At 33.4% G+C, this 144,179-nt stretch overlaps 4 protein-coding genes and 3 long non-coding RNA genes across 13 annotated transcripts in view; 6 read left to right on the top strand and 1 right to left on the bottom strand.

The window, feature by feature from the left end:
- Nucleotides 1-1,242, top strand: part of LOC143043542 (uncharacterized) — a 1,455-nt gene extending 213 nt beyond the window's left edge. Inside the window, exons 2-3 of the long non-coding RNA XR_012968453.1 lie at nucleotides 475-583; nucleotides 1,178-1,242. This is a non-coding gene — a long non-coding RNA (uncharacterized LOC143043542). The remainder of the gene's footprint in view (nucleotides 1-474; nucleotides 584-1,177) is intronic.
- Nucleotides 1,243-2,592: 1,350 nt separating this feature from the next.
- Nucleotides 2,593-3,440, top strand: LOC143043541 (uncharacterized). Its single transcript, XR_012968452.1, has 2 exons — nucleotides 2,593-2,988; nucleotides 3,200-3,440. It is a non-coding gene; the product is annotated as an uncharacterized LOC143043541 (long non-coding RNA).
- Nucleotides 3,441-35,014: 31,574 nt separating this feature from the next.
- On the top strand, nucleotides 35,015-41,844 carry LOC143042627 (uncharacterized). Its single transcript, XR_012968068.1, has 4 exons — nucleotides 35,015-35,224; nucleotides 36,706-36,862; nucleotides 37,659-37,736; nucleotides 39,058-41,844. It is a non-coding gene; the product is annotated as an uncharacterized LOC143042627 (long non-coding RNA).
- Nucleotides 41,845-50,903: 9,059 nt separating this feature from the next.
- On the top strand, nucleotides 50,904-78,043 carry LOC143042628 (uncharacterized). Of its 2 annotated transcripts, none has more exons than XM_076215037.1 (12): nucleotides 50,904-50,989; nucleotides 52,169-52,207; nucleotides 56,791-56,867; nucleotides 57,537-57,608; nucleotides 60,435-60,531; nucleotides 61,377-61,471; nucleotides 62,375-62,443; nucleotides 63,419-63,638; nucleotides 64,043-64,164; nucleotides 65,404-65,500; nucleotides 66,407-66,571; nucleotides 77,790-78,043. In XM_076215037.1, exons 1-12 carry the CDS (start codon nucleotides 50,968-50,970, stop codon nucleotides 78,026-78,028), a joined length of 1,314 nt encoding a protein of 437 aa, XP_076071152.1. In that variant the 5' UTR covers nucleotides 50,904-50,967; the 3' UTR covers nucleotides 78,029-78,043. The 2 variants fall into 2 exon arrangements, with proteins under 2 accessions (XP_076071152.1, XP_076071153.1); XM_076215038.1 differs by lacking the exon at nucleotides 77,790-78,043 and adding an exon at nucleotides 72,509-72,780.
- A 4,425-nt stretch (nucleotides 78,044-82,468) lies between these two features.
- LOC143042625 (uncharacterized) lies at nucleotides 82,469-92,739 on the top strand. Of its 4 annotated transcripts, none has more exons than XM_076215035.1 (4): nucleotides 82,469-82,573; nucleotides 86,491-86,596; nucleotides 89,538-89,668; nucleotides 92,199-92,739. In XM_076215035.1, exons 2-4 carry the CDS (start codon nucleotides 86,511-86,513, stop codon nucleotides 92,723-92,725), a joined length of 744 nt encoding a protein of 247 aa, XP_076071150.1. In that variant the 5' UTR covers nucleotides 82,469-82,573; nucleotides 86,491-86,510; the 3' UTR covers nucleotides 92,726-92,739. The 4 variants fall into 4 exon arrangements, with proteins under 4 accessions (XP_076071150.1, XP_076071149.1, XP_076071146.1 ...); XM_076215034.1 differs by having other exon boundaries at nucleotides 82,484-82,540; XM_076215031.1 differs by having other exon boundaries at nucleotides 82,486-82,616.
- A 403-nt stretch (nucleotides 92,740-93,142) lies between these two features.
- Nucleotides 93,143-110,393, bottom strand: LOC143042626 (stomatin-like). The gene is made up of 7 exons (XM_076215036.1): nucleotides 110,312-110,393; nucleotides 102,533-102,605; nucleotides 100,396-100,478; nucleotides 99,604-99,807; nucleotides 98,597-98,652; nucleotides 97,922-98,000; nucleotides 93,143-93,994 (listed from the first exon to the last, which is right to left on the bottom strand). Exons 3-7 carry the CDS (start codon nucleotides 100,438-100,440, stop codon nucleotides 93,806-93,808), a joined length of 573 nt encoding a protein of 190 aa, XP_076071151.1. The 5' UTR covers nucleotides 100,441-100,478; nucleotides 102,533-102,605; nucleotides 110,312-110,393; the 3' UTR covers nucleotides 93,143-93,805.
- A 9,830-nt stretch (nucleotides 110,394-120,223) lies between these two features.
- On the top strand, nucleotides 120,224-135,599 carry LOC143042624 (stomatin-2-like). 3 transcript variants are annotated; one of them, XM_076215029.1, is made up of 9 exons: nucleotides 120,224-120,370; nucleotides 122,873-122,958; nucleotides 128,161-128,276; nucleotides 128,767-128,839; nucleotides 129,492-129,574; nucleotides 130,719-130,922; nucleotides 131,882-131,937; nucleotides 133,984-134,062; nucleotides 134,816-135,599. In XM_076215029.1, exons 2-9 carry the CDS (start codon nucleotides 122,943-122,945, stop codon nucleotides 134,999-135,001), a joined length of 813 nt encoding a protein of 270 aa, XP_076071144.1. In that variant the 5' UTR covers nucleotides 120,224-120,370; nucleotides 122,873-122,942; the 3' UTR covers nucleotides 135,002-135,599. The 3 variants fall into 3 exon arrangements, with proteins under 3 accessions (XP_076071144.1, XP_076071143.1, XP_076071145.1); XM_076215028.1 differs by lacking the exon at nucleotides 120,224-120,370 and having other exon boundaries at nucleotides 122,694-122,958; XM_076215030.1 differs by lacking the exons at nucleotides 120,224-120,370; nucleotides 122,873-122,958 and adding an exon at nucleotides 126,962-126,980.
- The last annotated feature ends 8,580 nt before the right edge of the window (nucleotides 135,600-144,179 follow it).

The following is a 144,179-nucleotide window of genomic DNA, read 5'->3' as shown; positions in this document are numbered from 1 at the left end:
AGTTTATCTTAGACTTGTTAGTATGACTGTCGCTGGGTGTCATCCTCCTCTTAATGAAATGTATATATCCATATATTCTTTTCTAATCGAATAACTTATATTCATGACAATTACAGTAGCTGAGGAATAATCTTTTCAAAATATTACTTTTACTTAGAAATAAGGAAAATCATTGAAATATCACTCACGGTTGTTACGGTGTTTCAGGGTATGAATATATAGAAAAAGGTGAATGACTGTTATAAAATACGAAAAAGAACTGTTGCTCTTTTGCCGTTTGATTTATACAATTCCAGTTGCTTTTACTTCCACGATTGTCTGAAAAATTGAACTTGAAATAATGTAAACGACTCTATTATATATATATTAAAAATATAGAGTTTTACATTGTTTTACTAAAAAATACTTTTGAAATTTATTTCAGTCAAATATTTAATAAAAGTTTACTTTTACGTATTTTTTTATTTTTGTAAGTTTGTGCAAATGGCTATCGATCTGACAGTGGGGACGCATGTCGTATTTGCCCAATAGGATTGTACGGTCGAAAGTGTGGAGAATTTTGTGTTTGTGAAAAGTTTCAAGAGTAAGTATTTAATCCTGTCCTAAGTTAAAAAGAATATATTCATCGAAATATAGTTACCCTCTATCGACATTCACTAATGGCTTCGTAATTGTGGGAGAACTTGTCAATTGTCTGGTTATAGCTGTGACATTAATAATACCCAAAGGTAAACACATAAGAACACACAAAGTGAAAATGAAATGCACATTTACTTTATTTTTAATTTTTTTTGTGTTTTTGATATTTGTTTTACTGAATCTTTGACATACCTTAGCAATAGAGTACAAAAACGACTAAAAATAGCATATTACTAAAGACCGCCATACCAAAATATAACTAAGGTAGTGTTGTTGATGTAAAAGGCGTTAATAAACTCACAACATGCATTATGAATGCACAATTGATCATTTTTCCTCTGTACCACACGTTGAAGTTTTAGAAAGACATAAACATTGAGTACTACTTTGCGGTGACCCATTCTTAGTTTACAAATGTTGGACTTGTGAAAAGTAATGTGAATGCTGACATATTTTCATAACAGAACTATACAGGAAAAATAAACGTGTCTTCTAATGTGTCATTTCTTAGCAATTACATTATATGTTTTTATTTAAGATGTAACAACATAGTGGGATGTCGCAATATATCAAATGGTATAGATGCAGTAACACGAATATATGGTAAATGAAATAAGAAAATAACATTTTAGTAATTTTATGCGATCTACGCGCTTTCCCAAACTTGCACAAATGACCAGGAACGATTAAATGTAATATATTAACAGCTAGGGTGTGAAATTACAAAAATGCGTGAAAAAATATATAATCAAAAGGAATCTTAAATAACATCAAACCCATATAAGGTATCTTGGCTGAGAGAGTTGTTTTTTATAGCTTTTGAACATTTCTAAATTACACGGGGATAGTTTATCTTAACTGTATTTGGTAAAACCTATTGGAATTGTGGTACCTCAGTTTTCTGTAAGAGAGGGACGAAAGATACCAGAGGGACAGTCAAACTAATAAATCAAAAATAAACTTGACAACACCATGGTAAAAACGAAAAATACAAACAGACAAACAATAGTACATATGACACAATATAGAAAACCAGGAAATAAGCAACACGAACCTCACAAAAAAACTAAGGGTGATCTCAGGTGCTCCGGAACAGTAAGCAGATCCTGCTTCACATGTGACAACCGTCGTGTTGCTCATGTTATAACAAATCCGGTAAATAGTCTTAGTCGGTAGGTCAAATTCATGAAAGGGAAGGGGATTGTACTTACGACGTAAGGAACATATTCGATATCATCTGTGAAACGGTTATTTGATAACGGTCAATTTACTCGTGATGGCGTCCGTAAAATTTACGAAGAGATGATTTCAACTTCACCATTTTGAACTCTTGGTTTGATAACTGCCTTGTGAGCAGCAACCCTGTATCAAGAAAATCATGATAGCAAATACAAGCACGGAACAATCGTATCAATTGGGAGATATGTACCCCGTATGCAGGTGCTGCTGGAATGTCAACTTTTCAATTTGATTTACGTTTGGTTAGACATGAAAAAAGTTTTAGTTTGGTATTTATTGTTTATAATTTGGTTTTTTCTGCAGCAACAACACATTTTAACTTCTTCATCTTTGATCTATGTCGGTTAACATTAATCATGTAACGTTTGAAGTGTCAATGGATAATGACGAACCTGACACGTAGGTACTGGCATTTTTGAGGATTGTAATACATGCATCTCGGGTTTTTATCTACCACAGAAATCACTCAAATGACAGAGATCTATATCACAGTATGATTTCCTATTCAGTGTGTATCGTCCTGAACATGCATGAAATATTTGCCTCTGGACGTTAATCAAGCAACCAAAAATCAATCAATCTATTCAGTGTGACTCAATAAAATTTTCAAAATCTTTCACACGAATATGTTAAATCTGGCTTTATTTTATGAAAGTCTGCATTAAAATTCATCTCACATATATGATAATGTTTCTTTGTTGTAGCGATAAATTAACAAAACTTCACGTTATTTGTTTCTAAAATTACAATGCGGGCAATGACGGTTTCTTTTACACCTATCATCGATTGAACTTTAAAAAATAAATTTCCAAATCGACAACAAAAAACTATCAGAAGAATAAAATTTTGAAGTAAATTATAGATTGCATTTTTATCAAGGAAAATAATGACCTCACACAGGTCATTATTTTATGCCTTGGAGCATATTTCATTGAAACATGGTATCGTCCGAAAAAGAATGACCCGTCGTTCTGAAAGAAAATAACTTCATATAGGTATATAAGTATAGATAAAATACTAAAAATGCAAACATGTTTTATTTTTTATCTGCAGACTTCAGTTCGTCACACCTGTTCATAGTGTCAAGTGTTGTATCAGATACAAATGACGGTAAGTCCCTTATTACATATCTATGACAAATGCATGGTTTCTAAACGAAGTGATAAAATTATCAAAGTCAACAAACAGCTGATTGACATAAAACAGTCTTCTTCTTAACGAGTTCAACATGATATAGATGATATTTCAGGTTTACTCTTAATATTATTGAATTATCTGTACGATGATTTCAGAACAATTTAAAAATTTAAACTCTTTGCAGGTAAAATCAATACAGAAATGATCTTTATCATCTGCACTGTCACACTTTCCCTGGTTCTGATAATATGCATGATTTGGTTCCGATATTACACAAAGCAAAGATTATCACCAGAAAGAAAACTGAGAAATTCTTGTAGCAAAGCTAATGAATCTAATGAATTAGATACTTTAAAAGCTGGTGGAATATACGATTATATAGATGAATCTTTTATTTTCGATTTGGTTAAACTGCCTCCAATAGACCCACTGCATGAAATGATACGTTTACAAAGTTTATTCATAAATTAAATTTCTAGTTTTGAATTTAAGGTCTGATTTATGAAGAATTATTTTAGTAGTTTATGAAAGTTTAATAATTTTTTTAAATTTCTTATTTTCTTTAGTTTAATTCCGATTTATGGGTTATTAAACTTGTTATTTATTTGAAAAATAATAGCAGTTTAAATTTGTTATTTAAAAGGTTTAAATCTAGTTTATCACCGTTAAATTTTTCGTTTAAACATACGTTTATTTTTTATCAAAACTACTAATATCAGACGATTTAACTGAAATTTAATTTAGATTAAATAACAAGTTTATACTGATCAATTTTTGTTCGGTAAATTTGAAATTTAATGCCAGTTTTGGTATACGTTTATTTTTTATCGAAACTACTAATATCAAACGATTTAACTGAAATTTAATTTAGATTAAATAACAAGTTTATACGGATCAATTTTTGTTCGGTAAATTTGAAATTTAATGCCAGTTTTGGTAACGTGTTTTACATTGTTTTATCGGGGCCATTTATAGCTGACTATGCGGTATGGGCTTTGCTCATTGTTGAAGGCCGAACGATGACCTATAGTTGTTAATGTCTGTATCATTTTGGTCTTTTATGGATAGTTGTCTCATTGGCAATCATACCACATCTTCTTTTTTATATTATGTTTCTTGTTTAATTTCAATGATGAAGTAATTCTTCTTCTTAAGGGTCAACAAGGCTTCACTACTGTCATATGAATACATGTTGTACCAAATAAAATGGAGCGAAAACGTTATTAAGAAAACAAGACGACTTTACGATCGGGCTTATTATAATTGTTCAAAAGGAAGAAGAAGAAAAAAGAAACTTTCGTTGAAAAAATATTTACAACTTACGTAAATCAATATTTAAATCTTGAAAATCCCCCAAACCTTTAGAGATTTTCAAGTAAGTAAAGGTCTTCGTCAGATTTCCATGGACGTTCTGGTTATCTTTTATCCCAGTAACAGAAAATACAAAACACAACAAATAACAAGAGCTTGGATAATGGCTAAATTTCATTGATTGATTTTTATCGTCTTTTATAAGGAATAATTCAGTTATGAATAGTTTAAACAACATGTATTTATCGAAGTACATATGTACATATCAACAACACAAATAGAATATATTTTTAGAAACAAGCAGTTTTGATTATCCCCCTTATTATAAACTAAATATATTTTGACATTTTGACATTTTTCTTTCATTTGATATTTATAATAATCATATATATACGAAATTTACTTCTATACAGTGCACTTTGTCAGATATTTTTTAAATATCGTATTACTTTTTTGATAATATTTATGATGGGATGTAACTCTTTTTGTCAACAATCATATCTGTTTCAGAGGAAAATATTTATTTTAAAAATAAGTTATCTCCCATTACATTGGAAAAGCGTAAAGATTTAAGATTATACATTTTAAAATTTGTCTTTCTTTTTAATATATTCAACACAGTTTTACAGATGGGTGGATAATTCTTTAAAAAAAAAATAACCAAATGTGCCGCATACTAGTATAAAAGGGCACACTAAAAAAAAGTAAAAGCTGTTTTAGCGCAAATTTCACAATATTCACGAAGTAAACGGGATTTTTTTTCCCAGTCGTCGTATTTTGCTAACGACTCTTTCGCAAATAATGATACCCGTTTGTACAACATAAATCGCTTTTCCGTAAGTGAAAGTTATGCGGACGCATTTCATTTGCGCGCATTTTGTGATTATTAAGTCTCCCAAACAAAGTTTGGAGACTTATTGTTTTTGCTCAGTTCTTATTATTTTTATTATTCTTCTTCTTCCTCTTCTTCTTCTCCTTCTTCCTCTTCTTCCGCCACTTTAAAAATGAACTTGTCCGCAGCGTTTCTCCAAATCGCTTGTCAGATTAACTTAGGGTTTCATAGAATGTTAGACTTATATGTCTAGATGAGCAATTTATTGTTCGTTTGTGCATTGGGGTCTATTTAGGGGTATTTTGGGGGGGGGGGCAGAAAGAAGGGAGGGGCATAGGATTCTATTTTCTAAAATTTTCAAAAGAATATAACTTGAAAACTATAAGTGATAGACACATGCAGTCTTCAGAAATGCTCAAAGGACAATAAAACAAATTGCATAAAACATAGGGCAAGTCCCATGGGGGTCATCCCCACCCCCTTCAATTTGAGAATATGCTATTATCTTGTAAACGACCCAGATACCCACCCCTAAACCATATATATTCTTGAATGGGACAATAAAACAAATCAAATGAAACTAATAGGAAGTCCCGGGGGTCACCCCCACCCCATTCAATTTGAGAATGTGCTATTATCTTGTAAACGGTCCAGATCCCCACCCCTAAACCATATATATTCTTGTAGAGGACAATAAAACAAATCAAATGTAAGAAAAGGGAAGTCCATGGGGTCACCCCCACCCCTTTCAATTTGAAAATATGCTATTATTTTGTAAACCATTCAGATCCCCACCCCTAAACCATATATATTCATGAATGGGACAATAAAACAAATGAAATAAAACTAATGGGAATGTCATGGGGGGTCACCCCCACCCCATTCAATTTGAGAACGTGCTATTAACTAGTAAACGGCCCAGATCCCCATCCCTTAACTATCTATATTATTGTAGGGGACAATAAAACAAATGCAATGAAATAAAAGAGAAGTCCCTAGGGAGTCACCCCACCCCCTTTTGTTTGAGAACTTGTAAACGGTCCAGATCCCCACCCCTAAACCATATACATTCTTGAATTTGAGGATAAAACAAATCAAATGAAATTAAAGGGAAGTAACTGGGGTCATCCCCACCCTGTTCAATTTGAGAATGTGCTATTATCTTGTAAACAGTCCAGATCCCCATCCCTTAACCATCTATATTATTGTAGGGGTCAATAAAACAAATGAAATGAAATAAAAGGGAAGTCCCTAGAGAGTCACCCCACCCCCATCTTGATAGAAAACTTGTAAACGGTCAAGATCCCCACCCCTAAACCATATATATTCTTGAATGGAAGAATAAAGCACATCAAATGAAATATAGGGAGAGTCCATGGGGTCAACCCCACCCCACAACTTTTAAATGATTGAGATCCCCACCCCTAAACCATATATATTCTTGTATGGGACGATAAAACAAATCTAATGAAATGTAGGTAAAGTCCCTGGTGTTCACCACCACCCCTCCTGTTTGAATACTTGTAAATGGATGGTACCATAGGAATGGCGAGTTATGGGAGCTTTGTTTGGGAGACTTCGTAACAGCATCCTGTTACAATTACTTCTTGTTATTTTTTACGTTTGCGTAATTACATTGGCGCGCATTAGTTTTTCAGAAACGCTATGACAAGTAAATTAAGATAATTCATTTTTAAAATGACTGTACATATTTAGTTATATTGAACTGAACATGTTCAAAAGTTGAATTTTATATTTTTCACAATTCTGTATTTTATTTGTTTCTGAAAGAAATCGAAATGATTTAAAAGCAGACCGCAATGAGGACCCCAAATTGGATGTATTTCAAATAGATATAGGAAGATGTTTTTCTACAACGGAGATCTATGAACATGCACTGATACGCCTAGACTGGGAAAAGGATATCAAGGTTGGGGTAACCCACCCTTTTTATTCTGTTTTATTAAGTAAACAGCTTTTTTTTTCTTTTTGTTTCTATCGTAAACACAATCTAACGTTTGGGGCAGGTTACACGTGCTTACCTTTTTCTCTTATGTCCTCTGAGTCATTAAAAAAAAAAGTGCAAAATGACGACCTGATTTAAAAAAAAAGAAGAAGGGGAACAATAAATGCAGGACCTTCTTTTGGAATCATACAGTGGATATAACTTCTGATCTCTCGTTAGAATTGTCAGAATAATCTGTCATAGAGCTGTTGTAAACTCTCCTAGAACAGTTCTACCTAGAACAGTTCTACCCCAAAAACTGTTCTTAGTAGAACTGTCAGAACCAGTTTTAGATAGAACTGTATTAAACTGTTATAGGTAGAACTGTTGTATCTGTAAATTTACTCTCGCATTTTTTTTTGTTCTGCCCTATATATATATATATATATATAACTCGTCTAAACATCAACCCAACAATGTTAGATCTGTAAATTTGCTTTCGCAAATTTTTGGTTCTTCCCTCGCCGGGATTCGAACCCATGCTACTGTGATATCGTGACACCAAATCGCCTGCACTGCAGCCGTCCCGCTAGACCACACGACCACCTGGGCTCTCAAAAAAAGAGCTTTCGGTGGGCATGTGTTACCTTTCCACGTCAGTTTTAATCTAGCGGCGTACTACAGTACATGATATATAAGGCATGAAGAGATGTTATTGTTACAGATCAGCTAAATTATCTATAGTAAAGGATCCTACAAATTAATGTAAGATACAGTCACAGAAAATAATTATATTCATAAGTACGTCTGAGTCAGTGACAACCCTACAACAGATGTATCCATCGGATCGCCATCAATGATGGTGATACATGGCTGTGTACATAATGTATATACAACTCGTCTAAACATCAACCCAACAATGTTAGATCTGTAAATTTGCTTTCGCAAATTTTTGGTTCTTCCCTCGCCGGGATTCGAACCCATGCTACTGTGATATCGTGACACCAAATCGCCTGCACTGCAGCCGTCCCGCTAGACCACACGACCACCTGGGCTCTCAAAAAAAGAGCTTTCGGTGGGCATGTGTTACCTTTCCACGTCAGTTTTAATCTAGCGGCGTACTACAGTACATGATATATAAGGCATGAAGAGATGTTATTGTTACAGATCAGCTAAATTATCTATAGTAAAGGATCCTACAAATTAATGTAAGATACAGTCACAGAAAATAATTATATTCATAAGTACGTCTGAGTCAGTGACAACCCTACAACAGATGTATCCATCGGATCGCCATCAATGATGGTGATACATGGCTGTGTACATAATGTATATACAACTCGTCTAAACATCAACCCAACAATGTTAGATCTGTAAATTTGCTTTCGCAAAATTTTGGTTCTTCCCTCGCCGGGATTCGAACCCATGCTACTGTGATATCGTGACACCAAATCGCCTGCACTGCAGCCGTCCCGCTAGACCACACGACCACCTGGGCTCTCAAAAAAAGAGCTTTCGGTGGGCATGTGTTACCTTTCCACGTCAGTTTTAATCTAGCGGCGTACTACAGTACATGATATATAAGGCATGAAGAGATGTTATTGTTACAGATCAGCTAAATTATCTATAGTAAAGGATCCTACAAATTAATGTAAGATACAGTCACAGAAAATAATTATATTCATAAGTACGTCTGAGTCAGTGACAACCCTACAACAGATGTATCCATCGGATCGCCATCAATGATGGTGATACATGGCTGTGTACATAATGTATATACAACTCGTCTAAACATCAACCCAACAATGTTAGATCTGTAAATTTGCTTTCGCAAATTTTTGGTTCTTCCCTCGCCGGGATTCGAACCCATGCTACTGTGATATCGTGACACCAAATCGCCTGCACTGCAGCCGTCCCGCTAGACCACACGACCACCTGGGCTCTCAAAAAAAGAGCTTTCGGTGGGCATGTGTTACCTTTCCACGTCAGTTTTAATCTAGCGGCGTACTACAGTACATGATATATAAGGCATGAAGAGATGTTATTGTTACAGATCAGCTAAATTATCTATAGTAAAGGATCCTACAAATTAATGTAAGATACAGTCACAGAAAATAATTATATTCATAAGTACGTCTGAGTCAGTGACAACCCTACAACAGATGTATCCATCGGATCGCCATCAATGATGGTGATACATGGCTGTGTACATAATGTATATACAACTCGTCTAAACATCAACCCAACAATGTTAGATCTGTAAATTTGCTTTCGCAAATTTTTGGTTCTTCCCTCGCCGGGATTCGAACCCATGCTACTGTGATATCGTGACACCAAATCGCCTGCACTGCAGCCGTCCCGCTAGACCACACGACCACCTGGGCTCTCAAAAAAAGAGCTTTCGGTGGGCATGTGTTACCTTTCCACGTCAGTTTTAATCTAGCGGCGTACTACAGTACATGATATATAAGGCATGAAGAGATGTTATTGTTACAGATCAGCTAAATTATCTATAGTAAAGGATCCTACAAATTAATGTAAGATACAGTCACAGAAAATAATTATATTCATAAGTACGTCTGAGTCAGTGACAACCCTACAACAGATGTATCCATCGGATCGCCATCAATGATGGTGATACATGGCTGTGTACATAATGTATATACAACTCGTCTAAACATCAACCCAACAATGTTAGATCTGTAAATTTGCTTTCGCAAATTTTTGGTTCTTCCCTCGCCGGGATTCGAACCCATGCTACTGTGATATCGTGACACCAAATCGCCTGCACTGCAGCCGTCCCGCTAGACCACACGACCACCTGGGCTCTCAAAAAAAGAGCTTTCGGTGGGCATGTGTTACCTTTCCACGTCAGTTTTAATCTAGCGGCGTACTACAGTACATGATATATAAGGCATGAAGAGATGTTATTGTTACAGATCAGCTAAATTATCTATAGTAAAGGATCCTACAAATTAATGTAAGATACAGTCACAGAAAATAATTATATTCATAAGTACGTCTGAGTCAGTGACAACCCTACAACAGATGTATCCATCGGATCGCCATCAATGATGGTGATACATGGCTGTGTACATAATGTATATACAACTCGTCTAAACATCAACCCAACAATGTTAGATCTGTAAATTTGCTTTCGCAAATTTTTGGTTCTTCCCTCGCCGGGATTCGAACCCATGCTACTGTGATATCGTGACACCAAATCGCCTGCACTGCAGCCGTCCCGCTAGACCACACGACCACCTGGGCTCTCAAAAAAAGAGCTTTCGGTGGGCATGTGTTACCTTTCCACGTCAGTTTTAATCTAGCGGCGTACTACAGTACATGATATATAAGGCATGAAGAGATGTTATTGTTACAGATCAGCTAAATTATCTATAGTAAAGGATCCTACAAATTAATGTAAGATACAGTCACAGAAAATAATTATATTCATAAGTACGTCTGAGTCAGTGACAACCCTACAACAGATGTATCCATCGGATCGCCATCAATGATGGTGATACATGGCTGTGTACATAATGTATATACAACTCGTCTAAACATCAACCCAACAATGTTAGATCTGTAAATTTGCTTTCGCAAAATTTTGGTTCTTCCCTCGCCGGGATTCGAACCCATGCTACTGTGATATCGTGACACCAAATCGCCTGCACTGCAGCCGTCCCGCTAGACCACACGACCACCTGGGCTCTCAAAAAAAGAGCTTTCGGTGGGCATGTGTTACCTTTCCACGTCAGTTTTAATCTAGCGGCGTACTACAGTACATGATATATAAGGCATGAAGAGATGTTATTGTTACAGATCAGCTAAATTATCTATAGTAAAGGATCCTACAAATTAATGTAAGATACAGTCACAGAAAATAATTATATTCATAAGTACGTCTGAGTCAGTGACAACCCTACAACAGATGTATCCATCGGATCGCCATCAATGATGGTGATACATGGCTGTGTACATAATGTATATACAACTCGTCTAAACATCAACCCAACAATGTTAGATCTGTAAATTTGCTTTCGCAAATTTTTGGTTCTTCCCTCGCCGGGATTCGAACCCATGCTACTGTGATATCGTGACACCAAATCGCCTGCACTGCAGCCGTCCCGCTAGACCACACGACCACCTGGGCTCTCAAAAAAAGAGCTTTCGGTGGGCATGTGTTACCTTTCCACGTCAGTTTTAATCTAGCGGCGTACTACAGTACATGATATATAAGGCATGAAGAGATGTTATTGTTACAGATCAGCTAAATTATCTATAGTAAAGGATCCTACAAATTAATGTAAGATACAGTCACAGAAAATAATTATATTCATAAGTACGTCTGAGTCAGTGACAACCCTACAACAGATGTATCCATCGGATCGCCATCAATGATGGTGATACATGGCTGTGTACATAATGTATATACAACTCGTCTAAACATCAACCCAACAATGTTAGATCTGTAAATTTGCTTTCGCAAATTTTTGGTTCTTCCCTCGCCGGGATTCGAACCCATGCTACTGTGATATCGTGACACCAAATCGCCTGCACTGCAGCCGTCCCGCTAGACCACACGACCACCTGGGCTCTCAAAAAAAGAGCTTTCGGTGGGCATGTGTTACCTTTCCACGTCAGTTTTAATCTAGCGGCGTACTACAGTACATGATATATAAGGCATGAAGAGATGTTATTGTTACAGATCAGCTAAATTATCTATAGTAAAGGATCCTACAAATTAATGTAAGATACAGTCACAGAAAATAATTATATTCATAAGTACGTCTGAGTCAGTGACAACCCTACAACAGATGTATCCATCGGATCGCCATCAATGATGGTGATACATGGCTGTGTACATAATGTATATACAACTCGTCTAAACATCAACCCAACAATGTTAGATCTGTAAATTTGCTTTCGCAAATTTTTGGTTCTTCCCTCGCCGGGATTCGAACCCATGCTACTGTGATATCGTGACACCAAATCGCCTGCACTGCAGCCGTCCCGCTAGACCACACGACCACCTGGGCTCTCAAAAAAAGAGCTTTCGGTGGGCATGTGTTACCTTTCCACGTCAGTTTTAATCTAGCGGCGTACTACAGTACATGATATATAAGGCATGAAGAGATGTTATTGTTACAGATCAGCTAAATTATCTATAGTAAAGGATCCTACAAATTAATGTAAGATACAGTCACAGAAAATAATTATATTCATAAGTACGTCTGAGTCAGTGACAACCCTACAACAGATGTATCCATCGGATCGCCATCAATGATGGTGATACATGGCTGTGTACATAATGTATATACAACTCGTCTAAACATCAACCCAACAATGTTAGATCTGTAAATTTGCTTTCGCAAATTTTTGGTTCTTCCCTCGCCGGGATTCGAACCCATGCTACTGTGATATCGTGACACCAAATCGCCTGCACTGCAGCCGTCCCGCTAGACCACACGACCACCTGGGCTCTCAAAAAAAGAGCTTTCGGTGGGCATGTGTTACCTTTCCACGTCAGTTTTAATCTAGCGGCGTACTACAGTACATGATATATAAGGCATGAAGAGATGTTATTGTTACAGATCAGCTAAATTATCTATAGTAAAGGATCCTACAAATTAATGTAAGATACAGTCACAGAAAATAATTATATTCATAAGTACGTCTGAGTCAGTGACAACCCTACAACAGATGTATCCATCGGATCGCCATCAATGATGGTGATACATGGCTGTGTACATAATGTATATACAACTCGTCTAAACATCAACCCAACAATGTTAGATCTGTAAATTTGCTTTCGCAAATTTTTGGTTCTTCCCTCGCCGGGATTCGAACCCATGCTACTGTGATATCGTGACACCAAATCGCCTGCACTGCAGCCGTCCCGCTAGACCACACGACCACCTGGGCTCTCAAAAAAAGAGCTTTCGGTGGGCATGTGTTACCTTTCCACGTCAGTTTTAATCTAGCGGCGTACTACAGTACATGATATATAAGGCATGAAGAGATGTTATTGTTACAGATCAGCTAAATTATCTATAGTAAAGGATCCTACAAATTAATGTAAGATACAGTCACAGAAAATAATTATATTCATAAGTACGTCTGAGTCAGTGACAACCCTACAACAGATGTATCCATCGGATCGCCATCAATGATGGTGATACATGGCTGTGTACATAATGTATATACAACTCGTCTAAACATCAACCCAACAATGTTAGATCTGTAAATTTGCTTTCGCAAATTTTTGGTTCTTCCCTCGCCGGGATTCGAACCCATGCTACTGTGATATCGTGACACCAAATCGCCTGCACTGCAGCCGTCCCGCTAGACCACACGAAGGATCCTACAAATTAATGTAAGATACAGTCACAGAAATAATTATATTTACAAGTACGTCTGAACCAGTGACAATTTTACAACAGATGTATCTATCGGATCACCAGCATATAACAAGAACAGAACAATTGCGAAAGCAAATTTACAGATCTTACATTATTGGGTTGATGTTTAGACGAGTTGTATATACAGAATGTACACAGTCATGTATTACCACCACTGCTGGTGATCCGATAGATACATCTGTTGTAAAATTGTCACTGGTTCAGACGTACTTGTAAATATAATTATTTCTGTGACTGTATCTTACATTAATTTGTAGGATCCTTCACTATATATATAGATAATTTAGCTGATCTGTAAAAATAACATCTTCATGCCTTTTATAGCATGTACTGTAGTACGATTCTAGATTAAAACTGGCGAGGAAAGGTAACACCCAGCCAGCGAAAGCTTCATTTTTATGAAGCCCATGTGTTCGTGTGATCTAGCGCGCCGGTTACAGTGCAGGCGATTTGGTGCCACGATATCTCAGTAGCATGGGTTCGCCGGGATTCGAACCCATGCTACTGACATATCGTGGCACCAAATCGCCTGCACTGTAGCCGTCCCGCTAGACCACAAGACCACCTGGGCTTTACAATAATAAAGCTTTCAGCGCCCGTGTGTTACCTTTCCTCGTCAGTTTAATCGAATCCCGGCGAGGGAAGAACAAAAAATTTGCGAAAGCAAAGTTACAGATCTAACATTGTTAGGTTGATGTTTAGACGAGTTGTATATATTTATATATTTATATATACCACTCGACCACCTTGGCTTCACAATATGTATATATTATTATTAATAAGACTTATTTACATTTAAGATAAAGAGTTCTTAATACTGTTCTATGTATAGAACTGACTAAATCAAATCTAGCCAATTTAGAATCGATTCTATGTGAAAGTTTGATATCAGAAGTTGATATAGAAAAAGAAATATATTAAAATATTTATAATTAAACTTTAATTTATTCTATGTCAACTGCAAAGGGATTATGTTGTATTGCAATTTTAATTGTTTTGCACAGTAGCAAATATTACACACTTTTAAAAAGAGAATGACATAGGTTCAGATATTGTCATGCATTAATGGGCAGGCTGGAAAAGAAGAAATTGATAAATACATTGTACTGTTATGGGGGAGAAAGGGGGATAGTCATTTGGGGTGTAATTAATATTTTTCGTTTATCTTTTGATAAAATTGATTTTGCGACGTTGAAATGACACCAAAAGCTACACCATGTTATTTATCAAATGACATATTTACCTCAGTTTTTGTAGAAATGGAATTTGGCAATATGCCTTTATTGACTTGCATAGGAAGACATACGTAAGATATCTTTAGAAATGCCAAAAAAAAAAGGTGCAAGTAGTTATTACAACAAAAAGGAATGCTTATCAAAACAATCATACTAATTAACCAGATAGGTAAATACAGGTAGCTGAAACAAGTTCATGTTTTTCAAGTTTTTGAAAATCATGTGTTGCTGTTACTGCATTTGTACTTAAATAAATATGGATTTGTTATCTTAAAATGAAACAAAGTCATGTGCATATTGTCATAAAATCCAGTTTGCTCAAATTCTCTTTGGACTTCAAAGTTTATTTTTCAACATTTATATCTCGATTTATATAGTTGTGTGTGCTGTAATATTCTCCCATATTACTTGATGGAATTTCTTGAAATTTTGTATCGCATGTTAGTTAATTTACTATGTTTTATTTTCTTCAGTTTTTTCAGATATTTTTCTTGTTTTTAATATTTCTCCCTTTTTGTCGAGCCTGCAACTTTTGTCGCAAAAGCGATACATAGCCATCGTACATTCCGTCGTAGTTGGTTGCGGCCTCCTAAAATATTCATTCTGTGGTAAAAGGTTTAAAAATGATAATAACCTTCTCAAACTGTCATTGATTTCTGCCAAACTTGGATAGAATAAAATTGAGAAAGGAAATGGTGAATATGTCAAAGCGACAACCACCCGACCATAGAGCAAACAACAGCCGAAGGCAACCAATGGGTCTTCAATGTAGCGAGAATTCCCGCACCCGTAGGTGTCCTTCAGCTGGCCCCTAAAATATGCATAATAGTACAGTGATAATGGACGTCATACTAAACTCCGAATTATACACAAGAAACTAAAATTTAAAATCATACAAGACTAACAAAGGCCAGAGGCTCCTGACTTGGGACAGGCGCAAAATTGCGGCGGGGTTAAACATGTTTATGAGATCTCAACCCTCCCCCTATACCTCTAGCCAATGTAGAAAAGTAAAACAATAACAATACGCACATTAAAATTCAGTTCAAGAGAAGTCCGAGTCTGATGTCAAAAGATGTAACAAAAGAAAATAAATAAAATGACAATAATACATAAATAACAACAGACTACTAGCAGTTAACTGACATGCCAGCTCCAGACCTCAATTAAACTGATTGAAAGATTATGTCTTCATCATATGAATATCTTGTTTATGATCAAAAGCTAGTATCTAGTTCCGTATAGAACCTTTTAGAATTTTCTATAGTAGGGTTTCATAGAATAACATTGTGAAGGTGATTCGTTATGGTCACAAATCATCAGAATTCTTGTTACCCTATTTTATGGATTTTCTTTAAACCTTGTAACGTTTCCAGCTTGGAAATTATCAAATTTACTTATAGATTAATTAATTCTGATGATTTTTAAAGTTAAACAAATTGTTCAATTGAAATCTTCGTATAGTTTATATTAACTTATAAAATATTCAAAATGAAATGAAATTGAATAAACCGTTCAAACACTTGCAAAAAAATGTTACAGTAGATTGTCTTTCAAATACAGGTTTCTTGTCAGCAAGTCTTCATTTTGCACCTATTCCAGATTTTCTTGTTTAGGGTCAAGGGTGTCTATCAAAATTATAATCAGGAGAAAGTGAATGCAACTTTGGACCTAAAACCTTTGCTAAAGACATCAAGGGAGAACTTTTTTCCCAAGAAAACAAAATATTCAAGAAGATGAATTACCGTAAGCCAAAAAGAAATTGTCACGCAGAAAAGTCCCAAGGACTCCGCAGTTTAAGTAAAATAAATGGTAGCTAAAATGTCAAAACTACTTTACTCCAAAGTATGTTTAAGTTCAATCAATATCTAAAATTTAAAATAAATAAAAAATGAATCCATAGATCAAGGACAATATTTTTGTTTAGCCCTCCCTCTTTTTCCAAGATCTGTTAGTTTTTGTTTTCTATTAATTACAGCTACGTATTACACTTGGAATTGAAAGTTTGTTTGATCATTTAAACAAACTAGACAGGCAGGGCAATGCATACCTCGTGCCTACTTAAGAGTTAATTTTTACGCACGAAAATATATATATATATCAGATCCTTTGTCGATGCTGGAATAATTGTTTATGGTACATCTTTGTTTTTTCCTGAATTCACTTCAACAATAGTTTAAAAAAATAGGAAGTCATTAAGTTAATGAGAAATTTATCTAGATTTTTTTTTCCATACATTTTATCAAATTAAATTAGATTAAGAAATACAAGGAATAGAAAATAAATATTCGTTTTTTCAAAATCAATCTTGTATTTTTTTCTTATTATAAATGTTATCTGGACTATTATACTATTAGTATAAGACCCTGTTTACACTGGCAACGAAACTGAATCGATCTTTATTTGAATCGATCTTAAAAAGACAAGGGCCGCGTTCGATAAGATCGATCTTATTTGTCTGTGTAAACGGGGTCTAATAGTCCCAGATTTTTTTTCAAAATCATCATATTTTTGACCAGAGAGAGCAGAAAATACAATGAAACCTGTGGAAGGACAGGGACATACCAATTATACAAAACAATTTCTGATAAAAACAGTTTAACATTGAGGTTTACTTAGTCAACATACATCTGGTTACAATTAGTGAACCATAGAGAAAGTGTGACCACAAAGTTTATATATGTAACAGATTACTGATAACATGCTGAGATAAAACTGTAAATTATGTGTAAAATCAGGGCTTATGACTTAGAGTGAAATATAAAGTTCAATGAAAATCTTTATTCTCCCTGCAACATTGTTTTCTCTCACCAATTTCAAACAAACCTACTAGTAAATAGTTTTTAAATAAGATGTTATCTTAAATATTCTTTTTAAAATATAGACAGTGTTAGTAGAAAACAAAGATTTTTAAAATGGTCTTTTATTCCTGACTTTTATTTTCTGATTTGCCATGCATGCAGTGGCGGATTTAGAAATGTTCATAAGAGGGAGGATCACTGACTGCCGAAGAGGGGTACGCTGCAATCATGCCGCGGCAATTCCCTGTTTGACCAACCATTTTTGTTTTACCAAAAATTGGGGGGGGGGGGGGGGCTGCCAGCTTTCTGTCTTATCATGTTTTATCATAACATACCGAAGGCTGTTGGTGATCTTCGTTTGAATTGTCTAACAATTTATTACATTTTATGGCTTTTGCTCATTGTTGAAGGCCGTCTATCAACTTGTTTGTTTAATTTACCGTCGTTTGGTCTTTGGCAGATATTTGTGGTATTTGAAAATAAACAATATATTTCTTATTTCTATATTTTAGCCATCCTTCAATTATGAAATATTATGGGTGCTCGATGAAATACGAAAAGTATCAAAAACACGACATGAACATTATAAAGATTGCAAAAAAGTTAGTATTCAATTTGGGCCTACCCATATATCGTATATATGAACCGCGCTGAAGTACGTCCATTATTCATAGTTCACTATTCACTATTCAATATTAAAAAATGAATGATGAATAATGAAATGGTTTGTTTCATTATTCAAATCGAAGCGGTGAATAGTGAAATAAATATAAAAAAAATTTGACTGTGACACTATAGCTATATTTTGATTCACAATGACCATAAGAGGGTTTACGGAGGACCTAAATGCAACAACATGCGTAAAAATGAGGAAATATAAAAAAGAAGATGTGGTATGATTGCCAATGAGAAAAATATCCACAAAAGACCAAAATGACACAGACATTAACAACTGTAGGTCACCGTACGGCCTTCAACAATGAGCAAAGCCCATACCGCATAGTCAGCTATTTAAGGCCCCGATAAGACATTGTAAAACAATTCAAACGAGAAAACTAACGGCCTTATTTATGTAAAATACTGAACGAAAAACAAATATGTAACACATAAACAAACGACAACCACTAAATTACAGGCTCCTGACTTGGGACAGACACATACATGTACATAAATAATGTGACGGGGTTAAACATGTTAGCCCATTTTGAATAATGAAATGGATATTTTGAATTATGGAATGGACTGCTATGACCCTTCAGCCCCTAATTACAGATATATATTATACCTCAATCGAAAGCTTATTAAAAGAGGAACAAAAGGTATATAGTCAATATGTTCTGCAACGGATATTACAGGAGTAACCAAGGACTTAAATATCGAATTACGCGTGAACATTGAAAAATAGCCAATTTTAAATAATGAAATGAATATTTTGAATAATGGAATGGACTGGCAGGACCCTTCAGCCCCTAATAACAGATATATATTATACCTCGATCGAAAGAGTGTTTCTCGTTTATCTTTTTTTTATATATATAGATCAGACCTGGACCGTTGGTTTTTCCCGTTTGAATGGTTTTACACCAGTAATTTTTTATCGACCTTTATATCCTGTTGTTGGGTGTGAGCATAGGCCCCGTGTTGAAGACCGTACCTTGACCTATAATGGTTTACTTTTATAAATTGTGACTTGGATGCAGAGTTGTCTCATTGGCACTCATACCACATCTTCCTATCTATGTGGATATCTTTCATAGTCTTGTAGCGATCATTTGTACTCGTGCATGTGCATGGTTAAGTATAGGAATCAAAAGGCGATCGAGTTTGGTAGAGTCGAATATAGGTCAGGTTTGGATTTATTAATGGTGGCAGTAGTCAGCCAGTGATCAAGAAGTATTGTTCGAATAAATCTAGAAAACAGATAAAACGCAGATTAATGGCATTGAGCTCCAAGCGTCGTATATTTATAGATTATCGTTGATCATCTCAACGAGATTGATTTTCTCGCTTGAGCTGGTACAGCGAAAGTGAGAAAAGCAATCGAGTTGAGATGACCAATGATAATCTGTTTATCGCTATTTTACCTATGACGACGTTGTCAATTTCATGTCAATTTCGTTAGCAAAGCCACGTGGCCTCCTTAGTTTCTAGCGATAATTTTTCCATCTCAAGCGAGAAGCATGATATGAAAATTATCACAAAAAAAGATCAAAAGAAAAATGCACAAAATAGAGATAAATTTATTTATCATATGTTTAGTAGTAAATACAGTAGTTTTGCATATATATATATGTGATAAATAGCCTGCTGTTTAATCCATATCGCGCAACTTTGATGCGCACCCTTTATCGCATACCCTTTACCACACCCCTACCCTTTATCGCATACCCTTTATCACACCCCTACCCTTTATCACACCCCTACTTTTTTTTTTTTTTTTTTTTTTTTTTACATAACAGTCAGTTTTGGTTTTTTTTTTGCTTAAGAAAATTTTTCCTCAAAATAGGTAAATTTTTTGAATGACGTCATTGTTTGGTATGTGACGTCACGAACGTCAAGTTTTCATATTTTTTGGCACACTAAATGCAACTATGAAAAATACAAAACACACAAATTAATACAATAATAAACAAAATATTTTCAAAACAACAGCACACAAATTGTAAGGTAACCCAGGTGCTTCGGATAAGTAATTGAGCAGTTCTTTTAAGGCCTTTGAAACAAGACAAAAGTAGAACTGAAGGTAACCCAGTGCTATGGATCAGAAAACAGTTCATATAATATAATACTCTTCTCTTGAAATATATGATAAAGCGTATAATACATGGCAAAATCCGTATCACATGCCGTATCACCCTCGACCAATATCATCCCTCGGGCCTAAAGGCCCTTGGGCTGATATTGATGTCTCGGGATGATACGACATATGATACGGATTTTGCCATGTATTATTCTCTATTTATCAAGTAAAAGTCAAGCTTATCAAGTACTGACCATTAAAATATGTAGGAAAGAAAGTCACTAGACAAAAAGTCACGGACAAAAAGTCACTTGGCAAAATAGTCACAATTTAGTTCTGAGATTAGTTTTCTTTTTCGTTTTCTTTGAAAAAGAAAACACTTAATTAAAAATCATAATAGGGAATGTGTGCATGGGCCATATGCAGATAATCCCCCCGCTTGCATAAGACGTTATCAAGGCTCATAAATCAAGAACATTAAAAGTGTGTTCCTGATGTGAGTTTTGTGGCAGTAAGCATTTTTAAACTTCATAACATTTGGTTGAGGCAAATTTGAGTTAGAGACAGGAAACGAAATATTCAGCAATTTTGCATATTTGTAAAAGACATAACTCTGGAACGGTGAAAATTATTGAGACCAAAATTCAAACTTGATATGTGTTATGTGGTGATAAGCATTGTGTGTGAGATTCTTACATTTGGTTAAGGCAAACTAAAGTTAAAGAACGGATACATTTTTATGAACGTACGGACGTATTTATAAAAAAGAAGATGTGGTATGATTGCCAATGAGACAACTGTCCACAAGAGACCAAAATGACACAGACATTAACAACTTTAGGTCATCATGCGACCTTCAACAATGAGCAAAGCCCATACCGCCTAGTCAGCTATAAAAGGCCCCGATAAGATTAGTACATTTTTACGTATACGTACGAACAGACAAGGTTAAAAATTAATGCCTCCTCAGCAACGGCGTGACTGATTGTAAGTGTGACTGTTAGTTTGTCCTATCAAATTTTCACTTTCTGTCTTGCGACTTTTGTCCTGTGACTTTCTGTCCGTTTACCTCAAATATTTGTATGATGACCTTTCTTGATCTCTCTATATATAAACTAACATTTCCCGACGAATATCTAGTGCATGGATTCTACTTCTTGATCCCTATTCGAATTTTATTGACTTTCAAAGGTTATCGCATAGAAATTGGAATCAGTGTCAAGCAAGATAGACACCCGAAAATTTTCGTTGAACGAGTCAAATCAATCTTCTGGTGGCTTCATCGATCAGTGTTGATTGAGTCTGATCGACAATGTGAACCTACTTCGTTAACTCGATACTTAAACATTTATCTTCTCTTTTCTTACTCGAGGTTTGACTTTAATATTGATAAGAACTCGATTATGGGAATTCTTTAATATGAAACATGCCTGGACTATAATATATACATATTTAGATTTTTTTTGGCAGTCAAGTTGGTAATTTTTAAATAAAATTTAAGCCCAAATTAGCGGCCCAAAAAACCCAAATAAGTAGTTTAATTAGCTGATAATCTTTTTGCACACCATAATACCCAAACGGGTTAAAATGCAAACATTACACAATTATGCATATACATGTAACCAAGACGATGTGGTATGCTACGGATCGATAACGAAGCCGTACAGTAACATACATGTATATAGATACATGTTCTGCGTGCTGTCATTTGAAAGACAATTTCTCTTTATTTTCAAGGAATCCCCATTGCGAGTAAGATTTTATTGAAATATTATTGTATGATGTTTATAAATATCAAAATAAAAAGGCATTTCAAAAAAGTTATTCACAAAAGGCCGTTTAATCTTGAATTTAATTTGTTCATTTATTTGGAGGTAGATGTCAGCCATTAAGACTCCATATACCTGCAGTGGCGATCCAGAACTTTTCATTAGGGGTTTGGGGCAATGACTGACCTAAAGGGGGGGGGGGGCGCTCTAGTCATGCTTCAGTGATTTTCTATATAATCAACCCTTTTCTTCAGGAAATGGGGGGGGGGGGCCCTAACCCCACCCACCCGGATCTGCTTATAACCTGTCCCTTTTCTAATGTATATGTTTGTTTAAACATGATATATATGTCAATGTATATTTCCAGATATTTATATACCAAAATGGAGACCTACACCTATATAATGATCTGATTTGCGCTACATTGCCATTCCCTCTTAAAACATTTTTAAAACAAAGCTTATCGACACTTGCAAATTCCTACAGTCTATTTTTGATGTCAAATGGGTGCAAATTTACAAATAATGCCGGAAACATCTGACACATTTACAAAATTTTAATGTGGTTTTAACCGCAACACGATAAATACTACTAGCATCAGACACTTAATTAGAAATAACCCTGACCGTTTTAAATTTCCCACCCTTTTCATATATTAATGAAGCTTGAAAGACCTATTCAAGCTATCCCTATAGCCTTCCCCTGGGAATTAATGCATTAAGTTCCATGATAAGAAAAATATATAGTATGAGAATAGGGAATTTAACTAACGGATCCAGAAATGTTATACGTGGGGGGCACACTGACTGCCTATGATAGGGGGGGTGGTCCGCTCTGGTCATGCTTCAGTGATTCCCTATATAATCAACCAAACTTCCCCCAGAAAACCGGGGGGGGGGGGGGGGCTCCCTGGTCCCCTCTAAATCCGCCTCTGAATTTGACACATCCTCTTTTATAATTTTGACGACTCCTCTCCCAAAAACAACAGTTAAGGATGCTTTTCGAGCATCTGTACAATATTGTAGCAGGCTATTCTTCCGACTAAACTTTTGTTTTGTCTTCCAAAGGTAATCATTCAGTTTTGGAATGTTGACCTTGCTATTGAAATTTTATAATTTAAAAACACAAGTTGTGCACATTGACAACGCTCCAGTCTGAACACTCTTAAATTATCCAGTAAAACTGACAAGGAAACTTATCAGTAACTGCATAACTTCAAATTAACATGTCATTTATATCAACCCCATGCAACTAGGTACACAGCTGCGTTCAATGAAACATGATCACAGATAAAAATAGATGTAAATTCTGATTAAGATCCTTTCTTTTCGATACAACATATAAAAAAAAGAAAAAAAAGGGGGGGGGGTGTTCAGAAGAAGAATTATCTTTAATTTTAAATAAAACTGATGTATTGAAATTATTTAAAAGGTGAATGTGTAATATAAGCTTATAATATATTTTAGACGGTTCAATAGAAAAGTATATTGATGCATTTTAAAAAGAGATCATTACTCTATATACCTTTAACATAAGGGAAAAAAATACATCACCAAAGATTAACCAAAATATTTTAACTAACAATACTACTGTGATAAAAAGTTACTAAACATCTTTACACATTAAAGACATGAATTTAGGAACACGAACTGAAAAATATATATTTATATAACTTCAGTGAAAATTGAAAAACAGTTAGTGAAATATGAATTGTACAACTCAACATGTATTGATTAGTAAATGCAAAATTATGTCCGTAACGCGTTCATCTCTATGTATACAACTAAACTGACATTTTCAGTTGGAATGATTTCGGAGAAGTAAAGGGTTTTTGTTTCTTTGATTAATAACTATCTAGGTTTTACAAAGTATTCAAAAAGTCTTGTTTTGGCCTCTATTATTATAACAATTTTAAGCAATATATCCTTAACCCCTAAATCGACCCAACCTTTCTTTTGTGGAATGAAACCTCAGTGGCGGATCCATGCATAATTTTTCATAAGGAGGGGCCCGTCGACTGACCTATAAAAGGGGGCGCTCCAGTCATGATTCAGTGATTCCCTATACAATCAACCATTTTGTTCCCACAAAAATGGGGAGGGGGCCTCTGGGTCTATGAATCTTGTGCTTTAAATTATAGATATTATTACTAGTATACTGATATTCCGAAAATCATTAAAAATACCCATTTGTATTCTTCACCAACGCTAGCAGAGGGGCATTATGTTTTCTGCTTTGTGCGTCCGTTCGTCTGTTCGTCGTCCGTCTGTCCCGCTTTAGGTTAAAGTTTTTGGTCAAGGTAGTTTTTTTTATGAAGTTGAAGTCCAATCAACTCGAAACTAAGTACACATTTTCCCTATACTATGATATTTCTAATTTTAACGCCAAATTAGAGTTTTGGCCCCAATTTCACTATCTACTGAAAATAGATAATGATAGTGCGAGTTGGACATCCGTGTATTGTGTTTACATTCTTGTTTGCACTTTACTCCTGAACGGTTTGAGCTATAACTAACAAAATAAAACCCAACCCTCCCTCCGTTGTGCAAATATTTGTAGTATAATTTTATAGATATCAATACACTTTTACACAAGTTATTGTCCGGAAACCAGAAAAACGTTGTTTTGCTTATTATGGCCAGTTTTTGGTCCCTAATTCTTTTAAACCATGATATGGGACCATAACATTCAAATTCTAATTTAACGCTATCATTGATTACTCATCATTTGCACAGGTCTGATCTGCATTTCTTTTGGGCTGAATTTTTTTTATTTCTTTTTTGCCGAATTTGTGTTTCATTTGCGTTGTTTGTGTACATGTTACTTATAGGGTCGTTTTGATCATTATAAATCTCTTCCGTTAGCCAGTACATAAGTTATAAATTGTCAATCATAACATGTATATAACTGTTGTAACATACTCAAGAGGAGGTGAAAGTAGGCTTCCGAGCAGGATTATAAAAAAGAATTTAGATGTGGTATGGTTGCCAATGAAACAACTCCCCACAAAAGACAAAAATGACACAGAAATTAACAACTATGGGTCACCATTTGGCCTTCGACAATGAGCAAAGTCGATACCTCATAATCAGCTTAAAAAAGGTCCCTATCTGACGATGTAAAAAAATTCAAACGAGAAAACGAACGGCTTAATTTTTGTACAATAAATGAACGAAAAACAAATATGAAACACATATACAAACGACAACCATTGAATAACAAGCTCCTGACTTGGGACAGGCACATTACATAATGTTTCGGGGTTAAACATGTTAGCGGGATCCCAACCATCGCCCTAACGTGGGACAATGCCAATGGTATAACTGTTTAAAAACATACCAGTAAAATTAAGATAAAAGCACTCTGTTTACATCCATGAAAAACTGCACCGTTATTCTTACAGTTTTCAACGCGTGCAGCCGACCAGCAATGAGATGGCTAACTTGAAGTTCAGCATATACAAGTACAACATCTTAGAATGCATGGATGACGGCTTCGAGCGTCAGACATAATGTCAAACGTGAAGCAATCCTCGATTTCATGGGGGAAGGAATGGTCACCGCAAAACTGCGATAGCCATTTACCAATTTCACTTGAGTTTTCTCTCTACTAGCCCAACAGACTGGACCCCACCCCCACACACACACACCGGTTATTTCTGCGCCAGATGAAAACGACAGCAGCCTATTTGCAAGGAACAACAATTATTATGACAATTTATAACATGTGTATATAAATAGCGAACAGTATAGGTTTGTAATAATAATGATGATAATAGTAATAATAATCGGTGCAAAAGAGAGATCAAATATTTTAAAAAATGTTAAAATTCAATACTGGTCCGAGCCATTTGTGACGATTCATCTCTGATATATATAAGTTTGATTCACAATTGACAAGAATTTTACATGAGAGGTGGCTGGACAGAAACACGGACACGTTCGGACGCCCATGAAAAAGTTTTATGTCTACCGCAACGCATGTCGCGTAGGGTGGTACATTTAAGAAATATAAAGAAGAACAGTGCTGACTGCCAGGTTGTCAAAATATATATTAGAGCGATATTTTTGACACGATTATAAATAAGAACTTTTTTTTTACATGTACATGTATGTACTAATTTCCGAAGTTAACAAAAATGAATTCCGATCGTCATCCCGTTCACAAAAGATTATAAGTTATATCATACCGCCTATATATGATTATCACACAGTCATGTCCCATGGCGAACAAGGCGGGTGCAAATAGCAGAGAGAAGTGTGTTTTTTTTATTAATTAACTAGTGTGTGTTTACGCCATGTATCTAAAATTTGGGCGAATGAAAAAAAATAATGTATTGGCGAAAATGAAAAGATGTTCATCGAATGTTTTAGAAAGACTACATAAAAAAGGTGATGTGGTATAATTACCAATGAGACAACTATCCACAAAAGACCAAAATGACACAAATATTAACAACTATAGGTCACCGTACGGCCTTCAACAATGAGCAAAGCCCATACCGCATAGTCGGCTATAAAAGGCCCCGATAAGACAATGTAAAACAATTCAAACGAGAAAACTATGCCGGGTAATTCAGATTTAAATGAATATAGTATAAAATTTTAGGAACTACATATGCATGCAGAAGATCCCTCCCCATCCCCCTTGTGACACCACTGCATAAAACAACATAGGTTTGCATACATTTCATTTAGCAAAAAGCAATACAGAAGTAAAACGTAAATTATGTGTGTCTATAAGACACGTTTAAATACCCCAGCCATAGTTGATTTAGTCCAATTATTAGTTATAATGTATATGAATGTATATTTGAAAAAAATATCCTATATATATAAAAAAGAAGATGTGGTATGAATGCCAACGAGACAACTCTCCACTAGAGACCAAAATGACACAGAAATTAATAATTATAGGTTACCCTACGGGCTTCAACAATAAGATAGGCCAATACCGCATAGTCAGCTATACAAGGCCACGAAATGACAATGTAAAACCATTCAAAAGAGAAAACTAACGGCCCTATTTATATAAAACATTGAACGAAAAAAAAATACTAGTATGTAACACATAAACAAACGACAACCACTGAATTACAGGCTCCTGACTTGGGACAGGCACATTCTTATATTATGTGGCGGGGTTAAACCTGTTAGCGTGATCCCAACCCCATGCACTTAACATGGGACAATAGTATAACAGAACAACATAAGAACGAACTATTAAAATCGTTTGAAAATGGCTTAACTCATCAGATGACAAAACTACAAGTGGACGTGGCCGGGTACTTGTTCATCCCCCAACAAAAAGACACTATAGGAACATATCTCAAAGTACTCGCAGTTAACTGACAGCTAGTTCAAAGCCACCAACAACTAATAAAACAAATCATGTATCTAAGACTAAATATGGACTTGCACATCACTATTATGCGTATAAACATCCCAGTTGCGGAACTAGAAATTTTCAAAAGTGGGTCTCAGTACTGCCGAAAAGGGGGCCTGTGCCAGTCATGTTTCAGTGCTTCTCTTTATAATCAATAACAAAAAAAAGGGGGGAGGCCCACCTGCTACCGCATTCCTTGATACGCCTCAGCATCCTATAAGATATCAAGGTCGTTGCTTAAAAAAATGTAGGAGTAGCTCTATAGATGCTGGTTATATACATAATTGTTAAGGTTCAACTTCCTGGCATTTAAGAATATTTGACAAAAATCAAGATGCATATATAGGAATACATGCATGAACATCTCAATTGTATGTTCAGGCAACCTCTGAAATATTAATTAAAACTATAAATTTATAGTTAAAAAAATGTCGGAAGAGGAAGCAGGACAAACCATGATCTCTCTCTGCATTTATAATAAAATGTATCCAACTACCTTGAATTTTGAGGATATTTGACTTAAAATGTTTCAGTTGCAACTCAAAAACTGTACGAGGTGATAGCCAGACAAACCAATCTATAGCTTGACGAACAGACGAACGGGTAGACGAACGAACCTGTAGGCGATACATTAATATACCCTTCGATGAAAGTGAGGTCATAAAATAAGCTTGAAATTGCAGTTGATACTTATAAAAAATCAAAACCTCATAGTGCTCAGTATGCTTAAACATTTCTCTTCAGCTTTATAGCCATGAATTCTAAGATTTCTAAGATCGTAATTACACATTTGAGTTTCTGAATTGAAAGTTATTTTTCAGGGATGCAATGGTTGCTTTCTATCAAATTTTGTTTTTTGTTTTGTTCTTGTTTTTACATACTCTAGGCTATTGTTTCACATTTTGTCACATCGGGACATTTTATAAATTGTTACGTATATACATTTCGCATGTGTTGGTTTATTGTCGAAGGTCGTACGTCGAGTTTTTCGATTGAATCGATGGGTGCATGGATAGTTACAATACATGTGTCGGATCGGCAATTATAGAAAATTTTCTGTTATATCCGTATTTTGCGTGGAATTCTCGCCGCGTTGAAGACCCAATTGCCTTCGTCTATCGTCTGCTTGTTTTCGAGTCGTTGTCTCTTTTACTTATTCTCAATAGCTGCAAATGTTAAATAACACCAAGATTAAAAGCACCAACAGCTAGTGTATAGTTCGGTTGGTATAGGCGGATCCAGTTGGGGGGGGGGGCGTGTCCCCCTCTCGTGGGATTTTTTTAGTGATTATATACTATATAGGGAATCACTGACTTGAAAGACCCCCACCCACATTAGGTCAGTCAGCACCCTGTCATGTATTTGTTAAAAGAAAAAAAAATATATTGCCATTCACTCTAAAAACGAAGCTAAATACTTAAACCCTCTTTTAAGAAAAGTTATATTGTTTCATTTTTACAATTTATTTTCAACAGCTTAAGATTAAAAGCGCCGACAGCAAGTGTTTAGCTCGGTTGGTATAGGCGGATCCAGTTGGGGGGGGGGGGGGTCCCCCTTTCGTGGGACTTTTTTTATTGATTATATACTATATAAGGATTCACTGACTTGAGAGACCCCCCACTTTAGGTCAGGCAGCACCATGTCCTGTATTTGTTAAAAAATATATAAAAATATATATATATATATATATATTGCCATTCACTCTAAAAACGAAGCTGAATACGTAAATCCTCTTTTAAGAAAAGTAATATTGTTTCATTTTTACAATTTATTCTCAATAGCTGCAAATGTTAAATAACACCAAGATTAAAATCGCCAACAGCAAGTGTATAGCTCGGTTGATATAGGCGGATCCAATTTGGGGAGGGGGGGGGGGGCGGGTCCCCCGTTTGTGGGATTTTTTTTATTGATTATATACCATAAAGGGAATAACTGACTGGAGATACCCCTCACTTAAGTTCAGGCAGCACCCTGTCATGTATTTGTTTAAAAAAATACAAATATATTGCCATTCACTCTAAAAAAAGAAGCTGAATACGTAAATCCTCTTTTAAGAAAAGTAACATTGTTTCATTTTTACAATTTATTTTCAATACTGCAACCAAGATTAAAAGCGCCAACAGCTAGTGTATAGCTCGGTTGGTATATTTAATAGAAAGATATTTGTAAATATGGTAAATAAACTCATCATAAATACCAGGATTGAAATTTTACATTCACGACAGACGGGTATTTCGTCTACAAAAGACTCATCAGTGACGCTCGACTAAAAAATGTTAATAAGGCCAAATGAAACTGACCATTTAACTTAAAAAATGGCGAAGTGCAAACATTTTTTTTTAGTTTTTCAACGCTATCCTCTTGACCACATAATGTGTTTTCATTAAAATTGGAAATGACAATATTTTATAAAGAAAAATCTTTACCTACGTCGCATTATATATACTAGTATACTAACATATTGTGTTGTAAAATGATGCCCTTTATGGGTTCTTGATTAGATTAATAAAAAATTCTATACTATTAACAAATTCAAAATATACTGCTTTACAAAAAAGGTAAAACAACAGATACATTCAAGTCAAATCTATCTTAATTTCTGTCAAGTTTTTCCATTTTCAAGTAAAGAAAATCTTGCATTATGGTTCCATTTATTTCCTGTAATAATTAGATCACTTGCATACTTGTAACACACACACAGACAATATGTATTGTTTATTTGTTGAAATATATTAAAATATGCGCTGCTGAACTTATATTAGTCAGTATAGTATATAGACGTGTATACCAAAGACAAATTTATACATTGTTTAATTTCCTGTAGTGTTTGATAATGACCCAGTGACCTACAACTTTTATAATAAATAAACCACATAGACAACGCTTCTGAATCAGTATAAAAAGTATGAATTATTTGTTAAACTAGTGTAAAATGTGGTGTGAAATAATTGGTAAAGGCAACGATATCCGGCTAATTAAATTGACCCGATGAGCTGACATGATGTTGAATTTATTTTGGAAATATTACACTTAATTTAACCTTACAATTTTTCATTATGTTTGTTTAGTGATGTAAGTCTATGTATTTGCAATAATCAAAATTGTTTTTTGTTTGTTTTGCAAATAAAGAATCATTATGTTGAATATTTTAATGAGAAAACCTTAAATTATCCATTATTTTCATTTTTGTTCTTAACTGAAAAAAAGGGTTATACTAAATCCATTATAGCACAACCAAGTAAAAAAGTGTCCTTTAGTTTATATTTAAATCATAAATGAGATCATAGAACATTTCTAATCCGACAAAATGAAGATTAATAAAAAAAATTCGTTTATTTGAAAAAAAAGGGGGGGGCTTTGATAACTGTTACCCTAGCTTGCCCTACAACATAATACCCCCCCCCCCCCAAAAAGAATATAGATTTCGTATTCATATACATGTAATTATATCCTACATTGCTCATGTTATCAATTTATTATTTGTGTATTACTTATAATATTGTGTATTTCACTAATGTTTATATAATCACTGTATGATGTTTTTGTATCTTGCCTGACAAGGGCCCATGATTGGTTTAATAAAATAATGTCTAATGTAAGTCTGAAAATCAAACCCAATAGAGTTAGAATTAGATTTTTAGGCTGACAAATATTTTCTGTCAATTTACATTTGCACAAGTCTGTCTACATGTTCACCAGTTTTTCAATTATCCACTAGTCTGTTTTTACTTTCACAAGTCTTTCTTATAGCCCCCTAGTCTGTCCATATGATTTTCAACAGTCTGACTATGTCCACAAGTCACTACGTTTTAACCGCGGTCTCTATGTGTCCGTCAGTCTGTCTCCGTGTTTACAAGTCGATATACATGTTTACCCGCCAGATTACGTTTCTAACAGTTTGCCTTCATGTCCTACACGTCCACCAGTCTGCTTATATATATATATACCAGTCTGGCTACAAGTCTACAAGAATATTATTTGCATCATTGACTAAGTCTGTCTGGATATGTCGTCTGGCGGATTTGCTTGTCTCTCACATTCTGAAGATGATGATATTCCTCGTAGTGAAATCGTTAATACAATGTACCAGTACTTAAGTATATCAGTGTCCATCTCCATGCAAGACTCGGGTCTGATGAAGGTTCTAAAACAATTAAAGATTCGTCTATACAGTCCTTCTGAAAGTCTTCTCGGTCAGATGCAAAAGAATGCCCGGTTAGCGCCTCTGGATTTGCCCGGGGCATGTGGAGGATCAGTAGATATCGACACACCAAATTCAGTTATTCGACGACGAATTTCAACACCTATCTCATTTAACACCAACATTACACAATAATGTCAACATGGAGTCAGTAACTGAGGTAACATTAAGTTAATTTAGAAGTCAATATCTTGTATATTTCTGTATACAGTTTATAATGCATATATCACTGTCATGAATCAAGGATGTGTATAGTAATAAGGGTCTTACTATCATCGGAACTTTGTTTTTTTTGGTAACACGCCATTATTCCGACAGCCCATTAGTCCGACAGCCTATTGGTCCGACAACCAATTAGTCTGACAACCCAATAGTCCGACAACCCATTGCTCCGACAGCCCAATACTCCGACAACCTATAATTCCGACACTTATCAAGTCAAATATCAGTATATCAGGGTAAAATAAAATGTGTCTGTCTGTATTATTACGTTTATATTTGTAATAACATATTTTAAGAAATAACTCCGTATATATAATACATATATATAATAAGGTAGTTCGTATACTTTCAATGTTAATTCTCAATTCGAAATCTGTATATAGAATAAAACAGAAAATAATATTTTATTTTTCAAATTAAAGGATCTATGTAAATCAACAACAAGCATTGATGGCGCGAGCTACTGATGATACCCTGCCCAAAGATTTCGGTAGATAGTAAGTTTTTGAGTTGTGAATCTGAAAAAGCATTACACAGTATAACTGACTTATATAAACCTTGAAGTTAAATATCAGAAATCATGGTATTGTAGTACCTGAGAAAAATGTGACAAAAGTTTTCAACTTGGCTGTCATGTAATGAGTAATGAGTTTGAAAAAGCATCACACGATATAACTGACTTCAATAAACCTTTCAGAAATCCTTGTAATGTAGTTCATGAAAAAGATGCAACGAAAATAGTTATGGGACGGGCGGCGAACTGACGAATGGACGGTTGGACGGACGGACAGACAGAGATAAAACAGTATACCCCCACTTTTTCGAAGCGGCGGTCTAATGATTGTGTCAACATTAAGACATTACAATACTAATATGATATAATTATATTTATAGCACTATAAGCCTCAGTCACAATCGGAGCTAAGACAAAATATAAAAAAAAAATACGTATTAATATCAATTAACAGTCAGTATCCAGACATGTACTACATTATTCAAAAGAACTAACGATATGATCCTCATTTTTTTTCTCCATAATAGTAAAGTTTTCTTGTGTTCACTTCGAAATTAATCATAATTGTCTAACGTTTTAAAGTTCTGATATGTGCTAGAAATATGGCGAAAGAATTCCTCCCTCAAATTATAATGAAGTGAGCATTCGATTGAAAAATGACGCTCATCCTAAACTTTATCAGCTGTACAATACGATTTTTTGAGTATTTAGCATTTTCAATTCTTCATGTAATGGAAGAGCACCGATTCCGAATTAACATATAAATTACCTTTCTTAAAATCAATGATATCTAAATATGTTTCTTCTTGAAACCAATTTTTAAATGAAAAATAAGTTTCCCACAAAACACATATTACTAAGTTTTTACAATTAAACAATTTGACAAAGACACAAGGACAAGAATGTCACACATTGTCTTATTCTACTAGTTTGTTATTGTCTTTTATACTGCACTCGTTCTACTTGAGCAGTCAAAATGCGTTGACTGTATATTTCTATGACATATACAGTCACTGACCCGATATCACTTTTCCTTATGCATATTTAGATAGAAATTGCCGAAATATTCATGTCCGTCATATTTGTTTTTCGTAATAAGTTTTGTTGTAAATCATCATGCAGTCCTGCATCTCCACCAATCATTAAAAAAGAGGCATATCTTTCTAGAATTTAAAATAATCTTAGGATACAAAATCAGTCTCCCAACAAAATATTGAGTGTCATCTCTCGGATTATGTCTGAACGATCGCTATTAGAAGTGCTACATGTACTGTCTCCGTATTTCGTGGATTCTCATTCCCGAACATGATACCGTATTCATGATTGATCATGATTGGAATTGCTCATCTTTTCTTAGCACATATTTCGTCCTATTTGTCTTCTTATTTTTTAGGTTCTGGGTACGTATTTGTCTCTTTGTTTTTCTTATTTTGACTGACGCTACTTTATCCCATTATTTCTGCAACAAAATAAATTTAAATAAAACTCAGATGAGTGATACAAGGAGAGAAAGTGTTGCGACCAAAGAGGGCGGGTAGTGTTTTCCAACTCCGATGTATTATTTATTTATGTAGTTCATAGTGGGGGAACCTCACTCCCCTGATACGCGAAAAGGGGGATTCGAAGATCTAGTGAAAAGAAGGTAGATCAAGACACACATGCAAGAAATAGCGAGCTAGAACAGCACAGACTGATAGTAGACACACAAACAACGAAATATAAAGATAAATAAAGTAACTAGACACGCAAAACGAAAGAGGGGCGAGGTTAAGGACTGAGCAGTTGCTATAATCATGTGTATCAACTTCAATATACTGAGACAAAATTAATGTCCGTATGCAAAAAATAATTGGAATCAAAACGGACAACCACAATTATCAGAGAGCGGAGTTGGTTTTTTTTTTTAGAGAAAATTTATCCATACACTAAGAAAAACGCATATTGTCGGAATAATGGGCTGTCGGAGTAATGGGTTGTCTTAATAATGGGCTGTCAATAGTACATGTTGTCGGAGTATTGGGCTGTCCGAATAATGGTTGTCAGACTAATGGGATGTCACCATTTTTTTACCCTCCCCCTTTTTTCCACAATATCCGTTATTTTTTCGTTTTCTATTTTAAAATTCACTCTCTTTAGTAATATATCCGTGACTGCTGTGGATAGTAAACTTGGAATTGATAGTAAATAGCAAAACCAAATAATTTGTAGTGTATTTATGTTCTAATGACACGTACAGACAGACGCGAAAAAAATAAATAATACGAAAGTGAGAAAACGAAAATATAACAGATTTTGGAAAAAAAAAGGGTAGGGTAAAAAAAATGTCCTGTACCCAAGTACCTATGCTTACTATTAAAGCAATAATTTGAGAAATATATATTAAAGGTTATACTAATATGTGAATATTATGAGTCCAGGTAACTCGATCAACTTGATTTGTACGTATGAAAAATTATATTTATTATCTGGTCATGTCCCGCGTTTTTTTTGTATTGTTGTTATAATAACAGTGTAAGTTAAGACCAAAAAGTAGACCAGGAAAATACTTTATTATCTTTAATAGTTAATTTTTGGAGATCATGTGTCTGTCATTTATTCTGTTATTCACATCTTTTAAACAATTATATTATATACGCATCATATCAATCTATCAATTAGGATACATTATTTTATTTGGCTTAATAACATATTATTGGTATTTAGTGCGACCGTGCACCTTTCGGTAGTCTCGAGTGTTTTCTATTATAGCAATGTTTAAGTCGTCATGTTGCGGGATTTTCAAATCCCAAAAGAAGAACACACTTCAAATTCAACATGATTTTCGATTTGGTAACCGCATTACTTTAATATAGATCATTATATATTACATAACCTTACACAATCAATTTACTTTTTATGATTAATCTGATAGATGCATGCCCAATATATTTTATTCCCAAAACCTTATTTAAAAAGGAGGGGACATGGTCAAAGCGTCGTGCAAACCAAATTTATGTTTATTGTCACGGAATAATTACAAACTGTGCTATAGTTTTTAAGATTATTGGATAATTGACTTGTTCTATAGGTACATGTACCTTACTTACCCAGGTGACATATCAGTTGTACCCTTGATATTGGTATTAATTCAAATCACAGGCACTTGTTTCTATCCATTTGAAGACCCACTATTAACGTATATATTTACCAGAAATAATGGGTTTAAGCGGAGAGGTGAAAAAATTACTTGGGTACCTTCTCGAAAATATACGTTGATAGTGGGTCTTCCAATGGATAGAAACAAGTGCCTGTGATTCAAATGCTTAATGATATATTAAAAGAAGATGTGGTATGATTGCCAATGAGACAGCTGTCCACAAGAGACCAAAATGACACAGACATTAACAACTATAGGTCACTGTACAGCCTTCAACAATGAGCATAGCCCATACCACAAAGGCCCCGATATGACAATGTAAAACAATTCAAACGAGAAAACTAAGATACATGTATATATATATGTACATTGTACATGTTGTATATATATGAAGATTAATTAGATTAAAGTAAACAATGTGGTATGTTTACAAAATAAATGCTATCCGCTAAAGACCAACTGATGTTGATCCAATTACTATAGCCAAACAAATGATACATACATGTAGGTTACCATACTTCCTTCATTTATATTATGATTATTGAGTATTTTTTTGGAAACATTTCAAACCTTTACATACTGTTTATATATATGTTACAGTAAATAGGTGAAATTAGGAATTACATGTAATTACTAAAATTTAGAAATTACAGGTAATTCCTGATGCACTTAGTTAATACAAGTAATTCCTTAAACGGCCCAGTTATTACCAGTAATTACTAAATTTAAAATGAATATTTACACCTATTTACTGACTGCTAAAACAACCATAACTTTTGATCACCTGACCATAATACAACATTGTTTTAGCTGTGTAATACTAACTAGAAGATCAGTTAGTACTCTTAAAATTTTGAATGGTTGATATGTATAAAAAATATCTTAAATAAATATGGACTTTCAAATATTTGGTTAAATCAGAGTAACTTTAGTTTTAATCCAAAATAGTTTAAGTTGAGCATTATAATACAGATAATTTTTGACCAACTCCAAGTGTTTAGTAATTACATGTAATTCCTAATTTCACCTATTTACTGTAACATATACATGTTACTACAGTTCAGCGACTCAAGTTTAAAAGGCATTTATATAAAAGAATTTAAACTTAATATCATTTTGTATGAACATCATGTTGAATATTTACATTTTCTCAAAAAGTTTTTATTTTACTTAGCTAATAAAGAAGATGATGGATTCCCAAACAGAAATCTTGATGACAGTGAAAAAATTGAAGAATTGCACCAATTGTTACAGAGAATCGATTTCAAGCAGAAACAGATGCTCAAAGATAAGGGAATACAACAGCCATCCATGTTCCTTCACATATAAAGGTATATATTGTATATATATATTTTGTCTACATTTTCTGAATTTATGATTTTAAAAATCTTTCAAAAGATATAAATGTACATTGTAAGTCATGTAATTCAAATAGAGACGTGCCATTGTCTTTGATAAAAGATAGAGTTACATGTATGCCTTTTTAGTATTATCAGCTTATATACTTACTTAGCCTTGTTAAAATCTATAAATATACCTTATGTATATTACATGTATGTTGAAGTGTCTGTCAGAATATATACATATATGCATGTGATCATAATGTTTCAAATAGCCAAACATTGTAAAATATATATATATACAACTCGTCTAAACATCAACCCAACAATGTTAGATCTGTAAATTTGCTTTCGCAAATTTTTGGTTCTACCCTCGCCGGGATTCGAACCCATGCTACTGTGATATCGTGACACCAAATCGCCTGCACTGCAGCCGTCCCGCTAGACCACACGACCACCTGGACTATATACATGTATATATATATATATACAACTCGTCTAAACATCAACCTAACAATGTTAGATCTGTACATGTAAATTTGCTTTCACAAATTTTTGGTTCTTCCCTCGCTGGTATTCGAACCCATGCTACTGTGATATCGTGACACCAAATCGCCTGCACTGCAGCCGTCCCGCTAGACATATATATATATATTGAGTATTGGAAATCCTGTACACCCTTTCCTTAGACCAAGTTTAACAAATATAATATGAATGTTTAAATTCAACTAATTATCTCCTGGCAATACACATTTATTTTAGGAACTTTTTATGTTTTATTTTGCAGTAATCAGCTGTTTGTGATGCTTATAGGCATAAACAATCTAGTCTGGACATGTAAAACAGCAGCTGGTTCTATTTTGAAGTAAGCTATTTGGTGATTACATTAATTTGACATGACCAAACCAAGTCTTGGGATAAATTAATAGTACTCATTGTCATGATTGTACTAGCTTTTTATTGTTTTATATATTTTATGGAAAATACTGTTAGTTGAGGCCTGCAAAAAATCATTTATAAGGAGATGAAGTGTTGCTGCCAATGAGAGTAGAGATATCTAACAAATAGCATGAATAGAGTCATGGAGGATTGAATTCATACTCATTTTTATTAGAGTGTTACAAAATAATTGCAGGAAAAAAAACAACAACAACAAAAATCTAAATAATTGTGTATTTAGTAGAATTAGCCAAATCAAACAATAACTGACTTAAATCTTGTTTGAAATTTTCACATTTCTATTGATTAAATATTATTTTATAGATCAAATAATAAATAGATAAAAGGGCAGTAATCCAGTCTCAGATTTTTGTTTTGGTTATATTGTATACAGCTGATTGTATTTTAATACTATTTACAAATACTTCTTATATGTCAAAAGAAAAAAAAATTGCTGTACCTGATATTGTGATTTATATTGAAATTGATAAAGACAACAAACTCAATAATGAGCTATTCCAATATCAATCTCCCTAGGGAAAAAATGGGGTGCTACCTAATTTTAGACCTCCATAGTGCCCATAGACACATCAAACACTTGCCAAAATATAAGCCTGAACCCCTGAGGGGATCACACATTAAATTATAAAAGTTGTATATATTCTACACCGTGAATAAGACCAAACAATGATAGAAGGAGTTAGTTTTAAAATATAATTGAAAAACTAAACTGATACAAATCAATAATTTTTTTGATGTTGATAAATAAATCACAATGTGTAATAGTTGTAATAAATTGTTATGCCAGCCTACAATAGTAGAAGGGGTTTATGTTTAATGATCCATGCTTTTGTTTGTTTATTCGTTCATCTGTTCTGCTTTAGGTTCAAGTTTTGGTAAAAGTTTTTGGTCAGGATAGTTGTTAATGATGTTAACGACCAATCAACTTAAAAATAAATATACAAGTGCCTTATGATATGATCTTTCTAAGGATAAATTAATGGTTTGACCCCAATTTCATGGTCCATTGAAAATAGAAAATTTATCACAACTTCTAGCTATTCTTTTTATAGAGTTATTCCACGAGATATTTTTGGGTCACTCATTAGAATCTTTTAAATATATGATTTTGATTACAACTGCATTAAGATAGAATAATTGCATGCATAAAATTATTGCTTTTGTCACATATATATCACTTGTCAATTTAATGAAATTAAACATTTTTTTTTATTACTTTATTACAGAAGCTACAAAATAGAGCTAAGGCCCTTTAAGCCAAGAAACTGCCAGTGTCAGAAAAGGACAAACTTAGAAAGGCCATGCAAATTGTTGGGACAGTGATTCTGTAGATAAACTCGCCTGATCACAACTGGGATTTGACTATCACAAGATTTTAAATCTTACATGGATAAACTAAAGTCATTTACTAGACTGTAAATACCAGAGACAGCTGAATGCACAGGGCAAAGAGCTGAGGTCCAAGTAAATCAGAGAGGCCTTGTCACAAGAAATGTACAGAACTTGCATGGATTTTTACTTAAGGGCATATGACACAAAATTGAGAGATATCAATAAAAATTTCTTTAAATTTTAATAAGGACCAATTCAAAGGTACACTTTTGGAATTTGCAAGAACAAAAATACCTTCATGTTTACTTTTGAATTATAGTTGACAGTTTTCAGTTTAAAGGGGGGAACCCTTAAAATGAAGTGGTTTGGTTTATTGAATTTGATTATTTTTTAAAGTAAAAAAATGAATTACTGCTCTTTTATTTCAACATTTGCATTTTTTATTAAAATTATTTACAAGTACAGCATATCGGTGACATCAGATTATGTTAATGTGTTTGGTTAAGCTACATATTTCTTTTTACTTAAACTTTCTGTTGCCTTTTCTAATTAATTAAATGCTGAATAATAATTTGAGTGTTGCTCATTTCAGTGTCTTGTATTTGCTGTCAAGATTTTTCCTGTAAGATTTCACATTATTTATAATCGCTTGGTCAAAGGGAGATAACTTTTTGAATCTTCACATTAGATAATCTGCGAAGAGGATTATGTAAAATGTAAATAGTTGAAAATTAATTTTATGGTTCAAAAAAATCAAAATAAGTTATTGCCATTCATTATAAATAAATTTCTATCAAAAATAAGGCTCAAAGAATTTTTTTATTTTATTTATATAAATAATAACAAAGTACACACATCATGCACATGTTGACTTCATAAAATTTGTAAACAAAAAAAATTGAAAATAAAACTAAAAAATTTTAACTAATCAGGAGACAGTCAATACACCAAATATATTTTATAAGCATATAAACTTATTATTTTCTTCATTTGTCCAAGTACGTATTCAATATTGATAATTTTTTGCTTGACATTACATAATTTTGTTGATAAAAGTTTATTTGTGTGCTATTTTATTCAATTGTACATATTTGAAGTATTTCATTACACCTTATTATTTTTATTCTTGCAAACAGCATTTGGAATGAAATTTTAATCAATGTTCGAGCAGCAGGATGTTTTTTTTGTCGAGCCTGCAACTTTTGTTGCAGAAGGCTCGACATAGGGATAGTGATCGGGCGGCGGCGTTAGCTAACTTTTTAAAAGCTTAATATTTTAGAAGGTGAAAGACCTGGATGCTTCATACTTTGTATATAGATGCCTCATGTTACGAAGTTTCCGTCAGTCACATGTCAAATGTCCTTGACCTCATTTTCATGGTTCAGTGACCACTTGAAAAAAAAGATCAGAGTTTTTGTAATGTTGAATTCTCTCTTATTATAAGTAATAGAATAATTATATTTGGTATGTGCGTACCTTGCAAGGTCCTCATGCCCGTCAGACGGTTTTCACTTGACCTGACCTCATTTCATGGATCAGTGAACAAGGTTAAGTTTTGGTGGTCAAGTCCATATCTCAGATACTATAAGCAATAGGGCTAGTATATTTGGTGTATGGAAGGACTGTAAGGTGTACATGTCCAACTGGCAGGTGTCATCTGACCTTGACCTCATTTTCATGGTTCAGTGGTTATAGTTAAGTTTTTGTGTTTTGGTCTATTTTTCTCATACTATATGTAATAGATCTACTATATTTGTTGTATGGAATGATTGTAAGGTGTACATGTCTAGCGAGCAGATGTCATCTGACCTTCACCTCATTTTCATGGTTGAGTGGTCAAAGTTAAGTTTTTAAGTTTTGGTCTTTTTATCTAATACTATATGCCATAGGTCAACTATATTTGGTGTATGGAAATATTTTATGATCTATATGTCAGTCGCGCAGGTTTTATTTGACCTCGACCTCATTTTCACGGTTCATTGCTCAGTGTTAAGTTCTTGTGTTTTGGTCTATTTTTTTAAAACTATAAGTAATAGGTCAACTATATTTGTTGTATGGAAGCATTGTTAGCTGTACATGTCTGCCTGGCATGGTTCATCTGACCTTGACCTCATTTTTATGGTTCATTGCTCTTTGTTTAGTTATCTTGGTTAATGTTAAGTTTATGTGACAGTTTTTAATAAAGCTTTATACTTAGGACTATCAACATAATATCAATGATAAGTAAAGAAGGCGAGACATTTCAGTGTGTGCACTCTTGTGAATTTACAAATTATGTTAATCATGTAAATAATGTTATGTTTTCTGTTTTTTGCTTTTTGAAGTTTTTAAAATTGACAAATAATGCTAGCAGGGGAGATTATTCATTAATATTTTTATGATGCCAAACTTGAAATTTAGAGGTGCCTATGTTTGCTATTTGTTATAACCCAATTGTTATGATTCTTAAATAATCTATACAAGTAAGCATGTTCATTTGTCAATAACCATTATTTTATTAATTAGTTTGAATTTGATGAGGTTCTTTGATGTAGAACTTGACTTTTTTTAAACAAAAGTGTTTTTTTATTTGTTTTAAATGTTTTTAAAATTGTATAACAAACTTTTTGACATTTTATTTTAATTTATCACCAAAACAACTCTAATTTGTCTGACAGTATCTGAATAAAATTAATTTGTTAGATACTTTGTTTCTTTTATTGAAGTATATACAAAGGGAGATAACTCAAAATAGTTTTTTTTTATTATTCTGACCCGATTAGAAGTGATGAAAATAACTATGCCCTAGACAGGATGACAATAAGAAAATGCTAGAAATTGTTGTGTATGGTTATGCTTTGTCCAAAATTTTTTGTTATCTCCTGTATTGTATATTGCTGCCATTGTCAAAATCCAAATCACACATAGATAGCCTTGTCCTATAGTTTATATCTGGTGTTTGTGTTTTTTGTATGTCTTAGATTCTAACTCTTCAAGTTCTTATATAAATTCAGATGCATTGCCATTCTTAACATATAGGTAAAGGCATATTTACAAAATGGTATTGAGCTTTGCAAATGAGTGACATGTATTCGTTGGATTATTGTTTAAGTTTCATCTGAAAAATACAGTCTTCAATGTTACTGACAAATTATACATTTGCACATTGCCATTTGAAACCACAAATATTATTCTACTGTAAATACACAGAGCAGCAATCCATGCCTTTCAAGTCTAATACTTTGTAAACATGGATCAGAAAAGTTGGAGGATCAATTTTATATGTACAGTAGCTACAAAGTTATCACCATTAAAAATTCCTGTTTTTCCTAATTTTTGTTTTTTTATTTAATTAGATATTTTCAAACCAGATATTTGGGTTAAAGTAAAAACAAATCCCCAACATCCCTTTTCCAAAAAGCAGAGGGAAAAATTCTGCCTTTTCTTTATTATTCATTTGCACTATTGTTTTGTAAGTAGTTATACAGGATTATATTGACTTTAAATTGCATTAAATTTGATGGAAGTTCTAATTTAAATAAGTCATAAACAAGAAATTTATTTGAATTTACATGTAATTAAATTACATAATTAATTAAATTTTATTTATATTTAAAATTCTTTAAATTTGAAATTTATTGAAATTTAATTTATATTAAAAGATCTTTAAATCTCAAATTTATTCAAATTTAAATTATATCAAAACTTCTTTAAATTTGAAATTTATTCAAATTTAATTTATATTAAAAATTCTTAAATCTCAAATTTATTCAAATTTAATTTACATAAACATTTCTTTAAATTAGAAATTTATTCAAATTTAGTCTATACTTAAATTCTTTAAATTTGAAATTTATTTAGATTTAAAAATACCTTTAAACTAGGTTGAAATTTGGGAATTTATTTGCAATATTAAATTTAGTTTAAATCTATATTAAATTAGAAAATTTCCAGCAAAGTAAATGCATAATATTTTTTGTAATTTGAAATTTAATATGCATAACATATACATTTAATTTTATATTAAATGCATCATTTCATGCAGTGACCAAACAATTAAAAGTAAAGTGGATCAATTACCAAATGAAATTTCCGACGACAATAATGGGAACATGGCCGGCAACAATAAGGATGGAACAGATGAAGTGCTTGGTGATGGCTATTTGAAGCCTTACAAATCACTAGAATTATCTAGAGAAATTCATAGATATAGTAGAATAGAAGTTAAAGATGAAGGAACGTCTCCTAGTGTCGAGGAGTGCAATAAAACAGATGAAATATTATTGGTTATTGATGACATATCGAGTGATAAAAATCCCATAGAAACGCCTAAATATGTCAGTATGTATGAGCCTGACGTATGCACTGTGGATGTACACCGTGCAGTATCCATGCATGAACCAGTCACTGATGCACAACCTACTGAAATTAATACAAATGGTTCGACGAGCGACCTCAATATTACCTAGTATGTCCGAATATGTATTGCCATACATCAAGAATGCGCATTTGTGATGTTCCCTTATTGAATACTTAATACAAAATTTGTAAATGTTTTTTAATAAAAACAAAAATCATTGTTACAGTAGTTCGTCAATATAATGACGTTTTTTATACCTTTCTTGAAATATAAGGTTGTGTTAGTATACGTGATCGAGAAGGCAATATAACGACAGAAAAAAAAGATCAAGCTTTATACAAATACAGGTTTCAAACCTCATGCAAAGCTCCTGATAACGTCTAATTTACATATAAAATATGTGCTTAGTTTATTTTAACATCGATCACTGAAAAACAAAAGGTACTTCGCAAATATACGATTAATATATATATTTGAGCAGGATATTACTTCATAATGCATAATAAATAGTCGTATAAATAATTTTGCCTACTAGAAAGTTTGAATTTACCGTTCGCAATTAAGCCGATAAACATTAGATTATAATTCATATTAAAACAGGATACCATGTACAAGAAGCGAAGATCTAGTTCAATAGCCTGACCAAACCTGTAAAATCAAAAGAAACAGTTCAGTCTTGCATAAAACTACGGTTTTCGGGTTTTCGGGTTGTTAGGTCTTAATATATTTTTTTGTAGCCCGTTCGAATTCTTTGTCTTTTTCCGGTATTGATGAAGCTTTTACGATTGTATACTTTACTACAAAAGAAACGGAAGATACCGAAGGGCTATTTAAAAAACTGAACTTCATTAAGAGAAATCTAAAGGTAAATTCGAAAACAGTTAAAGAAAAAGCATTAATAGCATTTTTAGGACCAACGCTGCGTCTAGGTCCCACATACCAAATCACAAACCCACTAACTTCAGATAGTTTAGCACAGAGCAGCTACTAGTATGTACACATGCAACGGATATCACAACACCAGATTCGTTGCTAAAATCCTGAAAGCACTTGATTCGACAACTCTTGAGAAAACGCAACAAAGAACGCGCATCATTTTCTTCTCAAAATTATACATTATACCGAAGCCATATACCCGACAGACCTACTTACACAATCTGACACAAGAACAAGGCAACATTCGCATATTTATTCTTCCAGTTTTATAAACCACTAAAGAATCATACAAATACTTATTTAACCAAAGAATAATATTAGAAAGGAAACCTCTAACTCTAGCTGCAGTAAAAATGTACTGCTCTTGGCTGTTTCCGAATACAGATTCGAATATCTGCTCTCAACAAATATATCAAAATTTAATTAGACTAGAACACACCATCGAAATCGCGGGCATTCAGGGCGTAGTTTAAAGTATGTAAAGTGTTGTTGGAAGGATTTTGTAAAATACTGAATGACTGGAGTTTTTCAGCAAAAGTATCATAAGTCATAGGTTATTGGGGACAAGAAAATGTTTTTTTTTATCCCTCCACATTTATTTCAAAAGTTCCTAATTTTTGGTTTTCTATCAATTTCAATATGAACATACATTTAGTATGTTATGAACATTTAAGTAAGGAGCTTGTAATTCAGTAGTTATGTTATGAACATTTAAGTAAGGAGCCTGTAATTCAGTGGTTGTCGTTTGTTTATGTGTTACATATTTGTTTTTCGTTCATTTTTTGTACATAAATAAGGCCGCTAGTTTTCTCGTTTGCATTGTTTTACATTGTAATTTCGGGGCCTTTTGAAGCTGAGTATGCGGTATGGGCTTTGCTCTTTGTTGAAGGCCGTACGGTGACCTATAGTTGTTAATTTCTGTGTCATTGTGGTCTCTTGTGGAGAGTTGTCTCAACATGGCAATCATACCACATCTTCTTTTTTTTGTAATCAATGAATTTTGTAAAAGATTTAATGACTGGAGAGTTTCAGAAAAGGTAACGAAAGTTCACATGAATAATTTTAGCGCTTATCTGTATATTATGAACATTCATTACTATATAAATAAAGGGTAAGTTACTTTCAATTCTAAGTTTACTAATCGATCCATGGTGGTCATTGATATAGTATACATACCCTCTTTATTCAATAAACTCTGTGACCGCCGTGGATAGTAAACTTGAAAATGATAACAGATAAAATTCTGAAAATACACTTTATTCGTAGTATATGTATGTTCAAAGTATATAGAAAAACGCAAACCGGAAGTCTCATCCGACTTAAAATTTCGTCTAATGACGGGACAATATCCGGATGCCTTTTTTCTCGTTTTTCTCCCAAAATAACTCAATCTGAATAATCATATGAATGGATGACAAATGCGACTATGCACTGTACCTATAGGACACAGAGGCGTGTTGATTAATTTATCGTGGAAAGAAGAGAAGCGACACACACAATGAGGTCTTCTCGTTTAATAGTATAGATTCTAAAGTGTATATAGCATGTAGCATATAGTATTAACAAAACTGTATATTACAAAACAGAAGAAAAATGAAACAAGTTCGAATTTTTATCTTATTTTGTATATTAAAAAATGTAAAATTAAGAGATATTTGTATTGTATTTGAAGCTTTAAGGACGTCTATCGGTAGTTTTATTGTCGCATATGGCAACGCGAAGCGGAGACAGGTTAACCGGTATTTGCGACATTTAACTACCGATGGACGTCCGCAAAGCTTTAAATAAAATACAGTTATCTCTATTCTAATGCAAAACAAGTTCATAATTAAATTTCAATCATTATTTCAGTATTAAATCTTCATTAAAGAAAATACCGCGAAGAGTGTTATCTTCTTTGGTCCCTACACTAGGTGACGTCATAGGTATGCTCCCGGCGTCAAACATAAACACCGGGCGTTTTCTGGCCTCTGTGTTGAATGTAATAAAATTTGATAAAAAGAAGATTTGTAGGTGCAACATGTGAGCTTTTTTGGCTTATTATTGTAGAAATTACATGTCAATACATTCAGCAATTCAAAATATCGGCTTCTTTAGTTACAGTCAAGGAGATAGAGAACTGTCATCCAATCAGAACCATTGATACAAAAAAATTGCATTAGAATAAGAAATATACTGACATTCGAGGAAAATCCAAAATGTAAATTCCGTAATCAAATGAAAAAATCAAAAGCTCAAAACCATTAAACGAACGGATAAAACAATTGATATTCCTGACTTGATACAGATATTTTCCTATATAGATTCACTGTTCATAAAAATAAGATCGAACGCACGAACCGCATAGTAAAATCAATTCCCTGCACATTATCATTAGTATATAGATTGAGTGCTGACCTTTATGCGAAAAGAAGATGAGGAATTATCTATCGACGACCAATTTACCTTTCTATATATAACATAGCGCAAATAACGACAAACACTTATTACAGGCACATGACTTTTGTAATGCATATACAGAATATGGCGGTGTAAATTATTTTTGCAGGGTCCTTACCCACCAGCCCAGTAGCCAGTACTTCGGTACTGGCATGAACATACGGATTTTTTGTGTTATTAAAATTTGCTGTTACAAAATATTAGAAATTATTATAAATTAAGGAATGTATCTCCCTCATGCAAAGCTCTGATTCCTTTCACGGATTTGGCTATACTTTTTGGACCTTTTGGATTATAGCTCTTCATCTTTTATATAAGCTTTGGATTTCAAATATTTTGGCCACGAGCATCACTGAAGAGACATGTATTGTCGAAATGCGCATCTGGTGCAAGAAAATTGGTACCGTTAATTTTATTACCTGTAACAGTTGAATAAGGCTCGACCTTACTAAAAAAAAAACAAAAAAAATTAACAAGACTTAAAGGTTGTAGTTTATTTACTTTTTTACGCATTGTGATTTGGATAGAGAGTTATCTCATTAGCACTCATACCACATCTAAATTCTATTAAAACTCAAAGTACCGATCTGTAACTACTCGCAATTACTGAAAACTAGTCCAACGCCAATTACATAACAATAAGGAGAAAGCTAATTAGACATTTATCCACTAAAGTTCAAATGAAGGGGATGTAATTTATTTAAGGCAACCGTACGGCCTCCAACAATAAGAAAAACCCAGACCGTACAGTCGGCTATACAAAGCCATGACAGGACAAATGTGAAACCATTCAGTTAAGAAATTTAACAGTCTAATTTATAACAAAACAATCTACCAACAAATACGATAGACATGAACCATTGCCAACCACTGATCCACGGTCCTGACTTAGGACTGGCACATTGTTATGAGCGTTCAACCCCAACCCTACCTAGGACAGCACAAAATAAAAAACACTATAAGAAATAAGTTGCAAAAGGCTCACCTCAAAAGATCGGTACGTAACATAAAACCAACTAGAACTAAAACAGTAGATATTTTGTTATATATTAAATTTGCCAAAATTTAAATCAATGATAATACCATTTAAAAGATGTTTAAATATTAAGCTAGTACCAAGTTGAATTGAAAAAAGGTTTTTCAAATGATGAATGATTTTACATGAATCTTATCTGAATTTCCGGTCTTTATTAATAACATCACCGTTAAACTTGCCCTCTTGTCACAGGTACAGCCAAATTCCAAAGCCAATCTTTGTCCTGAATGTGTACTGTAGTCCTGTCATGTAATGTTGTCATTTTAGTGTTATATTTAGCATTGCCATAAAAGCGCAAGGTTTGGCTACCAACAAAACCAGGTTCAAACCAATGTTGTTTTTTTTAAATTGTTCTGTACCCATTCAGGAAAATGGCCATTGTTATATTATAGTTCGTTTCTGTGTGTGTAACAATTAAGTGTTTCTGTGCTGTCGTAGTTCTCCCCTTATATTTGATGTGTTTCCATCAGTCTCAGTTTGTAATCGCGATTTGTTTTTTTCTCTCGATCGATTTATGAATTTCGACCAGCGGTATAGTACTGTTGCCTTCATTTGTATCTTGAGCGAATTTTGGTTGTAATCAATTTGTAGTAACGAAATCCTTGATTTAATAACATGAATAACTTATTAGTAGTACGCAAATTACGTCCCAAATCGCGACCACAGATACTGGCATGGCAAAAAAGCTGTGAAATATATTCATCGTCGTAAGAACAGTCCAAAAGACTAAAGCTGTACAAATGAAAAATTCACAATCGTAAATTACATATCGTTTCGTTTGAAGTTATTTTCTAATATTATACTATCTGGAACAGTTATTACTGTCTATACAGTATTTAATTTGATTTCATTAAAGTGGAGCAGTTAATTTCGTACCATTGAGGTAAACAGTAATGTATCAAAATGAATTCATTACGGTTTTTTGGGCGAATCTTTACTGATTTTGGTCTTAGATGTTATTCATTACAATAAAGGAACAAGTCTACAATTAAAATACGATTTGGTGCCAAGCGCCTTGAACCTGTCGAATAATTATTTTGTCCAAAGTACATAAAATTGAACAAGGATTGCCTCATAAGATCTAGTTGTTATTGTATTTCAAAACGATACAAAAATATAAATACTGTACTGTGTTTTTTTTTTTTGCCATTAGGCATGTATTTTAAACTGTTTTGAAAAATATGCTTTTATCGGTTGTATCTTATAAAAAAGCGAAATGTGACCTTGTGCTGTCTTCTCTGTAAATGTTTGTTGCTGAGTTGTCTTCTAATTGATGTATATTTCACTTCTTTTCAGAGATCTGAAGTGAATACACACAAAACATAGAACGAGAAAACTAATCGGTGTGATAATATAAACAAATAAATATTCTAAATATGTCTTTTATTCAAAACAAAATACAAACCATTTTTAAAAATTGTGTCCTTCATTTTAGGTTTTTGAATGATTTACAAATAGGTCAAAGAATTTCACTTCAAAGTGAATTAAACCCAGCTATGCATAAAACATGAAAAAAACTATCAAAATATGACAGAATAAACGAGGACATTCAATATATGAACGTTTACAAAGTGCTATTCAATTTCACAGATTGAATTACCTTGTACCCTCTCTATAGATATTTTCTTGTATTGACTAATTCATGTTTAAGTATACTTTTAGCACACTGGCGTTATTTCGTAGAAATAGATATTTATGGGTAGCGAGAAACGGAGTTCCCGAAGAGAACAATCAACTTTCAATATGAAATCTTATAAATATCCTATTCAGTTAAGATTGGAGTTATACATATACTACTAACATGTGCTAGATTTGATCACATATTTCAAAAACGTTGATTTATTTTGAAATCAACAGTGACACCCAATAGTTTGATTTAACGAAAGTTTTATTTTTTCTGATATGTCCCTTACCAACAGAGACTTTTTTATAGATTGTATAGCATTATATTACCGGAGAAGCATGTAATTTAAGATTTACTGTAGTCTTCCAGTGATGAAAAAGTAAAATAACAAAAATACCAAACTCCCGAATTTTGACATTTTGTAAATATGTAAAAATGTTACACACCATAAGAATTTAATAGGTAATTCATTATTGTGTAAATCATTTAGTTAGATCCATAGCCCTCTCCCGTGTTATACCTATAGTGGTTTAACATGTGACATGTGTTATATGAAATAAACATACTATTTCTTCATACTGATACAAGTCATTAGTTCTTATTGGTATTTGTCGCATGAAAATCATTATGAGTTGTAACATGAAATATGTTCGTGTTGCTTAGTCTTTAGTTTTTATGTTGTGTAAAGTGTTACATTATTTGTCAATTTAGTTTTTAGCCACGGCGTTGTCAGTTTATTTTCGATCTAGGAGTGTGACTGTCCGTCTAATGTCCTTCGCTCTTCCCCTCCTGGTAACAATTTTTTATTGCTTTTTACCTCGTTTGTTAATAATTTTTCAAAAGATAAAATATTAGGCATTGTTTGCTCAAAGAAATTACTTTATCGAGAATCAAAATCTGAGATTCAAATCATGACAGTACCGAAAACAAACCCATCAAAGATACCATGTAACCTGATCTTGATATCATTTTACGCCGGACGCTCGTTTCTCATACAAAATGTACAGCAGTAACATTCGAATAAAAAAATTAGACCTGATTGTTGCTTGGATGGTTCCCTCAGAGACTGATAGTTCAGTTGAACAGTTATTGTCTTGTTTTAATTAATCCTTTTTATACTAACTTTAAAAGCTAAAATGGTAACTGTAAGTATACACAGAAACAACAAAAGGTTCACACAGAGGTCACTGAAAGTGTACTAGTACCGGTTTATTTTTCATAATAAATCATATATCATGTATGTTGTAGCATTCCATTGTGCAAGAGACCTCAATCAGTTCAAATAAAGTTGTATAAAGATAACATTAAAAGTGCTAGACAAGGACAATTATATTGGCACAAATAGGAACATATTTTCAAAGGTCAACAAAAGATAACCACGTTTTACATTTGTCCCAGTATATACTTAGTCATTCGGAATTTACGTGATCATGAGATCATTTTCGCAATTAGGTAAGAAAATGCAGATTTCAAATGTAAAACAAATATTTTTCTGCAAAATTTTGTATTTGTTTATATTGCGGAATACTTTGTACATTTCCTTAATTTCAGGGGAATGGGTTGTTGACAACTTCACCATGATGCAATATTATATATGATTATAAAGCTACGGCTAATTGTTTTAAATAGAAAGGACAAATCTTAAAATCAATAGCAAATTTGTTAATGTTGTTTTTATGAGAATTAGGAGTTCGAGGCATAATAAAATTAACGGAACCAATTTTATTGTACCAGATGCGCATTTCGACAATACATGTCTCTTCAGTGATGTTTTAACTTTGATTGTCTTTGTTAAAAACATTTTAGGGTTCTTATTCATCTGTGCTTTCATATATTCCCCTTTGCATGTTACTGATAACGGTCATTCCGGATTCGGACGCATGCAATGCATAACGTTTTGTTTAAATAAATGTGCAATTGCGAGGCCAATGAAGCGATTGAGAAAGAAAATATGATAACAAGGAAAATATAATGTCTATTCAATGTTTCCCTTATAGAAGTATTCCCATTTATAATACTTTAAATTTGAATGTAACGCGTCTTCTGATTGGCTGACGTTATTTTGTTATCAGCCTTTAGACATAATTTAGTCATGTGACCGTGACGTCATCAACGTTTTTCATGGTTTTCTACGGTTTAAAATGGAATTTAGAATTAAATTATAAGAAGACTGTAATATGTTTTCTGTCTATTCGAAATAACATAAAAAAATGTGGTGCACACTGTTAAATAACCCGCTACGCGCGTTATTCAGTGTGCACCATATTTTTTATGTTATTTCTTCATAGACAGAAAAAATATTACCGTCATTCCTTAAATAAATTTAATATTATTGGACTTGGACAACATGAAGAATGGGAGAATACATGTATTGTAATCCGATGTGAACTTCTACGAATATAAAGGTAGTGTCAGTGTTGCGAGTGAAGCCCAATAATTGAATTGATAAATTACTTAAAATGTTTCTTTTGTTGAACCATTTATTTTTCTGCCTTTTTTGTCTCCCTACTTTTAATTGGGATGTCGCAAGATCATTAACTACTGCTATAGTTTACATTAGGTTCTTTTTTCCATACCACTTGTCAAAGAGGGGGGAATATACCAAAGGTAACTTATTCTTATTGATTTCAGTGTTTATTGTATGTATAGTTTACTTGCAAAAGACAAATAGTGAGTATCAAATAGTAATAATGAAGTTGATTATCGAAGCGATAGTGCTACATCCATGCGACTCAACATTTAAAACAATTGAAATGAAAAGGTCATCGGAACTGCTCAATAGTATCATTTAGACTTAATGTCGTACAGTATTTCATGGTCATCTTCCCAAATGAAGCACCGACATAAATGACTTTAATTTTTTACTTGTGTGACATCATCTGTTTCATAAGGTATTACCATAATTACGATATGTGAACATAGGACACGCTAGAGCATATGGCAACCGTAGTTAAAGGGAAACTTCGCAAAAAAATCAAAAATTGATATTATGTTCATTCTGTATAAAAATGCTCAAATTCATAGATATTAAAGTTTTATTCCGCTAGATAAGCGATCACCATCGATTTTAAATTTAGAGTATTAATTCTCTGAGTTCCGCCATTTTGTCCTTCTTTCCCGATTAATGAAACGATATGTCTATAAACCACAAAGAAACAAAACTACAGTAACCGATGTAGTCGTAATTGCGTGTCGATATCTTGTCAATCGTACGGTTGTTTTATCCGACTAACTAACCATGGTCTGTTGTTTTTAAACTTGATATTGGAATTAGGTGAAAAGTCAAAGTTGAAATCATAAATAAGTGTTCCGTGAAAATTGTTTTCGAAAATCTAATTTGTTCATAATTCTTTAAAGTAATAAACCGTTTTCAAATAAATTTTTATCTTCCCTCTTCTGATTACCAGCATGGCTAAAGGTATTACTTCCAAAGGTATTGTGAGGGGTGTGAGGTGACACGTCCAGGTATTCAAGCGATTTCCTGTCGGGCTTGCAAGTTCACGCATCGTTTCACTTCTGCAGGTATTGATCAGTGTACACGGCTGATAACATTTAACTTTCCATTTTGAACTATCAGATGTATAATATACAACTCTGTCTTACTTGTCATTACCAAACTCATACGCTTGTTTATAAATAACATTTCTGGTGTAAAGAATATTATTCATAAAAATATAAATAATACCCAAAAAATAAGATTTGATGAAATTAAAATCTATTTAAATATTTTTTCCCAGGGTGAATTTGGGAAAATGTAATATATACTCATTGTCAAAAGTGAAGGACAGATTGGAACATACCAGAAATATTGATTTAAAAATATGTACGCACTTGCCGACGATTCGTTTATACGACTGGATAGAAAATTACGGAACTATAGCGCAATTTAAAATATATACATGTATACATTGAACATAAGAAAAAAACATATATTTTGAATAAATAGGGGTAAAAGTGTTGTAAATAGACTAGTCCACGTATGCCAACAGTATGTAATCATCGAATGTCGATAGACTATTGTATACCAGAAGAACAAGAAGAGAACCAATTTGATTTAAATACAGGTCGATGTATAACTTTTGCTTTGGTACATTGAAGTTGTGGACATAGTAAAATCACAGATTTATATTTCAATAAGATTGTTCTCGAACAAAGGAAGGAATTCGTCATCACAATTGTTATATATGCCACTGGACGAACACTAATTATCCCGAAGGGATGTGAATATTTTGCTGGGAAACTTTGAGTATCAAAGTTTCAAATTAATTTCGGGATTTATTTTTTTTCTTGGTATTCAATAACAGAAAAAAGAAAAAATTACTTGTCCGCTAAATAGGGGTATTCTTGTCAGATGAAAGACTTTTAGTTATATTTAAAAAAAAATAGGGAAATATGACATTAAATTGGTTCTGTCTTTTTTTTAAACATCGTTAAAAAGATGTGTGTCTAAGGTGAACGCCACAAGAACCCTGTAATACTAGTACGAGAGTATAGCATGTAAACATTCCTTCTCAATAATATGGTTGTATTGGAAATCTTTTCATACAGATTGACAACTCATTGTCCGATATGCATGTAATATTTGCCACATGACGCCCATAGTTCTTTTACCATCATCATCTTATTCTTTGATATTGCTGTCAACATCGATGGTTCACACCCAAACAAAATGGGAGTAATGGACCTTCAGAGCTTCTCCGTGTTATAAACTTGTGAAATATATAGACGAAATTTCTGTATTGAAATGAATATACATCTCACAAACAGGATTTTCAAATAACGATTTTGAGTAATCACCTTACAAACCAATATAAACGTATGGCAAGATATAACCATGAAGGAATTTAGTTTTTGTCAGACACAAGAACTCATCACTATCATAAACGTATACGTATATATGCATACAATTTCAACTATCAAGAACAAGCGGTCGATGTCGATAGTCCGTTTTCTAACTGTTCGAGTTAGACATGTCACTTGTTCATTCTTGAAAGCCTTCATATTCCCCGTCTAACGATGGGAACTGTTTCTGATTGTGTTGACTATAAATGCTTGTATGGTAATTCTGTTGTTTATCTGTACAAGCGGTTGCATTTCCTCTCCTTTCCCAACAAACAAACGAACGAAACGCTACTAGTCTGCTTTCTCTGGAGCTCATCCTCAATGGCTCTTATACGTCAGGAAACTTGCATGTATACTAATAATGATTGTTTTAAGAACAACGATGTATGGATGAACTATTCTAAATTCGTCAATATCAATTATGCATGACTAAAATATAACTTTTATTACAACTACTGTATTACTTATTTGGATTAATGACGGCTATCATGTTCAACATTGCACAACTATTATCATAGAATTAAAAAAAAAATCCTCAAAAATCCTTAAAAAAAAATAATGCCTTAGCTTAGATAATTGGTATTTTTTCACAAAAAGTTCGTGTAAATGATTGTCAAATGAATTTAATTATGTAAGAATAAAATGTTAAAAAGAAACTAAAAAAAAACCCATGTATGTTGTATTTTTTGTCAATTAAAAACTTTAAAATTGCAATAGTTTCATTAGCATTTAAACACAGCCAGATTTGAATACAAGTTAAGAAATTCCGGTAAAGTCAATGATATCAAACAGATGTACAATGGTATATCAAATTGGGTAATATTGCATTTAGTTTTTATTAAAGATTAAAACTACTATTTTTTACTTCATATTTGAATCTTTACGCCAATTGCCGCTAAGAAAGTAATCAAAAATTGTTTCCTTTTATTTTTATACATTTTCGGATTTACGAATCTGAATTTTATTTTCAATTAATTTACACAATTTAATTATTGAATCTTTATTCTCATCGTGTATTAAATCTTAGTGTATTAACATCGTGACATCATACTCTTTCTAATCCTTTCTGTATATCCTTTCCAAATAACAACATTTATACCTGTGTACGCTTGAACTCACACCTGCGGCTAAATAGCCACAAGGTAAACGAATTGACCTCAAGCCGAGAAATATACAGTGACCTTTACAAAATAATATACACACTCTGCTCACACATTAGTTGCATTGAAATGATTATCAAAACAATAACGGTAAATAGACAAGTAAATAGTAAAAATGTTCAATAAATATTTTATGAATAAAATCTCAACAATAATTAATTAAATTTATTCAAAAACATTTACTAGAGACAGAGACATATAATTTTATAGGAGTTTAATTCAATGAATTCAAAACGGTATATGCATATTCATTTTCGTTCATTATTATATTGTGGTTAATAACTACGACCATTCGTCAGCTGTGCGCTTTTAATTACGTATATTGTCGATAAGCTATAAGAGTTAAACAGATTTTATTTTTTCCCAGAATTCAATAAATCGGGCTAATACGTCACGACCCACTCGAGAATTCAACCAAAAAAGTTACAAATACTTGATTTTCTCCGTTATTAGAAGGAATATAAATTTAAAACTTTGCAAATGTGTTTTTTATGTTAAGATGAACATAATTAGATGATAAGTAAAAAATCGCGGAATTTCCCTTTAAACAAAAAAAATCCTCAGAACCCAATATATTCTATAAATGTGGTCAAATTGAAGCTTTCTTTTCCGTCTTATCGATCGTCCAAATATTATTTTGAAATATTACAAAACGGAATTCAATGAAAAAAAAATATATGAAAAAATGTTAAAAAAAAAACTACATTACAAAAAACTGGCAGTATACTTCCAAACACGTCATTGTCAATAGAAAGTACTATGATTTGTTCTTTTTGGCAAAAAAAAAAGGGTGGGAGGGTACTCCTCTGTAGATTGAAACTTTTAAAATATACTACAAGACGATTATACGTCTTCAAAAAGAGTATAACAACAAAAAACAAATTGTAATGTTATCTGTAGTACAGGTGTTTATGCAAAAGAATTCTCGAAAGCTCCGGATTTTTTACAATATCTACTATGATCATTATTAATTTCTAGTTCAGACATAAGGGATTTTACAAAAACAATTAAAGATTTCGCTTAAGGTTTTGGAATACCGCAGTATTGGTTTATTTCTCGCTTAAAGCAGCTCTTTAACTTTTGTAAAAATTATTGATATCTATAACAACATAAAGCATGTCGGTGTGTAAAACATCGCAAAGAGATTCGACAGTATTCAATATCAGTGTAGCTAATGTTTGGGAAGAACCCTTTTTATCATTTTAGTCAAATAAATAAGCTGTATTTCTTTTTAAATGAGTTTGGTTTTAGGTTTAACCTGTTTTAGTTGTTTGGGTATTACACATCCCCGATTTTGCAAACATGTGGATACCTGTGACAGTGGAGAGGTAATGATACTTAAATTTAATCTAGAAATTCATAAGTTTAAATGTTGTTTGGTACCTGATCAGTTACTGATATCATATGCATAAGAATATTATTCAATTGCTCATTTAATTCAAGAAGTTAAGGTCTAACATTAGATTTTAAATTTTGGTAAAATTTTGACGTGAAAGGTTTTGCAAAAATAAAACTTCTGAAAACTGAAATTGAAAAGCGATTTTGCAGCAGTTCTTAAAATCGCAATAAAGTAATCTCGATTTTTTTTTCCATTGTTGAAAAATTACATAAATTTCAAAGTAGCATAGAACTGATTTGTTAACTTTTTCTTAAACGTAGGCTGCCGATAAACCAATCCATGATTCAAATATTGAAGAATGATTATTTATTTGAATTCATATTGGTTATGATGTATAATTAGACAATCTTACAATGAGGAATATTGCGCGTCATTGTGAGAACAACAATTTTACACAATACAACAGAAATAGATTTAAATATAATCGACTTTCTTTAACTGTAGTAAAGATGTCTTTGTGGTGTCTCTGATTGAGCTGAACTGATGTTCGCAGGCTTCGGCAGTGTGTGCTCGGTCAGTGACACTTTATATGAATGAGTGTTTGGTAGCTTTGATGTTGAGAAATGAAGTTAAAAGACCATCAAAAATGTTTTATTAGATATGTGGACTAGAAAAACTGGTGTATCCATCTGGAGAAACAAGCTTTAATGTCGGATGTTTTCAATCAAAGGTAACTTTATATATACATGTTAAAAATACTTAAACTACCAAACAAAAACAAAAATAAAACAAAACAAGAAAACATTTGACAGAGTATCGAATTAGACTTGCTTGTAATACCATTCATTTTCAGATAACCAAACGTAACACATAAAGCAATTAAAATAAGATAAATCGGACTTACTGTGCACCACTTATTGTGGACCTGTTTTTTTAATTGTTATGAGTTACAATTAATGACAAAAATCAGCAAAGGCCCATCGATACAACATCTGATACACAAACTAAACAATCACTTAGATATTTGGATGATATATTGGCTCTCAATAATGACGACTTCAGTGTGTATACTAAAAAAAGTTATCCTATTGAAATAAAGATTAAAGCTTATACTAAGAAGGACCACCGCCCTATCCTCGATCTTGATATATATATCATTAACGGGAAGCTTAATACAAACATTTATGATAAAATAGATGATTTTTCATTTCCTATTGTTGGCTATTCATTTTATATGGTGACGTTCCCTTGTCGCCATATTATGGTGCTTATGTATGTCAACTTGTACTATTCGCTCGTGTATTTAACAAAGTATTAGATTTTAGCGAGAGAAATTTATGTAGTACTAAAAAATTATTACACCAGGGTTTTCGTTATGACAAACTAGTCAAAACATTTACTGAATTTTATCATCGGTACAAGGACATCATTCGTAAATATCACTCAACATGTAGATCGACATCTTATACGTTCAAGTATTTTACATCCAATATTTTATGGTAATATTCTTTACAGAGCACAAAAATGTCAGTATGTACCTTAAAAGCTAACACAACCTTTTTAACAGACTTATTAGGAAGGGATATAGTTACGATACTGCTGTGCCGTCATTACAGATTGCATATTTAGGCTTTAATATTGATTTACGTATAGGGTCTTTGTATCGGAATTAAACATATTTATTCTAAAACCAGTTGTTGGTATAACACGGATTATGTTCTTCTCGTATATTTTACGGATGAATGATACTAAACCCCTAACGGGAGGGATTGTACTTGATATTCATATGATAAAGATATAATCTTTTAATTTATATTGAGGTATTGAGCTGGCATGTCAGTAATAGTACGGGGGCTTTGTGAAAAATTGTGCACATCCTGCTACAAGCAGGAAATTTGGTATAGACCTTCCTCAACTATTACTCTTTTATATAAGATAGGGAGGCATTTGGAAAACATGTCTCACTCCCGGTAAAATCAAAAATGGCGGACATCATACTTGAATCAGCCCAATCTCGATGGCTAGTAGGTGAAAAGGTGTTCTTATCATGCTACTATCATAATATTTGGTACAAACCTTTGTTATGTACTACTTTTGGATATATTGTATAGATACGATGTCTTCAAAAACCCTATTTCCGGTCAAATCCAACATGGCGGACATTGTACTTAAATAAGCTTATTTCTAGAGAGGGTAATTGAAATGTGTTTTAAAGTATCGCTTCTATCATTATATTGTTCAGGAACCTTTCTTTGGTGCTTCTCATGGATACAATTTATAGGGCATATTTCTTTAAAACTCCTTCTTCCGATGATATCCAATATGCAGATATAGAAATATCATTTTTTTCTTTTTCATTTTCAACTTTTTTCAAAATGTAAAGAAAATGTGTTGTTTTTTTTTTTGTGCTGGTCATTAAACTTTTGGCTTTAAGTTATCCTCAAAACCACTAATTCTATTCAGCTTTAAATGTTTAAATGCAAATTTAAATTAATAGTTCCAGTAAAAAAAAAACACAATATGGCGTAAATTTCAAAGATGATGAGTCTTCCATGTAGAATTTTTGAAAGATTGATTAAAACAAAATAAAATCACTAAAGTACTACAACATCTTTCAAATTACTACTAAATGGCCTCAAATACATGTGTATTCACAATCGGAGAGCTGATTTTCCACCTTTACAAAGACCGTGGTATTGTTTCTTACATCCATAATGTACAAGCTCCTGATAAGATGAAGAGGCCTCACAAAGAGATGTCCAAAAGGGTTCACATTGATTATGTTTTCCTTCGCCATTCATACGCCTCTGGACAAGTTAGCATAGGAACATATTCCAACCTTATTACTGATTCACCTTGTTGTTATATTTGGAGGTTTGGTCTCTCAACAGACTATTGGAATCCCAATTGGTACCAATCGCGCTCCTCTACTTGCAGATTTGTTTTTATATTGTTATGAAGCAGAATTTATCCAAGGGCTTGTACAGAAAGGAGAACAGAAATTAACCCAGTCTTTTAATTCCGTATATTGATGATTTACTGTCTCTTAATAATAATAGATCCAGTGATCACTTACATTTAATATATCCAAGTGAACTTGAAATTAAAGATACTACAGACACAGATAAATCTGCTTCATATTTAGACCATTTCCTCGAAATGACTACTGATGGTAGGTTGGATACCAAAATTTATGACAAATGCGATGATTTTAATTTTCCTATAGTCAACTTTCCTATAGTCAACTTTCCATTTCTGCGTAGATTTCGGAGCTCTGAGATCACCTCCAGATTTTGGTGGGTTTTGTGTTGTCTAGTCTTTGGGGTTTTTATCGATGTGTCTTGTGTGCTATCATTTGTCTGTTTGTCCTTTCTTTTCTGTTATAATTTGTTATCCTTTCATGAGCATTTTACGAATTTTTGCATATTTTAATATACTTTTTATATATGTACTTACGTTTGAACAACAATGGGATATAATAGAAACACATAATTGGTCATTTAATGGTTCTAAACATGAAGCTGTATTTCATTGTGTAAGTAAATGTATCTTTCAGACTTGTTATGATAACAGTACCAAATCTACAGTACATGAAACCTGTCGACATTGTTGCTCAACAAACATGTGCAATGATAATGGTTGCGGAGAGAAAGGTTTGTCTGCCTACATATTTCAAAAATAGAATACTACTTTTAAAATTATTTATGCCGTTTTGCTGTGTGATTTTGTCTTAACATTCTGGATAATGAAATACTTGTAATGTATTTAGTCAAATGTTATCTAAGACATATATTTATATTAACTCTATATGTGTCTATTAGATAAACTGTTCAATATTGTTTATTGCTCTAATGAGTCTTTTGATAAATATTTTCATCACACTTCACAAATAATAATTAATGCGCCGAACAGTATATATAAAGAATGTATTTTATTGATTTTATCAATTGTAATGCCGCTATATGTCGAACGTTTACAGAGGTGTTCAGTAAAAAGTAGGTTTAATGAATATGTCTTATAAGTTACAATATATAGTTGCGCAAACCTTAATTCATTTAACGTTTATGCCACTTATTTAGGCTTTGACACAAAGATCTTTCAAGAAAGTACCACACATTTTAAACACAACAGTTTTTACCCGTATATGTGACTCACAAGTTAAGTTATGTAAGTTTGGTATCACCACAGAACCCTTGTCAGAAGTCTGTCTTGAAAACAAAAACAAAACAACTATGACAGGGGGCATATGTGCCATATTTTTTCAGATTAGAAGTATCTGTTGTATACTACTCACCACTTGGGATCCAGTACGCTGTAATACGCAATCAAAGAATTGAAGTCTGGATAAGATATAGTTTTTCAATGAAATGCCACTTTAGTTAAACTTAAGACGACATAGCACTAAATGCTTGAAATTACATAATTTTACATAGAAAGCAATGGGAATTATGAATTAGTGGTTTTTGTTATGAAAATAAAGAAAGTTTTACATTTTAAGGAATAACACTATCGAGAGGACCGATCTGTTACCATTGTGATGGAGCACTGTCAATGAATGAATGCAAAACAATATCAATTTGTGAACAGAACCAGGTATTCACAATTTATTATCGACTCCTAGGACTCGATATTAAGAATTGAACGATGGACAGTTAGTGCGTGAATTTATTTTGCTACCTGATTGGAAGATATTACGAGACGTGAATAATCAAAGTTTATTGATTGGTTAGGACAATCCAAACCTAGTAAATGTCCTTCAATCCCGTAGAGTATCGGATTTGTCCTCTCTATGTTAGCAATTAGATTTTGCCTGGTCATTAATCATGCATATTCATGATATTGGTACACAGGTAACTTATCTATAAATAGTCGAATCTTCTGTAGTTTCGTAAACAACAACGTTAAATGATGTATACTACTTCATAACGTGTGACCTCACGTGTGTGGTAAAATTTGTTGATTGATGCACGTGGCTATTCTGGTAAATGAATTAATCTACAAAGCGAGAGCACTTTCCATTTTCATCAGCTAAGAGTCGACTAGCCCCTTTTGAAAGGCTAATGCTTGTGTTTTATTTGAAAAAAAAATTTGTCTGCTTCTCTATTCTTGGTTTATCGTATTGGGGTGAATCTAGTATTTATTTATTTAATTTTGACATATGACTTGTCTGCGTTTGCTGAAGAAAAAAAATTGGTTACGGTTATAAACTGTTTTGAGTTACTTCTTTGAGTAAATTTGCGAATTTTGTTCTTTGAAGAGTAGTTGGTGGCATATATTTGAGTTCAGTCAAAGTGAGAAAAATGTTAACGGATAGAAGGAGATGGCAAATAAGTTACAAAGACAACAATCCAACCAAGACGTTTTATAGAAAGGTCTTACGCAGAATGCATGTAAATTGTATATCTCAAATGAAAAAAAAACGCCTTTTAAACCTAATGAAATAATAGTCAATCAAGTAAGACTTGTAATCATGTAAAACACTATTAATGTTTTCAGTTCTGTTATATTGAGGAGCAATTTAGTTTCGGTGAAAGATTTTATACAACTAGGTGTCAGTACAAAAATGTATGTATAGAAAATATATTTACCTTCATTTTTACTTATTTTTATATACTATATATACCGAATATGCATTTCTATAGTGACATTTGTAGAGAGTTTTCTTATTGGCAATTATACCACATCTTCCTTTTTATATAAACAACAGAAACACTGAACTGCTATAAAACAAACGTCAACATGCATATAAACGGACTATTCAATAATAAGTGCCATATTCTTGACTTGATATGAGACATTTTAAAAAAAATGGTTGGATTAACCTCGTTTTATGCCTAACCGAATTCCCGCTTGATGTTAATAATTCCGCTAACAAGAAAGATTACCTAACAAGAATACAGTACAAAAGAAAAGCAAGAAATCAAAATATTGAAAAAAACATAAATTGAAATGTTTTATTGAGTTGTTTGTTTAACATGAATACATACGTTCAAACTATTTTTACCCAGAAATTTTAAAATGCCATTGAATTCTGATATAAAATGATGATTTGTGTGATTTTCCCTTTCGAAGAGACACAAATTTTCTTTATATAATGTATTGCAGTAAACTCTATATTAAGATGACATAAAAAAAATGTTTAATTAACGAACATTTGTTGTGTACTGTTGTTTGTCTGTTTGTATTTTCCCTTGTTTAACCAAGGCGTTGCCCCTTTGACTATCTTTTGCCTTTCTCTTCTTTGAAATGTTTGAATATGCTTTAATTTTGATTTAACATAGTCTTAGTTCAAAGAATCTTAGTAATAGTTAGAGGTTCCAGGTCAAGCGAGAGCCCCTGCTGTTATATTCTCAGGGCATTTTTCAAATCAAACATCTGATTATTTGCTACATATAACCTTGTTATTACACAAGATATGTAAATATTACAAATCTAATAATCCGATCGGCTATTGAAGACTGAAATATATAACTTTATGCCATCTGTCGAAATATAATTCTCTCTCTCTCTCTCTCTGTATACGCACGTATGATATTTTAGGTGTGTGATGCTGTGTCAGGTGGTATGCCCATTATAGGCAGAAAACGGAGAGCAAATAAAAGTCACTTTCGCAGTTCTGCATGCAACAGATGTTGTTCAGAAGATTTGTGTAATACGTACTGTTGGAAATTAAATTTAGGTGTAACAGCAACTACAGAAACAACAGGAGAGGCAACTACTAAAACTAAAACAACAAGCATGGCGACCACAACACTGAAAGGTGTATAGCTATTTTTAAGTGTTAATTCGCATGGACGGTAATTTATGCATGTAGAAGACGCTCCCCTGTCGATGCACTCCTTATCGCTCCTTTCAAAGTTCGTGCGATACCATTGTTACATTGATTTCTTTGTTTCTTTATAATCGGTTTATGAAAATTTTACACAGGTAACCTACTGTCGTCTAAATTAATTGAACAAACCAAAGACAATGGAATTCAAATTCCCTATGTAGTTTGGTCATTTAAATGTCTTTGGCATTTTGATTCATTCAAGCAATAACAAGTTTTTTTCGTTTTATTTTATCAAAGAATCAACAATCAGTCCAAATGTCTTTTACATTCGTGGTATTCATTTTAACTTACCCAAGTAATCTTTCAAAAGCCATATGCATTATTTTTTAAAGGCAATCCTGAGGAATGTTCTGACATTAATTTTGTCAATCAAGGTGTTTACACAATATATCCAAAAGGTGACATTCGTTCTAAACGTGTGTACTGTATGATCCTGAATGGCAGAAAATGGACGGTTTGTATCTTCAACAATAATCTGCGTTTAAAACTTGTATTGTGATATTGATTCACTTTTTTACAGTAAAAACATGATATATCATACATTGTCATGAGTCTACAAATCATGATAGAACGAAGCTTTGTGTCACTTTAGAATTGTTGAGATATTTGCTTGGTTAAGACTTATACGCGTGGACGTGAAACTAAACATCTTATTCCGTTGTATAAAGTAAAAATCACATCACTACTGAACTCCGGGGAAAATCCCTAATCGCATGGCAAAATTAAATGACAAGACACGTGGATGTGTACGGACTGATAGTTTAGTCTTAGATGCATGATTTTTTTTATAAGTTGTTAGTAGCTTTGAACTAGCTGTCAGGTAATTGCGAGAACTCTCAGATCTGTTCATTATGTCTTTTTGTGTCGGGATGTATAAGTTCCCGGCCACGTCCACTTGTATTTTTGTACAACTGATGAGTTAAGCCTTTTTCAACTGATTTTTATAGTTCGTTCTTATGTTGTACTGTTATACCACTGTCCCAGGTTAGCCTCTCATTTGTACGACAGTCGCATCAAATTTGATACAACAAAAACAAACAGACACAATAGGTACAAATGTCACATATGAAGGTAAAACGTCTAATTCAGTAGGTCCCATCGTGAAAAGGGCACGGGATTGTAGTTATGACATAAGTAAAATATTCGATATCATCTTTATAACTGATACATTGTATTCCATAACGGTCGACCAACTTGTGATATGTATGTAAATATTGAAAGCGAAAAAACTATTTGATAAGTTGGAACTATTCCATGTGACATTGAACACAAACATGACAAACATGACAAACTACGTATTCACCTCTGAATATCATATTCCACTTTAGCATCTGGACTTCTCGAGCGACGTAAATACATATAACGTTTTGACAGTTTTTGAAAAGCAATACTATATTAGTAAAATCACAAAAATACTGAACTCCGAGGAAAATCCAAAACGAGAAATCCCTTAACAAATGTCAAAATCAAAAGCTCAAACATATCAAACGAATGGATAACAAACTAGGGACAAAAGATACCAGAGGGACAGTCGTTCCTGTGTTTAAAAATTATTTCAGACGTGAAAAAAATTAAATAACTACCTTTTGAACGATATTGGATAAAAGTACCAACCAAAAACACAATAATAGAAAACAAACAGCAGTTATTCAATGTGCATATTTCTTGTGAATCTTTAAAAGTTTTGTTATAGGTGATTCAGAGACGAGTTGACGGTTCAGTTGAATTTGAAAGAACTTGGAATGAATACAAAGAAGGTTTTGGAAACGTTAATACGGAGTACTGGCTAGGTATATATTTAAAACATAAAACCATTTGAAAAAGAGAAGAAAAAGGAAACAAGTCAGCATCGATTGATTTTGATTTTGATTGTTGGTGTTTTAACGCAACTTTTAAACACCGCATTTAGTCTATTTCGTGGCGGTCAGTTGAGTTGTTTTTTATGGAGGAAGCCGGGGTTTGCGGAGAAAACCACCGACCTTCGATAGGAAAACTAACAATCCTAATCAATTAAGAATGGAATAGAGTGCACCTACACGAGCGGGGTTAGAACTCACAACCTCAGTATTGACTGGCTAGTGATTGCAGTAGTAACTATTTAGACCACTCGGCCATCGAGGCCCCCTGACTGCATCGAAATGTCGATTTTGTATTGTTGCTAAAACGTCATTTATCATGGTTGTCGACATTTTGATTAGCAAAGAATTATTTCATGATTTTCGTACGGAAAAAGATATTTCGTTTGATTAAAGCTAGCTAGAATATAATTTTTTTATTGCATAAGGAATATATAACAGATTTTCAATGTAGAACACTGTATGATTCGTAGAGCTTAGACCTCACCAATAACACGTTATAAAAAATGAAACAACACGTTGAATTTCATGCGTTCGAAACGCTTTTGTGGATTAATCTTCATCAAAAACGCTCAAAGCCAAATATTTGAAAGCCATGGATATATTGCCTGAGAGAGTTAAAACCTGAGTTTCTTTATAATTTCGATTATAAGTTATAAAGTATACCTCAAAGTTAACTAAAACTGATTTGGTAAAATAAAGTGAATACTTGGTTTATTAGGTTGATACCAATTGTTCGACTTTTTCTAAAGTTTTTGTTGCTGTTTTGGTATTTGTTTCGTGTGGTTATTGTCTAATTGACCAACATCTCCTTTTATTCATATTATATTTACTTCACAGGAAACGAGTACATACATTCAATAACCACCAATGGACCACATCGCGTACATATTATTCTCGAGCAAAATAATGGTACTATCAGCTATGCTGACTATTCAATCTTCCATGTCGATGATGAGAGTACTAAATATTTGCTAAACGTCACAGGTTACCATGGTACTGCAGGTATGTTATACAGTTGTCATGTCCTGCAACCTTGTATAGAGAAGTTTATTGTCAAACAATGTAAAAAATCAACGCATTTTAAAATTTACTAAAATATTGTTTAATGTCTTAAAGGACCACTTCAATCAGGAAACTGAGTAGTTGGTCCATTTCATTGCTCAAACATGAATATTGATAATTCGAATCCTTTCGATGCCAAAAGTTTAGTATGTAACGTTTTTTGAAAGGATTAATATAAACGGGTTTTTTAACCGAGCACAAAACACGTGTATTTGTAAAAAAAAACTTTACTAAAGAACCGACAACTACGTTAAATTCCAAAAATGACAAATACAGAAACGTTCTGACGAATGAATGAATGGATATACACATGAAGCATAATAGCTTATAAGGTTTAATCCACCATTTTCTACATTTGAAAATACCTGTACCAATCAGGAATATGACAGTTCTTGTCCATTCGTTTTTGATGTGTTTTGTTATTTGATTTTGCCATGTGATTATGGACTTTCCGAATTGATTTTCAGTTAAAGATCAGTATTTTTGTGATTTTACTTTTTATAAATAAAAGAACATAAAAATAAAGGCACTTGACTATGTAACATATATTTAATGCAATATCAAGAATGTTAAAACAGTGACGCTCTTCAATTTTTGAAAATATATAGAGAATAATACATGGCAAAATCCGTATCATATGTCGTATCATCCCGAGACATCAATATCAGCCCAAGGGCCTTTATTATTCGCTTTATCATATATTTCAACAGAAGAGTATTATATTATATTGTAACGAAAACCGAGCGGTCAGGCTTTGATGTTAAACTATAAATGTGTAATCCTTAGTGTTTTGCTATAAGAATGTGTTTTATAACATGGATAAGTATATATGAACTGAAGTTATAACTGGCGACCCTTCTTTGGTAGCGTGGTACTCTGGTATCGTGGTACTTTGCGGTATTCCGGTAGATCTAAGGTTGGTTCTGTATAGGTTTTGTGGTACTTAGTGGTATTCTGGTAGATCTTAGTTTGGTTCTGTTAAGGTTTTTGTAAGAATAACAGACTCGTTAAATAAAAATCAACTTGTATTAACTTTAAGATGGTTAAATATCTACAATTCATACAAATAGTATATAACTTAACTGTATTCTAGTCTAACAAATAAATACCTTACTTTAATAGAATATCGAAAGGAAAATGGATAGCGGAAATATATATACCTCGAAAGTTTACGAACTATAGTTTGGTAATCGGCAAATGGTAAATCAAATTCAATGTCAAAAGATAACGTTTCTCTCGAGAAGTTATTCTCTAAATACAACTTGTTATGGAACTAACAAGCCCACATTATATAGAAATAGTCTGGTTATTACTTAGTCTGGTAAATGGTTTCGGTACATGTATATTTAAATCGCTTGGAATTAGCGTGTGTTACTTGCCCAGGGTAAAGTCGTACTAAAGTCTTATCGGTTTTCACCACCGTATTTATACTTAGGTTTACCATTTACCATTTCGGCTTACCATTTACCGAAATTACCAAATCCAAAGCCGATGTCATAACAAAAATAGGTTATGACGTCATTGTGTTGTACGTCATATGAAGTAAACAATTCACAGCTGTTCCGATTGTAAAAACATAGACAAGAATAATAAAAAGTTAACAAACATAGTTATGCAAGAAATATATAATAAAAACAGTCAATTAACGGTAAGGTTTTAACAACATCATCACACAATTTTAGGGAAAAACAAGTTCCATTCCAAGGGACCCCCATTTCGTTTCAATATGAACTGTTTTCTGATCCCGATAGATTAGCACTGGGTTACCTTCAGTTCTGCTTTTGTCTTGGTTCAAAGCCTTAAAATAACTGCTTATACAAAGCACCTGGGTTACCTTACCATTTGCCTGCTGCTGTTTTAAAAATATTTTGTTTATTATTGTATTTATTTGAGTGTTTTGTATTTTTTATAGTTGCATTTAGTGTGCCAAAAAATATGCAAACTTGATGTTCGTGACGTCACATACAATATGAAAACTTGACGTTCGTGACGTTATATACCAAACAATGACGTCATTAAAAAAAATGACCTATTTTGAGGAAATTTTTTCTTAAGCCAAAAAAAAACAAAAAACTTTATGTAAAAAAAAAAAAAAAGGTATGCGATACGGGTTTTACCATGCGATACGGGGTATGCGATACGGGTTTAGCTATGCGATACGGGTATGCGATACAGGGTAGGTGATACAGACTGGAAAAACAACCTTTATTAGATATACAAAATAGCTGTATTTTGTACTAAATATATGATAAATAAAGATAAAACATTGTTGGCAAAATGACTGAAATATGACTGTTAAAAATCGTCTGCCAGCTTTGAGACTGTGTGGTTTGCATAACAGTATGAACTCAAAAATATAAATAGCTATAATTTTGATTATTGCAATAATAATACTGGTAAAAGGTTAATGATACAAATATTGAGTTATTGGCAATTATACAATTATGAAATCGAAACCCTTAATATGAGACAGTTATGTAAAAGCACAACAGTCATAATAACAAGCCTTAAAATTAACGCTGTAAACACAATGAACATATCTGACAGTACTCACATTTTAAAGACAATAACCACTGATATAAAAGTGCATATCCTACATTTAATGTGTAAAGACAGCATTGACAGTCAGAGTAAACCAGGATCTCGGGAAATACCAAAATATATGTAGTAATCTACATTTGAATATGCCTGTACCAAGTCAGGAATATGACAGTTGTTGTTCATTCGTTTGATGTGTTTTATCACTTGATTTTGCCATTTCTTTAGGAAATTTCAGTTTTGAACTTTCCTCGGAGTTCAGTATTTTTGTAATTTTACATTTTTTTAGTAACACGATGTCAGACCGTCATGTTTCGATTGCTCTTTCAATGTTTTTAATATTTCAAATCTCATGCAATAGAGATGTCTAGCCAGCTTTTAAACAAGTTTAACCAACCAATGTCTTCGAAGTTAATTGTATCGAAGTCAGGCGACAGAAGATTAAGTAGCAAAATTTTTTGGAATTTTGGGTCCTCAATGCTCTTCAAATTTATACTTGTTTGATTATCTAAATATTTTTATCTAAGCGTCATTCATAAGTCTTTTGGAGACGAAACGCGTGTCTATATATCAAATTACAAACCTGGCACCTTTGATAAATAATAATAACGCAACTCTTTATCAGGAATCATACATCGATTATTCATGATGAGTAATCGTAATCAGATGTAATTGAATATATTTTACAATGTATCACATGTAATCGATTACAGAAAAAATTGACACGAAACTAATATGATTGATTTCATGTTAAAATCATCGACCTTATATATGGCCGCTGTTTTCCTTCGTTTCTTAGAATGATATAGTCGATTCACATGTTTTGTAATCTTGTCCTTATACTCATCAGACAGGGACCGAGCAAAACACTACACAACAAAACTAATTTAAGACAAATGACACAAGGTACGGAATTAAAACTACTCTCAATTAGGAAAAGCTTATTCGTGTCAGGGCCGTAACTACCTATGAGGCAGGGGAGGCAACTGCCTCCCCTGAATTTTCTACACCAATATTTTTTTTTGAAGTAATAAAATGAAATATTGACAATATGTACACGAAGAACTTGAATTTTTATTATAAACAATACAAGTTAACAGTTTTAACACTGTTATCATGATACGTGATATATCTGTCATTTTCCGGATTTTTGATCGAAAGTGAACCGTTTCAGTATATTTTTTTTTCGTGTGGCCGTCCGTCTGTTATTCAGTATTCGTACGAGAACACATATGAAACTTTGCTTTCGACAATTTTTAATAAACTTAACTATTCACATTTATTTAGGGGCTCCATTAAGCAGAGGAAGTTCCCTTTGTATTGTGAATCTTTTATGATATCTGAAATTCGTTACCGGCTGAATCAGCTGTTGGGTCATTTTTTAACGTCTCCCGGCCGATCGTACGAGAACATTATGGTAAATGCCTTAGTAGTTAAACACTCCAATTCGTTGAAGCAGAGACTTTCTAAACTAAGTATATACTAGTTTAGAAAGTCCCTGGTTGTAGTTATATACATGTCTGTTCAGTTTTCAACAATATTGAAATTCAAGGTCCTCGACAAAAAAAAATCTTACTTTCTATGATCTTGCTTTATATGTTTTTTTAACTGACCAGTTTGATTTCTAACAAAAATATCTTAAAATACAGATACTAATTGTTTGCATAAAAGTTGCTTCCAGGATCCAGCAATACTGATGTTTCTTAAACATGTTAAAGTAAGTAAATCGAAGGAAAACGGGTCATTTTTAGCCATTTTACTGCGAGAAGAAAATCGGCGGCCCCCAAACCCCTGCCTCCCCTGAAGTCGAACCCTAGTTACGGCCCTGCGTGTGGTATAATTATCAGGAAAGAGAACATCTACCTTCTCACGTTCTATTTGATACCTTTACCCCTTACAATCTTAGTTAGGAACATTACGTAGCGGAATTTTCCGAATCATCGACCAAATTGCCAACTTAGTTTTGTTTTCAAAAATATTGTGGGTTGTTTTCAATCACATTCATTAAAAATGTACGTGCTGCTCAAAAAGAAGATGTTATAGGAAGAGTTTGAAGTGATCAAGTTAAAATCATCCTTTAGAAAATTTTACAGACACCATCATGAGTTGGTTGGCACTTATGAAATAGATGACGACGGATAAGATCCAATTATCGTGACTACAATCCCGTCCCCTTTTCCTCAAATTTGATTTAACTAACATGACTTATCACCTAGTGTGTACTATATAAAATGATTTACATGATGGGTACCTCATGGGGATCAGAGTCTTCTTACCCTTCTGGAGAACCAGATATGACTCCAGTTTTTGGGGATTCCTGTTGCTCTGTCTTTAGTTTTCTAAGTTGTGTTTTTGTACTGTTTTTCCAAGGGTTTTTTTGCCATGGCTTGGAAAGTTTTTTTTTCGACTTAAAACAATACACCCAACAACAAAAAACTCATCATAAATATTTGGTCTTCAACCATGTAGATTTTTTTTCTAATTAAATGTATACATATGAAATTTATTTATGTCCTTATAACCTTATAACTTCAAATGGTCAATAAAGGCAACAGTAGTATACCACTGTTCGAAAGTCATCAATCAATTGAGAAAAATAAAGGAAATCCGGGTTACAAACTAAAACTCAGGGAAACACGTAGGGAATACATCTCATTTTGTCGTTAGCATTTTTACCTTGGCATTTACTTTTTGGTGTAAATAAACTCATCATAGATACCAGCATTAAATTTAGTATTTACGCTAAATGCGCGTTTCGTTTCCAAAAGACTCATCAATGACGCCTAAACCAAAACAGTCAATAAGTTGTAGAGCATTGAGGATCACAATTCCTAAAAGTTTTGCCAAATACAGCTAGGGTAATCTATTCCTGTGGTAGAAAAACCTTAGTATTTCACAAATTTCACAATTTATAAATATGACTAAATGTATATCAATGATAATTCATGTCAGCACAGCAGTACTGACTACTGGGCTGGTGATGTACTTTATAATCGTTTGTATCAATTATCAAATCAGAGTCGTCTATTTTGTGAAAATCTTCTTTAACTTTAATCTGTCGACGACGCTGATGTCCTGGTTTCATACATGCGATATTATATGTTTTCACTATATATTTTGTTTTCTTAACCAGGGCCCATATGCATCAAAGTACTTTTAAGTTCCGACCAGGCAGTTTTCTTTATGTTCTACGATAAATTCATACTACGAATGGAAATCGTTATGTGAGTGGCTTTATGCATATCAGTCCTGTATTTATAAGACGTAAAAAAACATTTGATACCACCTTTTCAATTGAAAATTTTTGCTCATGACTGAAAATGAATTCTTTAAAAATAGGAAATTGTCTTGATAGTAATCTCCTTGGCGGCAAATCAAATGGAATGAAATTTTCAACGAAAGATCAGGATAACGATAAGTCTTCATCTAACTGTGCTACAGATTCTGAAGGTGGATGGTGGTACAATGATTGTCAACTTTGTGATCTCAATGGAGATTACGGAAGATATGGTCCACGCTGGTATTATGATTTACTTGGTGTGGCGAAAACTTCCATCATGATGATAACCAAAGTCTGAGTGAACTATACAAAATAAAGGAAATAAAGGAAATGGTTTTAATTATCAATTATTAGAAGATTATTTGATATTAATTTTAGGTGACAGTATACAAATAAAACGAAGAATACACTTGTAGGGTGAATATCATATGTGTTTTAGACGTGTCACGGTAATTGTCTCTCCCAAATTCTTGTATTTGGTTTTGACGTTATATTTGTTATTCTCGTGGGATTTTGTCTGGTGCTTGGTCCGTTTCTGTGTGTGTTACATTTAAGTGTTGTGTCGTTGTTCTCCTGTTATATTTAATGCGTTTCCCTCGGTTTTAGTTTGTTACCCCGATTTTGTTTTTTGTCCATGGATTTATGAGTTTTGAACAGCGGTATACTACTGTTGCCTTTAATTAAAAAATAAAGGCAACAGTAGTATACCGCTGTTCAAAACTCAGAAATCCATGGACAAAAAACAAAATCGGAATAGTTTTGAACAGCGGTATACTACTGTTGCCTTTAATTAAAAAATAAAGGCAACAGTAGTATACCGCTGTTCAAAACTCAGAAATCCATGGACAAAAAACAAAATCGGAATAACAAACTAAAACCGAGGGAAATGCATTAAATATAAGAGGAGAACAACGACACAACACCGAAACGCAACACACACAGAAACGGACCAAGCATCAGACAAAACACCACGAGAATAACAAATATAACATGAAAACCAAATACATGAATTTGGGATAGACAAGTACCGTGCCACGTCTTATCTCAATATCTCAAAAATAAGAGAAAACACAAACGACTCAACGTTAAAATGCAACACACACAGAAACGAACAATAATATAGCAATGGCCATCTTCCTGACTTGGTACAGGACACTTTTAAAGGGGAATAAAAGTGGTGGGTTGAACCTGGTTTTGTGGCATGCCAAACCTCGCACTTTAATGGCAAAGTTAAATATAACATTGAAATGACAACATAATATTACAGGACTACAATACAAATAAATAGGAGAACATATTAGACAAAGAAAAACATGATTAATAGATAACAAAAAGCATCAGGTTTAAAATTCAATACGCCAAAAACGCGCCTTGTCCACACAAGACTCACCAGTGACGCCCAGATATAAAAGATCGAAAGTGAAAAAAATACAAAGTTGTACAGCACTGAAGATCAAAAGTTGAAAAGGTTTCGCCAAATACGGCATTGTTTTTATGCCCGGGATAAGAACATTCTTATTATATAGAACAATTCATGCTATTGCAAACAGTAAATTTTATCAAATGAATATGAAAGAGATATACATAAAGAAAATTACCTTGTTAATAAAGTTGCATTCACATGTAGTGTTGATTAATAATACAATATTTATTATCGTTATTGCAAAATTATACTCATAAACGTCAAAGCAAAACAAACAAACAATTAATACAATTAAATACAATTCTATTAAATACAATACAATAGACTTTATCTTAAGAAATAGTTCAATTAACAAATACTTGGGGAAAAACTTCATTTTAAACTTGTCTGATCCTCTCATTACTAGAGACTACTTATTAAAGACTCTAGTATGACAAACAAGTTCAGAATGGGGTTTAGAATGTGTTTTAGTTAATTAAATGCACCAATATGTTAAAATAATGATATATTGTCTTTTAGATAAGCAAAAAAAAGTATACACAATGCTAAGTATAATGTAAATGTCACAACACAAAAAAAAAAACGAAATTCGTTATCTTGGACTCCACATTTTTTACATAAGCCTTGTGCTCTTGGTATGTTTCTATATCTAATATAACTTATTCAATGTCTAGGAAATCGTCATCATTTACTATCATAAGAGAAAAAGTAAAACGAACCATAATTGAGACCTAGCATCCTTGTGGGTTTTTTTTTATTATGTGAAGACTTGGCCGTTTTAATGGGATGATTTTATTACCAGTCCAAACATTTCATTATAATTTGTTTATGTGATAATCTTATCTAAAAATATGAAATTCGATTATGTGATTACTTGTACGCCCCGCATGACGGGCATCATAACTATTTCCAACACTCGACTTCTCTGACGAAAATACACAAAAACAACGATATTGAGCAACGATTAGAAACACATGGTTAATAATTCAAACTTGGTACAGGCACAAAAAATGTTGAAGGGTAAATCAGTTTTACTTGCGAACCAACATATTTCTTTCGTTCATCTAAACCTTGAGCGTAAAAGTAAAACGTAACAATTACAATCCCAAAAAGATTACTTATAACATATTCAATTTTGAAATCAGAATCAAAATGTAAGTCTACTACAGAAAGCTAAGTTATCTATAATATTGTGTTCGTTGCTCGCCACAACACTATTCATATGCTTAATGAAGTCTTGTTAAAACTTAATTGTAATCGGCAAATATTGCATGCAAGGCCAAACAAAAAGTCTTAAAGTAGTACATGACCGTGTTCAATTACTTCAAACGAAAACGAAATCTGAATGGAATAAACAGATTTGAGGTTAGTCCCATAAAATGTGATCTGACTGGGTAATATTTCTAAGGGCAAAGCCAATATTACATATATACAAAAAAGTCTCCAATTATTGAAACAAATCATAACTGTTGCAATGCAAGTTAATTATACGCGATATGCATGAAGTTTAAATGAAAATATCAACGCATTTATATTGTTACTTGATTAGACTATCAAATTCCATATAAAGAGATTTACTTTAACAGTCAGTATTCTACTTTGTCAAAATTATCTCCCAATAGACCACTTTCGAGTTTGTCCGTGACCGGAAAAAAACTCGTCAATTATGTGCGCCTTTATGGCGTCATCTAACAGATAGAGGGGATCGCCTGTATCCCTGCACTATTAACGTTCATCAAGCGTCTTAGTGATCTTCATTGTGCAGGATAAACTAAAAATAATATTTGTTCCGTAGGTACCTAATCACAATTCCCTTATGATAACAGTGCTGGATATCAATTATAAGAATTCAATTTGCCGAATAATTTGTGCAATATAACATTATCATTTTGTTTATCGCTCAACAAAGGAACAGAAGAAACGACGCCCCTAAACGCACGTATAATGTTCACTAAAACCAAAGTTTTTCACGGATTTGCAACGAACTCAAAAGTTCAAAATCTCAAATCAGATATAATTGAATATATTCTACAACGTATCACATGTAATCGATTACAGAAAAAATTGACACAAAACTAGTATGATTGATTTCATTTTAAAATCATCGACCCAATATATGGCCGCTGTGTTCGTTCGTTTCTTTGAATGATATAGTCGATTCACATGTTTTGTAATCTGTTCCTTATACTCATCAGACAGGGACGAAGCAAAACACTAAACAACAAAACTAATTAAAGACAAATGACACAAGGTACGGAATTAAGACTACTCTCAATTAGAAAAAGCTTATTCATGTGGTTTAATTATCAGGAAAGAGAACATTGACCTTCTCACGTTCCTATTGATATCTTTGCCCCTTACAATCTTAATTAGGAACAATACGTAGCGGAATTGTCCGTATCTTCGACCAAATTGCCAACTTAGTTTTGTTTTCAAAAATATTGCGGGTGGTTTTCAATCACATTCATTAAAAACTTACGTGCTGCTAAAAAAGAAGATGTCATAGGAAGAGTTCGAAATGATGAAGTTAAAATCATCCCTTCGAAAATTTTACAGACACCATCACGAGTTGGTTGGCACTTATGAAATAGATAAGTTCAAATTATTGTAACTACAATCCCGTCCTCTTTTCCTCACATTTGATTTAACGAACAAGACTTATCAACTAGTGTGTACTATATAATATGATTTACATGACGGGTACCTCATGGGGATCAGGATCTGCTTACCCTTCTGGAGAACCAGATATGACTCCAGTTTTGAGAGGATTCTTGTTGCTCTGTCTTTAGTTTTCTATGCTGTGTTTTTGTACTGTTTTTCCAAGGTTGTTTTTGCCATGGCTTGGCTATATTTTTTCGACTAAAAACAATACACCCAACAAAAAAAACTCTCCATAAATATTTGGTCTTCAACAATCTGGATTTTTCTAATTAAATGTATACACATGCAATTTATATATGTCCTTATAACCGTTTAACTTCAAATGGTAAATAAAGGCAACAGTCGTATACCACTGTTCGAAAGTCATCAATCAATTGAGAAAAAGAAAATCCGGGTCACAAACTAAAACTGAGGGAAATACGTCAAATATTAAAATAAAACAACAAAAACCCATACACATTTGTATAATAAAAAAATCCTATCTTCTTGTTACTAATCCTTTTCGTAACATAGAAGTTCCGTTGGCTTCGTCTCCCGGAGGGAATACATCTAATTTGGTCATAAGTATTTTAACCTTGGAATTTACTATTTGGTGTAAATAAACTCATCATAGATACCAGAATTAAATTTAGTATTTTCGCCAAACGCGCGTTTCGTATCCAAAAGACTCATCAATGACGCCTAAACCAGTTAATAAGGCCAAATAAAATACGAAATTGTAGAGCATTGAGGATCACATTTCCTAAAAGATTTGCCAAATACAGCTAGGTAATCTATTCCTGGGGTAGAAAAGCCTTAGAATTTCAAAAATTCAAAAGTTTTAGAAACAGTTAATTTATGAATATGACTATATCAATGTAGTTCATGTCAGCACAGAAGTGCTGACTACTGGTCTGGTGATGTACTTTGTAATCGTTTGTATTAATTATAACATCAGAGTCGTCTATTATATAAAAATCTTCTTTAACTTTAACCTGTCGATGACGCTGATGTCATTGTTTCATACATACGATATTATATATTTTCACTACAGATTTTGTTTTCCTAACCAGGGCCAATATTCATAAAAGTACTTTTTACCCGAACGGGTTAATTTTCTTTATGTTCTACAATACATTGATACTACGAATGGATATCGTAATGTCAATGGTTTTATGCATGTCAGTCCTAGATTTAAGACTTAAACCAAACATTTGATACCACCTTTATATTGGAATATTTTCGTTTGTGACTGAAGATGAATTCTTTCTAATTAGGAGATTGTCTTGATAGTGATAACATTAACGGCAAAGCAAATGGAATGAAATTTTCAACGAAAGATCAGGATAACGATTGCCATTCAGGTAACTGTGCTACCAAATCTAAAGGTGGATGGTGGTATAATAATTGTCAACATTGTGATCTCAATGGAGATTACGGTATATGGGGTCCACGATGGTATCTTGATTTACTTGGTGTGGCGAAAACTTCAATTATGATGATAACCAAAGTCTGAATGAACTGTACAAAATAATAAAGGAAATACAAGGAACTGGTTTTAGTGATCTGTCGCATCAGAAAATGTTTTAGTTATGCATTTAGGTAATAGTATACAAATAAAACCAAGCTTATACATTTGTAGTTTATGTTATATTTCAATTACCTTGCATTTAAAAGTAGTGTGGATTTCGAGAAACATTGGTATTTCAAAGGTATGCAGATTTTGATACAATATTATACATAAAGAGACAAAATAAAACGAACCAACACTGAGCCTGTTCATGGTCTTTCTATTATGTGATTACTTGGCCGTTTTAAAAGGGTTGATTTGATAATCTAGGACTGTAATTTTGATCATTTGATTATATTGTTTATAATGAATAATTCTTATGATATATTGGCAAAGTATATGTAATTAATATGTGATTACTTGAACACCATAATGAGGGGCCTTATAATCATGATAACTATAACCAATACCCGACTTCTTCGACATAAAAGACGATTACAAACACATGGTTATTAATTCTAACTGTATAAATTTTGAAGAATGGATCACTTTCACGTGAGAACCAACATTACTCTTTTTTCATCTAAACCTCATATCGTAAACGTAAAACATAACAAAGACCAGCCTCACAAGATGATTAATAACATGTTTAATTTGGAAATCAGAATCAAAATTCAAGTTTAAACATATTTATTTATAGTGAATTGGGAAACAAGTTTTGCAACTTATATTAATCTCTAGAAATACAATTGAGAATGGAAATGGGGAATGTGTCAATGAGACAACAACCCGACCAAAGAGTAGACAACAGCCGACGGCCACAAGTGGTCTTCACTGCAGCAAGAAACTCCAGCACCCAGAAGTGTGCTTCCGCTGACCCCTAAGCAAAAATGTATACTAGTTCAGTGATAATGGATGTCATATTAAACTCCGAAATTAAACAAAAACTAAAATTAGAAATCATACAAGACTAACAAATGTCAGAGGCTCCTAACTTGAGACAGGCGCAAAAATGCAGCAGGGTTAAACAGGTTTTTGGAGATCTCAACCCTCCCCCTATAACTCTAGCCAAAGTAAAAAAAAAAACAACACAAAAATATGCACAGTAAAACTCGATTCAAAATAAGTCCGTGTCCGATGTCAGAATAGGAAACAAAATAACTTAACAAAATGACAATGATACATAAATTAACAAAGGACTACTAGCAGTAAACTGACATGCCAGCTGCAGACCTCAATTAAACTGATTGAAAGACCATGTCTTCATCATATGAATAACAAGTACAATCCCTCCCGATTTGGAATTTAATATTATGCCAACATAAAATATATGAGAAGAACATAACTCGTATCATGCCAACAACTGGTTTGAGAATAAATTTGTTTATTTCCGATGCAAAGACCCTATAAGTGAATCAATAGCAAAGCCAAAATATGTAATCTTGAATGAACTGACAACAGTATCGTAACTATATCCCTTCTTAATAAGTCTGTTGAAAGGTTTTGTTAGTTTTTGAGGTGAATGCCGTAAGTTTTGTGCTTTATAAACAATATTACCATTAAACATTGGATGTGATATACCTGAACGTATAAGATGCATGTTGAATTATACATGTATTAGCAAATGATGTCCTTGTACCGATGATGAAATTAAGTAAATATTTTGACTAGTTTGTGATATCGAAAACCCTGGTGTAATAATTTTTCAGTAATACTCAAATTTCTCTCGCTCAAATCTAATACATTGTTACATACACGTACGAATCTTACAAGTTGAGATATGTAAATATCATAAGATGGTGACAAGGGAACGTCACCATCTAAAAACGGATAATTAACGATAAATGAAAAATCATCTCTTTTATCATAAATTTTGATATTGAGTTTCCCGTTAAAGATATTAGATATTATTAAGATCGAGGAAAAGGACAGTGTTTACAATTAGCTTTAGCTTAATCTAAAAATAATTGATGCAAGCTATACGTCACTTTATTTTTAAAATGGGTATGCATTATATTCGTGGTTATTTTTTGCCCCAGTGATAGTGAGGGTTAGAATAACAATATAATGCCTACCCATGTTTAAACTTCAATAAAGTAGAGCTTGCATCAATCATTTCGATTCTGATTAGTACAATTAAGGTTATTTCGATATCCGATTTGTGTAAGTGTAGAGCGTTTGTGTAGTCTATTCCACGACCCTCCCTTTTTTGTTTGTAAACAAGCCAACGACTGGTAATGTGATTTTTCAGAGGGAGGAGTTTTGAACAGCCCGCATGAACGATTGTCGTACTAGGTCAAATATGTCAATTTGAAATTGCAGCACATTGCTGTCATAATAGATTTAAAAAAAATGGAAAACAACACGTTTAATTTATTGCGTCCGAAGCCCTTTTCTGGATTTACCTTCATCAGGAACACTCAAAGTCAAACATTTGAAATCCGAAGATAAATTAGTAACAATATGTGCATCATTTAAGAGTTTGAAAGTGTTTTAAGTAAATGAAATATATTAAATGCATGCCGATTTGATAAAATTCATTATTATGCAGTAGTCAATATACGCATGTGCAAACAAATTTTATTGGATTTAGAGCATGGGTTTATTCACAAAGCGAAAGAAGTACGTCATATTAGAAATGAAGTTAGTTCAGCAGGATAAATTCTTTTAGTATACATACTGAAGTCGTCATTATTGAGAGCCAATACATCATCCAGGTATCTAAAAGTACTGTTAAATTTTTGTATCAGATGTTGTTTCGATGAGTCTTTGCTGATATTAGTCATACATTGTAATTCATAACAATACAGAATCAGGTTCGCAATAAGTGGTGCACAGTTAGTCCCCATTTGAACTCCGATACTTGAACGATATACGTAATCTCCAAAGCGAACAAAAATATTATCTAGTAAAAATCAAGGTCAGTTATAGTATCAAAGTATGTCCAATTGACATAGTTCTTTGTTTGTTGTTACTAAAAAAAATACCTAAAAAGAGTTCGAACATACGTATTCGCATTCTGACTTTTTAAATGCCAGGCATTTGATAAAGTAGAAAGCTTCGCAAATGTTTTCTTTTTTGTTCGTTGAATACTGTCACTCAGGAGAATAGCACTATTAGTATGTTTGATAAAGTCTTGTTAAAACCTTTATTGGAATCGGCAGAAGGTGCATACAGAAACAACAATAATTCTTAAGGTAGTACAGGACCAGGTAAGATCGAAGAAAACAAACGTAAAACTTGAATGGACTAATCAGATCTGATGTTGGTCACATATTCTAAAAATTAGCCCTGACTGATTAATGTTTCTGAGAGCAATGTCATTACATCTTTACAAAAAAGTCTCGAACTATTGTAACAAGGAATAACTGTTGCAATTCTATTCAAGTCAAGACGCCATCACTTAACGATCGAGTTGACCGCCGAAGACTGTCGAAGGTCATACAAACATAAATATAGAGAAGGTTAACTCGTGCATATGCTGTTACTTTGACGTGACAGAAAGTTCAGATTTTTCAAACTGGCTGACAATCGCCTATAGATATGGAGCCATAAATTCAGAGAAGATGTTTTTCTCATTGCATTTCAAGAAATCAAATCTTGGTCTTTCAAACATTTCTACAGGTGAAAAAAAAACAGTGGTAACAGGAGGGAAATTACCCCTTGGGACAAAATTTAGAAGACCCTTAAAAATGTAAACTTTTATCACATGGTTAATGTTGCTAAAATGATAAAATTAGACCAGTAAGTGATACGTTTTATATATGATCTATCATATTTGTGAATATCAGAAGCCGGTTTACTTAATTTGGATATTCTTTGAATGATTTAGTTGTCAGAAAAGACAATGTCACCGGACAACATGACATTTTGGGGGTTCAGTGAACATTCAAATTATGATCATATTTTATTGGAAGAAATGTAAGAAAGAGATGGCAAAAGTTGGTGCATTATATACTCTAGTTAATACTGAAACTTAAAATTTTCCAAATAGAAGGTTGAAAAAAAGAAATAATTGCTGGTGAAAGATGGAACATGGAAATTTTACTTTTTTCAGACATTATCTCACTGTTCCCAAGTAAAATTTAGGTAAATGCTCTGTTATAATAATAAGTAATCTTTATTAGGAGTCGACTTTGTATACAAATAAAGACATCGCATAAATTCTAATGAGCTTTCAGTGTTATAATCTGATTACCTCTGGGCAATACTCAAATCCTCATAAAAGCTCTGTTGTTGGTTGTTTTTTTTTTTATGTTTTATGATTCATAAGTGGGGATAGAGAACTTTTATTCTTTTTTATATAATATATATAGTCCTGGTGTAAATACTTGGTGGAGAATATCATATTTTTTATAATACCGGACTCCGTACCCCGGGTTTCAAGAGGTGTTCCATGATTGGCAGAAGATATTTAAAACAGAAACAGAAGCTGGCTCTACATGTATGTGTATTTCCCCTCAACCTCGAAGTCTCCAAATCAAAATATTAGAGGTGTTGATTTTTACAAGACGTCTGGTTTACCATTAATATTTGGTAGACAATTCAGAGGTAAAACTTTTCATACAAGACTGGTTAATGGATCCGGACAAACGTAAGCCAAGAACAGCTCCACTGGACAAACAGCAAACTCCAATAAAACCATTGTAAACACAAACATGTTCTTACTGACAATACCTTAAACTCTTTTTCAGCAGCAAAATTATACTTAAGTATAACCCTCCCATCTCAGGGGCAGATCCAGTCATTTTAAAAAGGGGGGTTCCCAACCCAGAGTAAAAGTGGGGGTTCCAACTATATGCTCTCATTCAAATGAATTGAAAAAAGGGGGGTTCCAACCCCCGGAACAGGCCTCAGAACACAATTATTCTTCCCCTTGGCTACAATGCATTTTTTAGTTAAAGTCAAAGTGAATTAAAAAATTTGCACCGCCACAAACATGAAATAAATTTAACTGCTTATAGACCATTATTATTCTAATAAAATATGCTTGTCCCAGGACAATCCATCAGTGCTTTTTCTTTTGAGGGCCCTATTAGCATACCAATGGTAGGATTTGAATCTTGAATAAATGACGAAAGCTAATTTCTCCCCTACTTTCAGTTTGGCCAAATCACTACTTTCACTTTCAAATAGTAGACAGATTACTTGGGAAGAAATACCCTATATAATAATTGGGAACTATATTCCTAGACCACGAACAAAGGGAATTAATTGTGATCTGAGGCCTATTAGACCTAAAAAAATTAAAGTATCCATATGAAACTTCACAGTTACTTAGCATTATATCTTAGTAGTATAAATGTCAAATTTTATTACATTCTGACAAATAACAAAAAAGTTTGGAATGTTTTTATATTAGTATATATGTCTGCGGAACATGCTATTTGCAAAGTTTTAAGAATTCAGTCAAACTTTTATTCAGAAAATATTTTTTTGGTATTGTTTTCCCAAAATAAGCCTTGATCCAGTTAACATAACTTGTATTTAGTTGAAATGAGACAACTGCTAAAGCAAACTGCCACTTATGTGCCATTATTTTTCATATCTATATCTCTATGTTTATTAAATCAGAACTGGTCAATATGATAAAGGTACAGACATAAAAAGCATAATTGTGGATGAATAGACACTGAAAAATTGATTTTTTTTCCCCTTCATTCTATTCCACCTATTGGTTATTTACTTCTAAACAACTAAAAGTAATTTAGACTTGACACTTTTAAATTTTTTAAAACATTTTATTTTCATTATTTTTAAATGTCTTTGTATGTCATGCTATGTCCCAGGATCAACTCAGTTTTGTAAAACCTTACTAAATTGCATTTATAAGGTACCCTAATTGATTTAATGAAGTAATGTGGTACATTCTCACAATTGTATTCCTTTAATTTTCATTAGAAATCATGTCAACTGTAAAAAATGCCAATATCTGCCTCATATGCCCAAATATGGTGAAAATGTCTTATTTTGATAGACTTTGTGTAATTTCTGTTTTCTTTCTTGAAACATAATCAGACAAAGATCATGTTGTTACCTATAGACCCTTTATTTACAATAATTGTGTTTTGTCCATACTCATCTCCTAGGCCTCAGAACACAATTATTCTTCCCCTTGGCTACAATGCATTTTTTAGTTAAAGTCAAAGTGAATTAAAAAATTTGCACCGCCACAAACATGAAATAAATTTAACTGCTTATAGACCATTATTATTCTAATAAAATATGCTTGTCCCAGGACAATCCATCAGTGCTTTTTCTTTTGAGGGCCCTATTAGCATACCAATGGTAGGATTTGAATCTTGAATAAATGACGAAAGCTAATTTCTCCCCTACTTTCAGTTTGGCCAAATCACTACTTTCACTTTCAACAATATTTTTTTTCTACATGTTTTACTTATTTCAATATATATGCAACTGATAGGACCACTTAAATAGTAAACATGTCAAAGAAAATAGTAGACAGATTACTTGGGAAGAAATACCCTATATAATAATTGGGAACTATATTCCTAGACCACGAACAAAGGGAATTAATTGTGATCTGAGGCCAACACCCCTGGATCTGTAATGATTTTATAGGGTGATGTGTATGTGTTATATTACCTAAGTATAACAATCCTAGGCTTGAGTCATTTGTCATCTAGAAGGTCGCTCATCAATGTTCGGATGTCCGATCTGGATAACAACTAGGTAAAGACTGCCAAAATATCATGGGGAACCCCGCAATTCGTTAACATGACGTGGTAGTCTTCCGAGTGTACATTGGTAATCTGGTAATAGTATATGCAGTTCCAAGTATACCATATTCATAACATATCCGCCACTGCATCTGACTTGCAATGGACTAAACTATAACTTATAAGAAGACTATAACAATAGACATGATAGACGTATTTACACTTGTATGCAAACCAGTGGCGGATACAGAACTTTTCGTAAGGGAGTACTGACTGTTATAAGGGAGGGGGGGCAGGGTTTTATGAGTAGTGACCAGCCCAGTGAGAAATCTTGGGAACAAACGTCCCCACCCCCCCCCCCTCCTGGATCCGCCTATGCAAACTTGTTCAACATTACGTAAAATCATGCAGGTATTGGTAAACTATGTAAACTTTGACATCACAATTCAAAAAATTTGACGTCACAATAAGCTATTTGCCAATTCCCATAATTGACCCTGTAATTAGAGATCCATAATTCGGTTGTCTCCCTTATGACGGACATTATTTTTTATTTACAGTGGAGAGCTAGCAGACAGAGCAAATTTACCTGTGCATAATGTGAGTAATCTATAAGGTTTTTAAATCTTTTAATTACATTAATTTGTTGTTTCATATGTGTAAAGCTAAATACTTTTGACATCAGAAATTATTTTTCATGAAAATAGTTTAACTGCCAATACATCACTTTCAATTCATCATGCTTTGCATTGGCAAAAGGGAATCTTGTCCAGTATGGAACCAGTCTACAATTGACAAAGGGAAGTAATTTGTTTAAAAAGTGTGTAATAATAGAATCAAATCGGTAATTGGCAAATGGGCTATTAAAAAATTATTATTACATTGGTTGCAATGAATATTACATTTCTTTCCCAGTGAAATAAAAACCGATAATTTATTAAATGAAATTAATGTGGTAATTTTACTCCTCTGATGTCATACAACAATAGGCGTTGTCAAGACGTCGATAACGTCAGATCAAAACAAATTGTAAATGCCTAGAAAAAGATATAGTTCCTTATACATGTAATATTTTCTACTTTAATTTCATAAAAAAAAAAGAATGCAAATATCGAAAAATATTCAACTAGTGACCAAACAACACATTAGTTCACGAATGCGTGCAGCGCATGAGTTAATTATCAGTGTTGTTCAGTCACAAGTTCAATGTAATGGATCTAATACATAACATGCACAATGCTTATTATCACTAAACTCAGATCAAGTACACATTTGGGTAGCACCACTTGCACCGTTCTAGAGTTATATATGCTCTATTACAAATGGAAAAATTGCAAGATTTTTTATTCCAGTTCTTTCACTTTAGTATGCCTCAAACAAATGTTCAGAAACTCATATATATATGCAATGCTTATTACATGTATCACAAAACTCAGATCAAGAACAGATTTGGATAGTACTTTTACGGTTCTTGAGATACATAATGTATGTCTTTGAAATGATTAATTAATATTTAATTGTATACATGTATATAAGACTCTTGAGACAATTTGTAGATTTTAATAAAAAAAAAAAAGGGTGTATGAATGAACACACCTGTAAAGCTTTGGTTAAAAATATTTTTAAAAGTAACACATTTTTATCATCATGATCATGCTAATCATATATTTGTCATGTTTGTAACTCATAATGGTAATTTTTCAATGTACCTTAAACATGATGTTAAATAAATAATGCTCCTGACTGGGGACATGCATTCAGTAATGTACGTTTTCTTTTGTTTTTCAGATTTCTGCAATGATTTAAAAATGTCAGACGAAACAAAATGTAACGTCTGTAAGACTAAGAACCAGATTATGAAAAGATGTACACGATGTCACAGTGTATTTTACTGGTAAATATAGGATATAATAGAACTACATATAAAAATACCATTAAGAAAGCTTGTATAACCTGATTGTAGTTGGATGTTTGATTTAACAGTTAGCATGGATCTATATTTGCAGTCTGCACCGTTAGCCACACATTACAATACCCAAGACTAGTCATATAATTTTATATTGTCTTATAAAATTGAGAATGGAAATGGGGAATGTGTCAAAGAGACAACAACCTGACCATAGAACAAACAACAGCAGAAGGTCACCAATAGGTCTTCAATGCAGCGAAAAACTCACGCACCCGGATGGTGTCCTTCAGCTGGCCTCTAAACAAATATCTATACTAGTTCAGTGATAATGGATGTTATGCCAAACTCCGAAGTATACACAAGAAACTAAAATTAAAAATCATACAAGACTAACAAAGGCCAGAGGCTTCTGACTTGGGACAGGCGCAAAAATGTGGCGGGGTTAAATATGTTTTTTGAGATCTCATCATATGAATTGCAAGTACAATCCCTCCTGATTTGGAATTTAATATTATGCCAACATAAAACATATGAGAAGAACATAACCCATATCATGCCAACAACTGGTTTGAGAATAAATTTGTTTATTTCTGATGCAAAGACCCTATAAGTGAATCAATATCAAAGCCAAAATATGCAATCTTTAATGACCTAACAACAGTATCGTAACTATATTCCTTCTTAATTATAAGTCTGTTTAAAGGTTTTTTAGCTTCTGAGGTAAAAACTGACATTTTTGTGCATTGTTAAGAATATTACCATAAGAGATTGAATGTGAAATACCTGAAAGTATAAGATGTCTGTATGTTGAGTTTTATTAATGAATGATATCCTTGTACCAATGATGAAATTTAGTAAATGTTTTAACTAGTTTGTGATATTGAAAACCCTGGTGTAATAATTTTTCAGTAATACATAAATTTCTCTCGCTTAAATCTAAAATGTTGTTACATACACGAGCAAATCGTACAAGTTGAGATATATAAACACCGTAAGATGATGACAAGGGAAAGTCACCATCTAAAGATGGATAATTAACGATAGGAAATGAAAAATTATCTATTTTATCATAAATTTGTGAATTAAGCTTTCTGTTAATGATATAGATATCAATTTCAAGGAAAGGGCAGGGGTCATTGTTAGTATTAGCTTTAAAGTAAGTTCAACAGGATAAATTTCTCTAGTATACATACTGAAGTCGTCATTATTGAGAGCCAATATATCATCCAAATATCTAAAAGTATTATTATATTTTTGTATCAGATGTTGTTTCGATGTGTCTTTGCTGATTTTAGTCATAAATTGTAACTCATGGCAATACAAAAACAGATTCGCAATAACTGGTGCACAGTTAGTCCCCATACCATACAGCATTGTATACAGACATGACAGACAATGTTTAATTTTTAGTTTCCAGAATAGTAAACGAAAAAGTTTTTGATGCAGACTGTTGAATGAATGAGTTATAATTGATCATAAAATTTCTTTCCAGTTTTGACATTTTATAGAGGGGTAGATAACTTTGAAAGAATAGACAGTCAATAAAAACCATATGAATGGATTGGAGCATGTTTTGTTGAACAAAAGCTGAAGCTGTATTAAACATTTTCATTAAAATATTTGTTCATGGTGATGCATTTTTATTTTAGTCAAAAATTTCGTCATATCCTGCAAAATTAATTAGCTCTTTTGTCTCGTTTGTATAGACAAAAAATAGACTTTGTTCTATCTATATAGTAATCGGAAACAAAGTAGGTAAAATGAAAATTTCTTTTAAGCCCCAAAAGTTACCTGTGTTTCAACTAACTTGCTTAAAAAAATGCAGTTGGTAGGTATGTCTAAAAAAATGTTTGATTCAAATATGGGAAACTACAATAGTGCTTTTTACAATTGGTCCGAAACAAAATAAAAATGAGTAGTGAATTAAAGTCAAAAACATGAAGTTGAATGATTTAATAAGAAAAATGGCCTAAAAGATCAAACTAAACTCATGTCAGACCTCAATGTCCAAAAATTCTGTAGTATAGAAATGATGGGGTATTCTGATGGTTAATTATTATGTGTGGTATATAAATATCGTGTCTGGGAACCAGTTTGTAAACAAAACAAAATATTTGAATATTATATATCTCCCCAAAAGAGATGTGGTTTATGAAACAGCTGTATTTACAAAGTGCAACCTTTATGCTTGTATGCCATCTTCACTAGCCAAGGGTTACAATCCACTCCCGCTCTCTTCACCCTTGGCTGATTGAGACAACATTTGTGATAACAATGTTGCGCCATCTATCGGAAGATTAAAGTCACGCCCTTTCCGAATACATTATTCTTGACCATTGGCCTGGTAGCACTTGAACTCTTTGGAGGTAAAAACATGGTAGCGTCTAGATTCTACACACTTGGTAAAGCCTGAAATGAAAATATACGTCAACATTCATGCATTTTTGCATGAAAAATACACAGGAACTCCAATTAGTTGATTAAAATTATTCAAGTTGTCACTAAATATAGTCCTATGTTTAGGGATGTAAAGACTTGTTGCACAATAAAAATGTGGCAATTGTTTACAAACACTTCCTACATTTTCACGTGATCATGTTAATATGCACTTTTTGATTGGATGCAGCGAGTTTCGACTGCAACCAATGAAAATCCTAACCAATGACTCCGAAATTTTGTCTCAATCCGCCAAGGGTGAAGAGAGTGGGAGTGGATCATAACCCTTGGCTAGCGAAGATGCTTGTGTGCAGACTTTCAAATGAACAAAATGTCCTCATGTTTGGTCAGTTGCTCAACAGTGTTGTAATGAACATGTGCTATTGTGATCAGATAATTAGACACCCACTTTCTGTTTCAAATACTTAAATGTGTGATGGTACTCTCTAAGCCTGACAAATACTTAATTCTTGTCATTTCTATATTATAGCTCAAAGGAATGCCAGATTAGTGACTGGAAGACACACAGACAGATTTGCCAACAAATCAACTCTAGAACAAATAGTTCAGAGACTTCTTATAAAGATGACGGGTCAATATTCACAGAGAGTAAACCTCAAGGTATAGCTTCTTGCATTAATTCACAATTAATTGAAAATCTAATGCATTATGGGTAGCAAAAAGTAAACCTAAAGGTATAAATCACTCTACTTATAAAAATAAGAAGATGACCACAAATTATCAACTATAGGTCATCGTATGGCCTTCAACAATGAATTAAATCTTTACTGCATAGCAGTGGCGTAGCTTGCATGTATGCTCAGATGCTCAAGCATCCACATCATTTTGACAAAAAAAAAATTGAAAATAGCAGCAGTACAACTCAGAGGTATCCAAATGTAACAAGGCTGAGAATATGAGGATAACGTCCCATCATTTTCGAAGCAGTATGCCTGGTCTTTCATTCAGGATAATAAAGTTTATGTAAACCGCAGAATAGTGTTTCAAGTTAACTTTTGTTCGTAAAAAAAGTCTACATTATAGGCTAATTAAGGCAAGCGGAGAGGATGATGAAATGCATACCCGTGGACATGTTTCCTCTGAAATTGAACTTAGTGGAGTGATGGCTTCTCATCTAACAACTAAAACACCATATCCTGATATCGTTTCTTGTGACATGGTAAAAGACGTGATAAAAAAAATCAATTTGTAATATATCGTGATAATTCCTAGGCTTATGAATTCCGTTTCTATCTAGGTTTATATACTAATTTTATTTTCAATTTAAGAACAAAGTTCCAATGTTCCCCGCCATGCACTTTACATGTCATATTTTATCTATCAAAGGGCAAGGAACAAGGGAATAACTAAAAAAGCACTTTTTGTCTTTTTCTTTTTTCTTTTCGATATCTTAAGAGAAATTAAAGCTTCACAGCAAATGAAATGGGATTTCCATTACCATTTATATTTCAAAGGGTCATAACTGGTTAAAAATATTTGATTACGACTTATTTTTGAAAGTGTCAAAGACATATTGCTGATGATCATGATGATATAAGTTTCACTAAATCTGGCAAGAATTGTACACATGAGAGTTCTAACAAGACCGGACGGTCGGACGCCCGGTATTGTTATGTCTCCTGCAACGCGTTTAGCTAAGTACTAGTAATCAAAAATCAAAAACCCAAGGTTGTAGACTCAACTTCCTGGAAAGAAGAGTCACTTCAGTTCCTATATTCCGAAGTTCCTGAATTATACAAAAGTGCTGCTGTAATGGGGTCCGTTTTTGATATGTCAAATATAAGATTGAGTGGGAAAATATAGATATATGAATTGGTGGGTATTTTGAATTTTAACAAAAATCTAACTAGTGTCGGATTCTGGGGGAGTACATGTACTTTAAAAATAACAAATAATTTTCTGCATGAAAAGGTTCAAAAAAATTTTCGCCTCGCTCTGCTCTGCAAACATCCACATCATTCCAAACCTGGCTATGCCACTGCATAGTCAGGTATAAAAGGCCTCAAAATGAAAAAGGTAAAAAAAAATTAAACAGGAAAAGTATTGGCCTTTTTTTATGAAAAAATAATAAAAGAAAGACAAATTCTCAGAATAGGTTACACAGCAACAAATGACAACCACTGAATTACAGACTCCTTACTTGGAACAAGCATATACACAATGTGGAATGGCTAAACATGTCAGCGGCACACAACCCTCCACCTTACTTGGAACAGTGGTGTAACTATTCAGCATAAGAACAACTATTATAAATCAGTTGAAAAAGGCTAGTTCAAAGCCAAAAACAACTGATGAAAAAAATTGAATTAATTCACTCTTGCATCTGAAATAAGGGAGCTACCATTTGATTTTTATGGGGGGGGGGGGGGGGGGGCTAGGATGAAATTTGAAAAAAATAAGCAGGACAGGAGTTTTGAGTAAAAAAAAAAAGGCAGGATGAGACACTTTGCAAAAAAAATACAGGATGACAATTTAGGTAAAAAAAATCAGGATAAACTAATAAAAAAAAGGCAGGACCGAATAGAGTGAAAAATAACAAGGCAGGACAGAGATTACAACTAAAAAAAAATAAAGGACAAAATTTTTCATCCTAGCCCCCCCCCTAAAAATCAAATGTTAGCTCCCTAATGCATCTATGGTAATATTATCAAAAGCATATACACTGAAATATTGTGATTGGTGACATCTTAAAAGTGTTTACACTTTAAAAATTCATCAATTAATTTGAAAATATAAACATACAAACAGACACAATAATTTTCATAACTCTCATTTTCGTATCGATTTAAAATGGTTCTTTAACTGGTACTCCAATACTTCACTGACCTGTTGTCATCCATCATCGGACACTTTTTTCAAATTCCATTTATACTGTTAAAATTTGTGACAAATTCCTCCAAAATCAATATAGTTAATTCATATTTTATTATGGGGCCGGATCGACTTGGGGACGGATCGACGTGGGCCGGATCGACTTGGGCCGGATTGACTTGGGGCCGGATCGGTTTGGGGCCGGAACGACCGGATACCATTTAGATTTTAACAACTAAAGTTCTAAGCTAAGTGTTTGGTGTAAATTGCAGGATAAAAACAATATATGTACATGTACTTTGTATATTTGCATTTTCAGGTAAAATAACAATCCATCATCGTCCTGCAGTTGATTTCCACAAAGCTTCTAAAGACTTGCAGAACCAGAAACCTCTGACAGAACCTGTAAATAGATCTATAAAACCCGAGAATTCCTATCTACATTGTAACCAGTACAAAACTGATCTACCTGTGATTGACGAAAGTCAGCCATTTTGTGAAATAACTGTAAAATGTAACAAACAAAAACAAAAGTTAAAAATACAAAATGCTTGGAGTGGGGACGATATATTTAAAGTGTTTTCGAACAAATTAAACATTTCATATGAAAAGATCAAAGTAATTAATAAAGGGAAGATTTTAACTTTTGACACAATTGCGTCTGCTATTTCAAACAAAGCTATCTTCCAAGTGATTGGTGAACAGGCAGCCAATGAGGACGGACTAGATACTGGTGATGTTGATGTACTTATGAAACAAATGGGAGTAGATAGAAACGAGGCTGTAATGGCCCTGAGAAAGTGTGGGGATGTCGTTGATGCTATTATTGAGTTAGGCAAAAAATAAAATCTGTGATATATACTAAATTGCCTGTGAATTCCTATATTTTTCTTATACTAATCCGATTTATACTTTTCATGACCTGCTGATTATTTTTATGTAATCAATGTGTGGTTTGATTGATCTCAGATCTTCATTGGTCAAAATATAATATTGTTGTCCATTTTTCTTGCTTTTCTCTGAATTTCCTAATGAAAAAGGCCACCATGCCTGATGACATTACATAGAAAGATTATTGTGAAAGGTTTTGCCATCATTTGATGTCTGTTGTCATTTGTTAAATTTTACCAAGATCCTCTCCTCTGAACCTACAGGGCCAAACTCAAATGAACTTTGCAACAATCATCAATGGGGTAACTATCTTTAAAAATGTGTCCTTTGACCACCCTGCCAACAAACATGACTAAACGTAGAACATTGTGGGTAGATGCTAAATTTTTCTATTATCTTGCAAACTGCTATAAATACACAAAATCTGAATAAGCAAAATTGTTAAGAATGATTAGGTCTGCTTGATAAAATTGAGAATGGAAATGGGGAATGTGTCAAAGAGACAACAACCCAACCATAGAGCAGACAACAGCCTATTGACATATAAACTGTCATAGGACTTTTGATAGAAACTTTAAACAGGCGAAATTATCAGCAGGGCAGATCTATATAACTGAAATGTCCAGTTAACTCATAATAGAGTTATTTCCCTTTAATGATGATTTTTACTTAAGGGTGTCCATGTTTAAAGATACAGATGAGGAACACAGTTTTATTGACCTCTGGGCAAAACAACTTCTATAAATTTTATGACAAGTGAGATATTCATCAATCATGTCAATCTCATAAATAAACTCATCATAGATACCAGGAATACAATTTTATAATTACACCAGACGGGCATTTCGTCTACAAAAGACTCATCAGTGACACTTGAATCAAAAATGTTATAAAAGGCCAAATAATTGATTGGGTAACAGAGGTATAAGCAAATTGTTATATATAGAAATTTAGGATATTGCTAAATTGTATTTTGGCATTTTCCCAAAAGTTGAATGCTGGATTATAAAACATCCGTTGTCATGGCAATGGGAGTCAGCTTTGAGCATATCCTTGTGATAGTTGCATCGGCAAAGGAAATATAATGGTTGAGTTATTTTTAGCTGCCACAGATTTAAGTGTCTGTAAGTATCTGAGCTGAATGGCGGCAGGTGATTGTGACATGATATCTGCCGCCTCTTTTAAGGCTCTAGATGCATTTTGTTCTCCTTTGGCTGTTATGACCTGTAAAAAAATATGTACAGTATGTAGAATAAAAATTAGCTTCTGCATATTTGTAGATTTTACATTGTTGTCCTGGTATTTAAAGTAATTAAATATATATATTAGGCGATTATACAAAAAGAACTGGACAGGTGTAAAATAACTTGCCCAAACAATACAATTCAAAGATTAAAATAGATTAAGCCCTTCCTGGCCAGTGGCAGATCCATGGGAAAGGGGGGCCGGAACCCACTTTTTTTAGGCCGATCAATGCATATGAATTTAGATATATGATTGGAACCCCCCACCTTTTTTTACTTGGTTGGGAACCCCCCTTTTTCAAATGGCTGGATCCGTCCCTGCTGGCAAGAATGATGTTATCAAACTAAAGCTCTTCTAGATGTGAATATCTTTCTTTGTATATATATGTGAACAATTATACTTTATATTAAATTAAGAAGTCACGTTTTTGTCTCTCTTTTTTTATAAAACTTTGCGAGTTATGTATTACTTTTCTGGAAGAGGAACAATGACAGCATTACCTTCTATCTTTAAAACAAATTATTTATGAAAGCAAATAATTCTACTAAATCGAAACTAAATACTTATTTATGACTGTCTTGATTTGCAGGTGTCTGATGTAAGCTTTTATTCTTTGCTAAAGGCATATATGTGAATAAAATAAAAACCAGTTGCGGATCAGGTATTTTGAAAATGTATGCATTTATGTATACATTGAATAAAGCCCTGAAATTATTCTTTATAAAATCTGGCTGTTTATTTTCAAGGACTTATGCATATCTAGTATAATATGTGACCTTGAATATCATTGAACAGGTTACTTTGAATGACATATATAACAACATGTGACTTTGAATGATATACAACATATGACTGAATGACATACAACATGTGACTTTAAATGACATACAACATATGACTGAATGACATACACCATGTGACTTTTAATAACATACAACATATGACTTAATGACATACAACATGTGACTTTGAATGACATACAACATGTGACTTTTAATGATATACAACATGTGACTTTTAATGACATACAACATGTGACTTTAAATGACAAACAACATGTGACTTTAAATGACATACAACATATGACTGAATGACATAAAACATATGACTGAATGACATACAACATGTGACTTTAAATGACATACAACATATGACTGAATAACATACACCATGTGACTTTTAATAACATACAACATATGACTTAATGACATACAACATGTGACTTTGAATGACATACAACATGTGACTTTTAATGATATACAACATATGACTTTGAATGATATACAACATGTGACTTTAAATGACAAACAACATGTGACTTTAAATGATATACAACATATGACTGAATGACATACAACATATGACTGAATGACATACAACATGTGACTTTTAATGACATACAACATGTGACTGAATGACATACAACATGTGACTTTTAATGACATACAACATGTGACTGAATGACATACAACATATGACTTTGAATGACATAAAAAATATGACTGAATGACAAACAACATTTCACTTTGAATGACATACAACATGTGACTTTTAATGACATACAACATGTTACTGAAAGACATAGAACATATGACTTTGAATGACATACAACATGTGACTGAATGACATAGAACATATGACTTTGAATGACATACAACATGTGACTGAATGACATACAACATATGACTGAATGACTTACAAAATGTGACTTTAAATGACATAAAACATGTGACTGAAAGACATACAACATGTGACTGAATGACATACAACATGTGACTTTAAATGACAAACAAATGGCTGGATCCGTCCCTGCTGGCAAGAATGATGTTATCAAACTATTAAAAGCTCTTCTAGATGTGAATATCTTTCTTTGTATATATATGTGAACAATTTTACTTTATATTAAATTAAGAAGTCACGTTTTTCTCTCTCTTTTTTTTATAAAACTTTGCGAGTTATGTATTACTTTTCTGGAAGAGGAACAATGACAGCATTACCTTCTATCTTTAAAAAAAATTATTTATGAAAGCAAATAATTCTACTCAATCGAAACTAAATACTTATTTATGACTGTCTTGATTTGCAGGTGTCTGATGTAAGCTTTTATTCTTTGCTAAAGGCATATATGTGAATAAAATAAAAACCAGTTGCGGATCAGGTATTTTGAAAATGTATGCATTTATGTATACATTGAATAAAGCCCTGAAATTATTCTTTATAAAATCTGGCTGTTTATTTTCAAGGACTTATGCATATCTAGTATAATATGTGACCTTGAATATCATTGAACAGGTTACTTTGAATGACATATATAACAACATGTGACTTTGAATGATATACAACATATGACTGAATGACATACAACATGTGACTTTAAATGACATACAACATATGACTGAATGACATACACCATGTGACTTTTAATAACATACAACATATGACTTAATGACATACAACATGTGACTTTGAATGACATACAACATGTGACTTTTAATGATATACAACATGTGACTTTTAATGACATACAACATGTGACTTTAAATGACAAACAACATGTGACTTTAAATGACATACAACATATGACTGAATGACATAAAACATATGACTGAATGACATACAACATGTGACTTTAAATGACATACAACATATGACTGAATAACATACACCATGTGACTTTTAATAACATACAACATATGACTTAATGACATACAACATGTGACTTTGAATGACATACAACATGTGACTTTTAATGATATACAACATATGACTTTGAATGATATACAACATGTGACTTTAAATGACAAACAACATGTGACTTTAAATGATATACAACATATGACTGAATGACATACAACATATGACTGAATGACATACAACATGTGACTTTTAATGACATACAACATGTGACTGAATGACATACAACATGTGACTTTTAATGACATACAACATGTGACTGAATGACATACAACATATGACTTTGAATGACATAAAAAATATGACTGAATGACAAACAACATTTCACTTTGAATGACATACAACATGTGACTTTTAATGACATACAACATGTTACTGAAAGACATAGAACATATGACTTTGAATGACATACAACATGTGACTGAATGACATAGAACATATGACTTTGAATGACATACAACATGTGACTGAATGACATACAACATATGACTGAATGACATACAACATGACTGAATGACTTACAAAATGTGACTTTAAATGACATAAAACATGTGACTGAAAGACATACAACATGTGACTGAATGACATACAACATGTGACTTTAAATGACAAACAACATGTGACTTTAAATGACATACAACATATGACTTAATGACATACAACATGTGACTTTTAATGACATACAACATGTGACTGAATGACATACATTAGTCTGTTTATTTTTTTTTCCAACTTCATTAGTTTTCGCCAAAAACAGAAAAGTGGCAAAAAAAAATCCTCATTTATATTAGGGTCAATCTCTCCTATAAAAGGGGACAGTCTGCTAACTATATCGTCAACATTTACCTTTTTTGTAGATCTGGCCTTGCTGATCACTTTTGTGATTCAAAATGTCTATTTATCTTTTTTAATTTTTATTGTATAATGCAAAATACTAAAAATTGGTATACATCGTCATTTAAGGCCAATACATCCAATAAGGAGACAAATTGTGTTAATTGTAGATCTGTCTTGCTGATCTTTTTTGCTAGTTAAAGTTCTACATTATGTATCCATCTAAAAGATTAGTATTATAATATTGGTTACTGAACAAAACAAACAATTAAGAAAAATATTTAACATTCAAAAAGATAAATGATTCCACAGTCAACGACTATACACCCTAATATATCTACAAAAATGCAATGTCATTCGATTCTTATTGTATTTTACCTTTGCACGCGCTTGTCTTGCAGCTTCTGCCTCAGCTGCCATAGATCTCTCCATTTCTTTCGGAAGTTTGATTTCTTTTCTGAAATATATACGTTGCATAAAATTGATATGCATTAATAACTAGAGAGGTTGTATCCCCAACTACTTTAGATACAATTTCAATAAAAAAAAAAATGTCAAAATATCGACCTACAAGAGGTATCATTTATTCTTAGGAAATGCCAACCACCCACCATCCCCATCAAATCCTTGATCTGCGTCTGATCATCGTTATCGTCTGTTGGCAGTATGTAAAAGTTCTATTGAAATTTCTCTAATCTTTTAAAAAATGTTTTTTTATTGAAAAAAAAGATATTTACTAATAATAGCATGGCAACAGTCAAAATCTTTCAATTCAAAGAAGGATAACATTAGGGTCATTCATAAAAGAAAAAATGATTGCGTGGAGCTACACTGTGACATAAAGCTAAAAGTTGGGCAAATCGTAATTGACAATAGGATTGCCAGTTGTCTTAGTGGACATTCTAGCTTCCTCCACCAATGACCACTGACCGCCAGGAAAAAGCACAATATAGTGTTGAAAGTTGCGTGAAATACTAATCAAGCAATCAATCCTGTCAACTACATGAATATACCGGCCACGCCAAAGCTAAACAAAAGCAATATTTCACTTACATTTCAATCCTTTCCAGTTTAATTCCCCAGTTAGCTGTTTGTCTGTCAAATTTCCTCTGAAAATGAAAAACCGTTAAAGATAAACGAATGGTGAATATTATCAGAACCTGATAACGTATTAGGAATATACGTTATTGGCGGATCCGGGGGTCCGGGCGTTTGAGCCCCTCTTTTTTGGATGATCAATGCATTTGAATGGGGACATATGGTTGGAACCCCCGCCCCCTCCTTTTATCCGGCCCCCCTTTGAAAATGAAAATGGCCGAACCCGCGGCCCCTGTACGTGCAGAACCTACAATCATACAACTCGAGAATAGAGTCAACAGTATTTCTTGATTTAAGCAGGTAGAACGAATTTATAATGAAACAACATAAGTATACTTAAAAAATAAAGTTCAATAACTTCTCAATGTCGTGTCAGAAATTTATAAAAATGAAAATAGAGCTTACGTCAAAATATATAAACAATTAACTATAGTTTTATGAGAACTCTTGAGTTATTGTCCGAAAACTGGAAAATCCCCACTTTTTTATTGAATGTAACCCCATAACTCGGAAACGTAACATCTAAAATTTATAAAAATTGAAAGGGAACTCACGTTAATAGATATAAACAATTCACCAAAGTTTTATGAGACCTGCTGAAAGCATTGCTGAGTTATTATCCGAAAACTGGAAAATCCCCCTTTTTTAATGAATAGAACCCCATAACTGGGAAACGTTAAATCTAGAATTTATAAAAAAACGAAAGGGAGCTCAAGTTAATAGATATATACAATTCACCAAAGTTTTTATGCAAATTGGTTAAATTTTGGGTTTATGTCTGACATGTTGACGACGGACAACGGTATACCATAATACGTCTCGTAAACGATCATACATGTCATGTTGGGGGATTATAATATGTAAAATGATAAAATATGCCATTCCTTAATTTTAGACCCCTCATTTATTCCAAATGCTCGATCCAAAAGTATAAACAGTGCCAGTTTTCTTTGGAAACTTACCGCTACCTCCCTGGCAATTTTCTTTTTGTCACAATATATTTCAGACATGTCTCTCTTTCCTAAAGTTTTTCTAAGTGTAGTTGCAGCCAGAATACTCATAGATAAATGTGGCTTCGAGAAATAGCATACTGACAAATTCGGATTAAATATACGACTATAAACTACTGCATCCACCATGATGTTCACACAGTCTTTTGTCAAAATCTGAAAATTACAAAGTTAAAAAATATTAAAATTTGTAGATTTTTTTCCATTTGCTATTTTTTTTTTACCGCGAACGATTTAGCGTCCTCTATCTCTCGGCGTCCTCGCAAGATAATGTAGCGATCGATAGTTAGCAATGGTTAGCTGGAATATATAACGACTGGATTAGTCGGGTTCTATTTTATTTAACTTAATGGATGTTAATGTCTGTCTGTCTGTCTGTCTGTCTGTCTGTCTGTCTGTCTGTCTGTCTGTCTGTCTGTCTGTCTGTCTGTCTGTCTGTCTGTCTGTCTGTCTGTCTGTCCATGTGAAAAAATATTTACCAGTTGACACTTGTAGGAGTTAGGAGTCTATGAACTTAGGAATTTAAGATTGTGTTTGCCCAGTAGCAATGTGGGGACGTGGGGTATGTGGAGCGCGCTCCTACGGTTCTTTAATTGTTTTATATAATCGTCTGTGATTTCTATCAGTTTGCATTATATGGTTGATTGATTTGATTGTTGGTGATGAACGCCACTTTTACCAGTCTTGTCTATACCGTGAGGACCGATTTTTATTGGTGGAGGTAGTGTCTAGACAATACTATACCTGTTGAGGTCTGATGTCCCGACACACCGTTCGTAAATCCATCATTTTTATTTCATCCACACATGGTAAGATGAAAAGTAGACCTAAAAGCAAAATATGTGAACATTTACTATTTGAGTCTTGGTTCTAGAAACATGGAAACAACAGTTCATGCACAAAACACAACAGAGATTACAGCTCACAGAAGAATCGACGATTAAAAACACGAACCCAAACAATAATTTGGCGATGGACACAGGTTCTCCAGAATTTAAGCTAGCAGACCAATAATTTGGCAAATGATTCAAGCATATTTCCGGGGAAAATCCAGCCATTTTTAAAGAGGGGGTTCCAAATATATGTCCCCATTCAAATGCATGGATCCGCCACTGTGTTTACGAGTAGAGGGCATTTAAAACACTAGTAAATGCTTTGCTCAATTGGGTCAACCGGAATAGAGGGATAATTTGGACACTGAGCCATTGCTACACAAAGAGAGAATGTTTTCGATTGGAAACAAACACTTCTGTGTTGTTATGAAATATCAATGAGACTGTCTCTATAGAATTTCTTTTTTCTTCTTAAAGTTCAAAGGGAGATGGATTGATATAAGGGAATTTAAACCTTGTTTCCGAATCCCTTAGTAGTAATGTACGTATCACTGTACTTATTTTTGTATGTTATGTGCATGGTTTTTTTAAATAAAATATGTTTAAAGTAAATCATTCTCGATCGTAACACTCCTCCCATGCATAGATTGCCGTATCTGTATTTGGCACATGTTTTTTTTTTTTTACAATTTTTGGCTTTCAATCTCTTCAATTTCGTAATTATTTGCTTCCCACCTGTTTTATTTAAGTGCTACTTATAATATTGAGACGAAACGCTCGTCTGGCGTTACAAATTATAAGTCTGGGATGTCTGACGAGGTATTTTTTTTTTTGCACTGGTATTACTGACGAACGGAAGACGTCCAGATGACCACATTTCTATAACCAAGCTAGGCAACCCCTACACAGATGGGTTATTGAAAAGTATGATGCAAAAATACATAATCATTTCAAAACTTTTATCGTTTATTCCGAACAACTATATATACATATATGTAAACAACTCGTCTAAACATCAACCCAACAATGTTACATCTGTAAATTTCCAAAAGCATTTACAGATCTAACATTGTTGGGTTGATGTTTAAACGAGTTGTATATACATAATGTACACAGCCATGTATCACCATCATTGCTGGTGAACCGATGGATAAATCTGTTGTAGAGTTGTCACTGACTCGGACATACTTATATATATATATATATATATATATATATATATATATATATATATATATATATATATATATATATATATATATATATATATATCGGTGAAACAGTCAATGGACCAACCAAAACTCTGAATTAGCGCGAGTGGCTTTGCTAGTGGGTCTGACTCTCATTGGGGGTGTGGCGCGGGATTGGCCATTTTTTTTTGTAAGCGTGACTCGTGAAAGTCAAATTAAAAAAACGAAGTCTGAAAGTTGCAGTGATAAGCGGGATCCTGGATCAGGCCCCCTCCCACACCCAATGAGACCCCTTGCTACACTCTCAGTAAGTTAGCGAAACGTAGCAGAAATGATGTTACCATTTTTTCGGAGTTTTGAGCAACCGTCCCAAATGCCATGTCTGAATATTTAATTATTTTCTTTTTTCTCAACAATGCTGATACAATCAGAATGTTTAGATTAAACTGAAAACGATATTAATGCATGCAAGGAAATATATAGACTAATTCAATGGTTGTCGTTTGTTTATGTGTTACATATTTGTTTTTCGTTCATTTTTTTTTTTATATAAATAAGGCCGTTAGTTTTCTCGTTTGAATTGTTTTACATTGTCATTTCGGGGCCTTTTATAGCTGACTATGCGGTATGGGCATTGCTCATTGTTGAAGGCTGTACGGTGACCTATAGTTGTTATTTTCTGTGTCATTTTGGTCTTTTGTGGATAGTTGTCTCATTAGCAATCATACCACATCTTCTTTTTCATATGTATAAATTATTTTTATTTTCATTTTTAAAGGGTTTTAATAAGAAGTTATGGTCAAGATTATGCACTAAATTAAAGCAATATATATCTGTATAATTTAACTGATTCGATACCTGGTCCTTTGGCACCACCAGGTAATAAACGACCGAGGCGAAAAATTACCACTCTCTCATATTCAGTAATAATCTGAAAATATATTAAAGCACATATTCGATATATATTATTTTCTATATAATTATATTTATCGATACTAGACTTTTGAAGAGATGCAATAAAGGATCGTATATAAAAAAAACATGTTGCACTCGCAAGCTGCAATACAATAAATCTTCACAGGATAATATTTACCAATATGCATGCAATTATACTAAAATTAAGCTAGTGTCTGTTTTAAGACCGAATACATATTTTAACTGTACAGGTGTATGATTGGTTGCTAGTGAGGTCAGAATTGCATGTGAATTATTTGCTATGTAGAGAGATCAGACGTGTGTTTAGTCGTGATCATTTGTCGTGTAGAGAGATCAGACGTGTGTATTCGTAATCATTTGTCGCGTAGAGAGATCAGATGTGTTTAGTCTTGATCATTTGTCGTATAGAGAGATCAGATGTGTTTAGTCGTGACCATTTGTCGTGTAGAGATATCAGATGTGTTTAGTCGTGACCATTTTGTCGTGTAGAGAGAGCAGATGTGTAAAGTCATGATAATTTGCCGTGTATAGAGATCAAATGTGTTTACTTGTAATCATTTGTCGTGAAGAGATCAGATGTGTTTAGTCGTGATCATTTGCCGTGTAGAGAGATCAGATGTGTTTAGTCGTGATCATTTGTCGTGTAGAGAGATCAGATGTGTGTACTCTTGATCATTTATCGTGTAGAGAGATGAGAATGTGTTAACTCGGAATCATTTGTCGTGTATAGAGATCAGATGTGTTTACTCGTGATCATTTGCCGTGTAGAGATATCAGACGTGTTTAGTCGTGGCCATTTGTCATGTAGAGAGATCAGATTTGTTCAGTCGTGATCATTTGTCGTGTAGAGAGATCAGATGTGTTTAGTCGTGATCATTTGTCGTGTAGAGAGATCAGATGTGTGTACTCTTGATCATTTGTCGTGTAGAGAGATGAGAATGTGTTAACTCGGAATCATTTGTCGTGCATAGAGATCAGATGTGTTTACTCGTAATCATTTGCCGTGTAGAGATATCAGACGTGTTTAGTCGTGGCCATTTGTCATGTTGAGAGATCAGATGTGTTTAGTCGTGATCATTTGTCGTGTAGAGAGATCAGATTTGTTTAGTGGTGACCATTTGTCGTGTAGGGAGATCAGAATGTGTTTACTCTTGATCATTTGTCGTGTAGAGAGATAAGATGAGTTTAGTCGTGATCTTTTGTCGTGTAGAGAGATCAGATGTGTTAACTCGGAATCATTTGTCGCGTATAGAGATCAGATATGTTTACTCGTGATCATTTGTCGTGTAGAGAGATCAGATGATCATTTGTCGTGCAGAGAGATCAGACGTGTTTAGTCGTGATCATTTGTCGTGTTGAGAGATCAGATGTGTTTAGTCGTGATCATTTGTCGTGTAGAGAGATTCAGATGTGTTTACTCGTGATCATTTGCCGTGTAGAGTGATCGGATGTGTTAAGTCGTGATCATTTGTCGTGTAGAGAGAACAGATGAGTTTACTCGTGATCATTTTGTCGTGTAGAGAGATTATATGTGTTTACTTGTAATCTTTTGTTGTGTAGAGAGATCAGATGTGTTTACTCGTGATCATTTGCCGTGTAGAGAGATTATATGTGTTTACTAGCGATCATATGTCGTGTAGAGATATCATGTGTTTATACTCGCGATCATATGTCGTGTAGAGAAATCATGTGTTTATACTCGCGATCATATGTCGGGAAGAGATCAGATGTGTTGAATCGTTATCATTTATCGTGTAGAGATACCAGAGTGTTTACTCGTTATCATTTGTCGTGTAGAGAGATCAGATGTGTTTACTCGTAATCATTTGTTGTGTATAGAGATTGGACGTGTTTAGACGCGTGTTTACTCGTGATTATTTGTCGTGAAAAAAGATCAGATGTGTTTATTCGCGATCATATGTCATGTAGAGAGATCAAATGTGTTTACTTGTAATCATTTGTCGAGTATAGAGATTGGACCTGTTTAGACGTGTTTACTTGTGATTATTTGTCATGAAGAGACATTAGATGTATTTACTCGCGATCATTTGTCGTGTAGAGAAATCATATGTGTTAACTCGCAATCATTTGTCGTGTATAGAGACCAGATGTGTTTATTGTGACCATTTGTTATGTAGATAAGATCAGATGTGTTTACTCGCGATCATTTGTCGTGTAGAGAGATCAGATATGTTTACTCGTTATAACTTGTCGTGTAGATAGATCGGACGTGTTTACTCGCGATAATTTGTCGTGTAGAGAGATCAGCTGCATGTGTTTACTCGCGATCATTTGCCGTGAAGAGATATCATGTGTTTATACTCGCGATCATATGTCGGGAAGAGATCAGATGTGTTGAATCGTTATCATTTATCGTGTAGAGAGACCAAAGTGTCAGAGAAAGATCAGCTGTGTCTACTCGCGATTATTTGTCATGTAGAGAGATCAGATGTGTTTACTCGCGATCACTTGTCATGTTGAGAGATCAGATGTGTTTACTCGTGATCACTTGTCATGTATAGAGATCAGATGTGTTTACTGGTTATCATTTGTCGTTTAGAAAGATTATATTTGTTTACTTATGATAATTTGTCGTGATCATATGTGTTTACTCGAACGTGATCCTTGGTTGTGTAGAGATATCAGATATGTTCACTCGATCGTGATGTTTTGTCGTGTAGAGATATCATATATGTGTTTACTCGATCGTGATGTTTTGTCGTGTAGAGATATCATATGTGTTTACTCGATCGTGATGTTTTGTCGTGTAGAGATATCATATGTGGTTACTCGAACGTGATCTTTTTGTCGTGTAGAGATATCAGATATGTTTACTCGATCGTGATGTTTTGTCGTGTAGAGATATCATATGTGTTTATTCGAACGTGATCTTTTTGTCGTGTAGAGATATCAGATATGTTTACTCGATCGTGATCTTTTTGTCGTGTAGAGATATCAGGTATGTTTACTCGATCGTGATCTTTTTGTCGTGTAGAGATATCAGATATGTTTACTCGATCGTGATCTTTTTGTCGTGTAGAGATATCAGATACGTTTACTCGATCGTGATGTGTTGTCGTGTAGAGATATCAGATATGTTTACTCGATCGTGATGTTTTGTCGTGTAGAGATATCAGATATGTTTACTCGATCGTGATCTTTTTGTCGTGTAGAGATATCAGATATGTTTACTCGATCTCGATGTTTTGTCGTGTATAGATATCAGATGTGTTTTCTCGTCATCATATGTTGTTAAAGCTAGGTTCACACTGCCGATCAGATCAACTCGATGATCCCGACTCTCCAAATTTCCACGACCAAGCTCAACCAAATTCTTGATCGGGCTTGTTTACGACTTCTACCCGACCGCCTTTCGACTGTACACGACCTTATCTCGACAATTCACGATCTTTACACGATCTTTACTCGACTATATAGACCAAATCAATTTTTCACGATCTCAGTCTGATCTCGACCAGACCAGATCGACTTCATCGTATATGGGTCGTAGGGATAATCGGGAATTGGTCGGGTATGCACAATTTTAGTATTAAAACGTGCGAAAACTTTTATCCCCCGCCGCTTCGGAGTAAGCATTACGTGTTACCCTTGTCCGTCCGTACCTGTGCGTACGTCCCAACACTATTAGTTTTCGGTCTCTAGTTTTATTTTCCCTCAATCATATTTAATGAAACGCCGTATACAAAATGCTTATAACCATAAAACACATTTCAAATGCGAATTTGGGTGGCCGTTCTTGAGTAATGACCCTTTATAATGTTATATATGCTAGCTGGGACATTATCAGTGTCCCATGGACACATTCTCCGTTTATTTTGATATATTCAGTAGAAAGTCCAAGTGAAATCATACATTTAAAGTATCTAAATAGAAAGAAAGCAATTGGATTTGTAGGCAAGGTGGTAAGAGCTCAGAGAGATAGATTAATAGCTGTGAAGGAGCTTGAAGAGTGCATAGAAATACGATCAAGAAGGTGTAGACAGCAACGGGCGCCGAGAAATCTAGGTGAGGCAGTGACTGACACGACGACCACGTGTGGGCAATAGGAGAGACTTGCACTTACTCAACAAAGACTAACTAAGGATTTTCTTACCCCAGGAGTAGATTACCTTAGCCATATTTGGCACAACTTTTAGGAATTTTTGATCCTCAATGCTCTTCAACTTTGTATTTATTTGGCTTTTTAACTATTTTGATTTTAGCGTCACTGATGAGTCTTATGAAGATGAAACGCGCGTCTGGCGTATAAAATTATAATCCTGGTACTTTTGATAACTATTTACACCACTGGGTCGATGCCACTGCTGGTGGACGTTTCGTCCCCGAGGGTATCACCAGCCCAGTAGTCAGCACTTCGGTGTTGACATGAATATCAATTATATGGTCATTTTATAAATTTTCCGTTTACAAAACTTTGAATTCTTCGAAAAACTAAGGATTTTCTTACCCCAGGAGTAGATTACCTTAGCCATATTTGGCACAACTTTTAGGAATTTTTGATCCTCAATGCTCTTCAACTTTGTATTTATTTGGCTTTTTAACTATTTTGATCTGAGCGTCACTGACGCGTCTGGCGTATAAAATTATAATCCTGGTACTTTTGATAACTATCAATGCTTATAAAAACCTCCTCGTAGTGGACACTGATATGTAATGGTAGTTTAAATGATCTTTTTTGGAAATTATGACATCACAAAATGACATTTGTAACTGGATTAGTACTTATGTTAGATAGCAATATACATAAAATGTACAATCCCCTTTTCCTTGCTTTCTTAGATATAAAGCGTACTGTTCGTGTCATATATGTGCATAAGTATGTAATCAGTATTTTTCATAGATTTGATATCCAGTAGTTAAATGGTTAAAGGTACTTAGAATCATATTCAAAACAGTGTAGCTGTGGCCATTGATTGACAACCTTAAATTATCCCATTGACTGGGGCAGATTATGTGAACGTTTGTCTGTAACAACCGCTTCTCACTATGTACTTGTTAAAGGCACTTAAACTGTGGGGTCACAAAAGGTTCTCAACACCTAAATAAAGAAATTAGAAAAACTAATCAGGAATAACACGATGTTTTGATTTATATCAATAATATAAATCAAAACATAAAGTTATTCCTGATTAATTTTTCGAACTATTTTAATATTAAATGCGTTAAGAACCTTTGGTGACCCCACAGTTTAAATTCTATAATAAGTAAGTAGTGAGCAGTTGTCGTTACAGACACACGTTCACCTAATCTGCCCTAGTCAATGGGATAATTTAAGGTTGTCAATCAATGGCCACAGCTACACTGTTTTGAATATGATTCTATTTTCATTTTGCTGTATGGCAACAACCTGCATGTATTTTGCTTTAAAATATTGCAAAAAGGAGGGCAAAGATGTCACATATTTCCCCAAATGTTTACCCAAAGTAGAATTTCAATCCCATGGAGTGATACTTTTTTTGAAACCGTTTACATATATCTATCAAGAGATCAAGAGTGCATTTCTTTCTAACCAAAGTTTGGTAAACATTGTGTGCCATTTTTTATAGTTTGTTAAACATTACAGAAGTAGAAACAAATGCATCGTTTAATCAGAGTTTGCTGACCCTCTTTGAACTGTTAAAAACGCATGCACATTTTGTTGTTATTTGAACTTATTACGCGGGAAAATAGCCTTCGTTGAAGATGTTATAGACATATAGGACATCGCTCCTATTTGCATATTTGATCTTATTGGCAGTTTTTCATCTTAATCAGATGAATGTATGAAGATAGTGATGATAAATTTGTGCTTTTTTTTAAAAAGAGTTATGTTCTTGCTTGTCATAACTCAAAATATTGTCTAAACTACTCAAATTTAGGTATTACCCTTCTTTCTTTCATAGCTGTTATTTTATGAAAGAACGGAGGGTAATACCTAAATTTTAGTAATTTTAGACAATATTTGAGAACACGTTTAGATAATTGATTTGATATTAAAGTTAAAGAAAAATGCATCGTTTGAACTAACAAAAGGACAAACGACAAACTGAAACTGTAGGCCCATTTGAAGCGAGTGTATAGTTTGTCAAAGTTTATGCAAACTTTGTAAAAGTATGTTCGAAACAAATAATCAAAACGTGTGCACGCTGAGCTGCTTGTATCGTTAGTGTAAGAAAGAAATTCGCTCCAAATAAAAAAAAAATATTTGCCTTTCGTCTCCTTTTTGTGTGAAATTACGTCAAAAAGTTCGAATGAAAAACAATTGACAGTAAGGTGACCTATAGTTGTTGTTAATAATTTCTGTGTCATTTGGTGTTCTGCGAAGAGCTGTCTCGTTGGCAATTGTACCACATCTTCTTTTATTATATACTACAAACATTTCTAGACAAACGGAATATACGGACAGAAAAAAACCCAGAAAATAGCACATAAAACAGGTAAAATATAATCTTGATGTTCTTATTCTCGTCCTTGTTCTCGAAATGACTACTGATGGTAGGTTGAATACCAAAATTTCCTATAGTCAACTTTCCATTTCTGTGTAGCAACATCCCAGCGGCACCAGCATATGGAGTATATGTGTCTCAATTGATACGTTACTCTAGAGCTAACTCTTAGTACGTTGATTTTGTTGAACGAGGAATACTGCTTTCTCAAAAGTTTTTAAGACAGGGCTATGAATCAATCAAATTAAGGTCATCACTTACGAAATGTTACGGTCGCCATCATGAGCTGATTGGCCATTATGACAAAAGTGTGTCAGAAATCATATCTGATATTCTTCCTCAGTCATAATAACCTTCCATCATTACCGAAATGAACAAAGAAATAACACGACGGGTGCCGTTTACGGTGCAGGAAATACTTACCCTCCCGGAGCACCTGTTTTTAGTGGAGTTCGTGTTGTTTCTTAATTATTATTTATAACTGTTGATGTAAATGTCCTTTGGTTTTGTGAGTCTTTGTTTACTCCTTGGTTTTGATTGTTATTGTCTCTTATAAACCAACTTTGAAAGATAACTCAGTAATCAGCAGTCTAATAATGAATGTTATTGCACAAATACTTTCATATTTGAAAAATCCGCCGGTGCTAAAATTGCAGGATTTTCTTCCCTTCCGGAACACATGAGTTCATTCCAGGTTTTGTTGAGTTATGTGTTGCTAAGTTTTTAGTTTTCTACGTTATGTGGACTGCTGTTTGTCTTCTCGTCGGTTTTTCTATGGCTGTATCACTTTGTTTTCAAGAATCGTGTAGCAGTCATGTGTTCTCGTGTATAGCCGAGTAGAGATCGAAGAGTGGTCGAATGTGGTCGCGAAGGGATCGGGTATTGGTCAAGTTGGTTTGTGATAAAATAAATATAGAAGTCGCAGTGATCTGGAAGCGATCGGACAAAGGTCGAAATGATCGAGGACTGATCGTTTTTTTTTTTTGTATTCCGACCGCTACTCGACGAATTCTCGATCTCTTCTCGATTGACTTGCTTCTTGTTCCTCACTCGATTGTTTTTGTCATGTCAAAAACTCTCGGGTAGAAAGTCAGATCAATGACGAGCAAGGTAGACTATCCCGAACATCCTTGTCGATTGAGTCAGACCAGTCTCCCGATCACGTAATTTGTCTTGATCGGGCTTGATCGAGTTGATCTGATCGGCAGTGTGAACCTAGCTTAAGAGAGAAAGCAAACGATTTACATAGTATTACCTTGATGGTATAGCATAATGAAAACGGGAAAAACAGGACACAGAGCAAATATGTAACGCCAATCAATATACCACCGGCACATCCGGGTCCTGTATATGGCTCTTTAGAACGGACTGCACCAGGCTCATTTTTCACTGAAAATGATAGATTGGCTTTTCTACATTATATTTCATACAATTGTCTTTTTTTCTATCGTAGTAGGTTGCAAAAAAATATACTGCTGTTCGACCAACATTGGCCCAACATAATTTAAAAACTAGACGACGTTAATATAGTTAACATTGTTGGCAGATTGTTGGCAAATAGTTAACCTTGTTGGCATACTGATGTTGGGCCAACAAAGACCCAACATGTTGGACCAACTGAGGGCCGATGAGCAAAATGACGTTGGCCCAACATAGTTTTCCAACATTGGCCCAACAATGTTGCCAACAGAATGCCAATATTGGCCCAACACATGTTTGCTATCTGGGTTCCATGCTTAAATTCACATAGTCAAAAGTCTAATAACAGAGCTTTTGTTTAATTTCTTTAAATATTTTGAACAATTGGATATTAGTCCATGCTTACTCTTCATTATTTTTTAAATGGATACTTGTAACATATTGTATTTGCTCATTTTAAAAAGATGGCGTTTTGATGACGTCGCATGGCGACGTTTCAGTACATTTTTCTTTTTCAGTAAATACTTCATCTGTTGATAGATACTGTGAACGTTTTGTGCATATCTAAATAGTTTTACCTATGTTGAAAGATGTGCTTTATAGTATCAAATCATAAAAAAACAAATTGTTTAGTCTCTAGAAAATCTTGTAAGATTTTCGCTGCTAGTTTTGCTAAATAGGTGCAATTTGGGTACTCGGTGCAATTTGGGTACCGTTACGTTATGTGTAATATTATACGGTCAACGGCAATCGTGCTGTATCAGCTATCCGTGATGATATATATATCGATATGGTTGCAAAGGCTTTATCACACCTTTAATCTGTATGACGTTACGTCATCATGTCAGTCACTGTTTCAAATGCTTTATCATATATTTAGTAGTATATACAGTAGTTTTGAATATTTGATAAATAGCCTGCTGTTTAATCCGTATCGCTCAACTTTGATGGCACCCTTTTATCACACCCCTACTCAAATTTCTTATTTATGACAGTAGTGATTCCGACTAAATTTACATGAAGTCCATGTTTTAATTTATGCAAGCTTCTCAAGAATTATTTTTCCTTGATGGGTCCTAAATGAAACGATCACTAGGGCGTGACGTCATTTATCGACTGACGTTGTTTGGCATGTGACGTCACAGACGTCGAGCTTTCATATTTTCTGGCACACGAAATGCAATTATAAAAAAGAACTCAATGAAATACCATACAAAACACAAAAAAAAATACAATAAACAAAATATTTCTTTGAACAACAGGACGCAAATTGTAAGGTATTCCAGGTGCTTCGCCGGATAAATAATTAAAGCTTTTAAAACAAGACAAAAGTAAATCTGAAGGTAACCCAGGTGCTATGGATCAGAAAGCAGTTCATATATATATACTCTCCTGTTTAAATATATGATAAAGCGTATAAAACATGGCAAAATCCGTATCACATGCCGTATCACCCTCGACCAATATCATTCCTCGGGATGATACGGCATATGATACGGATTTTGCCATGTATTATAACTATTTATCATACCCCTAATCGACCTAATCTATATGACGTCATGTCAAAACCCTACACTGTATGACGTCATGTCACATAAAAAACATATATATACGTGAGGTATATATAATAAAGTGTATATGATAAGGATTTTTCAATATCACACAATGACACCGTATCAACTCTCAACCAATATAATCCCTCGAGCTCTTTGAATTATATTGCTGTCTCGGGCACAGGGACTCGGTTAGCAGATTAAAATTTTGTTAATCAATGTTTTTTATATTTTTTTAGTATTTCCTGTCTATTTGTATTACTTTATTAATGGATAGTAAACTGCACATTGCTAAGAAACAAAGAAATATCGACGTCATCGTCAAATACGTTAATAAAGTAATACAAATAGACAGGAAATACTAAAAAAAAAAATTGATTAACAAAATTTTAATCTGCTAACCGAGTCCCTGAGGTCTCGGGTTGATACGGATGTGATATTGAAAAAAGTCATATGATACTATCTATTTCTCAAATTCTTACTCGATTTATCCCTTTCATGACCTGTTGACTGTTTTTATTTAATCAACGTGTGGTTCGTTTGATCTCAGTTCTTCATTGGTCAAAATTCGATTATGACGTCAATTTTCTTGCTTTCTTCTGTAATTCCCATTGTGACGTTATGAAAAAAGACGACCATGTCTGATGACGTCACATAAAAAAAAACACATCTTTTTGCAGGTCGTTCGAAAAGAAGGATTAAATTTGTCTGCATATCGTCTAAACTCATTAGAGAAACAGATTCCACTACCAAATCTCGTGCATTAATAAAACATTGAACTGAATTAAATTGAATTAAATTGCAATACGATATTTATCCACTCTCGACAGTTAAATTTTAAATATTAAAAACGCTCGGCGAGCCTCGCGTTTTAAATTTGAAAATTTAACTGTCTTGAGTGGATAAATATCGTATCACACTTGATGCAGTGGTAGAATCTATATGTATCAAAAATATTAGCAATCAATCAAATCAATCAAACTTTGTATTGCCATATAAACCAACTTATACGATTTGTGACAAAAACAACATTAACATATGATGACAAGAAAAAAGCATGTATGATCATATTAAACAAACTAATGAAAATAGTTAAAAATTAGTATCATGTATATCAACTCCTTCAATATGATTAGCAGTCATAAGCGTCAAAATTATATAATAAGCAAAGGTAAGCAGCATCACATTGGGTTGTCCAAGTGAGGCCCCTCTTGGGGTGTCCAAGTAATCACATAATCACAATTTGTTTGCCAATATAATCACAAAATCACATTAATTTTTTTTAAAAACAAGATAATCAAATAATTAAAAATACAGTCATTATAGCATGTATAGGTTAATCAAATAATCATGAAATATTTGGTCTAGTAACCAAAAAAAATAATTACTATAAAAACGGCCAAGTAATCATAAAAGTCATAATCAAAAACCCACTAAGGAGGCTCAAAAGTAGAATACATAATTATCAAACAGATTAGCACAATTAAGCGTCAAATGAAAAAAAAGCATGCACAGCATTATTCTTGAAAGGCTATTTTATTTTTTGCTAATGCTTCCCTTCCACAAATTAAAATGGTCAAGGTTCCAAAACGTCATAATTAATTTATTTGGACTAGCACAACGTGTGGATCAGAATAATTAATACTCCTCTAGACAGATCGATCCGATCGATGTTTGAAATTTGAAACTGGAAACACAGTGACATCACAGATAACTTTTAAATTAATGTTTATATTTCTATACAGAAAATGAAGTAAACATATATCTGTCGCCATTAGACTTGAATAATCATGTTGGTATCTACCTTTTTTTCTTGTACCTTGCATATTACAAGTAAACAACAACAATATTCATTTCGAAATGTATATGACTAAAAATAAACCTTATGTTTTTATAGTAGTTATGTCCCCTTGTGCGTGTTAGCAAGAAAATACTTCAATTTTTTTTACTCATTAATATGTATGTTATGGTGTAATTATATTTTTGACCTGTTTTGATAAAATTTCTCTTTGTGTGTTTGGTTTCGTGTTGTTTTTTTGTTTTTTTTTTGCCTTTTTATGATGGCGTTTCTATTATAATCGGTTCTGTAATGTTCAAATGTTGTCAGCAGTGGTGTTTTTGTTTACATATTCTATTTCAACATTTTACAGCAATTCAAGTCATCGGCAGAAGATAGATTGATTGTTGGTTGCTTAACATCCAGTGGCAAATATTTCATGCATGTTCTGGACGATACTACTTGTTTCATTACTGTTGCCTAATACACGGTCCACACGAACGGGATATTGAAGATGCAATCGTGTTTTCAAACGCAGTGTATCACGGTTAATGTATACACCAGTCGAGCTTTTGGTGTGATGTAAGAAAGCTTCATTGTAAATTTGACATGAAGAATACGTGTATTGTTATTTTGATTTTTTTAACATAAATAATAAATAAAGACAATATCTTCTTCATGATTTTAATATAATCTAATTTTGGATGTAACGCGTCTTCTGATTGGCTGACGTTATTTTGTTATCAGCCCGTAGACATAATTTAGGCATGTGACCGTGACGTCGTCAACGTTTTTTCATGGTTTTCTACAGTTTAAATGGAATTTAGAATTAAATTATAAGAAATGACTGTAATATTTTTTCTGTCTATTTAGAATAACATTTAAAAAAATGTGGTGCACATAGTTAAATAACCCGCTACGCGCGTTATTCAGTGTGAACCAAATTTTTTATGTTATTTCTTCATAGACAGAATAAATATGACAGTCATTCCTTAAATAGACAGCTATGGATTTTAATAACCCTAGTGTGAAGTATAGGATTTCATGACTGAGGACTGTGAAAAAAAAATATACTTTAAGTCCAACAACTATTGTATAAACCAGAGTAATGAGACTAGGTGTAATAAGTAATGGAAAAAATATAAATCATACGAACTTAAATATAACATATTTATGTTTTAAATTACATATTATGGAGACCTACATGGGCGTTTTTTAATAAAAGTGCGATTTTCGGACCAAAAAATTGAAAAATTCAACTTGTCTAAACTTTTATTTCAAAAGTTGTTTTGAATACCTCTATAATATAGACCTGTTTGTAAATGAAAAGTGCAATCTTAAATACTCTTCGATTTTTTTTCATAATTTATATACTGTTACGAAACTGCTTCTAAACGCACATCTTATGGCATTTTAATGTCTCCTATTGACATTCTAGTTTATTTTATTTTATATACTGGAAAGATCATATTTTTTTATGAATTGGAGAACCATTTTTTATCGATAAAGATTAGACAGTACAACTCGCACCAATTGACGTATTGTAATTTTACAACACCTGAACACGGGGGAAATAGCGGTAGATTTAAATAAATAAGAAATACACAGGTTGTACTTTCAATGTTCTATAATAATTGTTGAATCAAAATTATCTCAATAAAATTACATAAATCAAAGTTACATATGGGAGTCCATAAAACAATAACAACGGCACAGTCCGCTGGAAAGTCCTTGAAAATATCAATACGAGTTCCGTATTCGAACGTTCGGAAATCCTCACTGACTATAATTTCTGAATGTCTCTTTTTATAACAAATGTTGAGTTACTCTAATATAAAATGACACACTAATTAATACAATGGTGTATTCACGAGATTTTGTTAAACTTAATCCGTTATCTCAAAATAACATTAAGTTCTATTTTACTAATTGTACTATAAGCAGATTACGACATATGGATATGTGAAAGTTTATAAAACAGTATTAAATATTATGAAATAAAATCCCAGAAATTTACACCATGACAGTAGCACCATAATGATGATAATGTTTATATATCCAGTCCATTTCTTGCAAGCTTTTATAAAATTGTTTATAAATTATTTCGCGAAATGTAATGATTTCGTTTCGTAGTGGACATTTTGTCCCATTTATTTCTACCCTTTTTTTGAATATTTTAGAGTAAGAATGTTCTCGGTGGTTAACGACCCTCGCTGGTTAACTTTTAGTGCCGACCAATCGTGGTTGAGTTGAAGATCTGGGGACATGCCATTCAGGAATCAATATCTTATAAAATCTCTAAAAATAGTATGTTTCTTTGCTTAAAAATGTTAAATGTAATTAAATGTACTGACTGCACAAAAAATTACTTGTAAAGATTAAAAACATTTTTTTAAAGTGGCTGGTACAAGAAATTCCATTTTTATTGAAAAACGCCCATATTCATTTATATTTGAACATAGTTTCAAGGGGTAGGAGGGGTCCTGATCCCGATATCCCGGGCTTAAAAACACGAAATCCCGAGGTCCCGAATTTGAATAAATTTCAATCCCGAAATCCCGAGCTTATAAAAACACCCAATCCCGAAGTTCCGATAAAGGTCCTATCCCCCCTCTTTCTCTTTCAAGATCGATATGCCTCAGTCTTAGTGGTGTTGTGAAATAGTAAAGGAAATATAGTATCATTTATATGATGATATATATATTTGTTTCAGGATTAATTTAGGAATATATAGTCAATGTTATCTGATCCATATTATCAGTACAAAATATATTCGTTCGTTAACAGAGAAAAATGGAAATCAAGTCGTCTTCTAACATTCTCCACATCTGAAAATAAAGTTACGGACAGTCAGCTTAGTTTTGATCAAAAAGTTACGGACGTTTTATGCTTTTTTTAAAGTTGGCCCTGCGCTTTTGTGAACTCTAAATTAACAAACTTATGGTAATTGTCAGTGATTTCTTTATTGAAGAATCCTATAAATATTTACACTTTGCCTGAAAACGTCGCAAAACCTAGATTTTGTATGAATAAAATATCAACGAGTTTAGAGTCCGCCATCTTGGGCTGTGGGTAACTTAAGTTACCCACAGCCGTTTAAGCACAGTGATTCTAAAGGACGCTAGTCTTTACATTACCGATACTTTGCCAAAAGACGTAACATTTGTTTACATCTTACGTTTATGACGTCATTTATACTACCATGTCGTTTAGATGTGGAAGGGTTTGATTCTGATTTGAAGAAGATTAACTATTTACAAAGAATCGGTAAGTTTGTCACTGCATAATAGTACTTTAGGGTCAATGTCTTATATGGTTAGGTTTTGTTTCACTTATTCCAAATCCAAATCCGATGTAAACATCATATGGATATTTATGTGTGTTTGTTTATTTGTATCATGTACCGGAAGCCTGTCACCCATACACGGAAGCCTGTCACCCATACACATATATGTTACTCGTTTACGCTAAAAATCCTAAAATATAAATGTCTGTCATACCTGTTGTCCCTGCAAATCTGAAAGCCCCGAAAATAAAGTAAAACATGACATAATTTGTGACAAATACAAATTATAACAAAAACAAAAAATAGACTGATTTGAAGACGCAAGCAAAAATAACAAAGAGTACCCTGTCCTCAGCTCTTTACTAAAGACTGTTTGATAAAGGAACTTTTTTTTTCTCACTTGGATTATATTTAAGAGATTTAGCAGGACTACTAGTCTTTCAGTATGAGACAGATTTTGGAAATATAGGATCGAATCTATCTGTAATCGCTATTTGTCCGCCATTACTAGATATCACACAGGTTCCCGTAAAATTTTGACGTCATAAAACAAAATATCTCATAATCTGACGCCACAATGGAAAAGTGATTGTTGTATGACGTCAAAGGTTCAATCGACCGGGTCAGCCGGGATTAGCGATAAGATGTCAATCAAAAGTTTTATACGAGTTTATACGTAATTTGAAAGTAGAGGAGAAAGTGGTTTCTTTGGTCTCGAGATGCTGGGTTATTTTATTACGTGTTGAGGACGTTTTTTTTTAAACAATCAATCGGAATTCTTATGAGAACCAACTGTGCTACACTTCTTGGACCCATTATTCATGTTTCCAGCGCTGCCCGGGAAGGATAAGAAGAAAATACAATTTGCCTTTAACTTCACAATAAACCACATGATGTTCCATGATATGGATGGTTCCATTATCTTCTCACTAAATAATTTAAAGTGTGAACGCATATATTCCATTGAACTATAAATACAAAATACAACAGACACACTTAAGTTTGCCTCATACATATCTAGACTTTCATCTAAAGATTGATAAACAACGGTCGGTTGAGAACAACACTTTACGACACATGGGATGATTTCAGCTTTCCATTTGTGGACTTTTCATTTCTATATATATGTACTACATTTCAGTAGCTGCATATTTGGTATATATATCGCCCAGTTAATAAGCTTTTACCAAAGCTTGTTGTTCCTATCATGATTTCGTTTAAATAGGTTGCTGCTTACAAGGAAGATATGGAACCAAGGCTTCCAAGTGGTGAAGTTGAATCATCCCTTCGAAAATGTTGCGAACGCCATCACAACGTTGGTTTACCGTTTATGGATTGCCGTCTCAAAGATTGCCACGGATATGTTCAAATTGTCGTAACCACACTCCTTCTTCATTTCCTAGATTATTGACATAAACGAATAAGACTCTTTACGAATATACACTAACCATGAGCAACATAACGAGTACAACCAGTAGAGGAGGATCTGCTTACCTTTTCTGAGCACCTTAGTCGGGTTTTTTACTTCGTGTTGTATTAAAGTGTTTAGTTTTCTTTGTGCATGAACTTGTTTGTTTTTTTTTTTGTCGTCTTTCGTTTTGTGACATGGCGTTGTCAGTTGATTTCGACTCATAAGTTTTGAATGTCCACTTTGGTATTTTCCGCCATTTTTATTTTTTAACGAAGTTCCACAAGTTTAACCGAGTTCCAATCGGCAATCCTCGGGTGACTCCGGTTCTCTCCTTCTATCGTTACTACCTTAGATGAGGTACGGAATCGGCCGAGTTGTGACGATTGACCGAGTTCATGATTCGATCCATTCTTGCATGGATGTCGGTAATAAACGTGTGCCAATATATAAATAACACATAGCTGAGAGGGTGATAGAGCAGATTATTACCCCGAGAAAACATTGTCAACCACGGCGAAGCCAAGGTTAATAATGCTTTTTTGAGGAGTACCAATCTGCTCTATCACCCTCTCAGCTATGACGTCAGCTATGTGTTATTTAATCTATTATACTTAATGTCCTATCAATATTGTCTTTTACAGATGAATTTTATCTAAAACTATTTTCTATTACGTCACGTACATAACAACGTTACGGGTATTAGAAAAATCAACAGAAGTGAAGCAAGATATTTTATTTTTTTTTTTATTTTGACAGTCAAATAATAGAATCTGAGCCACAACGTAGATCTTATGCATTGTCTGTAATAACTTGATTTATTATACTTCACGTTAAAATACCATATTTTGATTGGCTGATACGAGGGTGTTAATTTCAAAACTGAAAACTAAAAGTAAATTAGAAACATAGATCACGAAAAACATGCAGGGGCGACATCAGAGAGTGAAGAGAACTTGCTTCTTGCAAGACACTCGCCGTGAAAACAATTTGATATGAAGACAAGCTTTTGTTTCAATTTTTTTTTTTTTTTTTTCAAATTTCTAACATGAGGCATTTGCCTCATTTGCCTCCATGTAGTTACGGCCCTGAGCCACCTGAGGGGGTACCGTGTTGGAGCCTCATAGATTGTTTGCAGTTACTGAAAGCAATGTACTATAACTTTTGATGTGGAAATCCTTTCATTACTCTAATATTTGTCGCTGATTTCAAATTTTAGATTTCACACAGCAACTTGATGACGGACAATTTATAAAAAGAACATGGCACAATAGCCGAACTAAATATGTAAATAATTTCAAGAGAGAAAATTAAAGAAAATAAAACAAACTGTTCATATATAGTGATTGCGGTAATTGATTGGAAATACACTGAAAAAATATTTTTCCGATCCTACGGCTAGTCAGTTTGTTCATTGAGTTCTTGACGTCAGTTTTGAAATTTGATCTAACTTATTAATGATCATTAATATTTCATAATTAGAGATGCATCTCATTTAAAGTTTTGCGTCTAATCAGAAAATCAATTGACCTCTTTTTTTTTCTAATTGTGTCGGTAAATAGTTAAAAACGTAATTAATGTGTCATTTAATTTTATGTTGACACACAACAAATTATTAATTAGAGACGCAAGCAAATATAACAGAAATCGATTGACAATTGAAGTAACCAATGACAACACGTTTCACAACGACTATCCATGTTAGGTAAATAGTTGAAGGTTAACGCATCTAAACATTACACTATTACTGAATATTATAAAGTGTTATAAAATCGGAGGATAGTATTGCATTTATATATATTTATATATACTAGGATAAACAGAGAACTATAGAGACCGCGTGTGTAACCGACAGATTCTTTTAAAAATAGGTATGATTTATTTATTTATTTATTTAAGGAATGACTGTAATATTTTTTCTGTCTATGAAGAAATAACATAAAAAAATTGGTGCACACTGAATAACGCACGTAGCGGGTTATTTAACAGTGTGCACCACATTTTTTATGTTATTTCGAATAGACAGAAAAAATATTACAGTCATTTCTTATAATTTAATTCTAAATTCCATTTTAAACCGTTGAAAACCATGAAAAACGTTGATGACGTCACGGTCACATGACTAAATTATGTCTATTGGCTCATATCAAAATAACGTCAGCCAATCAGAAGACGCGTTACATCCTAAATTAAATTATTCACTCATATCTAGGGGAAATCCTGCAATAGTGACTGCATGTTGGACATAAAGGTAGATAACTCGACCATTTCTGGTCTTGTTTTTTACTTGCTTATCAAACTTTGATACCTGACAACTTTTCTTCCCACTAGTTGACTGGGGTACATTATAATGACACTATTGTCTTCCATGTGAGATGTACATGTAAAGCAAAATATTGTCTCATGACTTTGTATCATGAAATTTTGTCCCAATCTATGAAAAAATGTCCAGAAAAGGACGATTTCCATTTCATAGATGGAGAGTATGAAATTTTGTCTTGTTAAAGGGAGGTTATTCAATGTTATATATTGTGTATAATAAGACTTTATTTCATAGGTGGTCATGAAAGTGAGGTTATAAACATTTATTAATTTGAATAATGATATCATTATATAGTGTTGAGGGGGAGGACAGGGGTAAGGGAGACAGGGAGAAAGGGGGTAGGAGAAAGGGGTTGGGAGAAAGGAGAAAGGGGGTAGGAGAAAGGAGAGGAAGGCTGGGAGAAAGGAGAAAAAGTTGGAGAAAGGAGAAAAAATAAAATATCTCTCCTTTTAAAAAATGATCTAATATTTCAAGAAAAAATATCTCAAAAGGAGATGTTTTATTCTAATGGGAGAAAGGAGAACGGGGGTAGGAGAAAGGAGAAGAGGGGTGGGAGGAGGGAGAAGGGTAACCCCCTGTCCTCCCCCTCAGTGTTTTATTTGATTGATTATATAACAAACAAAGTTGCATAATTAATGTATGCTGTAATTTTTGGTAATACACATATGTCCGACAGACAATATTTCATGGGGGACATTATTTTATGTTACATGCATACATTGTACTGTAAGCGCAGTATTTTTTGTCGGTGGAAATGGGACGTTAAATCCGATGTCTAGTGAAGGGGGTGTACCATGATCTCCGCTGGTTTAAGATGGACATTTAAGGAGGTAGACCTAGGTTAAGGGAAATAACTCTTAAAATCATCAGTACTTTTGTGTCAACCATTTTCAAAAATGTATTCTAAGCTTCTAGGTTACATAGATTATTTTTAATCTGTTTCAGGTAAATGCTTAAAATACATTGATGAACTTGACTTTTACAAACGCTTAACTGATTTAAAGAGTTATCTCCCTGAATCAAGGTCTACCCCCTTAATTTAGCATGTTTCTGTCATATGACTGAGTTATCCTGTTGTAAACTAGATCGACTCGCTGAAAGTCGGACGTTAGTCACAAGCTACTTTTCCTTTGGTCTAGATCTTTAATGAAATGTGCAAATTTTGAGAGTAGTATGTAATTCATGTTTAAGAATTTTCGTGTTAATATAGAAAATTATGTGTTTTGTAATATTTACGGCTGTATTTTCTATGAAACACAATATTTTTGTTTGATTCACTTTTTTTTAATCTTTGCCACATAAGGGGAGAAAACTCATATAAAGTAATTTTTATAATAGAAAGTGTTACGAATTAACCTATTTTAATATGTAGCAAGATAAACAAAGTCCGGTGACCCCATTTTTTTCTTTTCATCTGAAAGCATGTTGTTCAAGAGCTATATCTTCTCACATTTTAAAATTATATGCATGATCTATGCAAAAGCTGACAATTTTGCACAACCTGTAGCGTGAAAAAAAGTCCGGTGACCCATACTTTTTATTATTATATTTTGGAAAAAGCATGATAAAATCCACATTTTGACAAATTATTAAAAAATCTACATTTTGATTAATTATTAAAAAAATTCTATGGATTTTAATTAAGACCACCTTAATGGCGTTGTAAATGTAAACAAATTTGCTAAAAATGTGAGTGCATTCAAAGTTGACGTTCCATTTATTGACTAAACAATTAAACAAAAATAGCTCAGTAGGTCTGGGTTATTTTTATCATGTATACAGTATTTAAACCTCTTCAGGTAATACAATAAATCGAACGTATACAAGTTGCATGGTTACATGCAAAATATTAGGAAATAAATCGACGATCGGTTGCAGTTGTATGTTGATCTTCTTCTATTGACTGGCATTTAAAACATTTTGGACTTTCAAAATGTACCTGTTGTGACGTCAATACGTTGACCTACCTAGTGACGTATGGTACAATTATCAGATGAATTGAGAAATACCCGTGTGATAATTTAAATATATATATATGTGTACATTGTAGATATAAAAGATTAAGCTAAGCGTGACAGTATTACTTACAGTCCGTGGGATAATAGTTTGAAAGCAGAAACATGGAGTCTAATAAAGGTAAATCATGTTTGTTACTACACTTTTCATTGTTTTGTTTTTTGTGTGAGTAGATTTTTCAGTATTACCGACCATCGGCGTCGCAGTATTGATACGGAGATGCAATATATGTGACACATGTATTAGTCTCATGTACGAAATGGCAAAATCTATTGTATTGCAAAATCTATTGTATTGCCATGACAGACAATCAATCATATCCTCAGATAAAAATCTGCTTTAAATTACACGATACATTTCGCTAGTAGAGACGAGAGGTTGTAACACAGATCCGATTGTATCTGCCGTACCGATAGCCGGTTATAGGATGTGTTCATCAATCGTCTGTAAGGGACTACCATTCGATTTTGGGGGGGGGGGTGCTAGGATGAAAAGTGTAGTCCTGCATTTTTTTAAGTTGTAATCTCTGTCCTGCGTTTTTATTTTACACTCGATTCGGTCCTGCATTTTTTTTTATTAGTGAATCCTGACATTTTTTACATAAATTGTCATCCTTCCTTTTTTTTATGCCAAGTTGCTCATTCTGCCTTTTTATTTTTACTCAAAACGCCTGTCCTGCCTTTTTTTCAAATCTCATCATAGCCCCCCCTTCCCCCATTAAAATCAAATGGTAGCTCCCTTATATCATCGTTAAGATTTGTGTGTTCGAATACAATCTGAATTGACTAGGATTGTTGTTGTCCTGCCGAATCACGGTGGTGTTCTTGTGCACTCAGGCTTCCTCCATCAATACAAATTGGCCGTTTTGAAACTTTCATAATCTAAAGCATTCTGGGTAACATTTTCAAAAGCTTACACCAAAACGTTGTGATTGGTTTAAAACATACTAGACTATGGAAATTCAACCAATGTCGTAACGTTATTTTCATTTTGGTGTGTGAATGAGATTACCCATAGTCCTTTAGATTCTGAAAAGGCGAATTGGCCGCCCTGATATAGCCATTACAGCTGAAAGTAGCGTTAAATGTAATAGCCAATCAACCAATCATAATGTAATCGTTATGTGTAATATTTATGGTCTTGGTAGACCCATAACTTTATAAATTAAAATTTCTTCGTCTACTACATATATTTGTTGCGTAAACCCCTGAGGGTTTACGCAGTATATATTGGACGAGTGATGTAGTCTTTCGGAACACCGGATGTTAGTCGGAACACTTCTGGTCTTTCTATGACCACCTTTCAAATACATGCGCAATAGCTATGACCACCTTTCAAATGCATGCGCAATAGCTTACAAATCTGTTGAATATGCATTAGCATCTTAAGTTGCTATAGAGATATTTTACGTATGATCTGAAATTTATTATGATATAATATTTTCTTGCACACGATTACAAGCTGCTAATATTAACCTACATGCGTAGTATTTTAATTAGTCAAACGATGTAACCAGCTGTGTTTAGATATGAGATAAGATTTCATGTAAACAATGCGCTTAAATTTATATTCTGAACGAGAATAATTAAAAATAAAATCTTTAGAAAGAGTTTTAGTAGCATTTTATTTTAGATTTTACGTTTAGTGAAGATGTACATGTTGTAAAAAGCAAGCTATTTATTTTTTATACTGAAATTAAAGGGAAGTCTTTCTTGCATATGATTAAATTACAGTTATTTTTTTTAGTTAAATATTGCAACTTTAATTAAAAAAAATGGTTATTAAAAATAAAATTAAATAGATATTGAATATGAAAAAATAAAATATTTTGAACGAGAACAATTAAAAATAATATCTTTAAAAAAAGTATTAGCACTTTTTGAAATTTTACGTCTAGGATATAGACCAAGGACATGGAAATATAATCATAAATACTTGCCTCAAATAGGTGTAAAAACGAGGATTTAAAAAAATCTTTTATTGAAAATAACGTTAAAATTAATTATGAAAGTTATGTCCGTATTTATTTTCATTAATATTGCAAATTTAAAGTTATTTTCTTTGTTTAAATATTGCAACATTATTTACTTTTTTTAATAACCTCTGAATCCTTTTCGTCATTAAAATGCGACTGATAAGTATAGATATTCAATATGAAGGGGGAAAAAATAACCGTGACTGAAATCTAAATCTAAAATTTATTTTAAAAAAATACACATTTGACCATGCAGATGTAAGAAATGATACTTCAAGCAATGAAACAACGAATTAAATGTGCCACTTTAATTACGACTGATAACCTAAAAATGAATCATGCATGCATTTTTAGCAGACTTAACCAGGTCGGCGATCAGATACCGAATATAAAAAAAGAAGATATCGGGTTTGGTGTCAATGAGACAACTATCTGCAAGAAACCAAAATAACACAGAAATACAAACTATGGGTCACCGTACGGCCTTCAACAACAGGCAAAGCACGTACCGCATAGTCGGCTATAAAAGGCCCCGAAATGACAATGTAAAACAATCAGTCAAAAAAGAAAATTAACAAAGTCCGTATCATCGTATGCGTAACTTAGTTGCTCACCAGAGGAACTTTACGCAAGCGTTTAAACACGCGTTCCATAAGTTTGAAGTACGTCGAAATGCAAAGGTATACGCTTGGTGAACGCTTTTACTTCAGGAAAATTTTAATGGAACATAAAAAAAATCATTCAGCTCAAGCGTTTGTCAAACGTATATACATGTACCTGTAAACTGCACGCACATAATATACACGCTACATGAGCGTTGAAAACGCTACAGATAAGTTTTAGACACGTTAAGGGCACATTGCATACAAAAATACTCGTCGCCTTAAAGCTTTCATTTAGGAAAAGAAATCCGATACGGGTGAAACTTCATCAAACCTACAGAAGATATTACACCCTCTCTAACCATGCAACATGGGACTAGACATAGAAGTACAGGAACTACTCACATTAGTTTGAGCTGTACAAGATCTACAAAAATATCCCGCCTGCCTCAAAGTTGCATATAGGATCAACCATGGTCCAGCACTAATGATACAAATACCAACCAGAGTTACAATGACGTGGTAGTAAGTCTTTAAAGGCCACCGAGCGGCCTCCAAAAATGAAAAAAAACCTACTATTTAGTCGGCTATTAAATGCCCCGACCATTAAGATTTAAAAACAAAAATCAAATAAAACTAAACAGCCTTATTGATAACAAAATAATTTACGAAAACAACTTGACCGACATGAATTATGAACAACAACCACTGTACTACATGTTTCTGGCTTTATAATGGACATTGGCACATAAACAATGTGGTGGCCATAAACCCAACCCTTCCAAATGAACCAAACCTTAAGGACAACACATCGCAAGAAAAAACTGTAAAATATCAGTTGCAATTCGCGTCCCTAAAATTATGGGTACGGTGCACAATAATCACTTACATAAAAACAATAGACACAAATCACTGAAATAATCGCACTTACCGAAAGCTATTTCAAAGCTAGTGAACATGTAGACGAACCAGTGGACATAGACGGACTGGTGAACATGTAAACAGACGGGCGAATGTGACAGACTTATTGACAAACATTCACATATAGACAGACCTGCAGTTGGGAATGTAGGAAGACCAGGAGAAACGCTAAGGTACGCTTTACGCACACCCAATACACGCTTTAAGCTCGTTGTGCACACGATACAGATATGATTGACAGGTTGAATGCATCAAAATTACTAGCGTTTTGGTAGCGTGCATGATTTTTTTTACCTCGGCCGACGTACGTCGGATCTATACGTTGATGTGTGAAGCCGGTATTACATTATTTAAACCACTAAACAGGCAATGTCAGTTTCTAATTCTTATGCACAACAAAAGTAATATAAGACAATACATCTTTATTAAACAATTATCTAATATATATATAATGCCAAACAAGCATTTGGGTTTACGATTGCATTTCTTTTTTTAAAGAAAGCAACTTGTTTTCTTATATTTAGCTCTACGTGGACATATGTGAAGTCCAAGCCTAGGCTTTTGGACCGTTAATTAGAACTGAGGAAAACGGACTCTTCATTAACTGATTGTTATAAGATTTGATGTATACTGTACATGTTGTAGTTTGTATTTTGTTGTCCAAGCTTTTAAATTATTTGATATGCTTTACGACAATAACAGATTATTTTTATACTAAAGAGGTTATTAGAACTGAGAAGTTAATCCGAAAATATGTGCTCGACGTGTAGAAATCTCAAGTTTTTATTGTTATATATATCCTGTTGTTGTCACAAACTATTCTGGAATGGCAATGAAGAATTTGACTGCTTTTAAATTTCTGTCTCATTAATAGAAACGGCAAACATATTGTTTCAATGGTTTGACCTTAATCCCTTATCTAATTATGTGATATTTGACAAATAAATGTAGACACACAGCTAAGAAAAAAAACACGTTTCAAGTTTTCTCTTTTCACGGTGTAATTTGATATTAAACGTACAGTGTTGATATCATTTTTTTGTGGTGTACATTTTTGAACATGCTGCATAACGTACGAGACAAACTGGCCAAGACTCACATTTCAATCAGACTGCCTTTCAATTTCGTAACAAATTTGTAACTATATGCCTTCTATGTAGATACATAGTATACACGCCTTTCCAATGATATCTTACATTCAAGGTAGTAAACATTGACGAGTACAGTACTCATTTTATCAGAAATATAAACCTTGTGATAATTAATTTTATTTAAGGTGGTACACAACACTACAGGGAGATAACTCTAAAAGTCGGCTGAGCGTTTTAATCACGTTCTAATGTTAAGAAAATATTAAACTTCTCAATGATCAAAATAAGAGTTTGTCAAACTGCTATATATATCCAATGAAATATTTCCCATACAGTGTGTGGTTCAATTCTTTATTTTTATATTATTGTTAAAGGGTCAAAGTACTTGTTTTGTCAAAATGTTATGAAAATTAAACGAGCCAAATTAATTTTAGTCGACGTGTTTGGTTCCACCTTAAACAGTATGCACAAAGAGTGACTTGAAAAAATTATTGACCAAAAAAAATAAGTGACTGTGCTGAATGGAATTGTGAATAAATTGAATTTGCACAAAACTTGATAATCACTTGAAGATTTATATAAAATTACGACAAATTATAAGCAATAACCATAGTAACAAAACTGATTCGCTAGGTTCCACTTAAGTTACATCATGATCAGTAACAACTCCTGGTTACAGGCTATGCTACATGTTGAAAAACACCTATTTGACCATTGCATTTTTTTTTTGCAGTGCACGAAGCACCTGGAAGTGACAACGATATAGGATGCTGTGGTTGTATATTGATAGGATTATCATATATTCTTGTCGTCTTGTTTTTCCCGTTTTCTTTGTGTATGACAATTAAGGTAAGTCAAATAGGCCAAGCTAATATAAATTTATGTTTCCAATCCTTGTTGTATACTCTGAGAAATGTTCTATCATACTGCAACAGTCAAGCGGGAGACTCTCTTGTCATACATCTTAGTGTTTTTGATAGTTAAAAAAAATACACGGTGTTGTAAGCAGGCATTGCGGTCATCAAAGTTTCAAGTACGATTATTGTACTCATACTCCGACATCAACCAATCAAAATACTGGATTTTGTGATTTGAGTACAAATTTTGTACTCCGAGTACTGTGTAATGGTTTAGGACCGAAGACCCAGATGTCGTTGGGTGGCTGTCTCGACGAGAGATTGACATACCCTTACATATATTTTTTTTATTGATATCAACGCTTTTAAAGTTACAACCGAAGTTTGCTACGGTCAATACAACTGCATTGCACAAATAGTATTGCTGCAAAAAAAAACTGCAAAAAAAACAAAAATAAAAACTATACGCTGTAATATTTCAGATCGTGACGGAGTATGAACGAGCAGTAATATTTCGACTGGGACGGGTACTTCCCGGAGGAGCTAAGGGCCCGGGTAAGTTGTTCATAATTGATTGTTTTTTTCTTTCTTCTATTTTTCTTTGAGGTTAACATACATATAAAGGACATTACTCTTAAAGTCATAGGAACGTTTGTGTCAATCCCTTTCTAATTTATTTTCAAAACTTTCAAGATATCATATAAAAAGAAGATGTGGTATGATTGCCAATGAGACAACTCTTCACAAGAGACCAAATGACACAGAAATTATCAAATATAGGTCACCGTACGGCCTTCAACAATAAACAAAGCCCATACCGCATAGTCCGCTATAAAAGGCCCCGAAATGAGAAATGTAAAACAATTCAAATGAGAAAAATAACGTCCTAATTATTGTACCAAAAAAATGAACGAAAAACAAATATGTAACACGGCAACAAACAACAACCACTGAATGTATTTTGATTCTGCTTCACATGGATACTTAAAAGGCAGTGATGAAACTTGATAAAGAAAACATATAAGTCATTAAAGAGCAATCTTCTTTAACACAGCTCCACCCATTAACATACCAACAGTCAGTGCCTTTTCATTCAATATATATGTTACATATACTTGCTTCTGATATGTTTATTTTATGAATATTTTTAGGGTGAAACTTACTGTCATTTTTTCTCTTTCTGTATGTTATATTTTCTTCATTTTAGGAATGTTTTTCATTCTACCTTGCCTTGATGATTTCAAGAAAGTTGACCTGCGTACAGTTTCATATGATGTACCCCCTCAAGAGGTAAATAAAGGAAGATTTTAAAAGAGTCAATCGTTTTAAATTTTCTGCAGTTGTGAAAAAAAAAATTATTTTTAATTTTAAATTTTTACCTGTTAAAAAAGAAGAAGATTGGAAGGGGCATACTTATAAATCGGAGGATATGCAACACAATGTCTAGAAGAAAGAAGTAGGAAAGGCAAATAACGGCCAATAATAAGCTTCAATCGTCATACCTTTGACCTTCTTCTTCTTTACGTAAATCCTGCCAACATTGCAGCATACACAGCTAGCTGTCTTTACTTAACGGATCAGTTTAAAATAATAAACTTAATCCCACTAAAATTATTTCAAAGTTAAAAAGTTGAATACGTCCTCCACCGGAAAAACCCTACCCTATATGTTTAAACTGCAGAGGTGTGCAGAATATATTACACCTCTCATAAAATTGAAGATTGGACATAAAAAAAGGTAACATCATACAAAAAACCGGAGATAATTCGAAACAACAGTAGAATAAACTCTCCTTACATAGATTTAGAACTTCTTCAATACAAAATTTTCTATTTTATGTTGTTGGAGTGGAGTGGGAAAGACGTCCAAGCGCAATTGAATATGTACTAGAAGATAAGGCACTCGAACTTGCGGACAGGGGATGTGTTTTTCGTGTTTATTTTCAAAATTCAATTTCTTTTGTCAGCTGAGAAAGTACATTTAGTAATCAATTTAAGGCATTGTCAATTTTGCCGGCCGTCTATTTTGCCGGCTCTGATTAAAATACATGTATCTTAATTCAAGCCGGCAAAATAGCCTATTTCTGTAGAAGTAGCTCTTTTGTCACGGAATATAAGTTCTGTCATAATATAAGTTCCAAATGGAAGAAATATATCATGGAATATTATTTCCACTGGAACAAATATTACAGTAATTGTTCCTAACGGAATAAAGGTTATAGAATATTTGTTCCATTTGGAACAGGTATTATGGCATTGTTTATAACAAAGATACCAGTGGAACTTGTTTTAGGTGGATCAAATATACGTTGACAGTTTGACCGACAACAGCCATATAGTGAATTTGTTGCCAGCACCTAAAAAATAGAAGTCTCCGATTTTTTTTTCAGTAAAGGTTATTGTTTTTATATTTGTATGTCGATGTTTTCCTTCAGATCTTGACCAAAGACTCAGTAACAGTAGCAGTGGATGCTGTAATTTACAGTCGGATATTTGACCCGACGATGTCGGTCTGTAATGTCGAGAATGCAGATCACTCGACACGACTTCTTGCAGCAACTACACTCAGAAACGTGCTTGGGACAAAGAATATGTCAGAACTTCTCAGCGAAAGGGATGTTATCGCCAGTTCAATGCAGGTAGGTTTTGCGATCATCTCGTTTCAGTGTTATTTTTATAGTTTGTCCCCCGACTGTCGGGTCAGGATATTAAAGGATCATAGATTTATTCTTACGAGGAAGCTCTGAGCATGCTCGGAGGATGCTTGGAGCTTTTTAAGTAGGCTCTTTTATTTGAATAGGCTAGATGTGTACACAGGTGTTAATCGAGCGTCCTCTATGATGCTCTACTTTCCTTATAGAGGTGGTGTAGATTTTATTGACATCTTAATGGATCATGATAATTATTGTCAAATAAATTGCTGAGAAGAGCCTACTTAAAGCTCCGAGCATCCTCATAACATGCTCAGAGCTTCCTCGTAAGAATAAATCTATGATCCCTGAGCACGGGAGTATAGTATTGAATTTTGACAGGATTCATTGCGACATTTAATACTTCCTTGAGAAAACTGATTGCGTTCATCAATAATACGGTTGATGATGAAAATCATTTAATTATATACAGTCAATTAAGTTCAAAAACTTAAATGCGACTTTATCGAAAAAGTTATGAAAATAAAAGCACTACTTTTAGGACAGCGAACCATAAATATCTTCTATGTTGATTAACAACAAAAGAAGTTTTACCAGGAAAATCAAGGAAGGTATTATCACTAAACAGTCGTTTTATAAAGGGACATGTGATCGTTATTTTTACGCTGTCAAAAGATATTTTATGTTCTTTTGTGCTTACATCATTTCCTGTAATATCAATTAAGTTTATTAAAAATAATGCACTATAATACCCGAATGGGGTTGATGGCATACATGTAGAAATACATATTTTATTTAGTAAAAGCACATTTAATTTGAATAAAGAAAACATGCTGAAATAATTAATATTGATATTTTTAATGTCATTAAATACTTCTTACAAAAAGAGACGGACCTTGTGCCAAACGCATATGTTAACTATATATATATCATTATGCATTTTCCAGCAAATTCTAGACGAATCAACAGACCCATGGGGTATCAAAGTTGAAAGAGTAGAAATGTGAGTATTTTACAATCAACTGATAAAAAAGTGTGTCCTTATAAAGTACCTTATCTGAATTATACTTAAATAGCACTAATATATATAGAAGCTAATCCAGAGGGTGGGGTACTGCCTTTACCAACTTTATAGCACAATTTCTGATTTTGACTGCCAAGCTCTCTATGTTTAGTTGAAACTCTTGGACCTATCATTGGAATATATCGATTCAAACTCTGCGCTGTAAACTGCATACCTTTCAATAAATGTAACCAATAAATATGGTAATTATACGACCCCAAAAAAATTTTGGGTTCGTATAATGGTATGATGTCGTCGTCTGCATCGTCGTCCTCCTAAGACACTTTGGTTTCCGGATAATAACTTTAGTTTAAGTGAATTGATCTTAATGAAATTTTTTCAGAAGGTTCAATACCACAAAAGGAAGGTTGGGATTTATTTTTGGGATGATGGTCCGAACCGTTTAGGAATTAGGGGCCAAAACAAGCATTTTTCTAGTTTCAGGATAATAACTGGTTTACCAGTATTTCAATTGCTCTGAAAGTATACTGCAATGTTTAAAATCACAAGTAGAAGGTTTGGATTCATTTAAGGGGTTACGGGGCCAAAGTTTAGTAATTAAGGGCCAAAAAGGGGCCAAAACAAGCATTTTTCTAGTTTCCAGACAATACCTTGTGTGTAATTGCATGGAAGCTCTCTGAAATTGTACCACAATGTACCATATAACAAAGGGAGGCTGGGATTTCTTTTTGGCCCTTTTTTGTCCCAAAATATGTAGGAATTAAGGGACAAAAAAGGGCCAAAAAGAAGCATGTTTCTAGTTTCCAAACAATCATGACAATGACTTGTGTTTAAGTGTATGGATCTATCTGAAATCGTACTACAAGGTTCAATATTACAAAGGAAAGCATGGGATTGAGTTGAAGGGTTATTGCTCCAAGGGGGGTTTCAATAAATTGGGGGGGGGTCTCAGTTTACCATTTTTTTAAGGGATTTTTTTTTTTTTTTTTCAACATTTTTCAAATTTCAAATTTTGAAAAGTTTCAATAAGAAATATTCAGTTGCACAGTATTGTGCAATAGATGTGTTAGATCTTGAACCACATTAATTTTGTGGCAAAAACCTATATTATGTCAAAAATTTGATCACAATCAAAATTCAGACGGGATCAAGCTTGAATATTGTGACCAAACTTGCCCCAACTGTTCAGGGTTCGACCACTGGGGTCGTATAAAGCTGCGCCCTGTGGAGCTCCTTGTTTTCTTATCTGACATCAGTGGTTGTGCCATATTTTTCGGTTTTCTCCTGAATTTGATTTTTGGTGGTCATTGTTAATCTAGATCTAGATAAGATTAACGGATGTACTTAGGTGAAATTAAAAAAAAATCTAGAATTAAAAATTGATACTATAAGTCGGAAGAGCATAGCTGAGGAACAAAATAAGCTAAAACTATTGATTGGTTTAATGGAGCTCCTTTTCGAGATATTTCAATTTTTTTAATGGCGGGAAAAGGCTGACTCTGACTTTCTCTTTTTGAATGGTTTTACATTCGTTATTTTGGGCCCTTTATAGCTTGCTGTTCGGCCTGAGCCAAGGCTCTGTGTTGAAGACCGTACTTTGACCTATAATGGTTTACTTTTACAAATTATGACTTAGATGGAGAGTTGTCTCATTGGCACTCATACCACATCTTCTTATATCTTTTTACCTTATATTTGCATTGGTATTATTTGGGTCTCAAATTGAAAGAAAAGGCTAGAATCTGCTTAAAAAATTTTGGTAAATGACTTTTTATGAGCTATTGAAGCCTGATATGAAAAGAAAAATTGGTGTTACAGGGCAAAATATTTTACCCTGTATTGTAGGTAAAACTGACACAAATTCTTAAACCTGACTTAAGTACATCCTTAACGCTTGCTAATTATTGTTTGCTGTAAAGTGACATTTGCTTTACTTGTATTGCTTGAGTTGACGTTAACTTACATGTTCTTTCATTCATTCAGACAACTGTTGTTTATATAGAGTTTCACCCATTTATTTTTCAGTAAGGATGTAAGATTACCTGTGCAGCTACAGAGAGCAATGGCTGCCGAAGCTGAGGCTTCTAGAGAAGCACGTGCTAAGGTGAGTAACATGGCAGATACTTTAGTTATTTAGGTTTAAGTAATAAAAGGGGTACATTTATGTACAACTTCTACAAAATGATCTAGGCGATAAAAGTGGAAGAGGGGACCTTGGTTTTCAGAGAACACTTAAATCAGTAATGCGTTTATAATCGGCTGTTTCGTCAATTCTTTTAAGCGCTCATGTGACATAGAAGTACTGTAATCTTTGTTATTTAGAAGCTTAAAATATATATATTAAAAAATATTTGAAACAAACGTACAAATGGTTTTGAAGAGTTCTGCCACTTACCATAGATTATACCTTCATCATATCTGTTGCTGATCATATATAGCATAGTGGAATAACCTCTACTGATGTCATTTGATGTTTGTGTTGTAGGTTTGCTGTTTTATTGTCATAAACATCATATATGATATTGTCCTCCTATTCACATGAGATACGTATTCATCTATAACGAGAGCTCAGTTGATCTTTAAAGTATAAAATCAAACTCGCTATTTAACCAAGATACCAGGACATATAATGACTTTTAAAAACACCCAATGCTATTTGATATTAAATAGTACCTTTATTTTCCAAACGAAAACAGTTTTACCTGAAGCATGTTAATACCAAATAAAAAAAAATCATTTTCAGGCAAAAATGTTTCACCAAAACCGCACAAAACACATTTATTGAGTTTGAAGAAGCAAAATTAAAAGTATTTATAAATTATGCCATTCAAAGATTACTACTTGAACTTTTCCACAGGTTGTGGCAGCTGAGGGAGAACAGCATGCCTCACGTGCCCTGAAGGAAGCAGCCGACATCATGGCCCAATCACCAGCCGCCATTCAGCTCCGTTATTTGCAGACATTGAACAGCATTGCAGCAGAGAGGAATTCCACCATTATATTCCCTCTTCCAATGGATCTATTACGAGGATTTATGAAGTGAATTAATTCTTGAAAGTGTGTGTTCGTGCATGAATCTGCTTTAGGATACAAAGCATTTTTCTCTACCGAAAATTGCTTAATATTTCTACATTAGTGCAGACTAACACTGCTTCCTTGATCAGACTGTTCCAATAAACTAAAAAAAACACCTGGCATTGAATGGTTGAACGTGATGCAAAGCAAAATTGTTCATCATATTCTTATGGAGCTACCATTTTACTTTTATTGGGGGGGCTATGATGAAATTTGAAATTTGGCAGGACCAAATAGAGTAAAAAATAAAAAGGCAGGACAGAAATTACAACTAAAACAAAAGGCAGGACAAAATTTTTCATCCTAGCAACCCCCCCTCCCACGAAAAATCAATGGTAGCTCCCTTACGATTGATGATCACTGATGTAAGTGGCACATTTATCACTCAAGTGTGCAATATTCACATAACGATGACAACATGTGCCTTAAGAACGTAGTTTGTTTGACTGTGTTATTTATTTATTTACTCATTGATTCAAAAGTAGGGTATACTCAAATGTATTTTTGTAAATATGATTGTATATTATTTGTTTTACATTGAAATAAGTAAAGGTTACTCACACAAAGTTAATTCTTTCTGCCAGACAAGATCTATCATACATCTTAACTGAAACATGAAAATACTAATATATGTAGTATATAAGTCAAATTAATGGCAAGTTGATAAACAGTTGAAAACTGGGGAGGAGGTCCAAAGGGGGGAATCGAAAATCAAGAAAGACAGACAATACTTACGAAAAACAGACCGATTGAGTATAGTACCAGAGAAATAGGGAACATATCCATAAAAAAATATACACCAAAAATCTTTTCAAATACAATACAATTTAAAAGTTTATGGTTCTCGATACTTACCCATGTTTTATAAAGGACATACACCATTGAAGAAGAATTACTCTTCTATTGTTCTCACCTCTCCAGTTTTCACAATGGTGTAGCAGGTTATTGACCTAAAAACGAAAGATGACAATAGGACAAACAAGTCAACAAAACACTACATACAAAACTAAAGCCTCAGCAACACGAACCCCAGCATAAGATAGGGTGTTCTCATGTGGCCCAGAAGCGAAACGCACACTCTGGAATGCCGTGTCAACGTAATAGATATATATTATCAATATGCAGGCGCTGCAATGATGTTGCTATACATAGAAATGGAAAGTTAACAATTGCATTGAAAGCTGAAATCATTCCTTTTGTCTTTAATTAAGTTTTGATTTCAAACGACCTTCATTGTCATTTTTAGATGTAAGCCAATATCATGAAGATATGAGACATATATTAAAATTCCCTATGTCGTGTATGTGGTATCCTTTATTTAAAGTTCTATGTTCGAAGCTATAAATGGATAAATATGCAATATATATGGACATTGTCGGAAAATATAAAATTTGTTTGTAGGAGCTTAAGAAACAGGTCGAAAAGTGAGGCTCGTAGTGAGTTATATTTTCCGACAATGTACATATATTGTTTTATCCTGAAATTGACTCTCAACACTTGAAAGTTTAATTAGTAAAATCCAAATCATTGTCTCTAATTTCTCAAAGAAATCCAAATAGTTTTAACGCGGACCGCGAAGAGGACCCTAAAATGAACTGGTATGCAAAAAGAAATATCCATATTACCACTTACTCAACATGGAAGCGGGATAACAGGACAATTTATTTGTACAAATAAAGCAAAAATGTATCTGTATACCTGTTATTTGGTTATTGCAGGATAATGTAAATTAAATGTTCTAGTGTTAACATTCAACAATCATTCATTGTTAAGGTCTACTTTGAACATAAAAATGTATCATTAAAAAAAACAATTAATGATTTTAATTCAGTGGGTATATGTTTAACAACTTTAGACAAATAGTTTTAATATCGCTAGGTGTTTTAAAATGTTTAAATAGCCAGGTCATTAAGAATATGATGAAAGGCATTGACCTAAACTAGGTATCAGAAAATTTCATACTTTTGTCTCGTGGATTTGAATGGAATGGCATGGCATGTATTTTTATTTTCGTAAAACAAAGTACAATAGTATAGAAACATACACAAAGAAGAGTCTATACTAAAGACAAAGATGCGCACTTCTCTTTGGTTTTATTTATTTAATTTTTTTTTTTTTGCTCCTGGTTTCTAGTAAGTCTTTTTTATTCGAGATAAAATCAAACAACAACAGAAAATCTTTGAAATTTAATCAAAATGGTTGTTCAAAGCGGACATTGGAACTTTGATTATATGAACGTCTTAAATTACAATGTAGTAAAGAGACATCAAACAATTATATTATATTATATGTCTGGTTCAAAATAAAATCAAAGATGCCTCGATCGGTGGACAAGTGTCTAATTTAGTCTTAGATGCATGATGTTTTTTATTAGTTGTTATCGGCTTTGAAATAACTGTCAGTAACTGCGAGTACTCTCAGATGTGTACTTAGTGTCTTTTTGTTGTTGGGATGTACAAGTACCCGGCCACGTCCACTTTATGCTTTTGTTAGATGTACATCTATTTGTATCCATCTAATGAGCCTTTTTCAACTGATTTTTATAGTTCGTTCTTATGTTGTACCGTTACACCACTATCCCAGGTTAGGGGAGGGTTGGGATCCCGCTAACATGTTTAACCCCGCCACATTCTGTATGTACGTGCCTGTCCCAAGTCAGAAGTCTGTAATTTAGTGGTTGTCGTTTGTTGGTGTGTTACATTTTTTGTACATAAATTAGGCCGTTAGTTTCTCGTTTGAATTGTTTTACATTTGTCTTTAATTTCAGGGCATTTTACCGGGCTTTGCTCATTGCTGAAGACCGTACGCAACGGTGACCTATTATAGTTGTTAATCACATGTGGCATTTGGTCTCTTGTGAAGAGTTATCTCATTGGCAATCACATCACATCTTTTTGTCGAGTCTGCGACATTTGTCGCAACAGCGAGACATTGCGATCCTACATTCCGTCGGCGTTGTTGTCGTTGTAGTCGGCGGCGACCACAAATATTCACTCTGGTCCGAGACCACAATTATTTCGTAATGCATTTCTTTTAGAACATAAATGAAAATTTAAAAAATCCCACCTGCGCTTTCTCAATGAAATTTTTACAGTGTGTTTTACATCTTTTGGGACAAATTATATCAAAAATATAGAAAACTTCATCGGCTCTAACTCAAAATATGGACAATTTTATGTTTAGGGCGTCTTGGAATCTTTTGACAGCTTCCGAAGTGCTAGTTTTTAACCTTTTTCAACTGGCCCAAATCACTACTTCACCCCCTGCTTGCCATTTGAGTCTTCGTTCATTCAGACCTTCGCTAATACTGTGATGACTGTCGTAATCTTGACTTGGTACCACCATACACTTTCGAACGACTAAAACCCGGGTTTTAGATTGCGCTAAACTAACAACGTGCTGGATAGTTTAAAAGGGCATTAGCTGTCAAATTCATCTTCATCGATTTGACTCAAATTCTCATATTTGATTTATAACACACTAAAACGTATGTCCAAATTATATTGAGTCTGAAATAAACAGTTAACAATACATGTACTCTATAAAAATATATCAGAATTTCGTGTGTATTTTAGCCTAGACGACATCTTATTAACTATCGAGATGACATGCGAAAACTGCCGACGGTCTCATAACCCGAAATAAACATAAATATAAACATAAATAATTAGCGACCTCGTGCAATTGGATTTTTCTCTAGTTATGTTTGATTTCATGTTTTAAAAAATAAGTTAATCATCGCTTTTACCTGTATAAAAATGTATGTGTGGATCGAATCAGTCAGCGAAATGGTTTTCCTTTGTTTCACTTTCAATGTGGACATTCTTTTCCTTTTAATAGCTGAACATGACTAATACATGCGCAACCAATATTTAGCTAATGGGTGAAATTGAAGGTCACATGAATACGGATTCAATGAGGTCGAATTATTCACTTGCAAGTAAATAATTCATCACCGGTGTTTCTTTGCTTATTTTGACAAAGTTGAACCAAATTGGCTGCTAAAAGTGAATTTGTATTTCATTATTTCACTTTTACTAATGATTGAAACAAAAAAAAAATCATATCATTTTTTTTTTTTTCAAATCTCGTAGCTTTAATGTGTTTCTTGGATTCAGTGTCCCAATGGGATTACATGTATGATGTGTGAGGAATAAAGCATAATTGCCCAAATTCTGTTTCCACAAACCATCGTTGAAAATCAAAACAAGTTGTAAAACTTCACATATTTCGAATCAGAGGCAATTTTTAAACTCGGGTGTATCTTGGATAATCATATAAAAGAAAAACATGTAGATTCATGTACAGAAAAATTTGTCAAATGTACTACAAAAAAAAACGAAGGTAAACAAGCTAACTTCCCAAAAAGCTACACCGAGTCTTTTGTCTTTCTCAATTACTACCTTCTGTTATTGTGTGTGGCTGCAAGATGTTGGAATGATGGCTTAAAAAGACTCAGCTTTATGCACACCGTCAGAGCGAAGAAGTAAAAAATTAAAATGAAGATCAACACATATCGTATACTAGTTGTCTGCTTTAAAAGATCCCGACAATATTTAGTGACCGTTAACCCCTAAAGGGTTTGATGCGAAAGTGGTTGGAATGTACTGTATGTTTACAAGGTTAATTCTTTGTGGTAATTAAAAGGAATACAAGGGGCAGGGGTATCTATCAGAGAGATTTGTTCACATTCTTCCAGTTACATCATAAACCATTTATGTACTAGTAATCTTTTACATTTAACGAGCATTTGAGATCTTTTATCACAGTTCCTGCACACCAGAAATCATGTTTGTGTTCTTTTGCATTTTTAAATAAGCAATAACAATTCAAATAAAATAATGCACTGGTTTTAATTAAAAAGAGAGGTGGACATATATACCAAAGGGATTATCGAACGTATAAGTCGAAAACGAACTGTAAAATGACAAAAAAAAGAAAACCGAACCAAAAAAAAAATAACAGTCTACGAAAAACAACACAGAAAACTTGAAAATGAGCATCAAGAAACCCACCAAAACATGAACCAACGACAACCACTGAACTACAGTCCCCTGGCTAGGGACAGGCACATAAATAATGTGGCGGTGTTAAACATGTTTATGAGCGATCAATCTCACTCCTTTTCCCCAAATCTAGGACAGTTATTGTATGAACGTCTCACAAATGTGAAAAGCGAAATACCTTTCAATTTGTTTGTACAGTTATCAGACCGAGGATGTTTAAACGACGTGAGGGTTTGGTAAACAATAATTTTGTAGAAATCTATATATTTTCAATAAGTTTATTTGCTTGCATACCACTTCATTTCATGTTTGCAATCGATTGTTCCTGTTTGTAATCGTAGATTATAAATTAAAACATAAATTAGTAATTGAATACACATAATGAGTTTTATCAACCATGCATGTCATTCATGACGACAACAATAACTGTATTGTTTTTTTCGATCAATGAGGTCGTTGTAGAAATGTTTTAATAGGTTTACACAGTGTTAAGTTTATTTATTCAATATTTTTTGTAGTATCTTTTTATCAAAAATTCTTACTTTCAGTTTACGAGTGTCCTTATTTTTTTTTCTCTTTTTTTTTTTTTAAATTCACATATATTTTTTTTATAAATATACCTACATGCAGGGAACACAAATTATAAGAAATACCTTGAAAGACCTATAGATCATAAAGGGATAAATAAATGGAGGGGATAAAAAAAGTTAGGAATGTTGGATAGAGGGGGTAAAAAAATGGGGATGTTGGATAGAGGGGAAAAGATTGGGGATGTTGGATAGAAGGGGTAAAAAAGTAGGGATCAAATCATCGAAATATTCTTTACTAAGCTGAGAACAACCCATGCTTTGCAAATTTTAGGGGGGGGGGGCACGCCCGCCACGCCCTGCCTGAAACCGCCCCTGCATATATTCAAGTATAGGACAATATAATAAATAAAATAAAATATAGGGTGAGTCACCCCACCCCCTCCTGTTTCAGAACTTGGAAACTGTCGAGATCCCTACCCCTAAACCATATATATTCATGTATGGGACAATATAACAAATCAGATGAAATATAGAGGGAGTCCCTTGGGTCATCCCATCCCCTCCTGTTTGAGAATTTGAAAACCGTTGAGATCTCCACCCCTTACCCATATATATTCATGTAAGGGACAATATAACAATTCAAATGAAAGATAGGGGTCCCTGGGGTCACCGTACACCCTCCTGTTTGAGAACTTGGAAATGGTCAAGATCCTCACCCCTAAACCATATACAGATGTATTGGACAATATAACAAATCTAATAAAATATAGGGGAAGTCCCTGTGGTCACACCATCCCTCCTGTTTTAGAACTTGGAAACAGTCGAAAACCCAACAACGAAACAATATATATTCATGTATGGGCCAATATAACTAATTAAATGAAATATAGGGGGAATCCCTGGGTTCACCCTACCCCTCCTGTTAGAGAACTTGGAAACCGATGAGATCCCCACCTCTAAACCATATATATTCATGTATGGGACAATATAACAAACCAAATGAAATGTAGGGGAAGTTTCTAGGGTCACCCTACCCCTTTCTGTTTGAGAACTTGAAAACCGTCGAGATCCCCACCCCTAAATTATATATATTCATGTATGGGAGAAAATAACAAATCATTTACATTTTACTATGGGCAGTTCAGCCAGACCTCACCTTTGATCCCTGTAGTAGTGAACATTTATTTGATTCGTGTCTCACAACTTTTGTACTATAGAACACAAACTCAGTTTTCTTTCCAGAGAAAGCAGTCCATTCATACTATTACATGGTCGTACAAAGTCAACTTGCACTTTTAGCAGTCAACTAAAACCAACGTTAACTACCAAGTAGAACAACTGCAATCATTGCTAACTTGTACCACTGCAGACTCACCATAAACATATGCATTGATATATGCATGGCTTTTAAAACTTTGATGACATATAAATTATTTGCCTTAATAATTAATTCATTAGATAAACATGAATGTTTAATGTCGACGCAACATTGCCACAGTTTTCATAATTACGTTTGCCTTGGTTTTTGGTTCACTGCCTCAGCACTTTGATTAAGTTCTTTTACCTCTTTAATTCTTTTCAGAAACCTATACCGAGTTAAATATATAATCACAATCCAAAGAGTTTGAATATAGTGTTCATACTAGCACTATTATAACTATTTCTCAGGTACTATAAGCAGGTCAACTTTATTTGGTGTATGGAATAATTGTACGGCGAACATGTTCTTATTTCATGGTTCATTGATAAATGTTAAGATCCTTCCCGTTTTTAGTGGGGTTCATATTGTTCGATCTAAGTTTTCAAAGTTGTTTATTGTATACTGTTGTTTGTCTGTTTTTTGCCATCTATTTGTCAGTTCGTTTTCGACTTGTGAGTTTGTTTATCCCGTATCTTACGCCTCTATTTTACCGTAGTGTAATGTTTATTGGTCGCTAAGGTTACTGATAAGCACAGTAGGATCTTTTTTAGAAATGCATGGTTTACGCTAGAGAAAGAGTTGGGTGGATTTAGACGTTTGGCGGGAAGATAAGTGGCCGGGTCAAAAGTTATAGGGGTGATCGTAAGGGACTCCGTATGGAGAACATTTAGAGAACACCCCTATCTAGTAAATAATATATTCGGCCAAGGGTATATAAGCGAATGAGAAACGACACTTGGGGCTGTCGGTTGGCTGACGATGAGCCGTCATAAGTCAACAGAGCGTACGTCGGTAATATTGTAACAAATCTGGACTGATAATTGTTATTATTTAACCTATTATTTATTGTATATTACATATATTTATTTGAATATTGCCGGGAGGTCAACTTCTCGGATGTGCTGAAATGCATTGACTTTCATACTCATGATTTAAACTATTTGTACTTTGCAAGTGATAAGGGCCAGTTTTATATGTATATCTTGGTAATGTTTACCTATGAAATACTTTGATTATCCCGTCATAGTGATTTATTTTGACAAATATCGTCGTGAGATTCAACTTCTTTACATCTGCCATGACACCGTTCTGTACTTTCACTTTGCGATCTCATATTATTATTTGTTTAAGTTAACACTTTATCAATGCATGTGAATTACGTATTTATTATGTTTGTGCCTCCCTTTTCATTAACATTGTCTTTATTTATGATAGAACAGGGTTTTCATTGATCTCATTTAAGCATTATATCTAATGCGTAAGGTTATGTAAATTACACCCAAGTTCATACGCCGTATCGAGAAAGGAATTTACTGTCCGTTTAAAAAATAGCATTATGTAGAAATGTCCTTTTAGTTTTATTTGCTTTTAAACATAATTCGGACAAGAAGGACAAAATGAGGACAACTCAATAATGAGTCTTTATTTAATAATAACGAAATCTGATTGTCTTCTTGAACGTTTCAAGCCAAAAGACGTAAGAAACGTTGCTTTTGATTGGACGATTAGATGTTTACTCTAACGTCATAGTAAGTGCCAAAACACATTTATAAATAGGAGCCTGGAGAACAGACATGTCATTCTGAATCAATCTCTTGAACCGTCAACTACCTTTTATATTGACCACCCGATTTATTGCTTTATCTGTTGAATGATGAATGTGTATTTGATGTTTATTATATTGAAAGAAGAAGTCAAAATACTACTAAAATAAATATCATTGTTATGTTTATTACAAATCTGTTTCTCCACAATGCCGTTGATTCCACTCCTCCTGAATGATGAGTTAAACAGTTTTATAGTAACCCTATGTTTGTTACAGTTTGGTGTCAGAAGTGGGATGACAAAAATAATTGTCATCCAGTGATCGAATACCTCGCCTGTGATTGTTAAGTTTGAATAGAAATCTTAATTTTTCAACGATATTTATAGTAAACTAGTAATAATTTTCAATGTCTGACGAATCTGATTCAGAAATCGAGTTTATTATGGATAAACGTGAAACGGTCGAGAAAAATAATGAAGACTCTGCATTAAATACAGTAAAACAAGGTCAAGGTGATATGGAAAGTGAATTTAATGACAACGTACGAGACAATATGGTTAGACAGAGAAATACAGTTGAGACGGAACGGAATTTTGAAGGTGAACCAGGTGTTTCGTATTTGGAAAATAATAGCGGTCATGAAC

The sequence above is a fragment of the Mytilus galloprovincialis genome, chromosome 8, assembly GCF_965363235.1.
Source record: "Mytilus galloprovincialis chromosome 8, xbMytGall1.hap1.1, whole genome shotgun sequence".
NCBI classification, from domain to species: domain Eukaryota; kingdom Metazoa; phylum Mollusca; class Bivalvia; order Mytilida; family Mytilidae; genus Mytilus; species Mytilus galloprovincialis.
Note: the sequence above shows the minus strand (reverse complement) of the source record. Positions and strands in the feature narration are given on the sequence as shown.

Excerpts from the sequence above, each read along its gene's own strand:
- LOC143042628 (XM_076215037.1), top strand. The coding sequence starts at position 50,968 with ATGAGATCATTTTCGCAATTAG. Across the intron at positions 61,472-62,374 it reads CAATTTGTGAACAGAACCAG|TTCTGTTATATTGAGGAGCA; the intron begins GTATTCACAATT and ends TAATGTTTTCAG. Across the intron at positions 62,444-63,418 it reads CTAGGTGTCAGTACAAAAAT|GTGTGTGATGCTGTGTCAGG; the intron begins GTATGTATAGAA and ends ATGATATTTTAG.
- LOC143042625 (XM_076215031.1), top strand. Across the intron at positions 86,597-89,537 it reads TGTCACAGTGTATTTTACTG|CTCAAAGGAATGCCAGATTA; the intron begins GTAAATATAGGA and ends TCTATATTATAG. Across the intron at positions 89,669-92,198 it reads CACAGAGAGTAAACCTCAAG|GTAAAATAACAATCCATCAT; the intron begins GTATAGCTTCTT and ends TTGCATTTTCAG.
- LOC143042626 (XM_076215036.1), bottom strand. The coding sequence starts at position 100,440 with ATGATGGATTTACGAACGGTGTGTCGGGACATCAGACCTCAACAG. Across the intron at positions 99,808-100,395 it reads GGGACATCAGACCTCAACAG|ATTTTGACAAAAGACTGTGT; the intron begins GTATAGTATTGT and ends TGTAATTTTCAG. Across the intron at positions 93,995-97,921 it reads CAAGACAAGCGCGTGCAAAG|GTCATAACAGCCAAAGGAGA; the intron begins GTAAAATACAAT and ends ATTTTTTTACAG.
- LOC143042624 (XM_076215029.1), top strand. Across the intron at positions 128,840-129,491 it reads CGGAGGAGCTAAGGGCCCGG|GAATGTTTTTCATTCTACCT; the intron begins GTAAGTTGTTCA and ends TCTTCATTTTAG. Across the intron at positions 131,938-133,983 it reads AAAGTTGAAAGAGTAGAAAT|TAAGGATGTAAGATTACCTG; the intron begins GTGAGTATTTTA and ends TTTATTTTTCAG.